Genomic DNA, 143,116 nt, shown 5'->3' on the forward strand with positions numbered 1-143,116 from the left:
ACATCATGGACCAAATGAACTCGGCAGCATTATAGGGATTGGTCCATGCACTAAGAAAATGATCTTTTTCTCGGTCTGTGTGTGTATGTGGATGTATGTATGTGGGAGAGCAATGGTATATTGAAAACGTGGGATCTGAGTATGACGTGAATGGTATGGAATAAGGGGTGGATACTGTCCTGGGTTTAGCAGTAGCAGTCAGTTTTTCTCCTTCTTGGTAGCTGGTGCAGTGCTGTGTTTTGCCTTTCAGCCTGGGAACAGTGCTGATAATACCGATGTTTTCAGTTGTTGCTAAGTAATGTTTACCCTGACCAAGGACTTTGTGAGGCTCATGCTGTGCCAGGGAGGAAGGGAAGCCGGGAGGAAGCAGAAACAGGACACCTGACGCAAGCTAGCCAGGGAGGTATTCCATACCACAGCACGTCATGCCTGGGGGGGTAACTGGGAGTTACCCGGAAGGATACGGGGTCTTATGGGTCAGACTTGTTTCTCGGCGGGTGGTATTACATACTCTTCTCTTGTTATTTTCTCTTATTGTTGTCGGTGGTGGTAGCAGTGGTGATTTGTGTTGTACATTGTTCGCTGGACTGTTCTTGTCTCAACCCATGGGATTTGCATTCTTTCAATTCTCCCACCCATCTCTCCGGGAGAGGGGAAGGGGAGAAGCCCCGGGGGGGAGGGGGGGGGGGGGCCTATTGCTTCCAGCCTGGCACCACTCACTGGGGGTGAGTGAACGAGCTGTCTGGCTAGGTTCAAACCATGACAATCTGCCTTGAACTCCCTTGCCCTGGCTTGCCCTGCTTTGCCTTGCCTTGTCTTGCCTTACCCTGCCCTGTCCTGCCATGCCCATCCTGGCATTGCCATACCTTGCCTTACCTTGCCCTAACTTGTCTTGCCCTGCCTTGCCTTGCCTTGCCTTCCTTGCTGTGCCTTGCCTTGCTCTGCCTTACATTGTGTTGCCTTGCCTTGCCTTGGCCTTCCTTGCCTTGCCTTGACTTGCCTTACCCTGCCCTGCCTTGCTGTGCCCATCCTGGCATTGACTTAGCTTGCCCTAACTTGTCTTGCCCTGCCCTGCCTTGCCTTGCCTTGCCTTCCTTGCTGTGCCTTGCCTTCCTTGCTGTGCCTCGCCTTGCTCTGCCTTACATTGCGTTGCATTGCCTTGCCTTGCCTTGCCCTGCCTTGCCCTGCATTGCCCTGAACTGCCCTGCCTTGCCCTGAACTGCCCTGCCTTGCCTTGCCTTGCCTTGCGTTGTCCTGCTCTGCCCTGCCCTGCCATGCCCGTTCTGGCCTTTGCCTTGCTTTGCCTTGCCTTGCCTTGCCTTGCCTTGCCCTACCCTGCTCTTCCTGGCCTTGCCTTGCCTTGCCTTGCTGTGCATTGCCTTGGTCTGCCTTGCCATGCCTTTGCCTGCCTTGCCTTGACCTGCCTTGCCTTGCCCTGCCCTGCCCCTTCTGGCTTTTGCCTTTCCTTGCCTTGACTGGCCGTGCCTTGTCTTGCCCGTCCTGATCTTGCCTTGCCTTGCCTTGCCTGGCCCTGCTATGCCCTGCCCTGCCCTGCCCTGCCCGTCCTGGTCTTGCCTTGCCTTGCCTTGCCCACTACTCCCTTGCTCCTACACCTGGGATGGCACCAGCACATCTCCTGACAGCTTCTCCTCCCTTCACAGCACGCACCCACAATGTGTTTGAGGCCAACACTAAAACAGGATTGCAAAGTCAAAGAACACGGACCTGGATGCGCAGGACAGCCCTGGGAGATGCAGCCTCCCGAGGGAGGGGTCTCGTCTGCACTGGTTACTGCAGGGCTCTGGCTCCTTAAATAGCCCACGCTCACCGTGGGGGCCCCATCACAATGGGCAAATCCACAGCGACCGCCACGGCTTTGGGATGGCGGCAGCATCGTGCCCATGGCCACTGGGCACCCAGGGGTGCTCCGGGCGTGGCTGCGGGGGGACCAGCCTCTGCCCAGCCGGCTCGGGGAGGTCCCTCACGGACTGCTCTTCCTCAGTGCCTTTGGTCCGGAGGTGGAGCATGCGAGGGGTCACAGCTCAACGTGGGCCATGGAACAGGGCGTCACGGCCACCTACGAGGAGTGGAGAGGGACCGACATTGGCACAGCAGAGAATCATGGAATCCCAGAGTGGGCTGGAAGGGACCTTAAAGCTCAGCCAGCTCCAACCCCCAAAGGCATGGGCAGGGACACCTTCCACTAGAGCAGCTTGCTCCACGGCCCTGTGTCTCTGTGCACTCCCAGGGCATCCTGGGGATACCCCTAGAGAATCCCAGAGAATGCCTGCAGCACCTCCAGAGCACCCCATGGACCCAGTCAGAGCTCATGCATCACAATGACCTTGGGGACATGGAGACCACAGGGGTGGCTGATTCTGGAACTCCCCATATTCAGGTGTGTGAGGTCACAGAACCCCACGGAACCCTTCATAGGAGGCACTGGGAGATGACAGCTGCCCCACGGAAAACAAGCTACCGGTGGAGGTGGCAAGAGCAGCTCCTCTGGTGGTTCCCGTCTTGGTGTCTCGGAGCCGGTGCCGCCTGTGGACAGAAGAGCGTGGAACGAGGTGGGTGGCGATGGCGATCTTGGGGTGCTGTAGGAGTTGCCAGAACACCTCAAGAGACTTCCCCAGAGTGGCTGCTTTGGACTCGGTGTGTGAGTTGGGCTGGCTGAGCCGGCAGCGGAGCGCTGCGGCTGCCGAAGGATGATCCTGGGATCTGCCCTCATTTCTTGTGGGGAGAACAAGGGCCCGTGGGGATGGGCCAAGGGGGAACGATTTTAACGTGACAGAGAGGGGAGATTGAGATGAGATCTTAGAAGTTGTTCCCTGTGAGGTTGGTGGGACAGTGGCACAGGGTGCCCAGAGAAGCTGTGGCTGCCTCATGGCTGGGAGTGTTCAAGGCCAGGTTGAATGGAGCTTGGAGCAAGCTGCTCTAGTGGAAGTTGTCTCTGCCAGTGGCAGGGGTTGGAGCTGGATAAGCTTTAAGGTCCCTCCCAATCCAAACCATTGTGTGCTTCCGTGATATCCTCAAGTCCCCAGTGCTGCCGGGTGGCAGACCATGATGCTGGCACGTACTGCCGTGGGCTTGCTGGCAGTTGAGTGCTAGGCCTGGCTCTTGCCCTGTCTTTTTGGACACTGCAGTGGGTGCTGCATGCAAGGAGGGATGTGGGAAGAGGCTCTGTGCTGGCTGAGGTGGCATGGTCCTGCTGGGACCTGAGTTTCTCCCCCCAGGAACCCTGTGGGCAGGAACTGGGGCTTTGTCACTCTCCTGGGTTCAGCAGTAGCCGGCATTTTTCTCCTTCTTAGTAGCTGGTGCAGTGCTGTGCTTTTTGACTTTCAGCCTGGGAACAGCGCTGATAACACCGGTGTTTTCAGTTGTTGCTCAGTAATGTTTACTCTGACCTAGGACTTTCTGAGTCTCACGCTTGGCAGGGAGGAGGGCAAGCCAGGAGGAAGCAGAGACAGGTCACCTGACCCAAACTAGCCAAAGAGCTATTCCAAACCACAACACGACATACCCACTATATAAACTGGGGACAGTTACACGGAAGGGGTAGTTCACTGCTCGGTCAGGCTGGGTATCGATCGGCAGGTGGTAAGCGGTTGTATTCTCTTCCCTTGTTATTTCCCTTACCATTATTATTACTGGTGGTAGCAGCAGTGATTTGTGTTACACCTTAGTTACTGGAGTGTTCTTATCTCAACCCGTGGGAGTTGCATTCTTTCCATTTTCCTCCCCATCCCTCTGGGAGCAGGAGGATGGGGGGGTGGTAGGGAGTGAGCGAGCGGCTGCGTGGTTCTGAGTTGCCAGCTTGGCTTAAGCCCCAAAAGTCACTGCTGTCATTGCACAGAAGGGCATCCCCTATCCAAGGAGGCTGTGTTGGTCTCTGCTTCCTTGCCACTTCCGCCTAGGACAGGCTTGAGCTGCAGCCCAGCAGCCCTGCTCTGCCTCCCTTTGGCTGCATGGCCTCGGTCCAATGTTTCCTGTATTCCAGACTGGGAAATGCTCTGTGTGCTCTGGGAAAGCCTGAGAGTCCCCTTTCAATACTCCCTTCAAGGGCATCCTCTCCTCAACATGCTATTGATTCCTGAATCCTGGAATTCCAGACTGGATTGGGCTGGAAGGGACCTTAAAGCTCATCCAGTTCCAACCCCTGCAACGGGCAAGGACACCTTCCATTAGAGCAGGTTGGTCCAAGCCCCTGTGTCCAACCTGGCCTTGCACGCTGCCAGAGATGGTACCCTGTGCCAGTGTCCTACCACCCGCAAACAGAAGAGCTTCTTCCTGAGATCTCGTCTCACTCTCCCCTCTGTCAGGTTAAAGCTGTTCCTCCTTGCCCTGTCCCTACAGGCCCTTGCAAATAACCCCCCTCCAGATTTCTTGTAGGCTCTGTTTAGGAATGGGCTTAGTAAGGTCTCCCTGGAGCCTTCTCCAGGCTGAACCCCCCCAGCTCTCTCAGCTGTCATTACTGGAGACATGCTCCAGCCCTTAGAGCATCTTTGTGACCCTTCATAAGCCCATCATTGTAGGATCAGAAGTGAACAGAGGTTGGAAGGGACCCCAGGACATCTCAAGTCGAACCTGTCAGGAGCAGAGTCAGAGCAAGTGGTTCAAGGCTCGATTCAGGCTGAGTTGGAAATCCCCAGGGCCAGAGACTGCACAGCCTCTCTGGGTGACCTGATGCAGCACTTGCCTGAGCCTATGGGAACAAGTTTTCCTTCTGTCCTGGCTGAACCTCTCCTCTGTCACTATCCCCCACTGCCTTTTGTCCTCCCACCAGGCACCATGGTGAGGAGCCTGGCTCTGTATTCTCCATGACCTCCTTGTTGCTACAGGCAGACAGTCCCCAACAGCCTTCCCTTCCCATGATCTCAGGTCCCCATCAGCCTTCCCTTCTCCAGGCTGGAGAAGCCCAGCTCCCCCAGACTCTCCCCACAGGCACCACGCTCCAGTATCTCCTGACCTGAGGGCCCACTACTAAACCCACTCCTGAACTGGGGATCTGAAACCTGCATGGAGGATTCCAGATCATCCCTTCCCTTGTTCTCCTGCCGTGCTCCTGCTCATACAGCCCACGATGCTGCTGTCCTCCCTTGCTGCCAGGGCACACGCTGCCTCCTGTCCAGCTCCTGCCCACCCAGACCTCTCCCATGGGCTGTTCTCAGCCGGGCAGCCCCAGCCTGTGCCATTGCAGGGCAGTCCCCTGCAGGGACCCCTGTGTCCCCTGCTCCCCTGCCCAGGACACCCTGAGAGCTCTGCAGCCACCCCATGCCATCCCATCTCCCCACACCAGCACAACAGCCCCGGGCCTTGGGTTCCCCAAGAGCTCTTCCTGCTGCAGGCACAGAGCAGCCATCCCAGAGCTGGACCAGCCAGAAAGCTGCTTTCATTCCCTTCATTCCTGCCATGTGAGGACATATCACAGAGAAGAAGTTGCTGCAGGATCATTTATTTCCCTTAAATAGACACCTCCATTGACACAAAGCCTGGGTGTCAGACAACACGAGTGGCTACTTAAGCAGGAGGAGATGAAAACTGACATTTCTATGAAGACATCACAACAAATCGAAACAGGAAAACAAATGTAAAGCAGGAAAAACAGATATGGCCTGTCATGACCTACACTGGAAGCCCTTTCCAGGGTAAAGCAAGCAGCGTCCATCTGCTGAAACACATCTGGTCACCAGCTTCCTCACAGCATCCTTGAGCTCCTGGTTCCTCAGGCTGTAGATGAGGGGGTTCACTGCTGGAGGCACCACCGAGTACAGCACTGACACCACCAGATCCAGGGATGGGGAGGAGATGGAGGGGGGTTTCAGGTAGGCAAATGTGCCAGTGCTGAGAAGCAGGGAAAGCACAGCCAGGTGAGGGAGGCACGTGGAAAAGGCTTTGTGGCGTCCCTGCTCAGAGGGCATCCTCAGCACGGCCCTGAAGATCTGCACATAGGACCCCACAATGAAAACAAAACACCCACATGATAAACAGACATTAACCACAAGAAGCCAAACTTCCCTGAGGTAGGAGCGTGAGCAGGAGAGCTTGAGGATCTGTGGGATTTCACAGAAGAACTGCTCCACAGCATTGCCTCGGCACAGGGGCAGTGAAAATGTATTGGCTGTGTGCAGCAGAGCAGTGAGAAACCCAGTGCCCCAGGCAGCTGCTGCCAGGTGGACACAAGCTCTGCTGCCCAGGAGGGTCCCATAGTGCAGGGGCTTGCAGATGGCCACGTAGCGGTCGTAGGACATGACAGTGAGGAGAGAATACTCTGCTGACATGAGAAAGACAAAGAAAAAGAGCTGTGCAGCACAGCCTGTGTAGGAGATGGCCCTGGTGTCCAAGAGGGAATTGGCCATGGATTTGGGGACAGTGGTGGAGATGCAGCCCAGGTCCAGCAGGGAGAGGTTGAGGAGGAAGAAGTACATGGGGGTGTGGAGGTGCTGGTCACAGGCTGTGCTGGTGATGATGAGGCCGTTGCCCAGGAGCGCAGCCAGGGAGATGCCCAGGAAGAGCCAGAAGTGGCAGAGCTGCAGGTCCCGCGTGTGTGCGAATGGCAGGAGGAGGAAGTGGGTGATGGAGCTGCCGTTGGACATCTGCTGCCTCTGGGCATGGGGCACCGTCAGAGGAGAAAAAGGCAGTGACAGGTTAGGACAGGAGGGATGTCAGATACAGAAGTTCAGTTTACACATTCACAACTGAGCACATTTTAGCAGGAGAGGAGAGGTTCAGCGTCATCACCAGTCATGTCATTACACTGCTGAGGCTTCTTCCTAGGTACAATCAGAAGAGCATTGCATCAGGCAAAAAGTCTCAGTTCTTTGCAGAACCAAGAGAGCTGCAGTGTCCATCAGTCCTCTCCCACTTGCCCTGTGCTCAAACTTGCACTGCCTGTAAGGTTCCTTCACACACAAATTGATCTTAAGACCTCCCACAAACATCTGTCCTGTGCTGAGACCAGGGGAGAACGGTTTCAAAGGACAGTCCACAGAGCTCTCACGGGGAGAAGCAAAGAGCTGTGGGCAGCAGAGCACTGCCAGCAGCCACCTCCAGTGGCAGACCCCAAGAGAGCTGCCTGAACGCACCCTCCCCAGGGCTGGGCTGCACTTTCCCCTCACTCCCTGCCCATGTCTCTGCTGCCTGGAGCTGTCCCTGCCAGGAGCTGCTGCTCTGTGCCCACCTCTGCTCCCTCTCAGTGCTCCCAGAGCCCATGCCATGGGCTGTGTGCTCAGCTCTGCCCTGCACACCCCTCCCGGCAGCACGGCTCTGCCCTGCACACCCCTGCCTGTGCAGGGGCTCAGGAGCAGCTCACACAAGTCCTCACAAGTCTCTCGGTGCCTCCCCCAAAGCAGAGAAGTAAATTCCCAGCTCCCACTGCCCAACCTGCCCACAACAGAGGGAAAAACATCAGAGCTCAGGATCCTTCCCTATCAGGTAAATGATGCCTCAGTGTCTTTCAGAAGGACCCTCTGCAAACGTGATGAGAGTGATGTGGAGCTCTGAGCAGCCCTGACCCACACAGCACCCTCTCCCGTGCACAACAACACTTTCCCTTCCCTGCCACTGCTTGTTCCTTCCCCCGCAGCTTCTCCCCCAGCACCGTGGGGAGCTCCTGGGCAGGCTGAGTGCAGACCCTGGCAGGCAGCAGAGTCCCTGCCCCGGCACACAGCCCCTGGGGACCTGTGCAGCTGCCGGGCCCCTGCTGCAAGGGCAGCGCTGGGCACCCCTGGCTGCACACCCACATTCACACCCTGGAGCCAGCCCCGGGACAAGGGAAATGACCTGCCTTGTCCTGTCCCTGCATGGTGCAGGGGGAAGCCCTGCTCTGCAGCACATCCTCCTCCTTATCTACACAGAGACCAAGAGACAGATGCCATGGACTGTGAGAGGCAGGAGCTTGAGGAGATCTCTCCAGGAGCTGCAGCTGCATTGCCCTGCACCCAGAGCCTTACCATGCACAGGTCTGGGAAGGTTTCTCCTGCAGGGAGCTCTCAGCATCCTCCACTGCCAAGGGCCTTTAAGCTCTCTGAGGCTCGCAGGTCTGCCCTGGGTGCCTGCAGGCAGTGCCCCAGCCCTGCTCCTGGGCAGAGCTGTCTCTCTGCAGCGCTGCCCGCTTGCCAGCATCTATCTGCGTCCCAGGAGCCAGGCCCAGCTCTGCCTCTGCCCTGCTGGGCTCCCTCCAGGGCTCCCTGGGGCTCCAGGGGAACACCATGGGAAACAGCCTGAAGCAGGCACTGATGTTCCCTCCCCCAGCTGGAAGACACACTGCCTTCCTGCAGTGCCATTTCTCTGATGAGAGGCAGAGTTTGGTCTGAATAACAGGATTGTGTAGAATCATGGAATCATTTAGGTTTGAAAAGACCCTTAAGAACATCGAGTCCACAATTAACTGAACACTGGCAAGTCAGCACATCAATATTGTCACCTAGAACATGTCATTTAGATATCTCCAGGGATGGTGACACAACCACTTTTGCAGGCAGCTTGTTCATTAATTATCAAAAAGACGCCCTGAGGGCTGGAGCATGTCTCCCATGATGACAGGCTGAGAGATGTTGGTCTTCAGCCTGGAGAAGAGAAGGTTCCAGGGAGACATCTTAGCAAACTTCCCGTGTCTAAGCAGGGCCTACAGAGAATCTGGAGAGGGGCTTTTTATGAGGCTGTGCAGTGACAGGACAAGGGGGAATGGCTTTAAGCTGAAAAAAAGGGAGATTTAGCTTGACATTAGGAGGAATTGTTCCCTTTGAGGGTGGTGGGACACTGGCACAGGGTGCCCAGAGAAGCTGTGGCTGCCCCATCCCTCGCAGTGTTCAAGCCTGGATTGGATTGGAGTCAGCTTTGCTCATAAGCAGTGATTTCTCCAGCTCTGATTTTACAACGGATGTCAGATGAAATCCAACTTGGTTGTAAAGTTTTCTACATGTACTCATGATTCGGATGCATGTGGGCTGCACAACTGAAGCTCAGCATGCCTTTAGAATCATTTTGTCTGTGTTATTTATTTACTGGCATAACATTGCTGAGGTTTTGGGGAGTATAAAACATTATTTCTTTGAAAGAAAATCAGAAAAGTATTGAATCAGGGAGAAGTTCTCAGCTCTTTGAAGCTTAGTGCAGAGCCAGGGGAGCTGCAGCATCCATCAGTCCTTTCCCATTTCCCCTGTGCTCAAACTTGCACTGCCTGTAAGATGCCTTCACACACAAACTGATCTTAAGAACCCCCACAAACATCTGTCCTCTGTGGAGAGCAGGGCAGCACGGTTTCAAAGGCCAGGTCACAGAGCTCTCATGGGCAGAAGCAGAGGACTGCGTGCAGCCGAGCATGGCCAGCAGCCACCTCCAGTGCCAGACCCCAAGAGAGCTGCCTGAACGCACCCTCCCCAGGGCTGGGCTGCACTTTCCCCCCACTCCCTGCCCAGGCTATCTGAGAACTTTCCCTCATGGGAACATGCCTCCGCGTGGCACATGGGGAATGCCCACTGCTGGGGGTGCCTGAACGCTGCTCATCATGCCCCATGAGCCCACCTTCCTGTCTCCCTCTCCTGCACTACCCAAACTTGCCTGGAATGCAGCATCCATCCCTGAGCCTGGGGAATGCAGGAACCTCCTGCAGTGAGGTGTCCCTGCTGCAGGGGAGGTGCAAAGCTTCTGTGAGACACTTATGAGTGCAGGCAGAGAGCGGGGTGGGAGCAGCAGAGAGGGTGCTACAGGCAGGAAGCTGTCCCAGATGAGGTGCCCTGTCCCCAGAGCATGGGGTACCTTGCACCCAAGGACACCACCTTTCCTTTTGGCTCTTGCCAACAAGTTCTCAATCCAGGCCATTGCCTTTTCCCACTGCTCTCCCATGGTGCTTAGTTCTCTATACTGATGACCTCGCCCATTCTTCTATAAGTCCCCTTTAGATCAGCTTGATGAGGGATATTCACTCCACCTGCTGAATTGACACTATAGTAGCAGCCTACAACTAGATGAAATGTGGCTGCAGAGATGATGGAGGTTTTCTTGCTAAGAGGAAGAGAAGGAAACCTCTACAAAGTGCAGCCTGGAAGGTTCAGATTCAAAGTTAGGAAAGAGAAATGTCTCTCAAAAGCTGGACTTGTGGTGCAAGAGGTCATCCAGAGGGAGTCTGGCTCAGCCCATGGCTTTGTGTTTCAAGGAACAGACAGCGATGGGTGCAGAGAGGGGACTGAAGGTACAGAAATGCCAGGTGAGAGCTAGGTGGGAAAGACAGGTGTCAACAGCCTGAAGGGAAAGAGGTGCAGGCATGGGCCAGTGTAGGACAGCCTGCAGCAGAGATGACAGGGTTCTGGCAAGGCTGAAAGGCCCAAAAGAACAAAAGGCCCCTGTGCCCTGGGCTATGGCAGTTGCCTCTTTCAACAAGGCCTATGAGGAGAACTTTCATTTTCAGGATTTCAGGCTCTGCTTCTCCAAGGGCTGTGGTCAGGGCTTGGCCTTTCTGCATCATCAAACAACCCAAGGGTTTTCTCACCATCAGACACCTGCACTTTGCCTTTGTCTCCCTGTAATCACAGCCTCCAGTTACTTGCTTTAACGAGTCCCTGGGGAGGCTTTGTCAGCAGCAGCCCTCAGTGGGGCCCATTAATGCTGAAGGCACTTGGGGCTTTGTTTCTGACTTGGACTTCTTGAGAGGTTTCCTCAGTCTCCTCTCAGCTCCTGAGGTTCAAGGACTCAGCCCAAATACGCCATGGGACTCATTAAACCCTGATGAGCCATGTCTAACCGTGTAGTTTTTGTCAAGTCTTCCAGATTGTCTTCCAGGGACCTGGGGAGGTTTCCGAGTGCAGGAAGATTACAAAGGGCGTCTGATAGAAGTTATTTGAAAGGGTTATTTGAAAGGAAAATCTATGAAAGATGAGAGGAATGAAGGACGTGGTGTAACAGGCAGGACAGTGGCAGCGCAGTTACAGGGGAAGATTGGCATGGTCTCCCTCAAGGCTGCTGTACCCAAGGGAAGCCATTGCAGCCTGGGTGGGTGGACAAAGAGGAGGGTGAAGCACTTGTGTCAGCAGAGCCAGCTCCAACAGTTGAGGAGCCACCAGGGACATCCCAGGCACCAGGAGATGCAGATGCCTGCTCCGTGGCTGTCACCTCCGCAGCCACCATGACACCACAAGGAGCAGCATCAGCCAGGGCCCTTCTCCTGCCCCAGTACCCGCAGAGCCAGCAGTGCCACCATGAGTCAGGAATGTTGGGCTCTGGGCCCCCAGGTGAGGGCAGACCAGGTCGACAACACCGCAGGGCTGAGGTGCCTCTAGCCACTGACAGCCAGTGGCAGCAGGAGGCCAGAGAGACGCTGCTGCTGCAGTGCACGGCTCTGCGTGTGCAAGGTGATCTCAGAGAAAACTCCAGGAACAAATTCACCAACAAAGTTTTCCAGCTGACAAGCAGGTATTCTTTCTTGTGGCGCCAGGAGACACAGGGGATAGCTCCTCCTAACGCGTGTCTCTCAATTGCCACACAAGCCGTCCTTTCATAGTCCCTGGGCATACACACATATTCATAAGGCTACGTATGGATTACATCATTTTCCAGAAAGTTCCCCGCATGCGTACAGAATTGTGGTGGTGGTCTCTGAGGGTCGTTTACTTCTGCCAACAATCTTCCTCACTTCTGGCCGCCTTTGAGGGATCATAGAGAAGTCATAGAGGAGTCATAGAGAAGTGATAGAGGAGTCTTAGTTTCATAGAATCATAGAATAATTAGGGTTGGAAAGGACCTGAAGATCATCTAGTTAAAACCCCCCTGCCCTGGGCAGGGACACCTTACACTAAACCATATCACCCAAGGCCTCATCCAACCTGGTCTTGAACGCTGCCAGGGATGGAGCATTCACAGCCTCCCTGGGCAACCCATTCCAGTGCCTCACCACCCTCACAGGAAAGAATTTCCTCCTTATATCCAACCTAAACTTCCCCTGTTTAAGTTTTAGCCCGTTACCCCTTGTCATAGAGGAATCATGCAGGAATCATAGAGGAGTCAGAGAAGAGTCAAAAACAGTCATACAGGGGTCATAAAGGAGTCATAGAGGAGTCATAGAGGGGTCATAGAGGAGTCATAGTGAAGTCATAGAGGAGTAATAGAGAAGTCATAATAGAGTCATAGTGAAGTCATATAGGAGACATAGTGTCATATATTCTTAGAGGTGTCATAGAGGAGTCACAGTGGAATCATAGATCAGTCATAGTGGAGTCATAGAGGAGTCATAGAAGGGTCATAGTGGAGTCGTAGAGGAATAATAGAGAAGTCATAAAAGAGTCATAGTGGAGTCATATAGAAGACATAGTGTCATATATTCTTAGAGGTGTCATAGAGGAGTCATGGTGGAATCATAGATCAGTCATAGTGGAGTCATCGAGGAGTCATAGAGGAGTCACACAGGAGTCATAGAAGATTCATAGAAGAGACTTAGAGTAGTCATGTTGGAGTCACAGAAGAGTCATAGTGGAGTCCTTGAGGAGTCATAGAGTCGTAGAGGAGTCATACAGGAGTCATATAGGAGTCATAGAGGAGTGGTAGAGGTGTCATAGAGGAGTCATGCAGGAGTCATAGGGGATTAATAGCGGTGTCGTAGTGGAGTCATGCAGGAGTCATAGAGGATTAATAGCGGTGTCATAGAGGAGTCATAGTGTCATAGATTGATAGAGGAGCCATAGAGGAGTCATCAAGGACTCATACAGAAGTCATAATGGAGTTTATAGTGGAATCATAGTGGTATCAAAGAGGAGTCATAGTGTCATAGAGAAGTCATAGAAGAATTGTAGAGGACTTGTAGGGGAGTCGTAGAGGAATCATAGAGGATTTGTAGAGGTGTCATAGAGGAGACAAGGAAGAGTCGTAGAGGAGTCATAGATGAGTCATAGTGGAGTCCTAGAGGATTCATAGATGAGTCCTAGTGGAGTCACAGAGGATTCATAGAAGAGTCACAGATGGGTCATAGAGATGTTATAGTAGAATCATAGACAGGTCTTAGAGGCGTCGTAGTGGAGTCATAGGGGGTCATAGAAGCGTCTTAGAGGGGTCATAGAGTTGTCATAGAGGAGACATAGAGGAGTCATAGTAATAGTGGAGTCTTAGAGGAGTCTTAGAGGAGTCATAGAGGGCTCCTTGAGGGGTCATAGAGGGGTCTTAGGGGACTCTTAGAAAGATCATTGGCGAGTGTCCTGGGTTTAGCAGTAGCAGTCATTTTTCTCCTTCTTAGTAGCTGGTGCAGCGCGGCGGTTTGGACTTTTGGCCTGGGAACAGAGCTGATAACACCAATGTTTTTAGTTTCTGCTTGAATGTTTTGGTCTGATGAAGGATTTTCTGAGCCACATGCTCTGCGAGGGAGGAGGGGAATCCGGGAGGAATCTGAGCCAGGACACCTGACCCAAAGTGGCCAAAGAAGTATTCCAAGCCACATCACGTCATGCCCAGGATGTAACAGGGAGTTACCCGAAAGGGCTAGAGGACTGCCGGTTTAGACTAGGTATGGGCCAGTGCTTGGTTGTGCTGGGAGGGGGGGGTGAGTTATCAGTTGGCTGGTGGTGAGATGCTGTATTCTCTTCCCTTGTTATTTCCTTTATCATTATTATTATTGGTGGTAGCAGTACTGATGTGTGTTAGACCTTAGTTACTAAACTGTTCTTATCTCAACCTGTGGGTGTTGCATTCTTTTCGATTCTCCTCTCCCTTCCTCTGGGAGTAGGGGGCAGGAAAGAAGGAGGGGAGTGAGTGAACGAGCTGCCTGACTGGTTTTAAACCACAACAGTTCTTTTTGGTGCCTAACGTGGGGCACAAGGGTTTGAGATAACGACAGATCTGACCAGATTACTAGTCACTCATCACAATGCCGATTTATTGGCTCTCAGAATTGTTCCTCTTCATCTCAAATTTTCAGAATGTTGTAACTTACTTAGAGCCGGTATTTGCTGTCTCAGTGTTTATCAAGTGTGGGGTTTGGGCTAAGGTTCTTGTCTGACTGTGCTTTATGGCAATGACTTGTAACATAGGTGGGCTCCAGCAGCAGGGCGGGACGGACGTGGCCGTGGACTTGTACCTGTACCTGTACACTGCTCTTCTCCGTCCTGGCCCTCGTCCTCGCCTCCATGTGAGAGGCTGTGGGGAGCCGAGGGGGAGTGACCCAGTTAGCCAGCAGCTGCTGAACTGCCCCGGGAGAGCAGCCCCGGGGACCAGGTGGCGGCGGGAGTGGGGCTGGAGGTCGGCAGGCAGCGGCTGCTGGTGGGGGATGTCAGGGCTGTCGAGGGGCAGAAGGAGGTGGCTGCAGAGCAGCAGGAGAAGGCGGCAGAGGAACCGAGACCTGTGACCAAGCCCAGCCCCACAACGGCCGACAGCATTCCCTGGAAGCTGCCAGCCGAGCCCCAGGAGGATGCGAGAGACCATGCAGTATTTCCCAGCAAGGCAGAGGAGGAAGATCTGGACTCAGGAAAAGGGAAGCTAGTGGTGGGAGTGCCGGCAAGCACAGCAGCTACCCCAGCCCCAGTGACAAGTACAGCAGCATCGTTTGAGAGGTCTGAAGGTTTTGAATGACCTTTGGGTACCCTTGGGACCTGCCTGCTGATTGTGGTGGGGATCAGCATGTTGGCACACACACAGACTGTGTTTTACCCACCACCATTCTGTCTGATCTCAAAAGTTAAACAGAGTCGGGTTTGCATCTTGTCTAGGGTTAGATGATGATATAGGAGGACCAAGAGATTTTCCCCAAGGCTGTACAGTCATGAGTGGCAGGGTGTGTGGGACAGTATGGGCAAGTATCTAGTCCACTGGGCCCCTCCAGTGCTTTGGATGCATCGGAGATGGAAGGCAGCTGTATAGAGTCCCCAGCAACAAGGTGCAGAAACTGCTGAAGGGGACAGTGAATTGTCCCTGGTGGGCCCATGGCACTTCAGGCCATCAGGGCAGAGATGCAACATAGAGATGGACTCATGATGGAGGGGTGGACTTAGCAATGGACGCTATTGCCCAGGTGATTCACGTGTGTGAATGCACACAGCCTCTCCTGTTCTGAAAGACTGTTATAAGAGATGAAACCTGATATCATGGACCGAGCGGACTCAGCAGCTCTATAGGGGTTGGTCCATGCGCTAAGAAATGATCTCTTTCTCACTGTCCGTGTGTATACATGAATGTATATATGTAAGAGCAATGGCACATTGAAAATGTAGGATGTGAGCATGACGTGACTGGTATGCAATAACGGCTGGATACTGGTTTAGCAGTAGCAGTCATATTTCTCCTTCTTGGTAGATGGTTCAGCATTGTGTTTTGACATCGGCCTGGGAACAGAGCTGATAACACCAATGTTTTTAGTTTTTGCAAAGTCATGTTTACTCTGACCAAGGACTTTGTGAGCCTCATGCTCTGCGAGGGAGGAGGGGAAGCCAGGAGGAAGCAGAGACGGGACACCTGACCCAAACTGACTAAAGAGGAGTTCCATACCACCACACGTCATTCCCAGGATGTAACTGAGAGTTACCTGGAAGGGCTAGGACTCCAGGTTAGAGGAGGTATTGGTCGGTGCTTGGTCAGGCTGCGGGGCGAGTTATCAGTCGGTCGGTGCTGAGGTGTTGTATTCTCTTCCCACGTTACTTCCTTTATCATTATTATTATTGGTGGTAGCAGTAGTGATTTGTGTTCTACCTAAGTTACTAAACTGTTCTTATCGCAACCAGTGGGAGTTGCATTCTTTTCGATTCTCCTCTCCTTCCCTCTGGAAGTAGGGGGAGGGCAAGAAGGGGGGGAGTGAGTGAACGAGCTGCCTGACTAGTTTTAAACCACGACACTTGCCTTGCCTAGCCTTGCCTGACTTGGCCTGGCCTGGCCTTGCCTTGACGTGCCATCCTTCCATTGCCTTGCCTTGTAATGCCTTGCCTTGCATTGCCTGGCCTTGCCTGGCTTGGCCTTGCCTGGCATTTCGTTGCCTGGCCTTGTCTTGCCTTGCCTGTCCTCGCCTGTCCTTGCCTTGCCTTGCCTGTCCTTGCCTGGCATTGCCTTGCCTTGCCTGGCCTTGCCTGGCCTTGCCTTGCTTTGCTTTGCCTTGCATTTCCTTGCCTGGCCTGGCCTGGACTGGCCTAGCTTGGCCTTTCCTGGCCTTGCCTGGCCTTGCCTTGTCTTTCCTTGCCTTGCATTGCCTCGTCTTGCACTGAATTGCCTTTCCATACTTTCCATTGCTTGACTGTCCTGGCTTAGCCTGGCCTTTCCCCTGCTTGACGTGGCCTGTCCTGGCCTTGCAGGGCTTGCCTTGACTTGCCTTGCCCTTCCTGGGCTGGCCTGGCCTTGACTTGCCTGGCATTGCCTTGCTTAGACTTGCCTTGCCTTGCCTTGCCTTACCTTGCCTTACCGTGCCTGGCCTTGCCTGGCCTTGCCTTGCCTGGCCTTCCCTTGCCTTGCCCTGCCTTGCATTGCCTTGCCTTGCCCTGCCTTGCATAGCCTTGCCTTGCCTGACATTGCCTTGCCTTCCCTTGCCTTGCCCTGCTGTGCATTGCCTTGCCTTGCCCTGCCTTGCATAGCCTTGCCTTGCCTTGCCTTGCTTTGCCTTCCATTGCCTTGCCTTGCCTTGCCTTGCCTTGCTTTGCCTTGCCTTGCCTGCCCTTTCTTTGCCTTGCCTTGCCTGGCCTTGCCTTGCCTTGCATTGCCTTGCATTGCATTGCCATGCCTGGCCTGGCATTGCCTGCCCTGGCATTGCCTGCCCTGGTCTGGCCTTGCCTGGCCTTGCCTTGCCTTGCCTGTCCTTGCCTTGCATTTCCTTGCCTTCCCTTGCCTTGCTTCACATCGCCTTGCATCGCCTCTCATTGACTTGCCCGGCCTGGAATGGCCTTGCCTTTCCTTGCCCTGCTTCACCTTCCCTTGCCTTGCCTTGCATTCCCCTGCCTTGCCCTGCCTTGCCATGCCTTGCCATGCCTTTCTTTCCCTTGCCATGCCTTGCCTTGCCTTGCCTTGTCTTGCCTCGCCTCGCCTTGCCTTGCGTCTCCTCGCCATGCCTTTCCTTCCTTTGCCATGCCTTGCCTTGCCTTGACTTTTCTTGCCTTCCCTTGAATTGACTTCCCTTGCCTTCCCTTCCCTTGTCTTGCCATGCCTTGAAATTATTTTCCTTCCCTTGCCATTCCTTGTCTTGCTTTGCCTTGCCTTGCCATGCCTTGTTTTGCCTTGCCTGGCCTTCACTTGCCTTGACTTGCCTGGCCTTCCCTTGCCTTGCCTTCCCTTGCCTTGCCATGCCTTGCTGTGACTTTGATTCCCTTGCCATGCCATGCCTGGCCTTCCCTTGCCTTGATTTCCCTTGCCTTCCCTTGCCTTGCCTTCCCTCGCCTTGCCATGTCTTGCAATGACTTCCCTTCCCTTGCCATGCCATGCCTTGCCTTCCCTTGCCTTGCCTCACCTCGCCTTGCCATGTCTTGCAATGACTTCCCTTCCCTTGCCATGCCATGCCTTGCCTTCCCTTGCCTTGCCTCACCTCGCCTCGCCTGGCTTCACCAGGACTTTCCTTCCATTGCCATGCCATGCCTTGCCTTGCCTTCCCTGCCTTCACATTGCCTTTCCTCTACTAGCCTAGCCATGTCTTTCCTTCCCTTGTTTTTTCTTGCCTTCCTTGCCTTGACAGGACTTGCCTCGCCTTGCCTTGCCTTGCCTTGCCTCATCTCACCTCGCCTTGCCTGGCCTTAAATGGCCTTGCCTTGCTTTTCCTTGGCTGACTTTGCCTTGCGTTGCCTCGCCTCGCCATTTTTTCCTTCCCTTGCCTTGCCTTGCTTTTCCTTCCCTTGCCTTGCTTTCCCTTGCCTTGCCATGCCTTTCCTTCACTTGCCTTGCCTTGCCTTGCTTTCCCTTGCCTTGCCTTGCTTTGCCTGGAATCGCCTCACATCGCCTCACCTTGCCTCAACTAGCCTGGCCCTGCCTGGCCTGGAATGGCCTTTCCTTGCCTCGCCTCACCTCACCTCGCTTCGCCTCGCCTTGCCTCCCCTTGCCTTGCATTGCCTTGCCTTGCCTTGCCTCCCCTCCCCTCGCGTTGCCTCTCCTCACCATGCCTTTCCTTCCCTTGCCATGCCTTGTCTTTCCTTGCGTTGCCTTGCATTGCTTTGCCTTCCCTCGCCTCACATTGCCAAGTCTTTCTTTCCCTTGCCATGCCTTGCCTTATCTTCCCTTGCCTTCCCTTCCCTTGCCTTGCATTCCCTTGCTTTGCCTTGCCTTTCCTTGCCTTGCCATTCCTTGCCATGCCTTGCCTTGATTTGCCTTGCATTGATTTGCCTTGCCTTGCCATGCCTTTCCTTCCCTTGCAATGCCTTGCCTTCCCTGGTCTTGCTTTGCCTTGCCTTGCCTCACCTCTCATCGCCTCGCCTCTCCTCACCTCGTTTCGCCTCGTGAGGATTTTCCTTCCCTTGCCTTGCCTTGCCTCAGCTCAACTCACCTCTTCTAGCCTTGCCTGGCCTTTAATGGCCTTGCCTTGCCTCGCCTCGCCTCGCCTCGCCTCACCGTTACTTTCCTTCTATTGCCATTCCTTGCCTTGCCTTGCCTCTCCTTGCCTCTCCTCGCCTTGCCTGGCCTTGCCTTGACTTGCCTCACCTCAACTCACCATTACTTTCCCTTCTTTGCCTTGCACTGCCTTGCCTTGCCTTGACTCGCCTAGCCTCGCCTTACCTTGCCTTGCCTTGCCTTGCCTTCCCTTCCCTTGACTTACCTTCCATTGCCATGCCTTGCTTTGCCTTTTCTTTCCTTCCCTTGCCTTGCCTCGCCTTACCTCTCCTCACCTTTCCTGGCCTTTAATGGCCTTACCTTGCCTTGCCTTGCATTGCCTTGCCTCACCTCGTCTTTCCTTGCCTTCCCTCCACTTGTATCACCGTGACTTGCCTTCCCTTTCCTTGCCTTGCCTTTCCTTTCCTTCCCTTACCTTGCCTTGCCTCGCCTTGCCTCTCCTCGCCTCACTATGCCTTTATTTCTGTTGCCCTGCTTTGCCTCGCCTCGCCTTGCCTCACCTCGCCTCGCCATAACTTTCCTTCCCTTGCCATGTTTTGCCTTGCCTTGCCTTCCATTGCCTCGCATCGCGTCGCCTCACCATGCCATTCCTTCCTTTGCCATGCCTTGCCTTTCCTTGCCTTGTCTTGCCGTGTCTTCCCTTGCCTTGCCATGCCTTGCCATGCCTTTCCTTCCCTTCCCTTCCCTTGCCATGCCTTGCCTTGCCTTGCCTTGCCTAGCCTGGCCTTGCCTGGCAAAGCCTGGCCTGGCCTGGCTTGTCCTTCCCTTGCCTTGCCTTGCCTTGCCTGGCCTTTCTTGGCCTAGCCTGGCCTGGACATGCCTTGCCTTGCCTAGCATTGCCTTGCCTGGCCTTGCATTGCCTTTCCTTTCCTTGCATTTCCTTGCCTTGCCTGGCCTGGACATGCCTTGCCTTGCCTAGCATTGCCTTGCCTGGCCTTGCATTGCTTTTCCTTTCCTTGCATTTCCTTGCCTTGCCTGGCCTGGACATGCCTTGCCTGGCCTGGACATGCCTTGCCTGGCCTGGACATGCCTTGCCTTGCCTAGCATTGCCTTGCCTTGCCTTGCCTTGCCTTACCTTGAGTTGCCTTGCCTTGTCTCACCTTGCCATTTCTTGCCTTGCCTTGCCTTCCCTAGCCTTGCATTGCCTTCCCTTGCTTTGCCTTCCTTTGTCTTTCATTGCCTTGCCTTGCCTGGCCTTGCTTGACACAGATCTCTTGCTGTGCCATGTGCACTTGCCAGTTACTGAGGAAAGTATCCATGGGCTGGGAAAGAAGACAGCGCAGGAGGGCATTTTTAGCTAATTGTTGCTCTTCCTGGTAAAACCTGTTTAGCTCTAGCATCTTGTTCCATGTTTTCCGTGGTCACTGGAATGGGTTTCATTATTAAAAAAAGTATTTCATTTTCTACATCCCTGTGTTCCAGGAGAAACAGCAACAAGGGCCTCCCCTTGTGCCACAGCTTGTGACACTGTGCAAGACGTGACAAGAAAAACAGATGGGCTGGTACCTGTGGAGAAGCCTGTGGGCTGTAGAGCTTCATCAGGGACAAGGACAGGTTTCTGTGTAAGCACTGACTCCGTTCAGCCCAGCTGTGCTGTACTGAAGAGCAGCACCCCTCGCTGCCCTGTGCAGAGTCGCGGCTGGGGTGTGTGCTCCCCACCCCTTCTCTCCTGCCTCCTTTGTCTGCAGTGAAACAGAAACCATGTTCTCTGAAGAAATTCTTTCCCGTGAGGGTGGTGAGACACTGGAACGTGTTTCCCAGAGAAGTCCCGCATGCCTCTTGTGAAACTGTTTAGGATTGCTGAAAGAATCACTTCCACAGATACCAGCAAAAGTGATTTTAATGTGAATTTCTAAAAGCAGGATTCCTCAGGATTTGGTGGCGAGGCCCCACTCCACCATCTACAAAAAAAGATTGTGTCAGACTTGGCAAGGACTTATCCAGGACTGGATTCAAGTGATTTATACAGCATTGAACTGAAATCATGTGTATAGAAACTGCCAACAGAAAGGAATAAGGGAGACCCTCTTGTTGAGTCACGAGGTTCAGATTGGATCTCCTTGCTTTCTAAGCTCCCTCTCCGAGAGCAGTCTGCGTGCAGCTGGATTCCATCTTAGTCTCAGGCCTGGTATTCATCTAAAGGATCACAAATGCCAGCTAGCAGCAGTTTGCATTTGTAAACTCAATCCCAGGATTTCTAACAGCACTTGATCACTGAAGCTAATAGACACGCGCTTGCAATTAAATATCCAACCTAACACAACCCACTGAGATGGAGCTAGATGGCTGTGCACAGATCTAGATGCATCCCTATGCGGAAGCTGCCCTTGGTGCAGTGAAAAGTAAAAGCAGAGCACAATACTCACAGCAGCTCTGGAAGCACTCCTCAGCGGGCAAACGGCCGAGTGTGAGTGGGCAGCAGGATCGGCCCAGCCAGATGATTCCCCTATTAGCTAAACTGGAGAGGTTAGGGGGCTCTCAGAGATGCCACACTATGAGGGAGATGCTACCCACAGCACACTGCGGTCCAGGAGAGGGTTAGGGTTAGGGTTAGGGTTAGGGGTTAGAGCTCAAAGGATCTCTCTCTTGGGACTAAAAGTTCTAGGGTCGTCAGAGAGGTGTGCTCACCTCTTGCCGCTGTGCCAGCAAAGAGAGTAGTACTGAATTCCAGTTATAAATTGAGGGCAATGTTTGGTTGCTTTACTCAGTTGTTAAGAATTTCTTAAATGGGTTTAAGTATGATTATATACATGGAGAGGTTTCTGCATCAACATAACTTGTCCAGCTGATTTCTATGCTCTAATGTATAGCAGAATGTTTAACAACAAACAGAATTGGATATAAATTAGTGAAATTAAGGTAGGATGTAAAATTCAACTTTAAAGCCCCAGTTGCTGTTGCTGACCATCCAAACAGGGTATCCTACCAGAGATGTTCTCATGCTCAGTGTGTGGACTTGCCAGAGATAGGTTAATGGTTGGACTCGATGTTCTCAAAGGGCCATTTTCAAATTGATTGATTGTAAGAAATGAAGATTTTTGTCCTTAAATCCTTTTATCATCAGAGAAATGGCACTGCAGGAAGGCAGTGTGCCTCCCAGCTGAGGGAGGGAAGATCAGTGCTTGCTTCAGGCTGTTTTCCATGCTGTTTCCCTGGAGCCCCAGGGAGCCCTGGAAGGAGCCCAGTGGGGCAGAGGCAGAGCCACCTTGGGCTGGGCCTCTGCTGCTAAGCTGGGACCGAGGGGATACCTGTGAGACACAGGGAGCTTAAAGGCACTTGGCAGTGGAGGATGCTGAGGAGGAGGAGAAACCTTCTGAAGGAGAAACCTTCCCAGCCCTGTTTGTGGTAAGCCACTGTGTGCAGGGCAATGCAGCTGCAGTTTCTGTCTGTGTAGATAAGGAGGAGGATGTGCTGCAGAGCAGGGCTTCCCCCTGCACCATGCAGGGACAGGACAAGGCAGGTCCCTTGTGCCGGGGCTGGCTGCAGGGTGTGAATGTGGGTGTGCAGCCAGGGGTGGCCAGCGCTGCCCTTGCAGCAGGGTCCCTGCAGCCCAAAGGCTTTGTGCAGGGGCAGGGACTCTGCTGCCTGCCAGGGTCAGCACTCAGCCTGCCCAGGAGCTCCCCATGGAGCTCGGGGGGGGGAACTGTGGGGAAAGGAGAAATTCTTGACAGGGAAGGGAAGTGCTGGGTGGGTGACACTGCTCCAATCTGCCGTCACTCTGAGCACTTCTTCAGAGGGTCCTTCTGTAAGACACTGAGGCATCGTTTACCTGATAGGGAAGGGTCCTGAGCTTTGATGTTTTTCCCTCTTGGTGGGCAGGTTGGGCAGTGGGAGCTGGGAATTTACTTCTCTGCTTTGAGGGAGGCACCGAGAGTCTTGGGAGGGCTTGTGTGAGCTGCTCCTGAGCCCCTTCACAGGCAGCGGTTCTGCAAAGAACTGAGACTTTTTGCCTGATGCAATGCTCTTCTGATTGTACCTACGAAGAAGCCTCAGCAGTGTAATGACATCACTGCCGATGACACAGAACCTCTCCTCTCCTGCTAAAATGTGCTCAGTTGTGAATGTGTAAATTGAACTTCTGTATCTGACATCCCTCCTGTCCTAACCTGTCACTGCCTTTTTCTCCTCTGACGGTGCCCCATGCCCAGAGGCAGCAGATGTCCAACGGCAGCTCCATCACCCAGTTCCTCCTCCTGCCATTCGCACACACGCGGGACCTGCAGCTCTGCTACTTCTGGCTCTTCCTGGGCATCTCCCTGGCTGCACTCCTGGGTAATGGCCTCATCATCACCAGCACAGCCTGCGACCAGCGCCTCCACACCCCCACGTACTTCTTCCTCCTCAACCTCTCCCTGCTGGACCTGGGCTGCATCTCCACCACTGTCCCCAAATCCATGGCCAATTGCCTCTTGGACACCAGGGCCATCTCCTACACAGGCTGTGCTGCACAGCTCTTTTTCTTTGTCTTTTTCATCTCAGCAGAGTATTCTCTCCTCGCTGTCATGTCCTACGACCGCTACGTGGCCATCTGCAAGCCCCTGCACTATGGGACCCTCCTGGGCAGCAGAGCTTGTGTCCACCTGGCAGCAGCTGCCTGGGGCACTGGGTTTCTCACTGCTCTGCTGCACACAGCCAATACATTTTCATTGCCCCTCTGCAGAGGCAATGCTGTGGAGCAGTTCTTCTGTGAAATCCCACAGATCCTCAAGCTCTCCTGCTCACGCTCCTACCTCAGGGAAGTTGGGCTTCTTGTGGTTGCTGCCCTGATTGTTGTTGGCTGTTTTGTTTTCATTGTGGGGTCCTATGTGCAGATCTTCAGGGCCGTGCTGAGGATGCCCTCTGAGCAGGGACGCCACAAAGCCTTTTCCACGTGCCTCCCTCACCTGGCCGTGCTTTCCCTCTTTGTCAACACTGTTGTCTTTGCCTACTTGAAGCCCCCCTCCATCTCCTCCCCATCCCTGGATCTGGTGGTGTCAGTGCTGTACTCGGTGGTGCCTCCGGCAGTGAACCCCCTCATCTACAGCCTGAGGAACCAGGAGCTCAAGGATGCGGTGAGGAAGCTGGTGACCAGATGTGTTTCAGCAGATCTACGCTGCTTGCTTTACCCTGGAAAGGGCTTCCAGTGTAGGTCATGACAGGCCATGTCTGTCTTTCCTGCTTTACATTTGTTTTCCTATTTCAATTTCTGATGATGTTGTCTTCATAGAAATATCAGTTTTCATCTCCTAATTAAGTTGCCACTCGTGTTGTGTGACCCACAGGCTTTGTGTCACTCTGGTCTCTGATTGTATTTAAGGGAAATAAATGATCCTGCAGCAACTTCTTCTCTGTGATATGTCCTCACATGACAGGAGGGAAGGGGAATGAAAGCAGCTTTCTGGCTGGTCCAGCTCTGGGATGGCTGCTGTGTGCCTGGAGCAGGAAGAGCTCTTGGGGAGCCCAAGGCCCAGGGCTGTTGTGCTGGTGTGGGGAGATGGGATGGCATGGGGGGGATGCAAAGTTCTCAGGGTGTCCTGGGCAGGAGAGCAGGGGACACAGGGGTCCCTGCAGGGGACTGCCCTGCAATGGCACAGGCTGGGGCTCCCTGGCTGAGAACAGCCCATGGGAGAGGTCTGGGTGGGCAGGAGCTGGACAGGAGGCAGCGTGTGCCCTGGCAGCAAGGGAGGACAGCAGCATCATGGGCTGTATGAGCAGGAGCACGGCAGGAGAACAAGGGAAGGGATGATCTGGAATCCTCCATCCAGGTTTCAGATCCCCAGTTCAGGAGTGGGTTTAATAATGGTCTCTCGGGTCAGGAGATACTGGAGCACGGTGCCTGTGGGGAGAGTCTGGGGGAGCTGGGCTTCTCCAGCCTGGAGAAGGGAAGGCTGATGGGGACCTGAGATCTTGGGAAGGGAAGGCTGTTGGGGACTGGCTGCCTGTAGCGACAAGGAGGTCATGGAGAATACAGAGCCAGTCTCCTCACCATGGTGCCTGGTGGGAGGACAAAAGGCAGTGGGGGACAGTGACAGAGGAGAGGTTCAGCCAGGACAGAAGGAAACCTTGTTCCCATAGGCTCAGGCAAGTGCTGCATCAGGTCACCCAGAGAAGCTGTGCTCTGATTCTGCTCCTGATAGGTTCGACTTGAGACATCCGGGGATCCCTTCCAACCTCTGTTCACTTCTGATCCTACAATGATGGGCTTATGAAGGGTCACAAAGATGCTCTAAGGGCTGGAGAACGTCTCCAATGGAAACAGGCTGAGAGATGTGGGTGTCCAGCCTGGAGAAGAGAAGGCTCCAGGGAGATATCTTAGCAATCTCTCCATATCTAAGCAGGGCCTACAAGAAATCTGGAGAGGGGTTTTTGCAAGGGCCTGCAGTGACAGAACAAGGGGGAATGGCTTTCAGCTGAAAACGGGGAGATTTACCTTGGACATTCAGATGAAGTTGTTCCCTTTGAGAGTGGTGGGACACTGGCACAGGGTGCCCAGAGAAGCTGTGGCTGCCCCATCCCTGGCAGTGTTCAAGGCCAGGTTGGATGGGAGTCAGCTTTGCTCTGAAGCAGTGCTTTGTCCACCTCTGATGTTCACAAGGGGTGACAGATGAAATCCAACTTCATTGTAAAGTTCACTACTTGTACTCATGACTCGAGTGAGTCTGGGCTGCTCAGCACGGCCTTAGAGTCATTTGGACTGTGTTATTTATTTACTGGCATAACACTGCTGAGGTGTTTTGTTGTTTGTTTTTTTTTTGGGGGGTGGGGGCTATAAAACATTCTTTGTATGACAGAAAATCAGAACAATATCGAAACAGGGAGAAGTTCTCAGCTCCTTGTAGCTTAATGCAGAGCAAGGAGGGCTGCAGTGTCCATCAGTCCTTTCCCATTTGCCCTCTGCTTACAACACTTGCGTATGATGCCTTCACACACAAATTGATCTTAAGAACCCCCACAAACACCTGTCCTGTGCTGAAAGCAGGGGAGCACAACTTCAAAGAGCAGATCACGGAGCTCCCATGGGGAGAAGCAAAGGGCTGCATGCAGCAGAGCACGGCCAGCAGCCACCTCCAGTGGCAGACCCCAAGAGAGCTGCCTGAACGCACCCTCCCCAGGGCTGGGCTGCACTTTCCCCCCACTGCCTGCCCATGTCTCTGCTGCCTGGAGCTGTCCCTGCCAGGAGCTGCTGCTCTGTGCCCACATCTGCTCCCTCTCAGTGCTCCCAGAGCCCATGCCATGGGCTGTGTGCTCAGCTCTGCCCTGCACACCCCTCCCGGCAGCAGGGCTCTGCCCAGGGCCATCTCTGCCTCTGCAGGAACCTCACACCTGGCACTCAATGCATCCATCAACGGTGAATGGAGAAACATGGTCAGCCCCTGAGGAAAGCCTTGAGAGCTTCTTAACTCTTCAGTTACTTACTCGTGGCAATGAGCAGTGTGGAGGGAGGTGAGAGAGGGTGGAGGGAAGTCAGCAAGAAGCAAGGTGATGGTTCTGGACAAACCAGAGGCTACCTGAGAACTTTCCCTCATGGGAACATGCCTCCGCGTGGCACATGGGGAATGCCCACTGCTGGGGGGGACTGAACGCTGCTCATCATGCCCCATGAGCCCACCTTCCTGTCTCCCTCTCCTGCACTACCCAAACTTGCCTGGAATGCAGCATCCATCCCTGAGCCTGGGGAATGCAGGAACCTCCTGCAGTGAGGTGTCGCTGCTGTAGGGGAGGTGCAAAGCTTCTGTGAGACACTTATGAGTGCAGGCAGAGAGCGGGGTGGGTGCAGCAGAGAGGGTGCTACAGGCAGGAAGCTGTCCCAGATGAGGTGCCCTGTCCCCAGAGCATGGGGTACCTTGCACCCAAGGACATCACCTTTCTTTCTGGCTCTTTTCAGTTAGTTCTCAATCCAGACCATTGCCTTTTCCCACTGCTCTCTCATGGTGCTTAGTTCTCTATACTGATGGTATCACCCATTCTTCTAGAAGGACTCTTTAGATCAGCTTGCTGAGTGATTTTCACTCCACCTGCTGAATTGACTATGTGAAGTGTGGCTGCAGAGATGATGGAGGTTTTCTTGCTAGCAGGAAGAGAAGGAAACCTCTACAAAGTGCAGCCTGGAAGGTTCAGATTCAAAGTTAGGAAAGAGAAATGTCTCTCGAAAGGTGGACTTGTGGTGCAAGAGGTCACCCAGAGGAAGTCTGGCTCAGCCCATGGCTTTGTGTTTCAAGGAACAGACAGCGATGGGTGCAGAGATGGGACTGAAGGTACAGAAATGCCAGGTGAGAGCTAGGTGGGAAAGCAAGATGGGTGTCAACAGCCTGAAGGGAAAGAGGTGCAGGCATGGGCCAGTGTAGGACAGCCTGCAGCAGAGATGACAGGGTTCTGGCATGTCTGACAGGCCCAAAAGAACAAAAGGCCTCTGTGCCCTGGGCTATGGCAGTTGCCTCTTTCAACAACGCCTATGAGGAGAACTTTCATTCTCAGGATTTCAGGCTCTGCTTCTCCAAGGGCTGTGGTCAGGGCTTGGCCTTTCTGCATCATCAAACAACCCAAGGGTTTTCTCACCATCAGACACCTGCACTTTGCCTTTGTCTCCCTGTAATCACAGCCTCCAGTTACTTGCTTTAACGAGTCCCTGGGGAGGCTTTGTCAGCAGCAGCCCTCAGTGGGGCCCATTAATGCTGAAGGCACTTGGGGCTTTGTTTCTGACTTGGACTTCTTGAGAGGTTTCCTCAGTCTCCTCTCAGCACCTGAGGTTCAAGGACTCAGCCCAAATACGCCATGGGACTCATTAAACCCTGATGAGCCATGTCTAACCGTGTAGTTTTTGTCAAGTCTTCCAGATTGTCTTCCAGGGAACTGGGGAGGTTTCCGAGTGCAGGAAGATTACAAAGGGCGTCTGATAGAAGTTATTTGAAAGGGTTATTTGAAAGGAAAATCTATGAAAGATGAGAGGAATGAAGGACGTTGTGTAACAGGCAGGACAGTGGCAGTGCAGTTACAGGGGAAGATGGGCATTCCTATGGTATCCCCCTTGTAAAAGATCATTGGATTGGCAGAGGTCTCTTGGGAGAGAGGAGACGGACATGTTGCACTTACCTTTGATAAAGGTGCCAAGGGCAACCCAGAGGAGCCCAGGCTGTACAAGCTGCTTTTGGTGAGGCGTGTGCCAGCATCAGAGTCCTCTTGGGTGACACCTCTGGGCACTTAAAAGCCGTCAGAAGGGTAACTGCTGCCTGGCCAAGCTGAGAGCCTGCAGTTGTGCGTGAGGAGGCAAAGAGTGGATGTGGTTTCCCTCAGCTTCAGCACAGCTCTTGGCACGGTCTCCCTCAACGCTGCTGTACCCAAGGGAAGCCATTGCAGCCTGGGTGGGTGGACAGAGAGGAGGGTGAAGCACTTGTGTCAGCAGAGTCAGCTCCAACAGTTGAGGAGCCACCAGGGACATCCCAGGCACCAGGAGATTCTGGTGCCTGATCTGGGGCTGTCACCTCCGCAGCCACCACGACACCACAAGGAGCAGCATCAGCCAGGGCCCTTCTCCTGCCCCAGTACCCGCAGAGCCAGCAGTGCCACCATGAGTCAGGAATGTTGGGCGCTGGGCCCCCAGGCGAGGGCAGACCAGGTCGACAACACTGCAGGGCTGAGGTGCCTCTAGCCTCTGACAGTGGCAGCAGGAGGCCAGAGAGATGCTGCTGCAGTGCACGGCTCTGCATGTGCAAGGTGATCTCAGAGAAAACTCCAGGAACAAACTCACCAACAAAGTTTTCAAGCTGACAAGCAGGTATTCTTTCTTGCAGCGCCAGGAGACATAGGGGATAGCTCCTCCTAACGTGTGTCTCTCAATTGCCACACAAGCCGTCCTTTCATAGTCCCTGGGCATACACACATATTCATAAGGCTACATACGGATTACATCGTTTTCCAGAGAGTTCCCTGTATGCGTACAGAATTGTGGTGGTGGTCTCTGAGGGTCGTTTACTTCTTTCAACAATCTTCATCAGTTCTGGCCTCCTTTGAGGGATCATAGAGACGTCATAGAGGAGTCATGGAGGAGTCATAGAGAAGTGATAGAGGAGTCTTAGCATCATAGAGTCATAGAGGAATCATGCTGGAATCATAGAGGAGTCATAGAAGAGTCAAAAACAGTCATAGAGGAGTCATAGAAGGGTTATAGAGGGGTCATAGAGAAGTCATAAAGGAGTCATAGTGAAGTCATAGAGGAGTAATAGAGAATCATGATAGAGTCATAGTGGAGTCATATAGGAGACATAGTGTCGTAGATTCATAGAAGAGTCATAGAGGACTCAGTGGAATCATAGAGGAGTCATAGACAAGTCATAGTGGCGTCAAAGAGTAGTCATAGAGGAATCATAGTGGAGTCATAGAGGAGTCACGTAGGAGTCATGTAGGAGTCACAGAGGAGTCATAGAGGAGTCATATAGAAGTCATAGTGGAGTAATGTAGGAGTCATGTAGGAGTCATAGATGAGTCATAGTATCATAGAGCCAAAGAGGAGTCATAGAGGAGTCCTAGTGGAGACCTAGAGGAGAAATAGAGAAGTCCTAAAAGAGTCATAGTGGAGTCATATAGGAGACATAGTGTCATATATTCTTAGAGGTGTCATAGAGGAGTCATAGTGGAATCATAGATCAGTCATAGTGGAGTCATAGAGGAGTCATAGAGGAGTCACACAGGAGTCATAGAGGAGTCATAGAGTTGTAGAGGAGTCATACAGGAGTCATAGAGGATTCATAGAAGAGAGAGTAGTCATGCTGGAGTCACAGAAGAGTCATAGTGGAGTCCTTGAGGAGTCATAGAGTCGTAGAGGAGTTATACAGGAGTCATAGAGGAGTGATAGAGGTGTCATAGAAGAGTCAGAGAGGAGTCATAGAGGATTAATAGAGGTGTCATGGTGGAGTCATAGTGTCATAGATTGATAGAGGAGCCATAGAAGAGTCATCAAGGACTCATACAGAAGTCATAAAGGAGTTACAGTGGAGTCATAGTGGTGTCAAAGAGGAGTCATAGTGTCATACAGAATTCATAGAAGAATTGTAGAGGAGTTGTAGAGGAGTAGAGGAATTGTAGAGGATTCGTAGAGGTGTCGTAGAGGAGACATGGAAGAGTCATAGAGGAGTCATAGATGAGTCATAGTGGCATCATAGGCAATTCATAGAAGAGTCACAGATGGGTCATAGAGGGGTCATAGTGGAGTCATGGTGGAGTTATAAAGAGGTCATAGAGGGATCGTAAGGGGGTCATAGTGAAGTTGTAGGGGGTCACAGAAGCGTCTTAGAGGGGTCATAGAGGGGTGTCGTGGTTTAAACCCAGTCAGGTAACTTGTTCACTCACTCCCAGTGAGTGGTGCCGAGCTGACAACAATCGAGGTCCGTGTCCCCCCCCCACCGGGGTTCTCCCCCACTCCTGGAGGAACGGGGAGGAGGATCGAAAGAGTGCAACTCCCACGGGTTGAGACAAGAACAGTCCAGCAACCAATGTACACAAATCACCACCGCTACTATCAACTACAACAATCATAAGGGAAAATAACAAGGGAAGAGAATACGATACCACCGGCAGGGAAGACGAGTTCCACCCGGAAGCCCATGTCCTTCCGGGTAACTCCCAGTCACCCCTCACCCCGGCCATGACGTGCTGTGGTATGGAATACCTCCCTGGCTAGCCCGAGTCAGGCGCCCCATCTCTGCTTCCTCCCGGCTTCCCCTCCTCCCTGGCAGAGCATGAGCCTCACAAAGTCCTTGGTCAGGGTAAACATCACTTAGCAACAACTGAAAACATTGACTTCACCAACACTGTTCTCAGGCTGGAAGTCAAAACACAGCACTGCACCAGCTAGCACAAAGGAAAAAAAAAAAAAAACATGACTGCTACTGCTGAACCCAGGTCAAGGGGTCATAGTGGAGTCATAGAGGGGTCATAGAGGTGTCTTAGTGGAGTCATAGAGGGGTCATAGAGGTGTCTTAGTGGAGGAGGACCCGGGTAACTATAGACCGGTCAGCCTCACCTCCACCCCTGGGAAAGTGATGGAACACCTTATCCTTGGTACCATCTTAAGGCATATCAAGGCTAAGAGGGTTATGAGGGGCAGTCAACATGGCTTCACCAGGGGGAAATCATGTTTGACCAATCTCTTAGCCTTTTATGAGGAAATAACACGGTGGATGGATGATGGCAGAGCGGTGGATGTGGTCTACCTTGACTTCAGCAAAGCATTTGACACAGTCTCCCACAGCAGAGCTGAGTCTAGTTGGAGGCCTGTAACTAGTGGAGTGCCTCAAGGGTCAGTACTGGGACCAGTATTATTTAATATATTCATCAACGATTTAGATGAGGGAATTGAGTGTACTATCAGCAAGTTTGCTGATGACACTAAGCTGGGAGGAGTGGCTGACACGCCAGAAGGCTGTGCTGCCATCCAGCGAGACCTGGACAGGCTGGAGAGTTGGGCAGGGAATAACTTGATGAAATATAACAAGGGAAAGTGTAGAGTCCTGCATCTGGGCAGGAACAACCCCAGGTTCCAGTCTAGGTTGGGGAACGACCTGTTAGAGAGCAGTGTAGGGGAGAGGGACCTGGGGGTCCTAGTGGACGACAGGATGACCATGAGCCAACACTGTGCCCTTGTGGCTAAGAAGGCCAATGGCATCCTGGGGTGTATTAGAAGGGGGGTGGTTAGTAGGTCGAGAGAGGTCCTCCTTCCCCTCTACTCTGCACTGGTGAGACCCCATCTGGAATATTGTGTCCAGTTCTGGGCCCCTCAGTTCAAGAAGGACAGGGAGCTGCTGGAGAGAGTCCAGCGCAGGGCAATGAAGATGATTAGGGGAGTGGAACATCTCCCTTATGAGGAAAGACTGAGGGAGCTGGGTCTCTATAGTTTGGAGAAGAGGAGACTGAGGGGTGACCTTATAAGTGTCTATAAATATATAAAGGGGGAGTGTCACGAGGATGGAGCCAGGCTCTACTCAGTGGCAAACAATGATAGGACAAGGGGTGATGGGTACAAACTGGAACACAAGAGGTTCCACTTAAACTTGAGAAGAAACTTCTTCTCAGTGAGGGTGACGGAGCACTGGAACAGGCTGCCCAGGGAGGCTGTGGAGTCTCCTTCCCTGGAGACATTCAAAACCCGCCTGGACGCATTCCTGTGTAACATTATCTAGGTGTTCCTGCTCCGGCAGGGGGATTGGACTAGATGATCTTTCGAGGTCCCTTCCAATCTCTAACATACTGTGATACTGTGATACTGTGTGAGTCATAGAGGTGTCTTAGAGGTATCATTGTGTCATAGATTCATAGAGGAGCCATAGAGGAGTCATCGAGGACTCATAAAGGACTCATACAGGAGTCATACAGGAGTCATCGTGGAGTCAAAGAAGAGTCATAGGGGAGTAATATTGGAATAATAGAGGAGTCCTAGTGTCATAGATTCATAGAGCAGTCATAGAGGTGTCATAGAGATATCATAGAGTCGTTATAGAGGAGTCATAGAGGCATCATAGATGCGTCATAGAGGAGTCATAGAGAGTAATAGTGGAGTCTTAGAGGAGTCTTAGAGGAGTCATAGTGTCCTAGATTCATAGAGCAGCCAGAGGAGTCATAGAGGAGTCATAGATGAATCATAGTAGAGTCATCTAGGAGTCATAGGGGAGTCTCAGAGGAATTGTAGGGGAGTGAGTCATGGAGAAGTTGGACATAGAAGAGTCTTACAGTCATAGAGGTGTCGTAAGAGTCATAGTGGAGTCATAGAGGAATCATAGAGGCATCATTGAGGAGTCATAGGGGTGTCATAGAGGAGTCCTTGAGGGGTCATAGAGGGGTCTTAGGGGGCTCTTAGAAAGGTCATTGGTGAGTGTCCTGGGTTTAGCAGTAGCATTTTTCTCCTTCTTAGTAGCTGGTGCAGCGCGGTGGTTTGGACTTTTGGCCTGGGAACAGAGCTGGTAACACCAATGTTTTTAGTTTCTGCGCAAATGTTTTGGTCTGACGCAGGACTTTCTGAGCCTCATGCTCTGCGAGGGAGGAGGGGAATCCGGGAGCATTCTGAGCCAGGACACCTGACCCAAAGTGGCCAAAGAAGTATTCCAAGCCACATCACATCATGCCCAGGATGTAACAGGGAGTTACCCGGAAGGGCTAGAGGACTGCCGGGTTGGACTAGGTATCGGGTGGTGCTTGGTTGGGCTGGGAGGGGGTGAGTTATCAGTTGGCTGGTGGTGAGATGTTGTATTGTCTTCCATTGTTATTTCCTTTATCATTATTATTATTGATGGTAGCAGTAGTGATGTGTGTTAGACCTTAGTTACTAAACTGTTCTTATCTCAACCCGTGGGAGTTGCATTCTTTTGGATTCTCCTCTCCGTTCCTCTGGGAGTAGGGGGCGGGAAAGATGGGGGGGAGTGAGTGAACAAGCTGCCTGACTGGTTTTAAACCACAACAGTTCTTTCCTTCCCTTGCCTTGCCTGGCTTTGCCTCGCCTCGCTTTGCCTTCCTTTGCCTTGCCTTGCTTTCCCTTTTCTTGCCATGCCTTGCAATGTCTTTCCTTCTCTTGCCTTCCCTTGCCTCGCCTTGCCTTGCTTTGCCTGGAATCACCTCACATCGCCTCACCTTGCCTCGATTAGCCTCACCCTGCCTGGACTGGAATGGCCTTTCCTTGCCTTGCCTCGCTTTGCCTCTCCTCGCCTTGCCTCGCCTCACCATGCCTTTCCTTCTCTTGCCATGCCTTGCCTTTCCTTGCCTTGCCTTGCATTGCTTTGCTTCTCCTCGTTTCGCCTCGCCAGGTCTTTCTTTCCCTTGCCATGCCTTCCCTTGTCTTCCCTTGCCTTCCCTTGCCTTCCCTTGCATTCCCTTGCTTTGCCTTGCCTTTCCTTGCCTTGCCATGCATTGCCATGCCTTGCCTTCCCTTGCTTTGCCTTGCCTTGTCTTGCCTTGATTTGCCTTGCCTTGATTTGCCTTGCATTGCCTTGCCATGCCTGGCCTGGCGTTGCCTGCCCTGGTCTGGCTTTGCCTGGCCTTGCCTTGCCTTGCCTGTCCTTGCCTTGCATTTCCTTGCCTTCCCTTGCCTTGCCTCGCATCGCCTTGAATCACCTCTCATTACCTTACCTAGCCTGGAATGGCCTTGCCTTTCCTTGCCCTGCTTCACCTTGCCTTGCCTTGCATTCCCCTGCCTTGCCCTGCCTTGCCCTACCTTGCCATGCCTTGCCATGCCTTTCTTTCCCTTCCCTTGCCATGCCTTGCCTTGCCTTGCGTCTCCTCGCCATGCCTTTCCTTCCCTTGCCATGCCTTGCCTTGCCTTTTCTTGCCTTCCCTTGAATTGACTTCCCTTGCCTTACCTTCCCTTGTCTTACCATGCCTTGCTATGATTTTCCTTCCCTTGCCATTCCTTGTCTTGCTATGCCTTGCCTTGCCTTGCCTTCCCTGGCCTTCACTTGCCTTGCCTTGCCTGGCCTTCACTTGCTTTGCCTTTCTTGCCTTGCCATGCCTTGCTGTGCCTTTAATTCCCTTGCCATGTCATGCCTGGCCTTTCCTTGCCTTGCCTTCCCTCGCCTTGCCATGTCTTGCAATGACTTCCCTTCCCTTGCCATACCATGCCTTGCCTTCCCTTGCCTTGCCTCACCTCGCCTCGCCTGGCTTTGCCAGGACTTTCCTTCCATTACCATGCCTTGCCTTGCCTTGCCTTGCCTTCACATTGCCTTGCCTTGCCTTCACATTGCCTTGCCTCGCCTAGCCTCGCCATGCCTTTCCTTCCTTTGCTTTTGCTTGGCTTGGCTTGCCTTGTCTTGTCTTGCCTCGCCTTGCCTTGCCTTGTCTTGCCTCTCCTTGCCTTGCCTCGCCTCGCCTTGCCTTGTCTTGCCTCTCCTTGCCTTGCCTTGCCTCGTCTCACCTCGCCTTGCCTGGCCTTAAATGGCCTAGCCTTGCTTTCCCTTGCCTGACCTTGCCTTGCGTTGCCTCGCTTTGCCACGTCTTTCCTGGCCTTGCCTTGCTTTTCCTTGCCTGACCTTGCCTTGTGTTGCCTCGCCTTGCCAGGTCTTTCCTTCCCTTGCCTTGCCTGGCTTTGCCTCACCTCGCTTTGCCTTGCCTTGCCTAGCTTTCCCTTCCCTTGCCTTGCCTTGCTTACCCATGCCTTGTCATGCCTTTCCTTGCCTTGCCTTGCCTTGCCTCGCCTTGCCCTGTTTTGCCTGGAATCGCCTCACATCGCCTCACCTTGCCTCGACTAGCCTCTCCCTGCCTGGCCTGGAATGGCCTTTCCTTGCCTCGCCTCGCCTCACCTTGCTTCGCTTTGCATGGCCTCGCCTTGCCTCACCTTGCCTTGCATTGCCTTGCATTGACTTGCCTTGCCTTGCCTCCCCTCACATTGCCTCGCCTCGCCATGCCTTTCCTTCCCTTGCCATGCCTTGCCTTTCCTTGCCTTGCCTTGCATTGCTTTGCCTCGCCTCACCTCGCCAGGTCTTTCTTTCCCTTGCCATGCCTTGCTTTATCTTCCCTTGCCTTGCCTTGCATTCCCTTGCTTTGCCTTGCCTTTCCTTGCCTTGCCGTGACTTGCCATTCCTTGCCTTCCCTTGCTTTGCCTTGCCTTGTCTTGCCTTGATTTGCCTTGCCTTGCCATGCCTTGCCTTCCCTTGCAATGCCTTGCCTTCCCTGTTCTTGCTTTGCATGGCCTTACCTTGCCTCGCATCGTTTTCCTCTCCTCACCTCGTTTCGCCTGGGGAGGAGTTTCCTTCCCTTGCCTTGCTTGCCTCGGCTCGACTCGCCTCTCCTTGCCATGCCCCACCTCGCCTTGCCTTGCCTCGAATCACCTTGCCTTGCCTGGCCTGGCCGTGTCTCAATTGCCTTCGCTTGCCTTGACTTGACTTGCGTTTCATTGCCTTGACTTGCCTTTCCTGGCATTACCTTGCCTTGCCTTGCCTTGATCTGCCTTGAACTTCCTTGCCCTGCCTTGCCCTAACTTGCCCTGCCTTGCCTTACCCTGCCCTGCCCTGCCCTGCCCTTCCTGGCCTTGCCTTACCTTGCCTTGCCTTGCCATAACTTGTTTTGCTCTGCCTTGCCTTGCCTCGCCTTGCCCTGCCTTGCCTTGAGCATCTTGGCCCTGACTTGCCTTGCCTTGCCTTTGCAGGGCACTGCAGTTACAGCTGAAAATTCCCTGCCTCTTTCCTTGGTCCATGGTTGAGTTGCTTTGGAGATAAATCTGACTCTACAGCTCTAACACCAAAAGGAACTGTTCACCTTCATGTGCAGCAGACACACAGGTCTCTTGCTGTGTCATGTGCACTTGCCAGTTACTGAGGAAAGTATCCGTGGGCTGGGAAAGGAAACAGCACAGGAGGGAATTTTTAGCTAATTGTTGCTCTTCCTGGTAAAACCTGTAGGGCTCTAGCATCTTGTTCCATATTTTCCGTGGTAACTGGAATGGGTTTCATTATTAAAAAAAGTATTTCATTTTCTATTTCCCTGTGTTCCAGGAGAAACAGCAACAAGGGCCTCCCCTTGTGCCACAGCTTGTGACACTGTGCAAGACGTGACAAGAAAAACAGATGGGCTGGTGCTTGTGGAGAAGCCTGTGGCCTGTAGAGCTTCATCAGGGACAAGGACAGGTTTCTGTGTAAGCACTGACTCAGTTCAGCCCAGCTGTGCTGTAGTGAAGAGCAGCACCCCTTGCTGCCCTGTGCGGAGTCACGGCTGGGGTGTGTGCTCCCCACCCCTTCTCTCCTGCCTCCTTTCTCTGCAGTGAAACAGAAACCATGTTCTCTGAAGAAATTCTTTCCCGTGAGGGTGGTGAGACACTGGAACGTGTTTCCCAGAGAAGTCCCGCATGCCTCTTGTGAAACTGTTTAGGATTGCTGAAAGAATCACTTCCACAGATACCAACTAAAGTGATTTTAATGTGAATTTCTAAAAGCAGGATTCCTCAGGATTTGGTGGCGAGGCCACACTTCACCATCTGCAAAAAGAGATTGTGTCAGACTTGGCAAGGATTTATCCAGGACTGGATTCAAGTGATTTATACAGCTTTGAACTGAAATCATGTGTATAGAAACTGCCAACAGAAAGGAATAAGGGAGACCCTCTTGTTGAGTCACGAGGTTCAGATTGGATCTCCTTGCTTTCTAAGCTCCCTCTCCGAGAGCAGTCTGCGTGCAGCTGGATTCCATCTTAGTCTCAGGCCTGGTATTCATCTAAAGGATCACAAATGCCAGCTAGCAGCAGTTTGCATTTGTAAACTCAATCCCAGGATTTCTAACAGCACTTGATCACTGAAGCTAATAGACACGCGCTTGCAATTAAATATCCAACCTAACACAACCCACTGAGATGGAGCTAGATGGCTGTGCACAGATCTAGATGCATCCCTATGCGGAAGCTGCCCTTGGTGCAGTGAAAAGTAAAAGCAGAGCACAATACTCACAGCAGCTCTGGAAGCACTCCTCAGCGGGCAAACGGCCGAGTGTGAGTGGGCAGCAGGATCGGCCCAGCCAGATGATTCCCCTATTAGCTAAACTGGAGAGGTTAGGGGGCTCTCAGAGATGCCACACTATGAGGGAGATGCTACCCACAGCACACTGCGGTCCAGGAGAGGGTTAGGGTTAGGGTTAGGGTTAGGGGTTAGAGCTCAAAGGATCTCTCTCTTGGGACTAAAAGTTCTAGGGTCGTCAGAGAGGTGTGCTCACCTCTTGCCGCTGTGCCAGCAAAGAGAGTAGTACTGAATTCCAGTTATAAATTGAGGGCAATGTTTGGTTGCTTTACTCAGTTGTTAAGAATTTCTTAAATGGGTTTAAGTATGATTATATACATGGAGAGGTTTCTGCATCAACATAACTTGTCCAGCTGATTTCTATGCTCTAATGTATAGCAGAATGTTTAACAACAAACAGAATTGGATATAAATTAGTGAAATTAAGGTAGGATGTAAAATTCAACTTTAAAGCCCCAGTTGCTGTTGCTGACCATCCAAACAGGGTATCCTACCAGAGATGTTCTCATGCTCAGTGTGTGGACTTGCCAGAGATAGGTTAATGGTTGGACTCGATGTTCTCAAAGGGCCATTTTCAAATTGATTGATTGTAAGAAATGAAGATTTTTGTCCTTAAATCCTTTTATCATCAGAGAAATGGCACTGCAGGAAGGCAGTGTGCCTCCCAGCTGAGGGAGGGAAGATCAGTGCTTGCTTCAGGCTGTTTTCCATGCTGTTTCCCTGGAGCCCCAGGGAGCCCTGGAAGGAGCCCAGTGGGGCAGAGGCAGAGCCACCTTGGGCTGGGCCTCTGCTGCTAAGCTGGGACCGAGGGGATACCTGTGAGACACAGGGAGCTTAAAGGCACTTGGCAGTGGAGGATGCTGAGGAGGAGGAGAAACCTTCTGAAGGAGAAACCTTCCCAGCCCTGTTTGTGGTAAGCCACTGTGTGCAGGGCAATGCAGCTGCAGTTTCTGTCTGTGTAGATAAGGAGGAGGATGTGCTGCAGAGCAGGGCTTCCCCCTGCACCATGCAGGGACAGGACAAGGCAGGTCCCTTGTGCCGGGGCTGGCTGCAGGGTGTGAATGTGGGTGTGCAGCCAGGGGTGGCCAGCGCTGCCCTTGCAGCAGGGTCCCTGCAGCCCAAAGGCTTTGTGCAGGGGCAGGGACTCTGCTGCCTGCCAGGGTCAGCACTCAGCCTGCCCAGGAGCTCCCCATGGAGCTCGGGGGGGGGAACTGTGGGGAAAGGAGAAATTCTTGACAGGGAAGGGAAGTGCTGGGTGGGTGACACTGCTCCAATCTGCCGTCACTCTGAGCACTTCTTCAGAGGGTCCTTCTGTAAGACACTGAGGCATCGTTTACCTGATAGGGAAGGATCCTGAGCTTTGATGTTTTTCCCTCTTGGTGGGCAGGTTGGGCAGTGGGAGCTGGGAATTTACTTCTCTGCTTTGAGGGAGGCACCGAGAGTCTTGGGAGGGCTTGTGTGAGCTGCTCCTGAGCCCCTGCACAGGCAGCGGTTCTGCAAAGAACTGAGACTTTTTGCCTGATGCAATGCTCTTCTGATTGTACCTACGAAGAAGCCTCAGCAGTGTAATGACATCACTGCCGATGACACAGAACCTCTCCTCTCCTGCTAAAATGTGCTCAGTTGTGAATGTGTAAATTGAACTTCTGTATCTGACATCCCTCCTGTCCTAACCTGTCACTGCCTTTTTCTCCTCTGACGGTGCCCCATGCCCAGAGGCAGCAGATGTCCAACGGCAGCTCCATCACCCAGTTCCTCCTCCTGCCATTCGCACACATGCGGGACCTGCAGCTCTGCCACTTCTGGCTCTTCCTGGGCATCTCCCTGGCTGCACTCCTGGGCAATGGCCTCATCATCACCAGCACAGCCTGTGACCAGCACCTCCACACCCCCATGTACTTCTTCCTCCTCAACCTCTCCCTGCTGGACCTGGGCTGCATCTCCACCACTGTCCCCAAATCCATGGCCAATTCCCTCTTGTACACCAGGGCCATCTCCTACACAGGCTGTGCTGCACAGCTCTTTTTCTTTGTCTTTTTCATCTCAGCAGAGTATTCTCTCCTCGCTGTCATGTCCTACGACCGCTACGTGGCCATCTGCAAGCCCCTGCACTATGGGACCCTCCTGGGCAGCAGAGCTTGTGTCCACCTGGCAGCAGCTGCCTGGGGCACTGGGTTTCTCAGTGCTCTGCTGCACACAGCCAATACATTTTCATTGCCCCTCTGCAGAGGCAATGCTGTGGAGCAGTTCTTCTGTGAAATCCCCCAGATCCTCAAGCTCTCCTGCTCACACTCCTACCTCAGGGAAGTTGGGCTTCTTGTGGTTGCTGCCCTGATTGTTGTTGGCTGTTTTGTTTTCATTGTGGGGTCCTATGTGCAGATCTTCAGGGCCGTGCTGAGGATGCCCTCTGAGCAGGGACGCCACAAAGCCTTTTCCACGTGCCTCCCTCACCTGGCCGTGCTTTCCCTCTTTGTCAACACTGTTGTCTTTGCCTACTTGAAGCCCCCCTCCATCTCCTCCCCATCCCTGGATCTGGTGGTGTCAGTGCTGTACTCGGTGGTGCCTCCGGCAGTGAACCCCCTCATCTACAGCCTGAGGAACCAGGAGCTCAAGGATGCGGTGAGGAAGCTGGTGACCAGATGTGTTTCAGCAGATCTACGCTGCTTGCTTTACCCTGGAGAGGGCTTCCAGTGTAGGTCATGACAGGCCATGTCTGTCTTTCCTGCTTTACATTTGTTTTCCTATTTCAATTTCTGATGATGTTGTCTTCATAGAAATATCAGTTTTCATCTCCTAATTAAGTTGCCACTCGTGTTGTGTGACCCACAGGCTTTGTGTCACTCTGGTCTCTGATTGTATTTAAGGGAAATAAATGATCCTGCAGCAACTTCTTCTCTGTGATATGTCCTCACATGACAGGAGGGAAGGGGAATGAAAGCAGCTTTCTGGCTGGTCCAGCTCTGGGATGGCTGCTGTGTGCCTGGAGCAGGAAGAGCTCTTGGGGAGCCCAAGGCCCAGGGCTGTTGTGCTGGTGTGGGGAGATGGGATGGCATGGGGGGGATGCAAAGTTCTCAGGGTGTCCTGGGCAGGAGAGCAGGGGACACAGGGGTCCCTGCAGGGGACTGCCCTGCAATGGCACAGGCTGGGGCTCCCTGGCTGAGAACAGCCCATGGGAGAGGTCTGGGTGGGCAGGAGCTGGACAGGAGGCAGCGTGTGCCCTGGCAGCAAGGGAGGACAGCAGCATCATGGGCTGTATGAGCAGGAGCACGGCAGGAGAACAAGGGAAGGGATGATCTGGAATCCTCCATCCAGGTTTCAGATCCCCAGTTCAGGAGTGGGTTTAATAATGGTCTCTCGGGTCAGGAGATACTGGAGCACGGTGCCTGTGGGGAGAGTCTGGGGGAGCTGGGCTTCTCCAGCCTGGAGAAGGGAAGGCTGATGGGGACCTGAGATCTTGGGAAGGGAAGGCTGTTGGGGACTGGCTGCCTGTAGCGACAAGGAGGTCATGGAGAATACAGAGCCAGTCTCCTCACCATGGTGCCTGGTGGGAGGACAAAAGGCAGTGGGGGACAGTGACAGAGGAGAGGTTCAGCCAGGACAGAAGGAAACCTTGTTCCCATAGGCTCAGGCAAGTGCTGCATCAGGTCACCCAGAGAAGCTGTGCTCTGATTCTGCTCCTGATAGGTTCGACTTGAGACATCCGGGGATCCCTTCCAACCTCTGTTCACTTCTGATCCTACAATGATGGGCTTATGAAGGGTCACAAAGATGCTCTAAGGGCTGGAGAACGTCTCCAATGGAAACAGGCTGAGAGATGTGGGTGTCCAGCCTGGAGAAGAGAAGGCTCCAGGGAGATATCTTAGCAATCTCTCCATATCTAAGCAGGGCCTACAAGAAATCTGGAGAGGGGTTTTTGCAAGGGCCTGCAGTGACAGAACAAGGGGGAATGGCTTTCAGCTGAAAACGGGGAGATTTACCTTGGACATTCAGATGAAGTTGTTCCCTTTGAGAGTGGTGGGACACTGGCACAGGGTGCCCAGAGAAGCTGTGGCTGCCCCATCCCTGGCAGTGTTCAAGGCCAGGTTGGATGGGAGTCAGCTTTGCTCTGAAGCAGTGCTTTGTCCACCTCTGATGTTCACAAGGGGTGACAGATGAAATCCAACTTCATTGTAAAGTTCACTACTTGTACTCATGACTCGAGTGAGTCTGGGCTGCTCAGCACGGCCTTAGAGTCATTTGGACTGTGTTATTTATTTACTGGCATAACACTGCTGAGGTGTTTTGTTGTTTGTTTTTTTTTTGGGGGGTGGGGGCTATAAAACATTCTTTGTATGACAGAAAATCAGAACAATATCGAAACAGGGAGAAGTTCTCAGCTCCTTGTAGCTTAATGCAGAGCAAGGAGGGCTGCAGTGTCCATCAGTCCTTTCCCATTTGCCCTCTGCTTACAACACTTGCGTATGATGCCTTCACACACAAATTGATCTTAAGAACCCCCACAAACACCTGTCCTGTGCTGAAAGCAGGGGAGCACAACTTCAAAGAGCAGATCACGGAGCTCCCATGGGGAGAAGCAAAGGGCTGCATGCAGCAGAGCACGGCCAGCAGCCACCTCCAGTGGCAGACCCCAAGAGAGCTGCCTGAACGCACCCTCCCCAGGGCTGGGCTGCACTTTCCCCCCACTCCCTGCCCATGTCTCTGCTGCCTGGAGCTGTCCCTGCCAGGAGCTGCTGCTCTGTGCCCACCTCTGCTCCCTCTCAGTGCTCCCAGAGCCCATGCCATGGGCTGTGTGCTCAGCTCTGCCCTGCACACCCCTCCCGGCAGCAGGGCTCTGCCCAGGGGCATCTCTGCCTCTGCAGGAACCTCACACCTGGCACTCAATGCATCCATCAACGGTGAATGGAGAAACATGGTCAGCCCCTGAGGAAAGCCTTGAGAGCTTCTTAACTCTTCAGTTACTTACTCGTGGCAATGAGCAATGTGGAGGGAGGTGAGAGAGGGTGGAGGGAAGTCAGCAAGAAGCAAGGTGATGGTTCTGGACAAACCAGAGGCTACCTGAGAACTTTCCCTCATGGGAACATGCCTCCGCGTGGCACATGGGGAATGCCCACTGCTGGGGGGGACTGAACGCTGCTCATCATGCCCCATGAGCCCACCTTCCTGTCTCCCTCTCCTGCACTACCCAAACTTGCCTGGAATGCAGCATCCATCCCTGAGCCTGGGGAATGCAGGAACCTCCTGCAGTGAGGTGTCGCTGCTGTAGGGGAGGTGCAAAGCTTCTGTGAGACACTTATGAGTGCAGGCAGAGAGCGGGGTGGGTGCAGCAGAGAGGGTGCTACAGGCAGGAAGCTGTCCCAGATGAGGTGCCCTGTCCCCAGAGCATGGGGTACCTTGCACCCAAGGACATCACCTTTCTTTCTGGCTCTTTTCAGTTAGTTCTCAATCCAGACCATTGCCTTTTCCCACTGCTCTCTCATGGTGCTTAGTTCTCTATACTGATGGTATCACCCATTCTTCTAGAAGGACTCTTTAGATCAGCTTGCTGAGTGATTTTCACTCCACCTGCTGAATTGACTATGTGAAGTGTGGCTGCAGAGATGATGGAGGTTTTCTTGCTAGCAGGAAGAGAAGGAAACCTCTACAAAGTGCAGCCTGGAAGGTTCAGATTCAAAGTTAGGAAAGAGAAATGTCTCTCGAAAGGTGGACTTGTGGTGCAAGAGGTCACCCAGACCCAGTCTGGCTCAGCCCATGGCTTTGTGTTTCAAGGAACAGACAGCGATGGGTGCAGAGATGGGACTGAAGGTACAGAAATGCCAGGTGAGAGCTAGGTGGGAAAGCAAGATGGGTGTCAACAGCCTGAAGGGAAAGAGGTGCAGGCATGGGCCAGTGTAGGACAGCCTGCAGCAGAGATGACAGGGTTCTGGCATGTCTGACAGGCCCAAAAGAACAAAAGGCCTCTGTGCCCTGGGCTATGGCAGTTGCCTCTTTCAACAAGGCCTATGAGGAGAACTTTCATTCTCAGGATTTCAGGCTCTGCTTCTCCAAGGGCTGTGGTCAGGGCTTGGCCTTTCTGCATCATCAAACAAACCAAGGGTTTTCTCACCATCAGACACCTGCACTTTGCCTTTGTCTCCCTGTAATCACAGCCTCCAGTTACTTGCTTTAACGAGTCCCTGGGGAGGCTTTGTCAGCAGCAGCCCTCAGTGGGGCCCATTAATGCTGAAGGCACTTGGGGCTTTGTTTCTGACTTGGACTTCTTGAGAGGTTTCCTCAGTCTCCTCTCAGCTCCTGAGGTTCAAGGACTCAGCCCAAATACGCCATGGGACTCATTAAACCCTGATGAGCCATGTCTCACCCTGTAGTTTTTGTCAAGTCTTCCAGATTGTCTTCCAGGGAACTGGGGAGGTTTCCGAGTGCAGGAAGATTACAAAGGGCGTCTGATAGAAGTTATTTGAAAGGAAAATCTATGAAAGATGAGAGGAATGAAGGACGTTGTGTAACAGGCAGGACAGTGGCAGTGCAGTTACAGGGGAAGATGGGCATTCCTATGGTATCCCCCTTGTAAAAGATCATTGGATTGGCAGAGGTCTCTTGGGAGAGAGGAGACGGACATGTTGCACTTACCTTTGATAAAGGTGCCAAGGGCAACCCAGAGGAGCCCAGGCTGTACAAGCTGCTTTTGGTGAGGCGTGTGCCAGCATCAGAGTCCTCTTGGGTGACACCTCTGGGCACTTAAAAGCCGTCAGAAGGGTAACTGCTGCCTGGCCAAGCTGAGAGCCTGCAGTTGTGCGTGAAGAGGCAAAGAGTGGATGTGGTTTCCCTCAGCTTCAGCACAGCTCTTGGCACGGTCTCCCTCAACGCTGCTGTACCCAAGGGAAGCCATTGCAGCCTGGGTGGGTGGACAGAGAGGAGGGTGAAGCACTTGTGTCAGCAGAGCCAGCTCCAACAGTTGAGGAGCCACCAGGGACATCCCAGGCACCAGGAGATTCTGGTGCCTGATCTGGGGCTGTCACCTCCGCAGCCACCACGACACCACAAGGAGCAGCATCAGCCAGGGCCCTTCTCCTGCCCCAGTACCCGCAGAGCCAGCAGTGCCACCATGAGTCAGGAATGTTGGGCGCTGGGCCCCCAGGCGAGGGCAGACCAGGTCGACAACACTGCAGGGCTGAGGTGCCTCTAGCCTCTGACAGTGGCAGCAGGAGGCCAGAGAGATGCTGCTGCAGTGCACGGCTCTGCATGTGCAAGGTGATCTCAGAGAAAACTCCAGGAACAAACTCACCAACAAAGTTTTCAAGCTGACAAGCAGGTATTCTTTCTTGCAGCGCCAGGAGACATAGGGGATAGCTCCTCCTAACGTGTGTCTCTCAATTGCCACACAAGCCGTCCTTTCATAGTCCCTGGGCATACACACATATTCATAAGGCTACATACGGATTACATCGTTTTCCAGAGAGTTCCCTGTATGCGTACAGAATTGTGGTGGTGGTCTCTGAGGGTCGTTTACTTCTTTCAACAATCTTCATCAGTTCTGGCCTCCTTTGAGGGATCATAGAGACGTCATAGAGGAGTCATGGAGGAGTCATAGAGAAGTGATAGAGGAGTCTTAGCATCATAGAGTCATAGAGGAATCATGCTGGAATCATAGAGGAGTCATAGAAGAGTCAAAAACAGTCATAGAGGAGTCATAGAAGGGTTATAGAGGGGTCATAGAGAAGTCATAAAGGAGTCATAGTGAAGTCATAGAGGAGTAATAGAGAATCATGATAGAGTCATAGTGGAGTCATATAGGAGACATAGTGTCGTAGATTCATAGAAGAGTCATAGAGGACTCAGTGGAATCATAGAGGAGTCATAGACAAGTCATAGTGGCGTCAAAGAGTAGTCATAGAGGAATCATAGTGGAGTCATAGAGGAGTCACGTAGGAGTCATGTAGGAGTCACAGAGGAGTCATAGAGGAGTCATATAGAAGTCATAGTGGAGTAATGTAGGAGTCATGTAGGAGTCATAGATGAGTCATAGTATCATAGAGCCAAAGAGGAGTCATAGAGGAGTCCTAGTGGAGACCTAGAGGAGAAATAGAGAAGTCCTAAAAGAGTCATAGTGGAGTCATATAGGAGACATAGTGTCATATATTCTTAGAGGTGTCATAGAGGAGTCATAGTGGAATCATAGATCAGTCATAGTGGAGTCATAGAGGAGTCATAGAGGAGTCACACAGGAGTCATAGAGGAGTCATAGAGTTGTAGAGGAGTCATACAGGAGTCATAGAGGATTCATAGAAGAGAGAGTAGTCATGCTGGAGTCACAGAAGAGTCATAGTGGAGTCCTTGAGGAGTCATAGAGTCGTAGAGGAGTTATACAGGAGTCATAGAGGAGTGATAGAGGTGTCATAGAAGAGTCAGAGAGGAGTCATAGAGGATTAATAGAGGTGTCATGGTGGAGTCATAGTGTCATAGATTGATAGAGGAGCCATAGAAGAGTCATCAAGGACTCATACAGAAGTCATAAAGGAGTTACAGTGGAGTCATAGTGGTGTCAAAGAGGAGTCATAGTGTCATACAGAATTCATAGAAGAATTGTAGAGGAGTTGTAGAGGAGTAGAGGAATTGTAGAGGATTCGTAGAGGTGTCGTAGAGGAGACATGGAAGAGTCATAGAGGAGTCATAGATGAGTCATAGTGGCATCATAGGCAATTCATAGAAGAGTCACAGATGGGTCATAGAGGGGTCATAGTGGAGTCATGGTGGAGTTATAAAGAGGTCATAGAGGGATCGTAAGGGGGTCATAGTGAAGTTGTAGGGGGTCACAGAAGCGTCTTAGAGGGGTCATAGAGGGGTGTCGTGGTTTAAACCCAGTCAGGTAACTTGTTCACTCACTCCCAGTGAGTGGTGCCGAGCTGACAACAATCGAGGTCCGTGTTCTCCCCCACTCCTGGAGGAACGGGGAGGAGGATCGAAAGAGTGCAACTCCCACGGGTTGAGACAAGAACAGTCCAGCAACCAATGTACACAAATCACCACCGCTACTATCAACTACAACAATCATAAGGGAAAATAACAAGGGAAGAGAATACGATACCACCGGCAGGGAAGACGAGTTCCACCCGGAAGCCCATGTCCTTCCGGGTAACTCCCAGTCACCCCTCACCCCGGCCATGACGTGCTGTGGTATGGAATACCTCCCTGGCTAGCCCGAGTCAGGCGCCCCATCTCTGCTTCCTCCCGGCTTCCCCTCCTCCCTGGCAGAGCATGAGCCTCACAAAGTCCTTGGTCAGGGTAAACATCACTTAGCAACAACTGAAAACATTGACTTCACCAACACTGTTCTCAGGCTGGAAGTCAAAACACAGCACTGCACCAGCTAGCACAAAGGAAAAAAAAAAAAAAACATGACTGCTACTGCTGAACCCAGGTCAAGGGGTCATAGTGGAGTCATAGAGGGGTCATAGAGGTGTCTTAGTGGAGTCATAGAGGGGTCATAGAGGTGTCTTAGTGGAGGAGGACCCGGGTAACTATAGACCGGTCAGCCTCACCTCCACCCCTGGGAAAGTGATGGAACACCTTATCCTTGGTACCATCTTAAGGCATATCAAGGCTAAGAGGGTTATGAGGGGCAGTCAACATGGCTTCACCAGGGGGAAATCATGTTTGACCAATCTCTTAGCCTTTTATGAGGAAATAACACGGTGGATGGATGATGGCAGAGCGGTGGATGTGGTCTACCTTGACTTCAGCAAAGCATTTGACACAGTCTCCCACAGCAGAGCTGAGTCTAGTTGGAGGCCTGTAACTAGTGGAGTGCCTCAAGGGTCAGTACTGGGACCAGTATTATTTAATATATTCATCAACGATTTAGATGAGGGAATTGAGTGTACTATCAGCAAGTTTGCTGATGACACTAAGCTGGGAGGAGTGGCTGACACGCCAGAAGGCTGTGCTGCCATCCAGCGAGACCTGGACAGGCTGGAGAGTTGGGCAGGGAATAACTTGATGAAATATAACAAGGGAAAGTGTAGAGTCCTGCATCTGGGCAGGAACAACCCCAGGTTCCAGTCTAGGTTGGGGAACGACCTGTTAGAGAGCAGTGTAGGGGAGAGGGACCTGGGGGTCCTAGTGGACGACAGGATGACCATGAGCCAACACTGTGCCCTTGTGGCTAAGAAGGCCAATGGCATCCTGGGGTGTATTAGAAGGGGGGTGGTTAGTAGGTCGAGAGAGGTCCTCCTTCCCCTCTACTCTGCACTGGTGAGACCCCATCTGGAATATTGTGTCCAGTTCTGGGCCCCTCAGTTCAAGAAGGACAGGGAGCTGCTGGAGAGAGTCCAGCGCAGGGCAATGAAGATGATTAGGGGAGTGGAACATCTCCCTTATGAGGAAAGACTGAGGGAGCTGGGTCTCTATAGTTTGGAGAAGAGGAGACTGAGGGGTGACCTTATAAGTGTCTATAAATATATAAAGGGGGAGTGTCACGAGGATGGAGCCAGGCTCTACTCAGTGGCAAACAATGATAGGACAAGGGGTGATGGGTACAAACTGGAACACAAGAGGTTCCACTTAAACTTGAGAAGAAACTTCTTCTCAGTGAGGGTGACGGAACACTGGAACAGGCTGCCCAGGGAGGCTGTGGAGTCTCCTTCCCTGGAGACATTCAAAACCCGCCTGGACGCATTCCTGTGTAACATTATCTAGGTGTTCCTGCTCCGGCAGGGGGATTGGACTAGATGATCTTTCGAGGTCCCTTCCAATCTCTAACATACTGTGATACTGTGATACTGTGTGAGTCATAGAGGTGTCTTAGAGGTATCATTGTGTCATAGATTCATAGAGGAGCCATAGAGGAGTCATCGAGGACTCATAAAGGACTCATACAGGAGTCATACAGGAGTCATCGTGGAGTCAAAGAAGAGTCATAGGGGAGTAATATTGGAATAATAGAGGAGTCCTAGTGTCATAGATTCATAGAGCAGTCATAGAGGTGTCATAGAGATATCATAGAGTCGTTATAGAGGAGTCATAGAGGCATCATAGATGCGTCATAGAGGAGTCATAGAGAGTAATAGTGGAGTCTTAGAGGAGTCTTAGAGGAGTCATAGTGTCCTAGATTCATAGAGCAGCCAGAGGAGTCATAGAGGAGTCATAGATGAATCATAGTAGAGTCATCTAGGAGTCATAGGGGAGTCTCAGAGGAATTGTAGGGGAGTGAGTCATGGAGAAGTTGGACATAGAAGAGTCTTACAGTCATAGAGGTGTCGTAAGAGTCATAGTGGAGTCATAGAGGAATCATAGAGGCATCATTGAGGAGTCATAGGGGTGTCATAGAGGAGTCCTTGAGGGGTCATAGAGGGGTCTTAGGGGGCTCTTAGAAAGGTCATTGGTGAGTGTCCTGGGTTTAGCAGTAGCATTTTTCTCCTTCTTAGTAGCTGGTGCAGCGCGGTGGTTTGGACTTTTGGCCTGGGAACAGAGCTGGTAACACCAATGTTTTTAGTTTCTGCGCAAATGTTTTGGTCTGACGCAGGACTTTCTGAGCCTCATGCTCTGCGAGGGAGGAGGGGAATCCGGGAGCATTCTGAGCCAGGACACCTGACCCAAAGTGGCCAAAGAAGTATTCCAAGCCACATCACATCATGCCCAGGATGTAACAGGGAGTTACCCGGAAGGGCTAGAGGACTGCCGGGTTGGACTAGGTATCGGGTGGTGCTTGGTTGGGCTGGGAGGGGGTGAGTTATCAGTTGGCTGGTGGTGAGATGTTGTATTGTCTTCCATTGTTATTTCCTTTATCATTATTATTATTGATGGTAGCAGTAGTGATGTGTGTTAGACCTTAGTTACTAAACTGTTCTTATCTCAACCCGTGGGAGTTGCATTCTTTTGGATTCTCCTCTCCGTTCCTCTGGGAGTAGGGGGCGGGAAAGATGGGGGGGAGTGAGTGAACAAGCTGCCTGACTGGTTTTAAACCACAACAGTTCTTTCCTTCCCTTGCCTTGCCTGGCTTTGCCTCGCCTCGCTTTGCCTTCCTTTGCCTTGCCTTGCTTTCCCTTTTCTTGCCATGCCTTGCAATGTCTTTCCTTCTCTTGCCTTCCCTTGCCTCGCCTTGCCTTGCTTTGCCTGGAATCACCTCACATCGCCTCACCTTGCCTCGATTAGCCTCACCCTGCCTGGACTGGAATGGCCTTTCCTTGCCTTGCCTCGCTTTGCCTCTCCTCGCCTTGCCTCGCCTCACCATGCCTTTCCTTCTCTTGCCATGCCTTGCCTTTCCTTGCCTTGCCTTGCATTGCTTTGCTTCTCCTCGTTTCGCCTCGCCAGGTCTTTCTTTCCCTTGCCATGCCTTCCCTTGTCTTCCCTTGCCTTCCCTTGCCTTCCCTTGCATTCCCTTGCTTTGCCTTGCCTTTCCTTGCCTTGCCATGCATTGCCATGCCTTGCCTTCCCTTGCTTTGCCTTGCCTTGTCTTGCCTTGATTTGCCTTGCCTTGATTTGCCTTGCATTGCCTTGCCATGCCTGGCCTGGCGTTGCCTGCCCTGGTCTGGCTTTGCCTGGCCTTGCCTTGCCTTGCCTGTCCTTGCCTTGCATTTCCTTGCCTTCCCTTGCCTTGCCTCGCATCGCCTTGAATCACCTCTCATTACCTTACCTAGCCTGGAATGGCCTTGCCTTTCCTTGCCCTGCTTCACCTTGCCTTGCCTTGCATTCCCCTGCCTTGCCCTGCCTTGCCCTACCTTGCCATGCCTTGCCATGCCTTTCTTTCCCTTCCCTTGCCATGCCTTGCCTTGCCTTGCGTCTCCTCGCCATGCCTTTCCTTCCCTTGCCATGCCTTGCCTTGCCTTTTCTTGCCTTCCCTTGAATTGACTTCCCTTGCCTTACCTTCCCTTGTCTTACCATGCCTTGCTATGATTTTCCTTCCCTTGCCATTCCTTGTCTTGCTATGCCTTGCCTTGCCTTGCCTTCCCTGGCCTTCACTTGCCTTGCCTTGCCTGGCCTTCACTTGCTTTGCCTTTCTTGCCTTGCCATGCCTTGCTGTGCCTTTAATTCCCTTGCCATGTCATGCCTGGCCTTTCCTTGCCTTGCCTTCCCTCGCCTTGCCATGTCTTGCAATGACTTCCCTTCCCTTGCCATACCATGCCTTGCCTTCCCTTGCCTTGCCTCACCTCTCCTCGCCTGGCTTTGCCAGGACTTTCCTTCCATTACCATGCCTTGCCTTGCCTTGCCTTGCCTTCACATTGCCTTGCCTTGCCTTCACATTGCCTTGCCTCGCCTAGCCTCGCCATGCCTTTCCTTCCTTTGCTTTTGCTTGGCTTGGCTTGCCTTGTCTTGTCTTGCCTCGCCTTGCCTTGCCTTGTCTTGCCTCTCCTTGCCTTGCCTCGCCTCGCCTTGCCTTGTCTTGCCTCTCCTTGCCTTGCCTTGCCTCGTCTCACCTCGCCTTGCCTGGCCTTAAATGGCCTAGCCTTGCTTTCCCTTGCCTGACCTTGCCTTGCGTTGCCTCGCTTTGCCACGTCTTTCCTGGCCTTGCCTTGCTTTTCCTTGCCTGACCTTGCCTTGTGTTGCCTCGCCTTGCCAGGTCTTTCCTTCCCTTGCCTTGCCTGGCTTTGCCTCACCTCGCTTTGCCTTGCCTTGCCTTGCTTTCCCTTCCCTTGCCTTGCCTTGCTTACCCATGCCTTGTCATGCCTTTCCTTGCCTTGCCTTGCCTTGCCTCGCCTTGCCCTGTTTTGCCTGGAATCGCCTCACATCGCCTCACCTTGCCTCGACTAGCCTCTCCCTGCCTGGCCTGGAATGGCCTTTCCTTGCCTCGCCTCGCCTCACCTTGCTTCGCTTTGCATGGCCTCGCCTTGCCTCACCTTGCCTTGCATTGCCTTGCATTGACTTGCCTTGCCTTGCCTCCCCTCACATTGCCTCGCCTCGCCATGCCTTTCCTTCCCTTGCCATGCCTTGCCTTTCCTTGCCTTGCCTTGCATTGCTTTGCCTCGCCTCACCTCGCCAGGTCTTTCTTTCCCTTGCCATGCCTTGCTTTATCTTCCCTTGCCTTGCCTTGCATTCCCTTGCTTTGCCTTGCCTTTCCTTGCCTTGCCGTGACTTGCCATTCCTTGCCTTCCCTTGCTTTGCCTTGCCTTGTCTTGCCTTGATTTGCCTTGCCTTGCCATGCCTTGCCTTCCCTTGCAATGCCTTGCCTTCCCTGTTCTTGCTTTGCATGGCCTTACCTTGCCTCGCATCGTTTTCCTCTCCTCACCTCGTTTCGCCTGGGGAGGAGTTTCCTTCCCTTGCCTTGCTTGCCTCGGCTCGACTCGCCTCTCCTTGCCATGCCCCACCTCGCCTTGCCTTGCCTCGCATCGCCTTGCCTTGCCTGGCCTGGCCTTGTCTTCCTTGCCTTCGCTTGCCTTGACTTGACTTGCGTTTCATTGCCTTGACTTGCCTTTCCTGGCATTACCTTGCCTTGCCTTGCCTTGATCTGCCTTGAACTTCCTTGCCCTGCCTTGCCCTAACTTGCCCTGCCTTGCCTTACCCTGCCCTGCCCTGCCCTGCCCTTCCTGGCCTTGCCTTACCTTGCCTTGCCTTGCCATAACTTGTTTTGCTCTGCCTTGCCTTGCCTCGCCTTGCCCTGCCTTGCCTTGAGCATCTTGGCCCTGACTTGCCTTGCCTTGCCTTTGCAGGGCACTGCAGTTACAGCTGAAAATTCCCTGCCTCTTTCCTTGGTCCATGGTTGAGTTGCTTTGGAGATAAATCTGACTCTACAGCTCTAACACCAAAAGGAACTGTTCACCTTCATGTGCAGCAGACACACAGGTCTCTTGCTGTGTCATGTGCACTTGCCAGTTACTGAGGAAAGTATCCGTGGGCTGGGAAAGGAAACAGCACAGGAGGGAATTTTTAGCTAATTGTTGCTCTTCCTGGTAAAACCTGTAGGGCTCTAGCATCTTGTTCCATATTTTCCGTGGTAACTGGAATGGGTTTCATTATTAAAAAAAGTATTTCATTTTCTATTTCCCTGTGTTCCAGGAGAAACAGCAACAAGGGCCTCCCCTTGTGCCACAGCTTGTGACACTGTGCAAGACGTGACAAGAAAAACAGATGGGCTGGTGCTTGTGGAGAAGCCTGTGGGCTGTAGAGCTTCATCAGGGACAAGGACAGGTTTCTGTGTAAGCACTGACTCAGTTCAGCCCAGCTGTGCTGTAGTGAAGAGCAGCACCCCTTGCTGCCCTGTGCGGAGTCACGGCTGGGGTGTGTGCTCCCCACCCCTTCTCTCCTGCCTCCTTTCTCTGCAGTGAAACAGAAACCATGTTCTCTGAAGAAATTCTTTCCCGTGAGGGTGGTGAGACACTGGAACGTGTTTCCCAGAGAAGTCCCGCATGCCTCTTGTGAAACTGTTTAGGATTGCTGAAAGAATCACTTCCACAGATACCAGCAAAAGTGATTTTAATGTGAATTTCTAAAAGCAGGATTCCTCAGGATTTGGTGGTAAGGCCACACTTCACCATCTGCAAAAAGAGATTGTGTCAGACTTGGCAAGGATTTATCCAGGACTGGATTCAAGTGATTTATACAGCTTTGAACTGAAATCATGTGTATAGAAACTGCCAACAGAAAGGAATAAGGGAGACCCTCTTGTTGAGTCACGAGGTTCAGATTGGATCTCTTTTGCTTTCTAAGCTCCCTCTCCGAGAGCAGTCTGCGTGCAGCTGGATTCCATCTTAGTCTCAGGCCTGGTATTCATCTAAAGGATCACAAATGCCAGCTAGCAGCAGTTTGCATTTGTAAACTCAATCACAGGATTTCTAACAGCACTTGATCACTGAAGCTAATAGACGCGCACTTGCAATTAAATATCCAACCTGACACAACACACTGAGATGGAGCTAGATGGCTGTGCACAGATCTAGATGCACCCCTATGCTAAAGCTGCCCTTGGTGCAGTGAAAAGTAAAAGCAGAGCACAATACTCACAGCAGCTCTGGAAGCACTCCTCAGCGGGCGAAGGGCTGAGTGTCAGTGAGCGGCAGGATCGGCCCAGCCAGATGATTCCCCTATTAGCTAAACTGGAGAGTTTAGGGGGCTCTCAGAGATGCCTCACTATGAGGGAGATGCCGCTCACAGCACACTGCAGTCCAGGAGAGCTCAAAGAATCTCTCTCTTGGGACCACCAGTTCTAGGGTCGTCAGATGACGGGCTTTAGTCATCAGTCAGATTTCATCCTGGCCTCAATTCTGTGTCGATTTCAACAGTGCACAACTGCTCTGTTGCAGGCTGTCAGGGAATGACTGATCAGCCTGAAAGAGCTCCTGGTATGATCAGGGAGTATCCAACTTTCCTGATCTCTGTGTGCTGCTCCCACCTTTGCCAGGCAACCAGAGCTCCTCGTGCAGCCAGGCAGCAGCCAGCATCCAACTCCTTGCACTGTGCAAAGGCTGGGGCCTAACAGGAGCTCCTGGGGAAGCAGAGGGCTCCAGGAAATGGGGAGGAAGTGCATCAGCACACTCCACCCCGTAACTAAAGTCAGTCCATCTTTCTCAGAGTGCTGTGCTCACCTCTTGCTGCTGTGCCAACAGAGTAGTGCTGAATTCCAGTTATAAATTGAGGGCAATGTTTGGTTGCTTTACTCAATTGTTAAGAATTTCTTAAATGGGTTTAAGTACAATTATATACATGGAGAGGTTTCTGCATCAACATAACTTGTCCAGCTGATTTCTATGCTCTAATGTATAGCAGAATGTTTAACAACAAACAGAATTGGATATAAATCAGTGAAATTAAGGTAGGATGTAAAATTCAACTTTAAAGCCCCAGTTGCTGTTGCTGACCATCCAAACAGGGTATCCTACCAGAGATGTTCTCATGCTCAGTGTGTGGACTTGCCAGAGACAGGTTAATGGTTGGACTCGATGTTCTCAAAGGGCCATTTTCAAATTAATTGATTGATTGGAAGAAACGAAGATTTTCAGCCTTAAATCTTTGCATCATCAGAGAAATGGCACTGCAGGAAGGCAGTGTGCCTCCCAGTTGAGGGAGGGAAGATCAGTGCTTGCTTCAGGCTGTTTCCCATGGTGTTTCCCTGGAGCCCCAGGGAGCCCTGGAAGGAGCCCAGTGGGGCAGAGGCAGAGCCACCTTGGGCTGGGCCTCTGCTGCTAAGCTGGTACCGAGGGGAGACCTGCGAGACACAGGGAGCTTAAAGGCACTTGGCAGTGGAGGATGCTGAGGAGGAGAAACCTTCTGAAGGAGAAACCTTCCCAGCCCTCTTCGTGGTAAGGCACTGTGTGCAGGGCAATGCAGCTGCAGTTTCTGTCTGTGTAGATAAGGAGGAGGATGTGCTGCAGAGCAGGGCTTTCCCCTGCACCATGCGAGGGGCAGGACAAGGCAGGTCCCTTGTGCCGGGGCTGGCTGCAGGGTGTGAATGTGGGTGTGCAGTGAGGGGTGCCCAGCGCTGCCCTTGCAGCAGGGTCCCTGCAGCCCAAAGGCTGTGTGCAGGGGCAGGGACTCTGCTGCCTGCCAGGGTCAGCACTCAGCCTGTCCGGGAGCTCCCCATGGAGCTCGGGGGGAGGAACTGTGGGGAAAGGAGAAACCCCTGACAGGGAAGTCAAGCACTGGGTGGGTGAAGCTGCTCCAATCTGCCGTCACTCTGAGCACTTCTTCAGAGGGTCCTTCTGTAAGACACTGAGGCATCATTTACCTGATAGGGAAGGATCCTGAGCTTTGATGTTTTTCCCTCTTGGTGGGCAGGTTGGGCAGTGGGAGCTGGGAATTTACTTCTCTGCTTTGGGGGCGGCACCGAGAGTCTTGTGAGGGCTTGTGTGAGCTGCTCCTGAGCCCCTGCACAGGCAGGGGTGTGCAGGGCAGAGCTGAGCACACAGCCCATGGCATGGGCTCTGGGAGCACTGAGAGGGAGCAGAGGTGGGCACAGAGCAGCAGCTCCTGGCAGGGACAGCTCCAGGCCGCAGAGATATGGATGGGCAGGGAGTGGGCATCCATATCTCAGGGAGTGCAGCCCAGCCCTGGGGAGGATGCATTCAGGCAGCTCTCTTGGGGTCTGGCACTGGAGGTGGCTGCTGGCCATGCTCTGCTGCGCACAGCTCTTTGCTTCTCCCCATGAGAGCTCCGTGATCTGCCCTTTGAAACCGTTCTCCCCTGGTCTCAGCACAGGACAGATGTTTGTGGGAGTTCTTAAGATCAATTTGTGTGTGAAGGCACCTTACAGGCAGTGCAAGTTTGAGCACAGGGCAAGTGGGAGAGGACTGATGGACCCTGCAGCTCTCTTGGTTCTGCAAAGAACTGAGACTTTTTGTCTGATGCAATGCTCTTCTGATTGTACCTGGGAAGAAGCCTCAGCAGTGTAATGACATGACTGCCGATGGCGCTGAACCTCTCCTCTCCTGCTAAAATGTGCTCAGTTGTGAATGTGTAACTGAACTTCTGTATCTGACATCCCTCCTGTCCTAACCTGTCACTGCCTTTTTCTCCTCTGACGGTGCCCCACGCCCAGAGGCAGCAGATGTCCAACGGCAGCTCCATCACCCAGTTCCTCCTCCTGCCATTCGCACACACGCGGGACCTGCAGCTCTGCCACTTCTGGCTCTTCCTGGGCATCTCCCTGGCTGCACTCCTGGGCAATGGCCTCATCATCACCAGCACAGCCTGTGACCAGCACCTCCACACCCCCATGTACTTCTTCCTCCTCAACCTCTCCCTGCTGGACCTGGGCTGCATCTCCACCACTGTCCCCAAATCCATGGCCAATTCCCTCTTGTACACCAGGGCCATCTCCTACACAGGCTGTGCTGCACAGCTCTTTTTCTTTGTCTTTTTCATCTCAGCAGAGTATTCTCTCCTCGCTGTCATGTCCTACGACCGCTACGTGGCCATCTGCAAGCCCCTGCACTATGGGACCCTCCTGGGCAGCAGAGCTTGTGTCCACCTGGCAGCAGCTGCCTGGGGCACTGGGTTTCTCAGTGCTCTGCTGCACACAACCAATACATTTTCATTGCCCCTCTGCAGAGGCAATGCTGTGGAGCAGTTCTTCTGTGAAATCCCCCAGATCCTCAAGCTCTCCTGCTCACACTCCTACCTCAGGGAAGTTGGGCTTCTTGTGGTTGCTGCCCTGATTGTTGTTGGCTGTTTTGTTTTCATTGTGGGGTCCTATGTGCAGATCTTCAGGGCCGTGCTGAGGATGCCCTCTGAGCAGGGACGCCACAAAGCCTTTTCCACGTGCCTCCCTCACCTGGCCGTGCTTTCCCTCTTTGTCAACACTGTTGTCTTTGCCTACTTGAAGCCCCCCTCCATCTCCTCCCCATCCCTGGATCTGGTGGTGTCAGTGCTGTACTCGGTGGTGCCTCCGGCAGTGAACCCCCTCATCTACAGCCTGAGGAACCAGGAGCTCAAGGATGCTGTGAGGAAGCTGGTGACCAGATGTGTTTCAGCAGATCTACGCTGCTTGCTTTACCCTGGAAAGGGCTTCCAGTGTAGGTCATGACAGGCCATGTCTGTCTTTCCTGCTTTACGTTTGTTTTCCTGTTTCGATTTCTGATGATGTTGTCTTCATAGAAATGTCAGTTTTCATCTCCTAATTAAGTTGCCACTCGTGTTGTGTGACCCACAGACTTTGTGTCACTCTGGTCTCTGATTGTATTTAAGGGAAATAAATGATCCTGCAGCAACTTCTTCTCTGTGATATGTCCTCACATGGCAGGAGGGAAGGGGAATGAAAGCAGCTTTCTGGCTGCTCCAGCTCTGGGTTGGCTGCTCTGTGCCTGGAGCAGGAAGAGCTCTTGGGGAACCCAAGGCCCGGGGCTGTTGTGCTGGTGTGGGGAGATGGGATGGCATGGGGAGGGGGGTGCAGAGCTCTCAGGGTGTCGTGGGCAGGGGAGCAGGGGACACAGGGGTCCCTGCAGGGGACTGCCCTGCAATGGCACAGGCTGGGGCTGCCTGGCTGAGAACAGCCCATGGGAAAGGTCTGGGTGGGCAGGAGCTGGACAGGAGGCAGCGTGTGCCCTGGCAGCAAGGGAGGACAGCAGCATCGTGGGCTGTATGAGCAGGAGCACGGCAGGAGAACAAGGGAAGGGATGATCTGGAATCCTCCATCCAGGCTTCAGATCCCCAGTTCAGGAATGCTATTGGAAAGCAGGTGTGGCTTTATCAATGGGCCCTCAGGAAGGGCAGGGATAGGAACACGGTGCCTGTGGGGAGAGGCTGGGGGAGCTGGGCTTGTCCAGCCTGGAGAAGGGACAGCTGACGGGGACCTGAGATCTTGGGAAGGGAAGGCTGTTGGGGACTGGCTGCCTCTACCGGCAAGGAGGACATGGAGAATACAGAGCCAGGCTCCTCACCGTGGTGCCTGGTGGGAGGACAAAAGGCAGTGGGGGATAGTGACAGAGGAGAGATTCAGCCAGGACAGAAGGAAACCTTGTTCCCATAGGCTCAGGCAAGTGCTGCATCAGGTCACCCAGAGAGGCTGTGCAGTCTCTGGCCTTGGGGATTTCAGCTTACACTGAATCAAGCCTTGAACCACTTGCTCTGACTCTGCTCCTGACAGCTTTGACTTGAGACCTCCTGGGGTCCCTTCCAACCTCTGTTCTCTTATGATCCTTCAATGATGGGCTTATGAACTATTACAAAGATGCCCTGAAGGCTGGAGCATGTCTCCCATGATGACAGGCTTAGAGATGTTGGTCTTCAGCCTGGAGAAGAGAAGGGTCCAGGGAGACATCTTAGCAATCTTCCCATGTCAAAGCAGGGCCTACAAAGAATCTGGAGAGGGGTTTTTATGAGGCTGTGCACTGGCAGGACAAGGGGGAATGGCTTTAAGCTGAAAAAAAGGGAGATTTAGCTTGGACATTCAGATGAAGTTGTTCCCTTTGAGAGTGGTGGGGCACTGGCACAGGGTGCCCAGAGAAGCTGTGGCTGCCCCATCCCTGGCAATGTTCAAGGCCAGGTTGGATGGGAGTCAGCTTTGCTCTGAAGCAGTGCTTTGTCCACCTATGTTGCTCACAAGGGATGACAGATGAAATCCAACTTCATTGTAAAGTTCACTACTTGTACTCATGTAGTGAGTCTGGGCTGCACAAGAGAGGCTCCGCATGGCCTTAGGGTCATTTGGACTGTGTTATTTATTTACTGGAGTAACACTGCTGAGGTGTTTTGTTGTTTTTTTTTTTTGGGGGGTGGGGGCTATAAAACATTCTTTGTATGACAGAAAATCAGAACAATATTGGAACAGGGAGAAGTTCTCAGCTCCTTGTACCTTAGTGCAGAGCAAGGAGGGCTGCAGTGTCCATCAGTCCTTTCCCATTTGCCCTCTGCTTACAGCACTTGTGTATGATGCCTTCACACACAAACTGATCTTAAGAACCCCCACAAACACCTGTCCTGTGCTGAAAGCAGGGGAGCATGGTTTCAAAGGGCAGATCACGGAGCTCTCATGGGGAGAAGCAAAGGACTGTGCCCAGCAGAGCACGGCCAGCAGCCACCTCCAGTGCCAGACCCCAAGAGAGCTGCCTGAACGCACCCTCCCCAGGGCTGGGCTGCACTTTCCCCCCACTCCCTGCCCATGTCTCTGCTGCCTGGAGCTGTCCCTGCCAGGAGCTGCTGCTCTGTGCCCACCTCTGCTCCCTCTCAGTGCTCCCAGAGCCCATGCCATGGGCTGTGTGCTCAGCTCTGCCCTGCACACCCCTCCTGGCAGCAGGGCTCTGCCCAGGGGCATCTCTGCCTCTGCAGGAACCTCACACCTGGCACTCAATGCATCCATCAACGGTGAATGGAGAAACATGGTCAGCCCCTGAGGAAAGCCTTGAGAGCTTCTTAACTCTTCAGTTAGCTACTGTTGGCAATGAGCAGTATGTAGGGAGGTGAGAGAGGGTGGAGGGAAGTCAGCAAGAAGCAAGGTGATGGTTCAGGGCTTTAACAAATGCTTACAAGCAGGATGGAGCCCAGCAATGGGGAGCAGTTGGTGTCTGTAGGTGGAGGAGGAGTAGGTGTTCCTGGAGCGTGGCTGCAGGCCCTGGACAAACCAGAGGCTATCTGAGAACTTTCCCTCCTGGGAACATGCCTCCGTGTGGCACATGGGGAATGCCCACTGCTGGGGGTGCCTGAACGCTGCTCATCATGCCCCATGAGCCCACCTTCCTGTCTCCCTGTCCTGCACTACCCAAACTTGCCTGGAATGCAGCATCCATCCCTGAGCCTGGGGAATGCAGGAACCTCCTGCAGTGAGGTGTCCCTGCTGCAGGGGAGGTGCAAAGCTTCTGTGAGACACTTGAGAGTGCAGGCAGAGAGTGGGGTGTGTGCAGCAGAGAGGGTGCTACAGGCAGGAAGCTGTCCCGGATGAGGCGCCCTGTCCCCAGAGCATGGGGTACCTTGCACCCAAGGACACCACCTTTCCTTTTGGCTCTTGCCAACAAGTTCTCAATCCAGGCCATTGTCTTTTCCCACTGCTCTCCCATGGTGCTTAGTTCTCTATACTGATGACCTCATACATTCTTCTATAAGTCCACTTTAGATCAGCTTGCTGAGGGATATTCACTCCACCTGCTGAATTGACACTATAGTAGCAGCCTACAACTACTTGAAATGTGGCTGCAGAGATGATGGAGGTTTTCTTGCTAGCAGGAAGAGAAGGAAACCTCTACAAAGTGCAGCCTGGAAGGTTCAGACTCAAAGCTAGGAAAGAGAAATGTCTCTCAAAAGGTGGACTTGTGGTGCAAGAGGTCACCCAGAGGGAGTCTGGCTCAGCCCATGGCTTTGTGTTTCAAGGAACAGACAGCGATGGGTGCAGAGATGGGACTGAAGGTACAGAAATGCCAGGTGAGAGCTAGGTGGGAAAGCAAGATGGGTGTCAACAGCCTGAAGGGAAAGAGGTGCAGGCATGGGCCAGTGTAGGACAGCCTGCAGCAGAGATGACAGGGTTCTGGCAAGGCTGAAAGGCCCAAAAGAACAAAAGGCCTCTGTGCCCTGGGCTATGGCAGTTGCCTCTTTCCTCAAGACCTATGAGGAGACATTTCATCCTCAGGATTTCAGGCTCTTCCCTAAGGGCTGCAGTCAGGGCTTGGCCTTCTCACCATCAGACATCTGCACTTTGCCTTTGTGAGGTGGGCTGATGCCAACCTCATGGAGTTGAACCATGCCAAGTGCAAGGTCCTACACCTGGGTCGGAGCAATCCCAGGCACAGCTACAGGTTAGGAACAGAAGAGAGGGCTGCGTGGAGACCTCAGAGCAGCTTCCAGTATCTGAAGGGGGCCTATAGGGATGCTGGGGAGGGACTCTTCATTAGGGACTGCAGTGAAAGGACAAGGGGTAACGGGTTAAAACTGAAACAGGGGAAGTTTAGATTGGATCTAAGGAGGAAATTCTTTCCTGTGAGGGTGGTGAGGCAATGGAATGGGTTGCCCAGGGAGGTTGTGAATGCTCCATCCCTGGCAGTGTTCAAGGCCAGGTTGGAGGAGGGCTTGGGTGCCATGGTTTAGTGTGAGGTAGCCCCATAAATACCCACTATAGCCTCATAGACCCCATTATAGCCTCATAGAGCCCCATTATTGCCTCATAGAGCCTCATTTTAGCCTCATATAGCCCCATTATTGCTTCATAGAGCCCCATTATAACCCCATAGAGCCCCATTACTGCCTCATAGAGCCCCATTATTGCCTCAGAGTGCCCCATTATAGCACAACAGAGCCCCACTATAGCCCCATAGAACCCCATTATTGCATCATAGGCCCCATTATAACCCAGTAGAAGCCTTTTACTGCCTCATAAAGCCCCATTATAGCCCCACTATAGCTTCATAGAGCCCTATTATAGCCTCATAGAGCCCCATTATTGCCCCATAGAGCCCCATTATAGCCACATAGAGCCCCATTATAGCCCTATAGAGTCCCATTATAGCCTCATAGACCCCATTATTGCCTCTTAAAACCCCTATTGTATCATGGTGCCCCATTATAGCCTCATAGAGCCCCATTATAACCCCATAGAATCCCATTATTGCATCATAGACCCCTTTATAACCTCATAGAGCCTCATTATAGCTTCATAGAGCCCCATTATAGCCCCACAGAACCCCATTATTGCAGCATACTGCCCATTATAGCCCCATAGATCCCCATTATTTCCTCATAGAGCCCCATTATTGCCTCATTGAGCCATATTATTGCCCCATAGAGCCCTATTTTAGCCTCATAGAGACCCAATATAACCCCATAGAACCCCATTATTGCTTCATAGATCCCATTATAGCCTCATGTATCCTCATTCTTAGTTCATAGAGCCCATAGAACCCCTTTACTGCCTCATAGAGCCCATTAGTGCCTCATAGAGCCCCATCATTGCCTCACAGACCCCATTATAGCTTCATAGAGCTCCATTATTGCTTCATTGTGCCCCATCATAGCCCCATAGAGCCTCATTATAGCATCATAGTCCCCATTATAACCCAGTAGAACTATTTTATTGCCTCATAGAGCCCCATTATAGCCTCATAGAGCCCCATTATAGCCTCATAGACCCGATTATTGCGTCATAGACCGCATTATAGCCTCATAGAGCCCCATTATTGCATCATAGTGCCCCCTTATAGCGCCATAGAGCCCCATTAGAGCTTCATAGAGCCCTATTATAGCCCCATAGAATCCCATTATAGCCCCGTAGAACCTCCTTATTGCAGCACACTGCCCATTATAGCCCCATAGAACCCCATTATTGCCTCAAAGAGCCCCATTATTTACTCATAGAGACCCATTATTTCCTCATAAAGACCCATTATTGCCTCATAGAGCCCCATTATTGCCTCGTAGACCCCATTATAGCCTCATAGTGCCCCATTGTTGCATCATAGTGCCTCATTATAGCATCATACAGCCCATTATAGCCCATAGATCCCCATTATTTCCTCACAGAGCTCCATAATAGCGTCATAGACCCCATTATATCCTCGTAGAGCCCCATTATTGCCTCATAGTGCCCCATTATAGCCCTGTTATAGCCTCATAGAGCCCCATCATTGCCTCATAGACACCCATTATACCCCCATTGAGCCTCATTATAGCATCATAGAGCCCCATTATTGCCTCATAGAGCCCCATTATAACCCCATAGCACCCCATTATTGCCTAATAGACTCCATTATTGTCTCATAGAGCCTCATTATAGCCTCATAGAGACCCATTATAACCCCATATAACCCCATTATTGCCTCATAGATGCCATTATAGCCCCAGAAAGCAACGGTATCCTGGGCTGCATCAAAGGGAGGATGACCAGCAGGTCGAAGGAGGTGATCCTGCCCCTCTACTCTGCTCTTGTGAGACCTCACCTGGAGCATTGTGTGCAGTTCTGGTGTCCTCAACATAAAAAGGACATGGAACTGTTGGAACAAGTCCAGAGGAGGCCACGAGGATGATCAGGGGCTGGAACACCTCCAGTATGAAGACAGGATGAGAAAGTTGGGGCTGCTCAGCCTGGAGAAGAGAAGGCTGCATGGAGACCTCATAGCAGCTTCCAGTATCTGAAGGGGGCCTATAGGGATGCTGGGGAGGGACTCTTCATTAGGGACTGTAGTGACAGGACAAGGGGTAACGGGTTAAAACTTAAACAGGGGAAGTTTAGATTGGATCTAAGGAGGAAATTCTTTCCTGTGAGGGTGGTGAGGCCCTGGAATGGGTTGCCCAGGGAGGCTGTGAATGCTCCATCCCTGGCAGTGTTCAAGGCCAGGTTGGATGAGGCCTTGGGTGATACAATTTAGAGTGATGTGTCTCTGCCCATGGCAGGGGGGTTGGAACTGGATGATCTTAAGCTCCTTTCCAACCCTAACTATTCTATGATTCCTCCATGACTCCACTATCACTCCTTATTGACTCCTGTATGACTCCTGTATGACTCCTCTATGACTCCATGACACCTTTATGACTGCTATATGACACCTCTGTGACTCTATGACATTATGACTCCTCCCCGACTCCTCCATGACTCCACTATCACTCCTTATTGACTTATCTATGACTCCTCTATGACTCCACTATGAATCCGCTATGAGCCCTAATTGACTGCTCTTTGAATCCTCTATGACCCCTCTATGACTTCTCTATGAGACTATAACACCTCTATGACTCCTCTATGACTCTTCTTTGACTCCTTTATGACTCCTCTATGACTACTCTATGACGCCTCTGTGACTCTATGACTCCTCTATGACTCTCTGACTCATCTATGACTCCTCTATGACCATTCATTGACCCATTTTTGACTCCTCTATAACCCCTCTATGACCCCTCTATGACTCCACTATGACACCTCTATGACCCCTCCATGGCACCTCTATGACTCCTCTATGACACTATAACACCTCTATGACTCCTCTATGACTCTTCTTTGACTCCTTCATGACTCCTCTATGACTCCTCTATAACTCCTCTATGACTACTCTGAGTCCTTTATGACTCCTCTATGACTACTCTATGACGCCTCTGTGACTCTATGACTCCATGACTCCTCTATGACTCTCTGACTCATCTATGACTCCTCTATGACCATTCATTGACCCATTTTTGACTCCTCTATAAGCCCTCTATGACCCCTCCATGACACCTCTGTGACTCCTCTCTGAGTGCTCTATGACTCCTCTATGATTCCTCTAAGATTCCTGTACGATTCCTATTTGACTGCTCCATGACTATTCTATGACACCTCTATGACTCCTCTTGGACTCCTGTATGACTGCTCAAAGACTGCTCTATGATTCCTCCATAATTCCTCCATGACTTTTCCTTGACTCCTCTATGACTCCACTTTGACTACTCTATGACTCCTGTATGACTCCTTTAACACTCCTCTAGGACTCCTCTAGGACTCCTCTAGGACTCCACTTTGACTACTCTGTGACTCCTCTATGACTCCTTTAACACTCCTCTAGGACTCCACTTTGACTACTCTATGACTCCTGTATGACTCCTTTAACACTCCTCTATGACTCCTCTATGAATCCTCTAGGATTCCTATATGACTCCTCTATGACTCTAGGACACTACGACTCTTCTATGACCCCACTCTTACTCCACTATGACTCCTCATTGACTTCTCTGTCTCCTCTTTGACATGTCTATGACTTCTCTATGACACCATTATGACTCCACTATGAGTCCTCTAAGACTCCTCTGAGACTGTTCTAAGACTCCTCTAAGACCCCTCTATGACTCTTCTATGACTCCACTATGACTCATCTATGAGTCCTCTATGATTCCTCCATGATTCCTCTGTGAGTCCTCTATGACTCCTTTATGACTTCTCTATGATTACTCTATGACTCCCCTAGGACACTAGGACACTATGACTCTTTTATGACTCTACTATAACTACTCTATGACTTATCAATGACTCCTCTATGAATCCACTAAAACTCATTTGTGACTCCTCTATGATTCATCTATGAGTCATCTATGACTTCTCTACGACTCTTCTAACTCCTCTTTGACCCCTCTATGACTCCCCTACGACCACTCTATGACTCCTCTATGACTCCCCTTTGTCTGCTCTGTGACTCTCTATGAATACTTCAAGACGCCTATATAACTCCTCTATGACACCTCTATGATCCCTCTATGAATCCTCTGTGACGCCTCTATGACAGGCCAGCCAGGCGGGGTGGTGGGGTTGCTCTTTATGTGCGGGAGCAACTACAATGCACCGAGTTCTGTCCAGGGACAGATGACGAGCGAGTTGAGAGTCTGTGGGTGAGAATTAAGGGGCAGGCTGGCAGGGGGGATACTGTTGTAGGTGCCTGTTACAGACCACCAGATCAGGGTGAGGAAGTTGACGAGGCCTTCTACAGGCAGCTGAGAGCGGCCTCACAGTCACAGGCTGTGGTCGTCGTGGGGGATTTTAACTTCCCTGATGTTTGCTGGAAGGACCACTCACCAACCCAGCCACAGTCCAGGAGGTTCCTCCAGTGTATGGATGATAACTTCCTCCTGCAAATGGTGGATGAGCCGACCAGGAGAGGAGCGCTGCTGGATCTCATCCTCACTAACAAGGAGGGTCTGGTCAAAGCAGTAAGGGTTGAGGGCTGCTGTCCTGGGTTGCAGCAACCACGAGATGGTGGAGTTCAGGATCTTGTGTGGTAGGACTAGTAGAATAGCAAGTAGAATTGCAACCCGGGACTTCAGAAGGGCAAACTTTGGCCTTTTCAAGCAATTGCTAGGGGAAATCCCATGGGCAAGGCTGTTTGAAGGTAAAGGGGCCCAAGATAGTTGGTTGGCATTCAAGGAGTGCTTTTTCCGAGCTCAAGATCGGAGCATCCCGACACGTAGGAAGTCAAGGAAGAGGGCCAGGAGACCTGCGTGGCTAAATAGGGAATTGCTGGGTATGCTCAAGTGGAAGAGGAGAGTTTACAGGTCATGGAAGGAGGGGCTGGCCACTTGGGAGGAATATAAGGCTGCTGCTAGAGGATGTAGGAAGGCAGCTAGGATGACTAAGGCCTCCTTAGAATAAAACCTGGTGAGAAGGGTCAAGGACAGCAAAAAGAGCTTTTTCAAATACATGGCAGATAAAACTAACACCAGAGGCAATGTAGGCCCACTGATGAACGGGATGGGTGCCCTGGTGACAGAAGATACAGAGATGGCAGAGTTACTGAATGCCTTCTTTGTCTCTGTCTACTCTGCTGCAGGCAGTCCTGAAGAGCCCTGTACCTCTGAGACCTTAGATGAAGTCAGGTCGACGGAGCGGTTTGCCTTAGTCGATGAGGAATGGGTTAGAGACCAGTTGAGCAATCTGGACATCCATAAATCCATGGGTCCAGATGGGATGCACCCGCGGGTGCTGAGGGAACTGGCGGAAGTCATTGCTAAACCACTCTCCATCATCTTTACCAAGTCTTGGGAAACGGGAGAGGTGCCTGAGGACTGGAGGAAAGTAAATGTCACTCCAGTCTTCAAAAAGGGCAAGAAGGAGGACCTGGGTAACTATAGACCGGTCAGCCTCACCTCCATCCCTGGGGAAGTGATGGAACACCTTATCCTTGGTGCCATCTTAAGGCATATCAAGGCTAAGAGGGTTATGAGGGGCAGTCAACATGGCTTCACCAAGGGGAAATCATGCTTGACCAATCTCTTAGCCTTTTATGAGGAAATAACACGGTGGATGGATGATGGCAGAGCGGTGGATGTGGTCTACCTTGACCTCAGCAAAGCATTTGACACAGTCTCCCACAGCATCCTCACAGCTAAATTGAGGAAGTGTGGACTGGATGATCAGGTAGTGAGGTGGACTGCGAACTGGCTGAAGGAGAGAAGCCAGAGAGTTGTAGTCTATGGGGCTGAGTCTAGTTGGAGGCCTGTAACTAGTGGAGTGCCTCAAGGGTCAGTACTGGGACCGGTATTATTTAATATATTCATCAACGATTTAGATGAGGGAATTGAGTGTACTATCAGCAAGTTTGCTGATGACACTAAGCTGGGAGGAGTGGCTGACACGCCAGAAGGCTGTGCTGCCATCCAGCGAGACCTGGACAGGCTGGAGAGTTGGGCAGGGAATAACTTGATGAAATATAACAAGGGAAAGTGTAGAGTCCTGCATCTGGGCAGGAACAACCCCAGGTTCCAGTATAGGTTGGGGAACGACCTGTTAGAGAGCAGTGTAGGGGAGAGGGACCTGGGGGTCCTAGTGGACGACAGGATGACCATGAGCCAACACTGTGCCCTTGTGGCCAAGAAGGCCAATGGCATCCTGGGGTGTATTAGAAGGGCGGTGGTTAGTAGGTCGAGAGAGGTCCTCCTTCCCCTCTACTCTGCCCTGGTGAGACCCCATCTGGAATATTGTGTCCAGTTCTGGGCCCCTCAGTTCAAGAAGGACAGGGAGCTGCTGGAGAGAGTCCAGCGCAGGGCAACTAAGATGATTAAGGGAGTGGAGCATCTCCCTTATGAGGAAAGACTGAGGGAGCTGGGTCTCTATAGTTTAGAGAAGAGGAGACTGAGGGGTGACCTTATTGGTGTATATAAATATATAAAGGGGGAGTGTCACGAGGATGGAGCCAGGCTCTACTCAGTGGCAAACAATGATAGGACAAGGGGTAATGGGTACAAACTGGAACACAAGAGGTTCCACTTAAACTTGAGAAGAAACTTCTTCTCAGTGAGGGTGACGGAACACCGGAACAGGCTGCCCAGGGAGGTTGTGGAGTCTCCTTCCCTGGAGACATTCAAAACCCGCCTGGACGCATTCCTGTGTAACATTATCTAGGTGTTCCTGCTCCGGCAGGGGGATTGGACTAGATGATCTTTCGAGGTTCATTCCAATCTCTAGCATACTGTGATACTGTGATACCCAAGAAAAAGGACTTTAATTCTCGCTAAACTGCAGGTTGTAAAACAAATTCTGGGTGATTCACATAGATAGCAGTTAAAGGATTCCAGTTTCAGAGCATCCTTGGGCAACAAGTTTGTGTCTCGTGTTCTTTCATCAGTTGGATCATCTGTTCTTACCTTATCTCCAATGTGGGTTCTACATCATACATCATTCTAGTGTGGAGAGCAAAGGCCAGCCTCCATTTACAAAGCAGTGGTAATATGAAGAACGGAGGAACTTACATGTTTAGTGTGAGGTGTCCCTGCCCATGGCAGGGGGGTTGGAACTGAATGATCTTAAGGTCCTTTCCAACCCTAACTATTCTATGATTCTATAATTATTGCCTCATAGAGCCCCATTATAGCCCCATAGAACCCCATTATAGCATCATACAGCCCATTATAGCCCCATAGAACCCCAATATTGCCTCATAGAGCCCAATTATTGACTCATAAACCCCATTATTGCCTCATAAAGCCCCATTATTGCCTCATAGTGCCCCATTATAGGCCCATAGAGCCCCATTATACCGCCATAGAACCCCATTATTGCATCAGAGAGCCCAATTATAACCCGATAGAACCCGTTTATTGCCTCATAGAGCCCCATTTTTGCCCCATAGAGCCACATTATAGCCTCGTAAAGCCCCATTTTAGCCTCATAGAGCCCCATTATTGCCCCATAGAGGCCCATTATTGCCCCACAGAGCCCCATTATAGCCTCATAGATTCCATTATTTCCTCATAGAGCCCCATTATTGCATCATGGTGCCGTATTATTGCGTCATAGAACCCCAGTGTTGCCTCATAGAGCTACATTATTGGGTCATAGAACCCCATTATTGAATCATAGAGACCCATTATTGCCTCATAGTTCCCCATTACTACCTCATAGAGACCCATTATAGCCCTCTACAGCCCCATTATTGCCTCATAGACCCCATTATTGTGCCATAGAGCCCCATTATTACCTCATAGAGCATCATTATTGCCTCATAGAGCCCCATTATAGCCTCATAGGACCCAATTATTGCCTCATAGACCCCATTATAGCCCCATAGAGCCCAATTATTGCCTCATAGAGCCCCATTATTGCCTCATAGTGCCCCATTATTGCCTCATAGAGCTCTATTATAGCCCCATTATGTCCTCAGAGAGGCCTATTATTGCCCCATACAAGCCCATTATAGCCTCATAGAGCGCCATTATAGCCCCATAGAGCCCCATTATAGCCCCATAGAGCCGCATTATTGCCTCAGAGCCCCATTATTGCCTCTTAGACCCTATTATAGCCTCATAGAGCCCCATTATAACCTCATAGACCCCATTATAACCTCACAGAGCCCCATTATTGCCTCATAGAGATCTATTATTGCCACAAAGACCAATTATAGCCACATAGAGCCCCATTATAGCCCCATAGAGCCCAATTATTGCATCATCCAGCCTATTATAGCCCCTTACAGCCCCATTATTGCCTCATAGAGCCCCATTATTGCCTCATAGAACCCCATTATAACCCCATAGAGCCCCATTATTGCTTCATAGAGCCCCACTATAACCCCATAGAGTCCCATTATTGCGTCATAGTCCCCCATTGTTGCCTCATAGAGCCCCATTATTGGGTCATAGTGCCCCATTATAACCCCACAGACCCCATTATAACCCCATAGAGCCAGATTATTGCCTCATTGAGCCCCATTATTGCCTCATAGTGCCCCATTATTGCCCCAGGGAGCTCTATTATAGCCCCATTATAGCCTCATACAGGCCTATTATTGCCCCATACAAGCCCATTATAGCCCCATAGAGCCCCATTATTGCCTCATAGACCCCATTATAGCCTCACAGAGCCCCATTATTGCCTCATAGAGATCCATTACTGCCTCATAGACCCCATTATAGCCTCACAGAGCCCCATTATAGCCCCATAGAGCCCCATTATTGCCTTATAGAGCCGCACTATAACCCCATAGAGTCCCATTATTGCATCACAGTGTCCCATTGTTGCGTCATAGAGCCCCATTGTTGCCTCATAGAGCCCCATTATTGGGTCATAGTGACCCACTATAACCCCATAGACCCACATTATTGCCTCATAGAGCCCCATTATTGCCTCATAGAGCCCCATTATTCTCCCATGGAGCCCCATTATTACCTCATAGAGCCCCATTATTGAGTCATAGAGCCCCATTATTGTGTCATAGTGCCCAATTATAACCCCATAGAGCCCCATGATTGCATCATACAGCCCATTACTGCCCCATAAAACCCCATTATTTCCTCAAAGAGCCCCATTATTACCTCACAGAGCGCCATGATTGCGTCACAGAACCTCATTATTGCCTCATAGAGCCCCATTATTGCCTCATAGAGCCCCATTATTTCGCCATAGAGCCCCATTATTATCACATAGAGCATCATTATTGCCTCAATGAGCCCCATTATAGCCTCATAGAACCCTATTACTGCCTCATAGACCACATTACTGCCCCATAGAACCCCATTATTGCCTCATAGAGCCCCATTATTGCCTCATGGTGCCCCATTATAGCCACATAGAACCTCAATATTGCCTCATAGATCTCCATTATTGCCTCATAGACCCCTATTATAGCCCCATTATAGCCTCATAGAGGCCTATTATTGCCCCATACAAGCCCCATTATAGCCTCATAGAGCCCCATTATAGCCCCATAGAGCCCCATTATTGCCTCATTGAGCCCCATTATTGCCTTTTAGACCCCATTGTAGCCCCACAGAGCCCCATTATTGTCTCATAGAGCCCAATTATTGCCTCACAGAGCCCCATTATTGCCTCACAGAGCCCCATTATTGCCTCATAGAGATCCATTATTGCCTCATAGACCCCATTATAGCCTCATAGACCCCATTATAGCCCCATAGAGCCCCATTATTGCATCATACAGCCTATTATAGCCCCATAGAACCTCATTATTCCCTCATAGATCCCCATTATTGCCTCACAGAGCCCATTACAGCCTCATAGAGCCTTATTGTTACTTCATAGACCCCAGTATAGCCTCATAGAGCCCCATTATTATTATTTTATGAGAAAATGAACATGGGCCGGCAGTGTGCGCTCGCAGCCCAGAAAGCAACGATGTCCTGGGCTGCATCAAAAGGAGCGTGACCAGCAGGTCGAAGGAGGTGATCCTGCCCCTCTGCTCTGCTCTTGTGAGACCTCACCTGGAGCATTGTGTGCAGTTCTGGTGTCCTCAACATAAAAAGGACATGGAACTGCTGGAACAAGTCCAGAGGAGGCCACGGGGATGATCAGGGACTGGAGCACCTCCCGTATGAAGACAGGATGAGAAAGTTGGGGCCGTTCAGCCTGGAGAAGAGAAGGCTGCGTGGAGACCTCATAGCAGCTTCCAGTATCTGAAGGGGGCCTATACGGATGCTGGAGAGGGACTCTTCAGTAGGGACTGTAGTGATAGGACAAGGGGTAACGGGTTAAAACTGAAACACGGGAAGTTTAGATTGGATCTAAGGAGGAAATTTTTTCCTGTGAGGGTGGTGAGGCCCTGGAATGGGTTGCCCAGGGAGGTTGTGAATGCTCCATCCCTGGCAGCATTCAAGACCAGGTTGGACGAGGCCTTGGGTGATATGGTTTAGTGTGAGGTGTCCCTGCCCATGGCAGGGGGTTTGGAACTGGATGATCTTCAGGTCCTTTCCAACCCTAATTATTCTATGATTCTATGATTGATTGAATGATGGGGTTGATTGAAGGATATGGTTGATCGAAGAATGGGGTTGATTGGTGATGGTGGTTGATTGAAGGCTGGGGTTGATTGAAGGCTGGGGTTGATTGAAGATGTTTTGATTGAACAATGGTGTTGATTTGCGACTGGGGTTGATTTAAGGATGGAGTTGATTGAAGAACGGGGTTGCCAGAAGGGTGGGGTTGACTGAAGGATAGTGTTGACTGAAGAATGGGTTTGATTGAAGGATGGGGTTGATTTGTGACTGGGGTTGATTGATGTATGGGGTTGTAAATGATTAACTTCAAGGACGTTAGGCTTTGTTAGCAACTATTATGATGATGGCTTGACTTGATTTGGGAGGGGCTTTACCCACGCTTACTACAAGTGCGCTGCTGACTAAAAAGCCAAGGAGCAGTGGGTTTTTTAGGTGAGGCACAGCATGCGCAGAACTGGCCCCGTCCTTTACGCCTGATGTTTGTCTGCCAGGGCCTAGCGAGCTTGGACGGTGACAGCAAAGTCCTCCGGTCGCAGGCTTGGTTAGAGTGTCCTTTTCTGAGATGGATGGCCTTACAGGGCCCAACGAGCTCCGTCTGCCCGGTTTGAAGTTAGAGCTGTCCTTCTCCTAGGATGGCTGCCCCAAGGCTGGTGAGCCCATCCTGCCCATGGACACACTTTGTCTGCCCCTTCAGTTGAGACCGGTCTGGAATGGGAGACCCTACCGGAGGCATGAGCCACCACCAGCGTAGCTCCCAACCTCACTGGGGCATGCAGGCTCTTCCCCCATGACAGGGGGGTGTCCGTGAAAGAGATAACCCCAGTATACCCCATTATACCCCATGATAACCACATTATAATCCATTATAACCACATCATAACTCCATTATACCCCATTATACCTCGTTATCCCCCAATATACCCCATTATACTCTATCATAACCACATTATAACCGCATTGTAACCCCTTTATATGCCATTATAACACATTATGCCCAATTATAACTTTATTACAACACATTTTAATCTATTATACCCTATTATACCGCCATTATACCCCGTTGTACCCTATTATAACCAAATTATACCCCATTATAACCCCATTATTACCCATTATACCCCATTATAACCCCATTATTACCCATTATACCCCATTGTAACCCCATTATAACCCATTATACCCCATTGTAACCCCATTATACCCTATTATAGGCCATTATAACCCAATATAACCCCATTATACCCCATTGTAACCCCATTATAACACATTATACCCAATTATAACCTTATTACAACCCATCATACCCTCTTATACGGCCATTATACCCCATTATAACCCAATTATAACCCATTATAACCCAGTATATGACCCTAAAAGTGCTGGTTTCACCCCAAAATGATGTTGAAAGCAAAGGAGCCTTTAATGGTGGTGGGGTGGGCTCTCAGCCCCAGCGCCAGCAGCAGCCCCAGGGTGCCGGGTCAGGGCAGCAGCAGCGGAGTTGGGGGGGGTCTGGATGGAGCTGGATTGGGGCTGGATGGAGCCGGGACGGGTCCAGATGGAACCGGATTGGATCCGGATGGAGCCGGATTGGGTCTAAATGGAGCCAGATCGGATCTGGATGGGGCCGGGATGGGTCCGGATGGAGCCGTGTTGAACTCCGATGGAGCTGGATTGGGTCTGGATGGAGGCGGACCGGACCCAGATGGGGCCGAATGGGATCGGGATGGAGCTGAATTGGGTTGGGATAGGGATGAATCATATTGCGATGGAGACGAATGGGATTGGAATTGGACTGCACTGGGTCCAAATGGAGCTGAATGGGGTCAGGATAGGGATGAATGGGATTGGGATGGGACCAAATTGGATCTGAATGGAAACGAATGGGATTGGGATGTGGCTGAACTGGGTCCAAAAGGAGCGGAACTGAATCAGGATGGGACCGAATGGGATCGGGATGCAGCTGAATAGGATTGGGATGGGACTGAACTGGGTCTAAATGGAGGGGAACTGAATTGGGATGGAGCCGAACTGGGTCTGGATGGAGCCGAACTGGGTCTGAATGGAGCCGAATGGGATTAGGATGGGACTGAGCCAGATCAGGATGGAGCCCAATTGGGTCTGAATGGAGCTGAATGGGATTGGGATGGAGCTGAATTGGGTCCAAATGGAGCCGAACAGGATCGGAATGGGACTGAATTGGATCTGAATGGAGCCGAGTGGGATTGGGATGGGACTGAACTGGGTCATTCCGGAGCTGTGGATCATGCCAGAACACTGGATCCTGTTGGAACACGAACCGATCCTGATGGAGCCGAACCAGATCATGCCGGGATATTGGATCATTCCGGAGCATTGCATCACGATGGAGCCAAACTGGATCATCCTGGATTCCTGGATCATTCTGGAGCCATGGATCATTCCAGAGCTCTGGATCATTCTGGATCCCTGCATCATCCCGGATCCCTGGATCATTCTGGATCCCTGGATCATCCCAGATCCCCGGATCATGCTGGAGCCGCACCAGGCTCTCTGGGAGCATGGAATCGTTCCGAAGCACCGGCTCATGCTGCAGCTCCCCCTCATTCCAGAGCCCTGGATCATCTGGGAGCACTGGATCCCATTGGTATCGCAGCTCCTGGTGCTTGGGAGCAGATCCTATGGGATCTGGATCCGGATGCTCCACACATGGACACGGATCCAGGTCCGGGTCCAGTTGCGGGGGAGAGCGCTGACACAGACACGAAATTCCATGGGGCTGGAAGAGTGGAACCGGGCTCCAGGAGGGAGGGCTCTGGGGTCGGGGGGAGAGTCACCATTGCCCACCATTGCCCCTCATTGTCTCCATTGACCTTATTACCCATTACCCCCCTTTACCCCCATTGCCTCCCATTACCCCCATTGCCCCTGTTACCCCATTACCCCCTATTACGCCATTGCCCCCCATTGCCACCCGTTACCCTCATTCCCAACTCACTTCCCACTGCTCCACACTGGATCCAAAGATCTGGCTGGGGATGTCCCGGTCCCGCCGCGCATCTGGTTGCGGCTCCCATTGAGGCTCCAGGGGCCGCCGGTTCGAGCCCCGAGCTCCCGGGTTCAGGTCCCGGTGCCCCCGGAGCAGCGGCGAGAGCCGGGGAGGGAAGCCCCGGTGTCCCCCCCCACGGAGCAGCGCCCCCAGCACCGAGCGGCGCCGCTCCCGTAGCAGCACCGGCGCCCGGTGCAACAGCGCCCCCAAGCGGGCGGCCAGGACCCGAGCTATGGGGTGTTGGGGGGCGGGCATTGGAACCCCCAAGTTAGGGGGGGGCCCCTTTGTGGCCCCCAAGTCATGGGGCGGGGTCTGGGGGTCCCCGCTTGTGCCCTCCCCCAAGTTATGGGGCGCCCCCTTCGTGCCCCCCAAGGTATGGGGCAGGCTCAGGAAGTCCCCTATGAAGCCCCCCAAGTTATGGGGTGCCCCCTTTGTCCCCCCCAAGTTATGGGGCGGGGCCTGCGTCCCCCCTATGGAGCCCCCGTTTGTGCCCCCCAAGGTATGGGGCGGGGTGTGGGGGTCCCCCTTTGTGCCCGCCCCCAAGTTATGAGGCGCCCCCTTTGTGCCCCCCAAGCTATGGGGTGGGGTCTGGGTCCCCACTATGGAGCTCCCGTTTGTGCTCCCCAAGTTATGGGGCGGGGTCTGAGGGTCCCCCTTTGTGCCCTCCCCCAAGTTAGGGGGCTCCCCACCTGTGGAGACCCCCAAGTTATGGGGCGGGGTCTGGGTCCTCCCTATGGAGCCCCGCCCCACGTGACCCGAGGTGACCTCGCGGGCGAAGAGCCCGCGGGGGTGGGGCAGGAGGCGGTGCTGGGTGATGACCACGTGACGTGGGGGGGGGAAGGGGCTGCGGGGGGCGCGCAGGGGCCAGGATCGGGCCCGGGCCCCCTTCCCCCACCTTGCGCGCCCCAATTTGGTCCCGTCCAGTTCCCGCCGTGTGCGGCGGTGGCGGCGGCGCGGGGGGGGAGGGGAGCGGTGGCGGCTCATGGGAACAGCCTGGGGGGGGGGGGATGGGGGGGGAAATAGGTGGGAAATGGGGGGAAAAGGAGGGGAAATGGGGAGGAAATGGGAAAAGGGGGGAAATGGTGGGAAATGAGAAATGGGAGGGAAATGGGGGAAATAGGGGTAGGGGGAAATTGGGAGTAAATGGGAGGGAAATGGAGAGGAAATGGAGGGGAAATGAGGGAAAAAGGAGGGGAATTTGGGAGGAAATGGAAGAAATGGTGGGAAAGGGGGGAAATGGAGGGAAAGTGGGGGAAAATAGGGGAGAAATGGAGGAATGGCAGGAAATAGGGAGGAAAGGGTGGGAAATGGGAGGGAAATGGGAAGGAATAGCAGGAATGGGGGGAAATGGCAGGAAATGGGGGAAATGCAGAGGGAATGGGGGAAATGAGGAGAAAAAAGGGAGGAAATGAAGGTGAGGAAATGAAGTTCTGAAGTTTGATCCCCCAAAGGGCCGCAGTTCGCCCCATGGAGACCCCAGGATCCCCATTGCCCCTCCACTTACCCCCCATTGCCCCCCATGCCCCCATTGCCCCCCATTACCCCCACATTGGCCCCATTGCCTCCATTACCCCCACTGCCCCCATAAACCCCACACTGGCCCCACTGCACACCATAGCCCCCGATTGCCCCCATTGCCCCCCATTACCCCCCATAGGCCCCATTGTCCTCCATTGCCCCCCCGCCCGCCCCACCTCTCCTCGCACCTGCGGCCGTTACAGGGGGCGGAGTCAGCTGAGGGGAGCGGGGAGGCTACTCTCCCGCCCTGCGTTCTGATTGGCTCTGCGGTGCAGTGGGCGGAGCCAGGAGCTGATTGGCTGCTGTGGAAGTAGGCGGGGCGACAGGAACAGAGCGCGCTTTGGCCGGTGGGGGGTAGAAAGGAGGGAGATGGGGGGCGATGGGATCCCTATGGACCCCTATAGAACCCTATGGGGCAGGGACAGGATCACACCCACTGCTGGCTCCATGGCTTTATATGGGGGCAATGGCAGTAATGGGGCAATGGGAGCAGTTTGGGGTAATGGGGGCAATGGGGGTAGAGGGGGGTCTCGGGGTCTCGAGCTCTGCCCCCTGCAGCCCCCCGCGTCCTGGTACTGGCGCAGCTGCTGCTCCCCCCTCCAAGGGACTCGTAAAGAGACCCCCCCCCTCCATGGTTAGACCCTGCAGGGACCCATAGAGACCATAGAGAGACCCATAGAGACCATGTAGACCCATAGAGGCCCATAAAGACTATAGGGAGACACAGAGACTCATAGAGACCTGTAGAGCCCCTTAGAGACCATAGAGACCCATAGATACCTACAGAGACCCTATAGAGATCCATAGATACCCCATAGACACCCCAGAGAGCCCGAAAGCGACCCAAAGTGAACCATAGAGACCCATAGAGACCCATAGCCTACAGGGACTACAACCCTGATCATGCAACGCTGCTCCCATAGAGCCCCATTATGACGATGCTCAGCCAGGACTACAATTCCCATCATGCCCCACGCTGGCCATAGAGACCCGTTATGGCTTTGCCCAGGAGAGGACTACAACTCCCATCATGCAACGCGGCACCCAGAGAGCCCTGTCATGGCGTCGCCCAGCCTGGACCACAACTCCCATGATGCAGTGCGACACCCATACAGCACCATTAAGGCGCCGCCCGGCTTGGACTACAACTCCCGTCGTGCCGCGCGGCGCTCCCAGCGCGCCAATTTCGCACATCATGGCGGAGCTGGAGCTCCCCTCCGATCCCGACCTGCGCAGGTTGGAGCCCGCGGGACCCCCCAGTGGGGGCTTTTGGGGTCCTGGGGGGGTTGGGGTGCTCCTGACCCCCTCTCTTTGTCTCCCCCCCACCTCCAGGCTGTGCACGGGGCCCTGTGCCCCCATCCGGGAGTACATCATGGGCCACGTGCGGCACCCGCGGTGAGGGGGGCACCCCAACATCTGGGGGGGAGGAACTGCAACATCTGGAGGGACCCCAAACCTCGGATCGGTCCCTAAAATACATGGCGGGGGGGGGGGGGTGTGTGTTCCTATAGGAATGTGATGAGGATCAAAGGGAACCTGCTGTGGTACCTGCTGCACCCCAAAATGCGGGGGGACCCCCAAGCTCATTGGGGAGCCTCCAAAACCCCTCAGGCCCCCCCCAAAATTCCACTGGGATCGCAAGAACCCCAGCACCCCCCAATTCCCCCTTGTGACCCCCCCAACCCCTTTTCTTTACCCAGATCCATGCACAGGAGCCCAAATTCCTTTAGGACCCCTCCAAATCCCATTGGGATCCCCAGGAACCCCCAGTTCTCTCCCATGATCCTCCCCGACCCCCCCCCAACCCCTCCTTTACCCCCCCCCCCCCAGGTTTCCTCCTTAACTCGGGGCTCAGGTACCAGCACTTCAAGGAGATTCAGGTTTGGGGGGCAGGGTGGGGAGCGTTAGAGGGTTTTGGGGACCTCTATGGGGTTTTGGGGAGTTTCACAGGGACCAAAACACCCCCCTGCACCCCAAAACCATCCCCCTGCATCCAAAAACACCCCCTTTGCACTCCAAAACCATCCCCCCTGCACCTCAAAACAACCCCCTGCATCCCAGAACGCCCCCCTGCACACCAAAACCATGCCCCCTGCATACCAAAACACAACCCCTGCACCCTAAAACCACCCCCATGCATCCCAGAAGCCCCACGGCACCCCAAAACCACCCCCCTGCACCCCAAAACACACCTCCGCATCCCAAATCTACCCCCACTGCACCCCAAAACAACCCCTTGCACCCCAAAAGCACCCACTGTGCACCCCAAAACCACCCGATGGATTCCCCCATGCACCCAAAACCCTCTCAAGGACCCCCCCGAATACATCCTGCAGCCCGGTTTCCCCCCCTGCAACCCAAAACTGCCCCTGGGCCCTACCCCATGATCTTTTCCTCCCCACTCCTGAACCCCAGAACCCTTTAGGGACCCCCTCTATACTTTAAACCCCCCTGGGTTTCCTTCTGAAGTGGGGGCTGGGCTCATAGGGGTCCTTAAAGCCCCCCCCCACTCTCCCTAAACCCAGTGCTGGGACCTTTTGGGGTGCCCCCAAGCCCTCCATGGTCCCTGCAGTCCTTTTGGGGTCCCCAAAATGGGATCTGGACCCCTTTGGGCCCCCCAAACTCCCCTCAACGTTTGGCTTTGGGTCCCCCTTGCCACCAGGTTGATGCTGGAGACCGCGGGGCTCTCAGGGGCTCGGGGGGCCCAGATCCAGCAGGGCCCAGAGCTATGGGGCAGCCCCATGGACTCCCCAGAAGCTGCCCTATGGCCACTGAGGAGGCAGCTGCAGGAGGGGAAGCAGCGGCTGGTGGGTGCCAACGGGGGAATATGGGGATTTGGGGGGGGTCTGGGAAGTGGAATTTGATGGTTATGGGGAGGGCTTGGGGTCCCTAAAGGGTCCCAGCGCCGCTTTTTGGGAGGGATGAGGGATATTTGGGGGTCCTGGAGGAGGATTTGGGGTCTATAGGGGATGACATGGGGGAGTTTGGGGCTTTGGGGGGATTTTGGGGGTTCAGCGGTGCTGGGAGGGGGATCTGTGGGTTATGGATGGGTTTGGTGTTAAGGGAGAGGCTTGTGGGGAAATATGGGGCGATATTTAAGGTGTTTGGGGGTCTTGGAGGGTATTTGGGTCCCTCCCATGGCTTTGGGGTCCCTCATTTCCTTGTGGCCCCCCTCCCCCCACATAGTAGGACCTACAGTAATGGCCCATAAATGAAGTAGGTCCTGTCCCAATACCCTGTCAATAGAGCAGATCCGACAGCAACCGTACATAAAATAGGTCCTACGTTAATGAGTGAGTAAATACAGGAGGTCCTGGCACAGCACCATGTAAATACAGGAAGTCCTACAGTAAGAACGTGCAAATACGAGTGGCTCTATGTTAATGACATGTAAATAAAGCAGGTCCTCCACTAAAAGGACACAAATTAAGTAGGCCCTACATTAATAACATGTAAATGAGGAAGGGTCTATGTTAGTAACATGTAAATCAGGTCCGCCCTGCATGAACTGCATGTGAATAAAGCAGGACCTACGCTAATTGCATGTAAATAAGGGGGGGGGGGGGTAATGATGGTGGGATGAGAAAGGGGGAGGGATGGAGGGAGAGGGGGAGAAATGGCAGGAATGTGGGGAATGGGGGTGGGAAAAAGGGGGAGGGGGAATGGGGGGGCAAAAGGGGGGGAGGGGAGAAGATGGGGATGTGGTGGGTTTCCTTCTGTCCTGGCTGAGCCTCTCCTCTGTCACTGTCCCCCACTGCCTTTTGTCCTCCCACCAGGCACCACGGTGAGGAGCCTGGCTCTGTATTCTCCATGACCTCCTTGTCTCTACAGGCAGCCAGTCCCCAACAGCCTTCCCTTCCCAAGATCTCAGGTCCCCATCAGCCTCCCCTTCTCCAGGCTGGAGAAGCCCAGCTCCCCCAGCCTCTCCCCACAGGCACCGTGATCCAGTCCCTGCCTGTCCTGAGGGCCCGTTGCTAAACCCACTCCTGCTTGCCAATAGTGTTCCTGAACTGGGGATCTGAAACCTGGATGGAGGATTCCAGATCATCCCTTCCCTTGTTCTCCTGCCGTGCTCCTGCTCATACAGCCCACGATGCTGCTGTCCTCCCTTGCTGCCTCCTGTCCAGCTCCTGCCCACCCAGACCTCTCCCATGGGCTCTTCTCAGCCAGGCAGCCCCAGCCTGTGCCATTGCAGGGCAGTCCCCTGCAGGGACCCCTGTGTTCCCTGCTCCCCTGCCCAGGACACCCCGAGAGCTCTGCAGCCACCCCATGCCATCCCATCTCCCCACACCAGCACAACAGCCCCAGGCCTTGGGTTCCCCAAGAGCTCTTCCTGCTGCAGGCACAGAGCAGCCATCCCAGAGCTGGAGCAGCCAGAAAGCTGCTTTCATTCCCCTTCATTCCTGACGTGTGAGGACATATCACAGAGAAGAAGTTGCTGCAGGACCATTTATTTTACTCAAATACAATGAGAGACCCCATTGACAGAAAGTCTGTGGTCAGTAAAGTTGGGCAGATACTGACGTAGCAGGGGATGAAAACTGACATGTCTTTGAAGACAACATCATCACAAGTGGAAGAAGGAAAACAAGAGGTGGCAACACAGGAAAGACAGACGTGGCCCGTCATCAGGTACACTGGGACCCCTTTGCAGAGGAAGGAAGGCAGTGTATGGGTGCTCAAACACATCCAGTCAGCAGCTTCCTCAGAGCATCCTTGGGTTCCTCTGGCTGTAATGAGGAGGTTCACTGCTGTAGGTGCCACTGAGGACAGCACTGACACCACCAGATTGAGGGCTGGGGAGGAGATGGAGGCGGACAAAGATACTGCTGGGCTTTCAATATCCCAGTGCTCCCAGTCTCTTCCACAAGTCTTCCTGCTTGCAGCTGTGCTCAACTCCCAATGCCTCCCAGTGGTCCCACTACCTGCTGCAGGTGCTCCCAGTCCCTCTCAGTCCTTCCCAGTCCCTCCCAGTGCTCCCAGTTCCTGCCGCAGGTGCTCGTACTCATCCCCCACAAAACCTCCTTGGTCTTTTTGGGGAGAGACCCCAAATTAGGCACCCCTCAATAAGGGGCTGCCTCCCAGCTCCCTGATACAAGGGGGGGGGGGGGGGTTGGAATGCCCCATGGGATGTAGTTTGGGGAAAACAAGGAGCAATTTGGGGCTGGTGGCTTTGAGGGTGGAGCAACATTTTTAGGGCTCCTCCAGGATTTTGGGTCCCTGGGTTCATTTGGGGTTGGAGGCCCCAGGATGATGGGAGGTGCAGGTGACTTTTGGATGCCCCAGGCACCCCATTTGTGTGTCCTGCCTGCTCTTGTGGTGCTTCAAGCAGCTTTCTCCACGGCCCTGTGTCTCTGTGCACTCCCAGGGCATCCTGGGGATACCCCTAGAGAATCCCAGAGAATGCCTGCAGCACCTCCAGAGCACCCCATGGACCCAGTCAGAGCTCATGCATCACAATGACCTTGGGGACATGGAGACCACAGGGGTGGCTGATTCTGGAACTCCCCGTGTTCAGGTGTGTGAGGTCACAGAACCCCACAGAACCCTCCAGCAGAGGCACCGGGAGACGACAGCTGCCCCACGGAACACAAGCTACCGGTGGAGGAGGCAAGAGCAGCTCCTCTGGTGGTTCCCGTCTTGGTGTCTCGGAGCTGGTGATGCCTGTGGACACAGGAGTGTGGAAGGAGGTGGGTGGCGATGGCGATCTTGGGGTGCTGTAGGAGTTGCCAGAACACCTCAAGAGACTTCCCCAGAGTGGCTGCTTTGGACTCGGTGTGTGAGTTGGGCTGGCTGAGCCCTATCCCTGGCAGTGTTCAAGAGTAGGTTGGACACAGGCTTGGAACAAGCTGCTCTAGTGGAAGGTGTCTCTGCCAGTGCCAGGGGTTGGGAGTGGGTGAGCTTTCAGGTGCCTTCCACCTTAACCCACTCTGGGATTCCATGATTCTCTGCTGTGCCAATGTCGGTCCCTCTCCACTCCTCGTAGGTGGCCGTGACGCCCTGTTCCATGGCCCACCTTGAGCTGTGACCCCTCGCACGCTCCACCTCCGGACCAAAGGCACTGAGGAAGAGCAGTCAAACAAACCAAAACACCACAAAAACTAGCCCAAGACAACCTCACCATTCTTCTTCTATGGGATACAGGGTCAGAGCCCCAAAACAGGACAAAAACATCCCAAAACCACCCTGTCCTGCTTCTCCTATGGTATACAGGGTCAGAGTCCAAAAACAGCCCCCCAAAACCGCAAAACCACGACAAAACCACCCCAAAACCACCTTGTCCTGCTTCTCCTGTGGGATACAGAGTCAGAGCCCCAAAACAGACCCGAAACAAGCCAAAACCACTCCAAAATCACCTTGTCCTGGTTCTCCTATGGGACACAGGTCAGAGACCCAAAACAGGACAAAAAAAACCAAACCCACCCCAAAACCACCTTGTCCAGCTTCTCCTATGGGACACAGGTCAGAGACCCAAAACAGTTAAAAACCAGGCCAAAACCAGGATAAAAACACCCCAAAACCACCCCAGAACGCCCCATAAAACACCCTGCTCTGCTTCCCCATGGGATACAGGGTCAGAGCCCCAAAACAGGACAAAAACACCCCCAAAAAAAACAAAAAGCTGCCCCAAACCACCTTGTCATGCTTCTCCGATGGGATACAGTTTCAGAGCCCCAAAACAGCCCCAAAACACCCCAAAAACCAGCCCAAAACACCCAAAACAGCCCCAAAACAACCAAAACCACACCAAAACTACCTTGTCCTGCTTCTCCTATGAGATACAGAGTCAGAGCCTCAGAACAGGTCCAAAACAGGACAAAAACACCCAAAAACACCCAAAAACCACCCCAAAACCTTCCCCAAAACTACCTTGTCCTGATTCCTTTATGGGATACAGGGTCAGAGCCCCAAAACAGGAAAAAAACACCATAAAAAACAGCACAAAAAACACCTTGTCCTGCTTCTCCTATAAGACACAGGGTCAGAACCCTCAACAGCCCCAGAACAAGACAAAACCAACTCAAAATCACACAAACCCACCCCAAAACACCCCAAAGCACTTTAAAACTATCCCAAAATCACCTTAATCTGCTTCTCCTGTCAGATACAGGGTCAGAGACCCAAACAGGACAAAAGCAGCCCCAAAACACCCCCAAACCACTCCAAAACCACCTTGTCCTGCTTCTCCCATGGGATACAGGGTCAGAGCCCAAAAACAGCCCTAAAACAGGCCAAAACCAACCCACCCCCCCCCCCCCCCCCAAAACCAGCCCCAAAACACCCCCAAACCACTCCAAACCCGCCTTGTCCAGCTTCTCCTATGGGATACAGGGACAGAGCCCCAAAACAGACCTGAAACACGACAAAACCACACCAAAACCACCCCCAAAACATCCCCAAAACTACCTTGTCATGTTTCGCCCAGGGGATACCGGCTCAGAGCCCCCAAACAGACCCAAAACCCCCCAAAACCACACCAAAACTATCTTGTCCTGCTTCTCCTGTGGGATACAGGGTCAGAGCCCCAAAACATCCCCAAAACACCTCAAAAACCAGCCCAAAACACCCAAAACCACCCCCAAAATAACCCAAAATCACCTTGTCCTGCTTCTCCTGTGAAATACAGGGTCAGAGACCCAAAACAGGACAAAAGAAACCCAAATCCACACCAGAATAATCTTGTTCTGCTTCTCCTGTGGGATACAGGGTCAGAGCCCCAAAATAGACCCCAAAAATGCCAAAATCAACCCAAAACACCCCCAAATCAGCCTCAAAACAGCCCAAAACCACCCCAAAACCACCTTGACCTGCTTCTCCTATGAGATACAGGGTCAGAGCCCCAAAACAGGTCCAAAACAGGTCCAAAACACCCCAAAAAACAGCACAAAAAACACATTGTCCCATTTCTCCTATGGGACACAGGGTCAGAACCTTAAAACAGACCCAAAACCGGACAAAAACAACTCAAAACCACCCGCAAAACACCCCCAAAGCACTTTAAAACTATCCCAAAACCACCCTATCCTGCTTCTGCTGTGGGATACAGGGTCAGAGCCCCAAAACAGACCCAAACCAGGCCAAAAAGAGGATAAAAAAACCCAACCAACCACAGGCATCTCCATCCCTTCCAATCCCCATGGTACCCCTAAATCACCCTAAAACTCCATGGTACCCCAAACCCCAATCAACCGCAGGCATCTCCACCCCTCCCAACACTGCTGGCACCCCTAAATGACCCCAAACCCCATCTTTCTTGAGCCCCATAAGGAAGGGTCCCCACACCCAGCATGTTGGGGTGCAGGGATGCTGCTTTGGGTGACAGCCCCAGCTCATGGCCCTGCAGCAGGCTCTCCCACAGCCTCAGTCTAGAACCCAGGTGGGTCACCATGGCAACGGGTCAAAACGGGGCCCTTTGTGACCTCATTTGTGTCACCCTACTTGAGTGCTTTGCTCAGGGGAGCAGACAGTGACAGGAAAGAGCAGGAGGAAGGAGCCACTGGGTTGCTTCTGAGCTCAAGCCCTGTTGGTTTGGTCCAAGCTTTCCCCTTCGCTACCCCGTTTGGAGGTGTTTGGGGTTGTTTGAGGGTGTTTTGGGGGTGTTAAACTGTTGTGCTGAGCCCCGACACCCCCCCCCCCCCCCGCAGAGGCCGTGGGGGGGCACCCCCCCCATCGGGTCCAGGGACCCCCTGCACCATATGGAGACCCCCCCCATGTCCCAGTCCACATCTGGGTCTGGGATCCCCACACCAACATGGGGACACCCCAGTGCCCCTCCCCATTGCCCTTTAACCCCCCCCCCCATCCTTGGACCTACCCCAGAAGGTGTCGCAGCTCGAGGCCAGGCTAAAGCAGCTCCACAGCGACCTCCAGAAGGTTCCATTTTGGGGGGGTTGGGGTGATTTGGGGCTGTTTTGGGTTCTCACTGGGAGCCACCTATAGGAGCAGCAGGACAAGGTGGTTTGGGGTGGTTTTGAGGTGTTTTGGGGGTGTTTTTTGAAGTGTTATGGGGCTGTTTTGGGGCTCTGACCCTGTATCCCGTAGGAGAAGCAGGACAAGGTGGTTTTGGGCTGCTTTTTGAGGGGTTTTGGGTCTGCTTTGGGGCTGTGAGCCGGTATCCCCTAGGCGAAGCAGGACACGGTGTTTTTGGGACTGTTTTGGGGGTGGCTTTGGGGTGTTTTTGTCATATTTCAGGTCTATTTTGAGGCTCTGACCCTGTATGCCGTAGGAGAAGCAGAAGGTGTTTTTGAGGTGTTTTGGGCCTTTCGGAGGGTTTTGGAGTATTTTTGTCCTCTTTTGGGGCTGGTTTGAGGCTCTGACCCTGTATCCCATAGCAGAAGCAGAAGAAGGTGGTTTTGAGGTGTTTTGGGCCTTTTGGGGGGTTTTGGAGGAGAAGCAGGAGGTGATTTTGGGGTGGTTTTCGGGTTTGCTTTAGGTGTTTTGGCCTGTTTTTTGCCTGGTTTTCTCCTGTTTTGGGGGTGTTTTGGGGCTCTGACCCTGTATCTCATAGGAGACGCAGGACAAGGTGGTTTTGGGGTGTTTTGAGGGTGTTTGGGGTTGTTTTTGATGTCCTTTGGGTCTTTTTTTGGGCCCTGCCGCTTTATCCCCTAGGAGAAGCAGAAGGAGGTTTTGAGGTGTTTTGGGGCTGTTTTGGGGGTTTTGTCCTATTTTTGTCATTTTTTTGTCTTTTTTGGGGCTCTGAACCCGTATCCCATAGGAGAAGCAGGACAAGGTGGTTTTGGGGTGGTTTTGGGGTGTTTTGGGGGTTGTTCTGGGTGTTTTGCCTTGGATTTCGCCTGGTTTTCTCCTTTTTTTTGTCCTGTTTATGGCTGTTTGGGGGCTGTGAATGTGTACCCTGGACTAGAAGCAGGACAAGTTGGTTTTGGGGTGGTTTTGTCCTATTTTTGTCATCTTTTGTGTCTTTTTTTTGTGGCTCTGACCCTGCATCTCATAGGAGAAGCAGGAGAAGATGGTTTTGAGGCATTTTTGTTCTGTTTTAGGTCTGTTTTGCGGCCCTGACACTGTATCTCATAGCAGAAGGAGGACAAGGACGTTTTGTCCTGCTTTTTGGGGTGTTTTGTTGTGTTTTTGGCCTGTTTTGGGTCTGTTTTGAGGCTCTGACCCTGTGTCCTACAGAAGAAGCAGGACAAGGTGGTTTTGGGTTGGTTTGGGGGTTTTGGAGCTGGTTTTGGGGTTTTTGGAGTGTTTTTGTCCTGTTTTGGGTCTGTTTCAGGGCTCTGACCCTGTATCCCACAGGAGAAGCAGGACAAGGTAGTTTTTGGATGGTTTTGTCCTATTTTTGTCATGTTTTGTGTCTTTTTTGGGGCTCTGACCCTGTGTTCCATAGGAGAAGCAGGACAAGGTGGTTTTGGGGTGGTTTTGTCCTATTTTTGTCATGTTTTTTGTCTTTTTTTTTGTGGCTCTGACCCTGCATCTCATAGGAGAAGCAGGAGAAGATGGTTTTGGGGCATTTTTGTTTTGTTTTAGGTCTGTTTTGGGGCCCTGACACTGTATCTCATAGCAGAAGGAGGACAAGGACGTTTTGTCCTGCTTTTTGGGATGCTTTGGGGTGTTTTTGGCCTGTTTTGGGTCTGTTTTGAGGCTCTGACCCTGTGTCCTACAGAAGAAGCAGGACAAGGTGGTTTTGGGTTGGTTTGGGGGTTTTGGAGCTGGTTTTGGGGTTTCTGGAGTGTTTTTGTCCTGTTTTGGGTCTGTTTCAGGGCTCTGACCCTGTATCCCACAGGAGAAGCAGGACAAGGAGGTTTTGGGGCTTTTTTGTTCTGTTTTAGGTCTGTTTTGGGGCCCTGACACTGTATCTCATAGCAGAAGGAGGACAAGGTGGTTTTGTCCTGCTTTTTGGGATGTTTTGGGGTGTTTTTGGCCTGTTTTGGGTCTGTTTTGAGGCTCTGACCTTGTGTCCTATAGAAGAAGCAGGACAAGGTGGTTTTGGGTTGGTTTTGGGGTTTTTGGAGTGTATTTGTCCTGTTTTGGGTCTGTTTTAGGGCTCTGACCCTGTATCCCACAGGAGAAGCAGGACAAGGTGGTTTTGGGTTGGTTTTGTCCAATTTTTGTCATGTTTTGTGTCTTTTTTGAGGCTCTGACCCTGTGTTCCATAGGAGAAGCAGGACAAGGTGGTTTTGGGGTGGTTTGGGGGTTTTGGAGCTGGTTTTGGGGTTTTTGGAGTGTTTTTGTCCTGTTTTGGGTCTGTTTCAGGGCTCTGACCCTGTATCCCACAGGAGAAGCAGGACAAGGTAGTTTTTGGGAGGTTTTGTCCTATTTTTGTCATGTTTTGTGTCTTTTTGGGGGCTCTGACCCTGTGTTCCATAGGAGAAGCAGGACAAGTTGGTTTTGGGGTGGTTTTGTTCTATTTTTGTCATGTTTTTGTCTTTTTTGAGGCTCTGCCCCTGCATCTCATAGGAGAAGCTGGAAAAGATGGTTTTGGGGCATTTTTGTTCTGTTTTAGGTTGTTTTGGGGCCCTGACACTGTATCTCATAGCAGAAGGAGGACAAGGACGTTTTGTCCTGCTTTTTGGGATGTTTTGGGGTGTTTTTGGCCTGTTTTGGGTCTGTTTTGAGCCTCTGACCTTGTGTCCTACAGAAGAAGCAGGACAAGGTGGTTTTGGGTTGGTTTGGGGGTTTTGGAGCTGGTTTTGGGGTTTTTGGAGTATTTTTGTCCTGTTTTGGGTCTGTTTCAGGGCTCTGACCCTGTATCCCACAGGAGAAGCAGGACAAGGTAGTTTTTGGGTGGTTTTGTCCTATTTTTGTCATGTTTTTTGTCTTTTTTTTTGTGGCTCTGACCCTGCATCTCATAGGAGAAGCAGGAGAAGATGGTTTTGGGGCATTTTTGTTTTGTTTTAGGTCTGTTTTGGGGCCCTGACACTGTATCTCATAGCAGAAGGAGGACAAGGACGTTTTGTCCTGCTTTTTGGGGTGTTTTGTTGTGTTTTTGGCCTGTTTTGGGTCTGTTTTGAGGCTCTGACCCTGTGTCCTATAGAAGAAGCAGGACAAGGTGGTTTTGGGGTGGTTTTGGGGGTTTGGAGCTGGTTTTTGAGTTTTTGGAGTGTTTTTGTCCTGTTTTGGGTCTGTTTTGAGGCTCTGACCTTGTGTCCTACAGAAGAAGCAGGACAAGGTGGTTTTGGGTTGGTTTTGGGGTTTTTGGAGTGTTTTTGTCCTGTTTTGGGTCTGTTTCAGGGCTCTGACCCTGTATCCCACAGGAGAAGCAGGACAAGGAGGTTTTGGGGCTTTTTTGTTCTGTTTTAGGTCTGTTTTGGGGCCCTGACACTGCATCTCATAGCAGAAGGAGGACAAGGTGGTTTTGTCCTGCTTTTTGGGGTGTTTTGGGGTGTTTTTGGCCTGTTTTGGGTCTGTTTTGAGGCTCTGACCTTGTGTCCTATAGAAGAAGCAGGACAAGGTGGTTTTGGGTTGTTTTTGGGGTTTTTGGAGTGTTTTTGTCCTGTTTTGGGTCTGTTTCAGGGCTCTGACCCTGTATCCCACAGGAGAAGCAGGACAAGGAGGTTTTGGGGTGGTTTTGTCCTATCTTTGTCATGTTTTGTGTCTTTTTTGGGGCTCTGACCCTGTGTTCCATAGGAGAAGCAGGACAAGGTGGTTTTGGGTTGGTTTGGGGGTTTTGGAGCTGGTTTTGGAGTGATTTGGGACATACTTGGCCTGTTTTGGGTCTGTTTCAGGGCTGTGACCCTGTATGCCATAGGAGAAGCAGGACAAGGTGGTTTTGGGGTGGTTTGGGGGTTTTGGAGCTGGTTTTGGGGTGATTTGGGTTGTACTTGGCCTGTTTTGGGTCTGTTTCAGGCCTCTGACCATGTATCCCACAGGAGAAGCAGGACAAGGTGGCCTTGGGGTGGTTTTGTCCTGCTTTGGGGGTTCTTTGGGTGCATTTTGGGACTCTGACTCAGTATGCCATAGGAGAAGCAGGACAAGGAGGTTTTGGGGTGGTTTTGTCCAATTTTTGTCATGTTTTGTGTCTTTTTTGAGGCTCTGACTTTGTGTTCCATAGGAGAAGCAGGACAAGGTGGTTTTGGGGTGGTTTGGGGGTTTTGGAGCTGGTTTTGGGGTTTCTGGAGTGTTTTTGTCCTGTTTTGGGTCTGTTTCAGGGCTCTGACCCTGTATCCCACAGGAGAAGCAGGACAAGGAGGTTTTGGGGCTTTTTTGTTCTGTTTTAGGTCTGTTTTGGGGCCCTGACACTGTATCTCATAGCAGAAGGAGGTCAAGGTGGTTTTGTCCTGCTTTTGGGGATGTTTTGGGGTGTTTTTGGCCTGTTTTGGGTCTGTTTTGAGGCTATGACCTTGTGTCCTATAGAAGAAGCAGGACAAGGTGGTTTTGGGGTGGTTTGGGGGTTTTGGAGCTGGTTTTGAGGTTTTTGGAGTGTTTTTGTCCTGTTTTGGGTCTGTTTCAGGCTTCTGACCCTGTATTCCACAGGAGAAGCAGGACAAGGCGGTTTTGGGGTGGTTTTGGTGCTTTTTTGTTCTGTTTTAGGTCTGTTTTGGGGCCCTGACACTGTATCTCATAGCAGAAGGAGGACAAGGTGGTTTTGTCCTGCTTTTTGGGGTGTTTTTGGCCTGTTTTGGGTCTGTTTCAGGCCTCTGACCCTGTATCCCACAGGAGAAGCAGGACAAAGAGGTTTTGGGGTGGTTTTGTCCTATTTTTGTCATGTTTTGTGTCTTTTTTGGGGCTCTGACCGTGTGTTCCATAGGAGAAGCAGGACAAGGTGGTTTTGGGTTGGTTTGGGGGTTTTGGAGCTGGTTTGGTGTGATTTGGGTCATACTTGGCTTGTTTTGGTTCTGTTTCAGGGCTGTGACCGTGTATCCCACAGGAGAAGCACGACAACGTGGTTTTGGGGTGGTTTTCTCCTGTTTTGGGTTTTTTTTTCAGTCTGTTTTTGGGCTCTGACCGTGTACCCCATGGGAGAAGCAGAAGAAGGTGGTTTTGAGGTGTTGTGGGCTGTTTTGGGGGTGTTTTGGGTTGGTTTTGTCCAGCTTGGGGCTATTTGGAGCCTCTGACCCTGTATCCCATAGCAGAAGCAGGACAGGGTGGTTTTGGGCTGGTTTTGAGGTGGTTTGGGTCTGTTTTTGGCCTGGTTTGGGTCTGTTTTGGTGCTGTGGTATGGAATACCTCCCTGGCTAGCCCGGGTCAGGTGCCCCGTCTGCTTCCTCCCGGCTTCCCCTCCTCCCTGGCAGAGCATGAGCCTCACAGAGTCCTTGGTCAGGGTAAACATCACTTAGCAACAACCGAAAACATCGGCTTCACCAACATTGTTCCCAGGCTGGAAGTCAAAACACAGCACTGCATCAGCTACCACGAAGGAGAAACATGACTGCTACTGCTGAACCCAGGACAGCAGCCCTCAACCCTTACTGCTTCGACCAGACCCTCCTTGTTAGTGAGGATGAGATCCAGCAGCGCTCCTCTCCTGGTTGGCTCATCCACCATTTGCAGAAGGAAGTTATCATCCATACACTGGAGGAACCTCCTGGACTGTGGCTGGGTTGGTGAGTGGTCCTTCCAGCAAACATCAGGGAAGTTAAAATCCCCCACGACGACCACAGCCTGTGACTGTGAGGCCGCTCTCAGCTGCCTGTAGAAGGCCTCGTCAACTTCCTCACCCTGATCTGGTGGTCTGTAACAGACACCTACAACAGTATCCCCCCTGCCAGCCCGCCCCTTAATTCTCACCCACAGACTCTCAACTCGCTCGTCATCTGTCCCTGGACAGAACTCGGTGCATTGTAGCTGCTCCCGTACATAAAGAGCAACCCCACCACCCCTCCTGGCTGGCCTGTCTTTCCTGAAAAGGACATAGCCCTCCATGACTATATTCCAGTCATGTGAGCTGTCCCACCACGTCTCTGTAATTGCCACCAGATCATAGTCTCCTGACTTAACACAGGTTTCCAACTCCTCCTGCTTATTTCCCATGCTGCGCGCATTGGTGTACAGACATTCCAGGGAGCGAGCTGAGCACACCGATTTCACCCGAGGATTATAGGAGGCCTCCCAGTCTTCATCAGTTCTGGAGCGCTGCCCCACTGGGGCAAGCCCAGCTACAACCCCATCCCCCTTCGAATCTAGTTTAAAGCTCTCCAAATGAGCCCTGCTAATTCGTGCCCCAGCATCCTTTTGCCTCTGTGAGACAAATCTTTCCCACACGCCATTGTCCAGACTGGTGCCCTATAAAACCAGCCGTTATCAAAGAATCCAAAGCCCTGCCTGTAGCACCAGTCTCAAAGCCAATTGTTTATGAACTGAATCTTCCCATTCCTTCCCACATCATCAGTGGAAGATGGAAGGAGTGAGAGAAGCAGCCCCTCCAACCTAACAAGCAGGGGACTTGCTGCAGACAAGAACGCTTCCCTCCCCACTGCCCACTTCTAGACAGCCCTGTCTCCAGCAGCCCACTCCACGCCTGCCAGAACCACCAGTCCCCTCAACGGCCTGCAGGCAGGCAGAACAATGAGACTTCTGGATCAAACACAGACACTAGTAACTAAATAAATGAATAAACAAGAAATCTAAGGTTGTCACAGTGCTGCGGCTGCTCTGCAGGACACTGCAGGCTCCCTGCCACACTGCAGCCTTCAGAGTTGAAACTGAAAAGATGTTTTGAACCAGCCCCCTATAACCTCTCCACTGGTCCCAGCAGCACCATGATGCACACAAAGAGGAGACGAAAGTCACTGCCACTCCTTGCCAAGCCTTCACTTTGCTCCTTCGTACTATGAATGTAATGAATGGTTCTTTATTTTACAGCTGTACTAATGCCAGTGCAAAAAAAAAAAACAATGACCGTGGGCAAACACATCACCAGTCATTGATAAAAGCTCAGACCAATCTTGGGGAGCAAAGGTGTTGGGATCCCACAGCTGCTGGACTCACACAGGACACAGTTAGAAAATCAGAGCCCAGCTCTGAAGCAGGGTGCCTCCAGTGCAATAGCAGAACTGTGGTCTCAGCAGCATCAGGAGAGATTCTATTGATTTAGCAAGCAAGAAAAATTCAACACATTCTCATCCTAAGAAATAAAAGAAATTAAACTAAAGGAGCTAAAGGCATGTGGGACTATCATCTTCTCTCCCAAGCTGCTTAGCAGCTACATGAAACCCTTTGAACTCTGATACACTCACCACACTCAGAGTGCATCACACTCAGGTGTATTACCCAGCTGCAGGTTCCTCCCTGAAATGAGCAGGTACCAACGGCCCCTGCCTAAGCCCTCTCCTGCCCCTGCTCAGAGCCTGCCATGACTGAGGGTCCACAGCAGTACCTCTAACAAAGAACACCGTCTCTCACTTGGCTTGCTAAAAGGCCACCACTAAGACTTCAAAGCCTGGGCCACCATCTGCTCTTTGCAGAACCTCACCTTGATTTGTGAGCGCTTCTCTCAGAGCTGGGGTTATCATCTCTCACTTCCCACCCTCCTCCTTCCTCCCAGCGTTCTCTTGAGTCAAGCTCATTCCAACACCTCCTTCCTCGACCTCACATTCTCTCTGTTTCAAGACAAGGAATTACAACCATTTAGATCCAAGCATCACAGTTTAAACGCTGTGGCACAGTTCAGCCACAGACCTGCTGAGCTTAAAACTGACACAAGTGTCCACACGTTAATTCTTGCATTACTGTAATTCTGCTTTTTATCCCTCTTCCCATCGGACTCTGACCTTTCAGTTTTAGATTTAAGACAGAAAATATACTTAAATAAATAAATAAAACACCACACCAGGTACCAGGTGGATTTGTTTTACTAACACAGCAACCGGCTTCAAGCAGCCTGGGCTAGTGGAAGGTAGGTGGGGTGGAACTAGGTGAGCTTTAAAGTCCCTTCTAACCCAAATCACTGTGTGATTCTGTGATTTAGTAACATTCTCCAGGGCATGTTAAGAAACAAGCTGTTTGAATCTCATGTGAGGTTGAGTGGGACCCCAAAGGTTGAAGCCCAAGAGTTTCAGGGCTGCACAATAACCTCATCTCTCCACAGAGCACAAACCAGAGGGAACAATACATTGCCTGGAGTGACAAGCATCTATAGTTCCAGTTATCTGGGACAGGTCAGGGGAGAAAACCACATTGCTTCCACGACTCAGCCCAGGATAAGTGTCACTTCTGAGACTTTATGGGTATTTATTCTTTCACATCTGCACAAAGAAGCATGAAAGTCTAAATAATTACTTTGATATTTCATAAAGCTTGTAATCTGTCAGCCCCTTATGGCTGCTTTTGAAATATTAAAGGAGATATGAATAAACAACCACCCAAAATCAACTGAGCACCTTTTCTTTTCACAAATGGGCTATCGCCCACCCAAGCCTCCTTCATGCCAAAGACATCAAGAAGTTCATACAAACACTTCCAGTTTGAGTCCACCCACCAACTGGGGCCATGACGAAGGAAACCACAGATTTCTTGTGGATCTGAGCAAAATTTCAGAAATAAAGGAGCCCCAGAAGGAAAAAGAAAGAGAAAAACCACCCAACCAACCAAAAAACCAAAACAACACAAACCAAGAGACTCAGAGGTTCAAGGGCAAAACAGTTCCTCGTAAGCACTTGAAAAGAAAGTAGGAGAGTAGACCATTTAGGGACAGAGGTTATTACCTTCCCCACTCATCTTGAATAAAACTCTGGCTCACACTTTCAGGGAGGCTGTTCAGGAAGGTGTTTTCTAATGACCAGTAACACAACATGGTCCAAGCTGTTTCCATCTTCTACTTCCTTTCACTCTGCTGAATTTTTAGGCAGGATTTCATTGCTTTCTATAACACGGCAGAACTTCCCTCAAAGGCAGCGCTATAAAGTACCTGTCATTTGTTGGGTTTAAAAGCTCGTTTCTTGAGATGTGATTTATCAGCAAGATGCTTCAGCAGTAAAATATTAACCATGGAATCACAGAGTGGTTTGGGTTGAAGGGACCTCAAAACCCATCCAGCTCCAAGCCCCTCCCACAGGCAGAGGCAGCTCCCACCAGGTGCTCCAGCCCCCAGAACATCTCCATGGACTCCTCTGGACTGGGGTTGAACGGATTGAAAGTAGCCCTGAGAAGAAGCACTTGGGGGTGTTGGTCTATGAGAAGCTCCCCATGCCCTGGCTTCAGTGGGCGCTTGAGCCCAGATCCCCTCCCTGTGCTGGGCTGCAACCTCAGAGCATGAGCAGCAGCTCAGGGAGGGGATTCTCCCCCTCTGCTGTGTTCTGGGGAGACCCCCCTGCAGTCCTGATCCAGCTCTGGGGCAACAGCACAAGAGGGACGTGGAGCTGCTGGAGCGAGTCCAGAGGAGGAAATGGAGATGAAGCGAGGGCTGGAGCAGCTCTGCTCTGGAGCCAGGCTGAGAGAGCTGGGCTGGTTCCACCTGCACAAGAGAAGGCTCCTCAAGGGGAGACCTTAGAGCAGCTCCAGTGCCTAAAGGGGCTACAGGAAACCTGGAGAGGGGCCTTGGGTAACGGCCTGCAGGAACACCAAACAGGAGGGAAACCCTCGCCTTCTCGTGGCCCCATCCAGCAAAAAGTTCCAGGGGCTTTTAGGCAATGAAAGGCACACACATTAAGAACACAATAAGCAAGGGCTGGAGCCAGGACTAACAGAACCAGCGCTGAGGGAAAACCTTGGCAAGGCTGTCACACAGAAAGCCTGCCTGGCAGCAAGGAACACTGTCTCCGCCCAAAAGGCACTCCCTCACAGTTGAACATTGGGCCATACAGTCACACTTTTACTGCTTTCTTCCCTGCTAGGGTAATCACAACTAAAGTCCAGGTAAATGTGATTTAAGCAGCGACCCAAAGCCCCACTTGCCAAAAGCACAGGCCAGAAAGGATGGAGGAATTCCGCACTTCACCCTCTGAAGGGGGACACAGCCCAGTTCCATGCACACAACCACACCAACTGCTTTGCCACCAAAGCCTTGTGCTTCACACCTAGGCTTCTCCTGCATGTTTGTTCACAGCAGATGAGACATAACAGTTCTCTTCCTTTAAAACCTACCAACCCATCCTTGTTTGGCCACTGCTGATGGCTCACAGGGACCAGCCCAACTGAGCCCTACACAGGGAGCACAGATCCAGCCCCAGGCTGCCACCAGGCACTGGCAAAGGCTCTGCCAGTGGCAAAGAGGAACATCATTTCCTTGGGCAAAAGCTTCACTGCATTATTACAAGAAAATGGTTTTCACAATTACATTGAAAAAAATCCAGATGGTTGGGAACACATGTTAGCACTCCATGCAACACAGAAACAGTTTCATGACATGTTATAGCATCCAGCTCTTTCTGTAGAGCTGAGAGAATGCTACTTCTGTTCTCTCAGTGCCACTCTCTTCTGTTGAGAGAGCTTTTTGGAAAGATTGCATCTCATCAGCACATCCACAGCACCTACCAAAATGCAGTCCCCATCTCATGCCAAGCCTCTGCAACCCAACAGCAAGAGAGGGACGTCAGAAGAGCACCTCTGACACACAAACAAGGACAGGTGAAGACTGGGCCTGCTTTGGCAACACAAGTATCAGCAAAGGAAGCAAAACTGTGGCTCACCTTGTAGCAAGAAAGAAAAAGCAGCTCCCACTCTCCAAAGCTGCTCTTCACACAGAGCAGGGGGACACTGGACAAGGTGAGCATGTGCTGGCACTTGAGAGCCACCTACAAACTGCACTGACCACTGCAAGCAAGAACCTGGAGAGCTGCTGCAGCTGCAGGCCCAGCCTGCGGGGCTTGTCCCACAGAACACCAGTGCAGCCAAACACAAGCTCCAGCCTGAGCTTACCTTTAAAGGAACTTTGCTTTCTTCCGCCCTTATTTAGCAGGGACTCCCAAGTCCTACCCAGAAAAGGCAAGCCTCAAGAGCTCTTGTAATGTTATTTATGAATGATAACCCTTTTCAATGGACAAGATTTAGAGAAGAAAGATTTGAAGGAGAGGGACAAGTGTCCCTCTGACAAATCCACATTTAAGGAAGTTTTTTTTCTGAGCCACAGCAGCAGAGGTCAAAGCCCAGCCCAGCCCAGCCAAATGAGCTGCTGCAGATGAAAGCACAGGGCTCCTACAGGAATCTTTCACACCTTAAAAGTTCCAGGAAGTTTTTGGAGAGCTCTAAACCCCTGTATCAATTTTAGTTGATTTTAAATCTGACCGTTAAGTACCCCAGCCTCATGCAGGTAGCTTAAAATACAGCTAACAATTCTTGGGGACTCCAACAAGTTTCTGCCTGCAACTCAAAATTGCAGACAACCCTTTTTCTGTAAGCCTTATACCTTAAGCACCTTGTATCTTAACACTCACTGTCTCATTTCAAATAGGACTTCACCACAAGTTTCTTCATCCAGTGTCAGCATTGTTTGGTCTTCCATAGCCCTCACAGGCTCACAAAGGAGGTGATGGGCACTCCCAGGGCCAGTGAACAGCTTCCCATTGAGCGCCTTTTCGGGGAGAGTGCCAAAGGGGATGAGGAAACATCCCCCCTGGCAAATGCACACAGAAGGAAACAAACTTCTTGACCATGTATTGTCTCCTGTAAACCCCATCTCAGTCTTGCTCTCTCACACACACACCCCTTTTTCTTTACATTGCAAATGTGACTCTCAGCATCATTACATTTTCCTTTGGGAAACCAAGAACAGTAACCTCAAAACTGTGTCCAGAGAATATGCCCATTTGATTGCTTCTCAGCCCAGCAACAGAAAATTAGGGTATTACCATCACTATTACTCATGCCTGCAGTTTAGAAATACAAAGGTTAATAAAGCCATTTCATTCCCCGGAAACAAGTCTAGATTGAGCTGTCTTTCCAGTCTATCAGTCTCCCAGCTGTGGGAGATAATCCACCTGAAGAAATGGTGTCCCTGTGACTAACAGCAGTCCTGCAGGCCACAAACACACCCATTAGATTTCGTATTTGATCTGATAAATACATTTCAGGGGAGTAACTTTGGAGGACAGGGAAAACGTGCCACAACTGTAGAAGCCCACTTAGTTACTAAAGTCGCTAAGAACCACCACTGCCTTCTCCTGGTGCATAAAAGCCACTTGGAGAACAGGTTCTAGGCCTAGAAATAAGCAGCTGGAAGGGTGGTAAATGCAGAGAAAGCCCAGACCTTCACCCACCTACTTGTGCATCATCCATCCCTGCCTGGCACCACAGCCTTGGATCACCAGGCACCCAACAGAAGCAGCCTCAGACCTCCCCAGGCCTCCTTCAGGCCACAGTCCTATTACCCACTGGTGAACTTCCACCCCCAGCAATTCCCCTCATGAAACCACAGGCATTATCTGCACTCACATCAAAGTCTGGGTCCAGCTCAGCACCCTGACCAGCATCATCTGCAACTATATTCCCTGCAGCAAGTTCCAAAAGTTGAATTACTCAGCAAGAAAGGGCTGGCTTTTAGCAGCTCTGAAGCAGTCCCCACCACATAGTATGTGATTTGGTAAACCAAGTGAGGGATTTACTTCTGTATCAGCCACCATTTTATACATTTGAAAGATTTCCTGTTGCCACCCAACCTCGTGCCAACTTTTGCACTTACTCAGTGTGCAAAAGGCACCAGCACCTTCAACTGTGCACCTACACCTTCAGAAGCTCTTTGAAACTCCACCTCTTTCCCAAGAGAGTAGCCCCTAAGTAGAATAGCTACGACTGACAGGAAAAGAGCTGCTGGCATTCACCTTGAACTACTGAAGTCATCTGCCTGACCCAAATGACTGCAAGAACCCAGCATCTGTTTCAAGCTCTTTGATGATACTTTGTGAAGTGCGGTGAAGCATAGGGAAAAAAGCAGTAGAACAAAACTCAGCCTTGACTTCCATCAGGTCAGGCAACGGGAGATGGATGCAAAATTAAATTACAATCACCTGCAGAGATGTGAGGAAACATTTATTAGATAAAACTCCACAGCTTCACTCTGACAGCCCATAAAAAGCAGGACAAAAAGGAATTCCGACCATCTGTGACTGTACATCTCTTATCCACGAGTGATTCACACTAGAGGCACTACTTGCCTGCAGAAGGGATAAAAGCTGGACCCTAAGTTGCTGCAAATTAACCATATTGCACAGGCAGAACACCTGCTATTCCACCTCCTATATGCAGAGGAGTTAACGAACAACAATGACATCCACAAAATCTGTGCTCAAAACTGTTTAGGAACATTTCAAACCCAAGTAACTTTGTGTATGAAGAAGCACCTGATAGAACCCTGAAGCGCACCAGTTCTCTTTAAACTTGTTAGCTTGTGTGTGGATAGGTCAGCTACAAAAACCCAAAGCATTGCCTGTGCTGGGAGGGATTACTGCAAGACAACAGATGATGTCAGTGTAAAACAGGTGTCAGATCCATTTCACATAGTTCAGCATTCTGCAAGAGGAAAAACGGCTCAAGGGACAAGGCAGCTCATGTGGAAAAGAAAACTTCTTGCACAAAGTCACAGCCACTAAAGTGAGGACGTGACTCAAACCGAGATTTAAACAACTCAATCTCCCTGCCTGGCAGCGGGAGAGGCTGATCACGATAAATTACTTTCATAAATGCAGATCATCCTGCTCTTTCACTATCAAGTCTTCAGCATTTACTTTAATTATAGTAAAGAACTGCCCCGATGGGACCGTTTTACAGTTCAAGTGCTTGCATAAACCTGCTGCAGGTCAACACGCGCATTCCCCGGGAGATTCAACACCCACACACACTCATTCCTCCTCCAGCTAATGAAGGACAGCCAGCAGCTCGGGCTCCTCAGGATATATGTACAGACCTATCTCCTGCCATTGCCCCGCTCAAGAGAGCTGAGGACTTACGTGAAGTCACTGCTGGAAGCCCTTTCACCTCTACCTGCTCTGGCTATAGAAGCATGAAAACAGAAATGTAGATTACAACTAGGCTCATCAGCCATGCAGAACAGGAATAGAGAGGCCAGGAATGAGAACTACATCATTTAAAGCTTCAAAATTAAACCAAAATCCTAGACACGACTAGAGCAGGGCAGCTCAGTGGCATCAGTGACACAGAAAGGACAATCCATGGCTTCAGGGCCTCCTGTCTCACCAGCTGACCACAGCTCATATACAAAAGGGCCAGGACAATTCCATGCACAAGAGTGTACTTCCAGTCCCTCAACACCTGCACTCTCAGGATTTCACCATTTGCAGAGCCAAGAGGGCAGCATCCAGCTGTCATGGCAGAACAACCGTTTGTCATCACAGCAGAAAACGCAGCTCGTCGCTGCAGGTGAGTGTCTTTGCATAGCAGCACTTGTCACTGACCGCTGGTGGCGAGTACACACAGGCAGGAGAGGAGAAGGGACCACAGCACAGCCACACAGGGAGAGATTAAGCCCTTCTCCCTCCAATCGGTTCATCTTCTCGTGCAAGCTGCAGTGCACCAGGTCCATACAGGCTCAGGGGCAGCAGCTTTCACACAGCAGCCTGCCTTGCCCCACGTCACCGGAGCTACTCTCCTCACAGAGCTTGTTACAAGCGGTGGGGAGGATTTTACCTCCTTTCCTCTCCCTAGGGTCAGGAACACAGATCCCGTGATCTCCTCCAGAGCACGCAGCCTCCTGCGATCCAAGGCCTGGAGTTTCAGGAAAAAGCTCTGAGAAGTCCACAGTGTAGAGCCATGCAAGACAAGGAAGGTGCAGTTACAGACAGAAGTAGGTTTGTTGAGGAAAGGGTGGAGAGCAGCTCAAGGATGCACAGGGAAAGACCCCACCACAGAAAGATTGCTAAGGGGGAAAGAGTCAGCTGGTGGCAACAGTCATCCCAGATCCCTCCTGGGCACATCCTACCCATCCCAAATGCCAGCAAAAAGTGTGGGGAGCACAGCAAGGCTTAGCCTAGTACCTATGTGCATTCTCACTCCTTCCTGTGTGCTACCCAGATAAAGGAGTCTGATGGAAAAAAGTAACTCATACCTTTGCTGTGCCAGTCTGAGACCCCGAGAAAATCTTTACACCAGCAACATAGACCTCCTTTCCCTGCAGGGTGGCACATCCATTGACTAGCTCGTCTTCTATCCCTTCAGAAGAAGAGGGATTCCCAGTGGGTTTTTCACCCTGTGAAACAAGCACTGCGTCACGTGAAACAAGCACTGTGTCCCGTTCCATCCCTTTTCAAAGCGATGGTAACCCCATTTTTCCCAAAAGCATTGAAACTTCCTGTCCTCTGACCAGACTCTCAGCACCATGCAAATGGAACAAAGCACCTGAGCATCTCTCGCCCTACAGAAACACACAAGTAGCTGTCTCCGAACTAGGCCATGCTACAACACGCTCACCTCGCACACCACTGACATAACAGGCTCTGGCTGAAGACAAGAACAGCTCAACTCCTAAAGCAGAACTTCGCTCACCTGAACAAGAAGGATTTAAATTCCCGAGTGGCCTAATCCCACTCTGGTCCCAAAACCAGCCCAACCTTATCATTAACATCACAGGAAAAGTGAGAACACTGCGCAGAAGCAGAGTGATTTGCCTGAAGTGACAGAGCAACCCAGGCTGACGCACTCCCTCGGTAACAAATGGGAAGTGTTCAGCTGAGTTCTGCTGTAACAGCAGAGCAACAAGGGCATTCAGTTACCCACAAACATAAGACAACTCAGACTGAGCATTACAACCATCAGACACACTGAACTACAGCTGGCACGTGCAACAACCCAGGTGAGCCCACAATGAAGTACTACATTTCACTGCACCAGGGGCTGCCTTTCCCCAGCAACTACTCGCTTCCACACACAGATTTTGGGGCTCTTCTCAAAGCACTTACATGCTCTGTTACCTTCTTCTGGGTTTGGAGGTGGAGAACTGAATGACAACTCAAATGCTGATCCCAAAAGCAGCTGCAGAATAGACGTAAAGCCTGTGCAGCCATAAGGACACCAGGCAAGTAGAGAAGAAGCTCCAGGTGTCCACTGAGACATCTAAATCTAAAACAGATCCCAGATTTAGCACGAGCAGATTCCAACAGCATGAACTGAGAAGGAACACAACCAAAAAAAAAAAAAAAAAAAAAAAAAAGAGGATGAGGACAATGAAAGGCAAGGGGCTTCCTCCTAAATCTGCCGTCCCCACCCAGAACCGCTTTGCTGTCCTTCAGGGGGCTAATGTGGAAACACACTCGCACCAGAAACAACCGCCTGATGCACTGGGAAAGATCTCTACTGGTGCTGCCAGGAAAAAGCAGCGGGTCATAGTGGCAGGGGACTCTACTTTGAAAGGCACAGAGGCACCCATCTGTCGGCCTGACCTAGTCTCAAGGGAGGTGTGTTGCCTACCAGGGGCACGGATCAGAGATGTTGCAGAGAGGCTGCCTGCTCTAGTAAGGCCCACTGACTATCACCCACTTCTAGTGATCCACGTGGGTGCTAGTGATGTACTTAGTAGTAGCCTGGAGAACATAAAGAAGGACTACAGAGCCCCGAGAGAGGTGGTTAGGGGCTCTGGAGCTCAGGTTGTCTTTTCATCCATTCTCCAGGATACAGGGGAGAACCCTAAAAAGGCTAGGAGGATTGGCCAGGTTAACAAAGGGTTAGAAGGGTGGTGTCAGGGGTTTGTGTATCTTGAACATGCGACCCAAGTTAGTAGGCCAGGTCTACTGCGGGCTGGTGGAGTTGGGGTCTGACAAGGGGAAGAGTGGTTTTGGTAGGAGGCTTGCCAGACTGGACAAGGATGCTTTAAGCTAAATGTGTTGGGGGAGGGGGTCTTCATTCCATCCCAACACACCCAGTCAGTTGCTAGCACCTATAATAAATGCTTGCAGCAATGTAGAGATACCCCAGCTGCTCCAGCCAATGAGCCGGCTGCATTTGGAGCTCGGCTCAGATGCCTCTATACAAACACCCGTAGCATGGGGAACAAATGAGAGGAATTAGAGATGCGGGCACGTCTACGGGGATATGATATAATGGGCGTGACAGAAACATGGTGGGACAGCTCCTATGACTGGAGTGTTGGGATGGAAGGTTACAGGCTCTTTAGGAAGGACAGGCCTGGCAGGCGGGGAGGGGGAGTTGTCCTTTATGTTAGGGATAGGCTGGAGAGTATGGAACTCTGTCTGGGGACAGGTGAGCAGTCAACAGAGAGTTTGTGGGTCAGGGTTAAAGGGAGAACAGCTATGGGGGACATTACTGTGGGGATCTGTTACAGACCGCCTGATCAAGGGGAATCTGTGGATAAAGCACTCTACAGACAGATTAAGAAAAGCCTCACGCTCACAGGCCCTTGTTCTCATGAGGGACTTCAACCACCCTGACATCTGTTGGAGGGATGGTACGGCCCGGCACAAGCAATCCAGGAGGTTCCTCGATTGTGTGGAAGACAACTTCCTTCTGCAAGTAATAGAGGAGCCCACAAGGAGAGGTGCCATGCTTGACCTCGTGCTCACCAACAGGGAAGGGCTCGTTGGAAATGTGACGCTCCAAGGCAGCCTTGGTTGCAGCGATCATGAGATGGTCGAATTTGAGATCCTCAGGACAGTGAGGAGAGCACGCAGCAAGCTCACTGCCCTGGACTTCAAGAGAGCAGACTTTGGCCTCCTCAGGAACCTGCTTAGTAAGGTTCCATGGGATATAGCCCTGGAGGGCAGGGGGGCCCAAGACTGCTGGTTGATATTCAAGGATCACCTACTGCAAGCTCAGAAGTGTCGCATCCCAACTAGAAGGAAGCACAGTAGGAGGGCCAGGAGACCTCCTTGGATCAAAAAGGAGCTGCTGAGGAAACGCTGAAGGAAAAAAAAGAGGCTTCTAAAAGGTGGAAGCAAAGACAGGAAGCCTGGGAAGAATATAGGGATATTGTCCAGGAAGCTAGGGACCGGGTTAGAAAAGCTAAGGCCCACTTAGAATTAAACTTGGCTAGGGATGTTAAGGATAACAGGAAGGGATTCTATAGGTACATACTGAATAAAAGACAAACTAGGGACATGGGGCTACAGAACTGATGGACAGGGGTAGAGCAGTTGATGTCATCTACCTGGACTTGTGCAAAGCATGTGACACTGTCCCACACGACATCCTTGTCTCTAAATTGGAGAGACATCAATTTGATGGATGGACCACTCGGCAGACAAAGAACTGGCTGGATGGCCACACACGAAGAGTTGTGGTCAATGGCTCAATGTCCAGCTGGAGACCAGTAACGAGTGGTGTCCCTCAGGGATCATTCTTGTTCAACATCTTTGTTGCTGACATGGACAGTGGGATTGAGTGTGCCCTCAACAAGTTTCCCAATGACACCGAGCTGTGTGGTTTGGTTGATACCCTGGAGGGAAGGAATGCCATCCAGAGGGACCTCGACATGCTTGTAAGCGGGGCTGATGCCAAGCTCATGGAGTTTAACCATGACAAGGGCAAGGTCCTACACCTGGCTCGGAGCAATCCCAGGCACAGCTACAGGTTGGGCAGAGAAGAGATTCAGAGCAGCCCTGTGGAGAAGGACTTGGGGGTGTTGGTCGATGAGAAAATGAACATGAGCCAGCTTAAGTGCGCTTGCAGCCCAGAAAGCCAACCGTATCCTGGGCTGCATCAAACGGAGCGTGACCAGCAGGTCTACTCTGCCCTCGTGAGACATCATTTGGAGTATTGTGTGCAGTTCTGGTGTCCTCAACATAAAAAGGACATGGAACTGCTGCAACAAGTCCAGAGGAGGGCCACGAAGATGATCACGGGACTGGAGCACCTCCTGCAGGAATTCAGGCTGAGAAAGTCAGGGCTGTTCACCCTGGAGAAGAGAAGGCTACGTGGAGACCTCAGAGCAGCTTCCAGTATCCAAAGGGGGCCTACAAGAATGCTGGAGGGGGACTCTTCACTAGGGACTGGAGTGATAGGAAGAGGGGTAACGGCTTAAAACTTAAACAGGGGAAGTTGAGATTGGACAGAAGGAAGAAGTTCCTTACTTTTGCACAGATCCAACACGTGCAAATCTCTCGAGCTACAAAGCTCCGTGGCAAGGGCCAAATCACCTCCAAGGGCTTGCTGCTGAGCACAACCCTTGCTTGTACACATGAGCTGCCACTCTGCTTACAAGAGCTTTGACCCAGTTTCAAGGCCACACCGGAACCTCGATTCAGGTCACAACCTTGACGGGAAGCCCCTCACCAGCAACACTGAACCTCCCAAAGAGCAGAGCTGGGAGCGCTGCGGCTCTGCGGCAGCCCCAGCGAACCCCTGCAGGGGCGCTCCGGGAACCTGCAGCACCCCGGGAACCCCGCTCCGCCCCCCCTCCCCGGGCAACCCCTGCAATTCCCCATGGAACACCCCCACCTCCCCCGGGCCTCACCGCCCATGCAGCTGCCCCCCCGCCCCTCACCCCTGCCCCCCCGCACGCACCATTGCTCACAGACGGATGGGGAGGAGAATCGAAAGAATGGAACTCCCACGCGCTGAGATAAGAACAGTCCAGTAACTAAGGTAGAACACAAAACCACTACTGCTACCACCAAGAACAATAATGAAAAGGGAAATAACAAGGCAAGAGAAGATGATACCACCTGCCGAAACGAGCCCGACCAAGAAGAGAGTGCCCTTCCGGGTAACTCCCCGTTACCTCCCTGGGCATGACGGGCTGTGGTATGGAATACCTCTTTGGCCAGTTTGGGTCAGGTGTCCTGTCCCTGCTTTCTACCAGCCTCCCCCCCTCCCTAGCAGAGCATGAGACTCACAAAGTCCTTGGTCAGAGTAAGCATCAGTGTTATCAGCTCTGCTCCCAGGCTGAAAGTCAAAACACAGCTCTGCACCAGCTACTAAGGAGAAAAATTGACTGCCACTGCTAAACCCAGGACACAACTCTACACTGGAGACAACAGTCCCTAAAAAGCAGTCCTTTAAAAGTCCTTTCACTGAAATTCAAAGAATTCATTGAGGGACCCTGCGGTACTCTCAGCCACAGAAGCAGGACACTGCCGACTACATACCCATGTCGTGTTTCGGGATATCCAAGGTATTCTGGTTTTGATCATTTACCAGTGCCATACCCATAGCATGCCCTTCTAAGCTCCAGAAAATGTATGGATTTAGTGCCCATGCGAGCTATTATGCTATTGTAGTTTCTCAAGCAGAACAGATAAGATAAATTTCTACAAGTACAACTTGTGAACTGCTTTTGAGGACTGCTGACTATTTGATCGTGACAAAAGTCTTGTGATTTGTGGAAGGACTTGCTTCCATGAACTCAAAGCAGGACACAACATATGAGAAGGGACTGTAGGACTGCTGCAGCAGGATGGCTTGTTCAGCCTGGAGAAGAGAAGGCTCAGGGGAGACCTTGTAACAGTCATCCCTAGAATGACTAGGTTTTGCAGGCCTGACTCTTCTCTCGTGGAGTTACTGGAGAACTACACCTATAACTACATTTATCACAGAATCCCATTTTCCATAGAATTCCAACATTCTCTGGGTTCAAAGTTCATTCAGTCCCAAGCCCCTGCCAGGCAGGAACACCTACTAGACCAGGCTGCTCAAAGCTTGCATCTGTAAAGTGAAGTCTTTAAACATGGCTTTAACCTGCCAGACAGGAGACTGAGATGAGCTCTTAGCCACAAATTCTTCCCTGTGAAGGTGCTGAGGCACTGGCACAGGGTGCCCAGAGAAGCTGTGGCTGCCCCATCCCTGGCAGTGCTCAAGGCCAGGTTGGATGGGGCTTGGAGTAAGCCCCTCTAGAGGAAGGTGTCCCTGCCCATGGCAGGGGGCTGGAACTGGATGAGCTTTATGATCCCTTGCAAGGCAAAGCAGGCTGGGATTCTATGATTTTAGGATAATGAATTCTGTCCCTGGAACATCACAACTTCTCTGGGGAGCTGCCCTTTGTGTCAAAAAAAAATAGGGTAGGAAGGTGACCATCCCTCCAGCATTGCTCTCCTTCTCCAAGTGGCCACTTCTACAGACCATAAGAAAAGCACAGTTTCATTCACTGCCCAAAACCAAACCAAGTGAACCAGTGTGAAACACCCCTGTGACTACACAGCACAACGCAGAGCCAGCACAGGCCCTGCACCACAGAACAGCAGGGGCAGTCTCACCAGCCCATCTCAGGCCCCTCTGTGGCAAAGCAACACCTGAGCTGCCTAGGGGGGACTTGGTGCACCCTTCCATAGGGGCAGCAGCCCCTCCAACCTAAGAAGTTAGTAGTGCAACAACTGTCATGTATCCAGGCAGTTCCAGCAAGGCAACTGCATTTCCAGCTACTGAAAGACCAGCCCCCATCCCCATTCCCACCTTTTGGCACTTGAGAGGTCACTTTGGTAAACCAGATGACACCCAACAGCCACTTTGGGGCACATCAGCTGACTAGGAAAGGAGAACATTTGTGTGTAGTTCATTCACTGTATTTCAGAAGCCTTTCAGGGTATTGGGAAGTCAAAGTACATTTATCTCTACTTTATACAACTCCACTGGGCAGTCAGAAACCATTCATTATCTCTGCCTGTCAGAAAGATATTGCAAACCCACACATCACTGAGGTTGTGCAATCTTATGACCTGTGCCATGCAGCGATGAAGTTGATCTTCAGTATTTAAGACAAGCAAATACTCTTGTAGAGATCCAAGCTCCTGCAACAAAGCCTTCAGTGAACACCAACACTTCTAGTAAAGATATCATCCTACTCATTATCATTAAAGTGCTGATCATTACAGTAGTCCCCATGAACCAAAGGTATCTGAACTACACAGAAGACTCTCCCTGACTAGAACACAGTTTGTGAACACAGAAATCAGTTCCTTACAGGCTGTTCCTACGTAATGTGCAAAACCAACTCAAGGAAAAGCACATTTAAATACCTTTAAATTCATTATTAAAGCAGCATTCCTCTCAGAATAAAGAGTGGCTTTAGGGCTTGCTGCCTGAAGTGCATAAGGAGCAGTCAGGACTATTATATAAGGCTCCGCAATGGATATGGCAACAGCATGGCCCCTCTAGTAGAATTTGCTGCCAGACTCCACAAGAGAAAGTTTGTCATGTTTCTGAAGCATTTAATGGTTCTAAAGCTCTGATGAACTTTGCCAAGGGAAAGGAAAACTGCTTTTAATTTAACACTGAACTACGTATCATTCTGGGCACTGGGGAGAGGAGGGATGCAAGTACAGGAACTGCTTACACTAACTCTGTTTTCTGTAACGAGGAAGAGTTCTGCAAGCGCACGACGAAGAGGAAGAAGAATCCCAGGCTTGGCCATGTCATGACACAAGTTGTTTCCCGTACGGGTAAAAAGCTTCCAAAGTGGCTTCAACAAGGTAAGGTCACAGTCCCTGAAAAAAGCTAATTCTAATGAAATAGTGAGTGACCGTGACCTTATGCCTCTTTCTGGGAGGGGAAAAAACCCCAACACAGAACCCCAGACAAATTCAAGAGAACAAAACCATACAGTTTTAACAGATGCATCAATGGAGGAAGAGGCACAAGAATTACTCTAAAATTTAAATTCAGTCAAGCGTTTCAGCACAATTAATTTCATTCTGAATCGGTGAAATGGAGAAAACCTCACATCTATGAATATGTCCAAATGACTTTGGTAAAACTAAGTGGCCTCCTGAAATGAGGACTTGAAAATACCTGTATCCATCACTTTGCAAAATGCTGTAGCTCCATTGATTGAAATTATCCAATACTGCACTACAGCAGTAAGCAGGTGATGCCCTTCTATAGGGCAGACAAAAACTCATCTATAGCTTTCAAAACAATTCCAACCCTGCCTCCTTCTTACTCCCCAGTTAAAGCCAACTAACCCAAATGTTACTTAACTACACAGAGAGGATGACAAATACTGGGGGGCGGGGAGGGGAGGGAAAAGGGGAAACTCAATTTCAGAATGTATCATCAGATTAACGCAAGGAAAATACTAAATAATACAAGCACAATGGAGACTTGGCCTTTCAGCAATTAAATCTGGTGTCCACCTGACAAAAGATGACATTTGCTGATGAAACCACCTAAGGGAACTTGAAAAAGTAATAAACCATAAGGAATTATTACCATAAGACCATAAGAAAAGCACAGTTTCATTCACTGCCCAAAACCAAACCAATACAGATGCGGTCAGAAAGTGAACCGGTGTGAAACACCCCGGTGACTGCCACGGCACAACGCAGAGCCAGCACAGACCCTGCACCACAGAACAGCCAGGGCAGTCTCACCAGCCCATCTCAGGCCCCTCTGTGGCAAAGCAACACCTGAGCTGCCTGGGGGGACTTGGTGCACCCTTCCATAGGGGCAGCAGCCCCTCCAACCTAAGAAGCAAGGGACTTGCAGCAGACAAGAACGCTTCCCTCCCCACTGCCCACTTCTAGACAGCCCTGTCTCCAGCAGCCCACTCCACGCCTGCCAGAACCACCAGTCCCCTCAACCGCCTGCAGGCAGGCAGAACAATGAGACTTCTGGATCAAACACAGACACTAGTAACTAAATAAATGAATAAACAAGAAATCTAAGGTTGTCACAGTGCTGCGGCTGCTCTGCAGCACACTGCAGGCTCCCTGCCACATTGCAGCCTTCAGAGTTGAAACCGAAAAGATGTTTTGAACCAGCCCCCTATAACCTCTCCACTGGTCCCAGCAGCACCATGATGGACACAAAGAGGAGACCAAAGTCACTGCCACTCCTTGCCAAGCCTTCGCTTTGTTCCTTCGCACTACGAATGAAATGAATGGCTCTTTATTTTATAGCTGTACTAATGCCAGTGCAAAAAACCCAATGACCGTGGGCAAACACATCACCAGTCATTGACAAAAGCTCAGACCAATCTTGGGGAGCAAAGGTGTTGGGATCCCACAGCTGCTGGACTCACACAGGACAGAAAGAAATAAAAGAAATTAAACCAAACTGCCTTCAGTCTCCAACTGAACAGAAGCTCCCATCACCCTTCTCCTGGCTCTGCCGCTCAGAACTGAGGCTTCTGAACTGCAGGGCCCTCAGTCCAGCTCTTCTCAAGCTTGTCCTCCTTTGGTTTGAAAAGGCCATTAAGTTCTCTACAGCTTGTGGGAAGGCCCTCATCTGATCAGCAGTGGATTGGTAAAGTTCATTTGAACTACCTTCTTCTCTGCAAATAAAGTTTCAGTAACAAAATCAGAGATTGAAACAGAAGTTAAAAGCAGGGGCAAAGCTGATCTTTAAGTAGTCTTAGAGGAACACACACCCTAAAGGAGCTAAAGGCATGTGGGACTATCATCTTCTCTCGCAAGCTGCTTAGCAGCTACATGAAACCCTTTGAACTCTGATACACTCACCACACTCAGAGTGCATCACACTCGGGTGTATTACCCAGCTGCAGGTTCCTCCCTGAAATGAGCAGGTACCAACGGCCCCTGCCTAAGCCCTCTCCTGCCCCTGCTCAGAGCCTGCCATGACTGAGGCTCCACAGCAGTACCTCTAACAACACCGTCTCTCACTTGGCTTGCTAAAAGTCCACCGCTAAGACTTCAAAGCCTGGGCCACCATCTGCTCTTTGCAGAACCTCACCTTGATTTGTGAGCGCTTCTCTCAGAGCTGGGGTTATCATCTCTCACTTCCCACCCTCCTCCTTCCTCCCAGCATTCTCTTGAGTCAAGCTCATTCCAACACCTCCTTCCTCGACCTCACATTCTCTCTGTTTCAAGACAAGGAATTACAACCATTTAGATCCAAGCATCACAGTTTAAACGCTGTGGCACAGTTCAGCCACAGACCTGCTGAGCTTAAAACTGACACAAGTGTCCACACGTTAACTCTTGCATTCCTGTAATTCTGCTTTTTACCCCTCTTCCCATCGGACTCTGACCTTTCAGGTTTACATTTAAGACAGAAAATATACTTAAATAAATAAATAAAACACCACACCAGGGACCAGGTGGATTTGTTTTACTAACACAGCAACCAGCTTCAAGCAGCCTGGGCTAGTGGAAGGTAGGTGGGGTGGAACTAGGTGAGCTTTAAAGTCCCTTCTAACCCAAAGCACTGCCTGATTCTGTGATTTAGTAACATTCTCCAGGGCATGTTAAGAAACAAGCTGTTTGAATCTCATGTGAGGTTGAGAGGGACCCCAAAGGTTGAAGCCCAAGAGTTTCATGGCTTCACAATAACCTCATCTCTCCACAGAGCACAAACCAGAGGGGACAATACATTGCCTGGAGTGACAAGCATCTATAGTTCCAGTTATCTGGGACAGGTCAGGGGAGAAAACCACATTGCTACCACGACTCAGCCCAGGATAAGTGTCACTTCTGAGACTTTATGGGTATTTATTCTTTCACATCTGCACAAAGAAGCATGAATGTGTAAATAATTAAATACTTTAATTCCAAAAATGGAATAAAACCTGCAAGAAATGAGCAAAAATAAGATAAGAATGACCAGCAATTGCTTAGAAACAGCCAAAAAAAGATTTTAAATGGGTCATAAAGAAGCAAAAATGGGTTAAACCAAGTAAGGAAAGGGCCAAAACAGGTTAGAAATAGAAAGAAATTTGTAAGAAATGGAGAAAAATCCTTTGAAAATGGCCAAAATGCCTTAAAAAGAGGCAGTATTGCGCAAAAAAAGGGTTAGAAATAGCTCAAGCCAGTTTAGAAATAGGTAAGAAAAGCTTAAACCAGACTAGAAACTTCCATAAATAGTTGACATTTAGCCAAAAATGGAATAAAACCTGTAAGAAAAAATGGGCAAAAATAAGACAAGAATGACCAGCAATTGTTTAGATATAGCCAAAAAAAAATTAAAAAGAGTCAGAAAGAGCCAAAACTGGTTTAAACCTGGTTAGAAATAGGCAAAAATGGTATAGAAACAGAAAGAAATTGGTAAGAATAGGAAAAAAATGGCTTGGAAATGGCCAAAATGACTTAAGAAGAGTTAGAATTGGGCAAACAAGGGTTAGAAATAGCTCAAGCCAGTTTAGAAATAGCTAGGAAAAGGTTAAACCAGGCTGGAAATGGCAAGAAATAGTTCAGACTTAGTCAACAATGCATAAAATTACTAAGAAATAGGAAAAATAGATAAGAATGTCGAGCAATTGTTTAGAAATAGCCAAAAAAAAATTAAAAGGAGTTAGAAAGGGCCAAAAATGGTTTAAACCAAGTCAGGAAAGGGCAAAACCAGGTTAGAAATAGAAAGAAATTGGTAAGAACTGGACAGAAAGGGTTTGGGAATGGCCAAAATGGCTTAATAAGAGGCAGTATTGTGCAAAAAGAGGGTTAGAAATAGCTCAAGCCAGTTTAGAAATAGCTAAGAAAAGCTTAAACCAGGCTAGAAACTTCCATAAATAGTTCAGATTTTGCCAAAAATGGAATAAAACCTGCAAGAAATGGACAAAAATAAGAATGACCAGCAATTGCTTAGAAATAGCCAAAAAAAAGATTTGAAATGGGTTATAAAGAACCAAAAATGGTTTAAACCAAGTCAGGAAAGGGCCAAAACGGGTTAGAAATAGAAATAAATTGGTAAGAAATGTTGAAAAATGGATTGAAAATGGCCAAAATTACTTAAAAAGAGTCAGTATTGCGCAAAAAAAGTGTTTGATATAGCTCAAGTCAGTTTAGAACATTCAGTTCAGCATAGTTCAGAATAGTTCAGAAATTGCCATAAAATGGCTTAAAACAGGCAAGAAATGGGCAAAAATCAGATAAGAATGACCAGCAATTGCTTAGAAATAGACAAAAAAGCCTTAAAATGGTTTAGAAAGGGCCAAAAATGGTTTAAACCAAGTCAGGAAAGGGCAAAAGCTGTGTTAGGAACAGAAAAAAAAATTGGTAAGAACTGGACAGAAAGGGTTTGGGAATGGCCAAAATGACTTTAAAAGAGTCAGTATTGCGCAAAAAAAGGTTAGAAATAGCTCAAGCCAGTTTAGAAATAGCTAGGAAAAGGTTAAACGAACTAGAAACTTCCATAAATAGTTCAGAATTTGCCATAAAATGGCTTAAAACTGGTAAGAAATGGGCAAAAATAAGATAAGAATGACCAGCAATTGTTTAGAAATAGCCAAAAAAGACTTAAAAAGGGTTAGAAAGGGCCAAAAATGGTTTAAACCAAGGGAGGAAAGGGCAAAACCAGGTTAGAAATAGAAAGACATTGGTAAGACCTGGACAGAAAGCGTTTGGGAATGGCCAAAAGGGCTTAAAAAGAGTCAGTATTGTGTAAAAAAAGGGTTAGATATAGCTCAAGCCAGCTTAGAAATAGGTAAGAAAAGCTTAAACCAGGCTAGAAACTTCCATAAATTGTTCAGAAATTGCCAAAAATGGAATAAAACCTGCAAGAAATGGGCAAAAATAAGATAAGAATGACCAGCAATTGCTTAGAAATAGCCAAAAAAAGATTTTAAATGGGTTATAAAGAAGCAAAACTGGGTTAAACCAAGTCAGGAAAGGGCCAAAACAGGTTAGAAATAGAAAGAAATTTGTAAGAAATGGAGAAAAACCCTTTGAAAATGGCCAAAATGGCTTAAAAAGAGGCAGTATTGCGCAAAAAAGGGTTAGAAATAGCTCAAGCCAGTTTAGAAATAGGTAAGAAAAGCTTAAACCAGACTAGAAACTTCCATAAATAGTTGACATTTAGCCAAAAAAGAAATAAAACCTACAAAAAATGGGCAAAAATAAGGTAAGAATGACCAGCAATTGTTTAGAAGTAGCCAAACAAGACTTAAACCAGGCTAGAAACTTCCATAAATAGTTCAGATTTAGCCAAAAAAGGAATAAAACCTACAAAAAATGGGCAAAAATAAGGTAAGAATGACCAGCAATTGTTTAGAAGTAGCCAAAAAAGACTTAAAATGGGTTAGAAAAAGCCAAAATGGTTTAAACCAAGTCAGGAAAGGGCAAAATCTGAGTTAGGAACAGAAAAGACATTGGTAAGAACTGGACAGAAAGGGTTTGGGAATGGCCAAAAGGGCTTAAAAAGAGTCAGTATTGCACAAAAAAAAAAGGGTTAGATATAGCTCAAGCCAGTCTAGAAATAGGTAAGAAAAGCTTAAACCAGGCTAGAAACTTCCATAAATAGTTCAGATTTAGCCAAAAAAGGAATAAAACCTACAAAAAATGGGCAAAAATAAGGTAAGAATGACCAGCAATTGTTTAGAAGTAGCCAAAAAAGACTTAAACCAGGCTAGAAACTTCCATAAATAGTTCAGATTTAGCCAAAAAAGGAATAAAACCTACAAAAAATGGGCAAAAATAAGGTAAGAATGACCAGCAATTGTTTAGAAATAGCCAAAAAAGACTTAAACAAGGCTAGAAACTTCCATAAATAGTTCAGATTTAGCCAAAAATGGAATAAAACCTGCAAGAAATGGCCAAAAATAAGACAAGAATGACCAGCAGTTGCTTAGAAATAGCCAAAAAAAGATTCAAAAATGGGTTAGAAAAAGCCAAAAATGGTTTAAACCAAGTCAGGAAAGGGCAAAAATGGGTTAGAAATGACAGGAAATTAGTAAGAAATGGACAGAAATGGTTTGGAAATGGCCAAAATGACTTAAAAGGAGATAGAACTGGGCAAAAAAGGGTCAGAACTAGTCTAAACCAGTTTAGAAATAGCTACGAAAAGACTAAACCAAACTAGAAATGGCAAGAAACTGTTCAGACTTAGTCAAAAATGGCATAAAACTGGTAAGAAATGGGCAAAAATAAGATAAGAATGACCAGCAATTGTTTAGAAATACCCAAAAAAGACTTAAAATGGGTTAGAAGGGGCCAAAAATGGTTTAAACCAAGGGAAGAAAGGGCAAAACCAGGTTAGAAATAGAAAGACATTGGTTAAGACCTGGACAGAAAGGGTTTGGGAATGGCCAAAACGGCTTAAAAAGAGTCAGTATTGCGCAAGAAAATGGTTAGATATAGCTCAATCCAGCTTAGAAATAGCAAGGAAAAGGTTAAACCAGGCTAGAAACTTCCATAAATAGTTCAGATTTAGTCAAAAAAAAGAATAAAACCTGCAAAAAATGGGCAAAAATAAGGTAAGAACGACCAGCAATTGTTTAGAAATAGCCAAAAAAAGACTTAAAATGCATTAGAAAGGGCCAAAAATGGTTTAAACCAAGTCAGGAAAGGGCAAAACCAGGTTACAAATAGGAAGAAATTGGTAACAACCTGACAGAAGTGGTTTCAGAATGACCAAAATGGCTTAAAAAGAGTCAGTATTGTGCAAAAAAAAGGGTTAGATATAGCTCAAGCCAGTTCAGAAACAGGTAAGAAAAGCTTAAACCAGGCTAGAAACTTCCATAAATAGTTCAGATTTAGCCAAAAATGGAATAAAACCTGCAAGAAATGGCCAAAAAGAAGACAAGAATGACCAGGAATTGCTTAGAAATAGCCAAAAAAGACTTAAAATGGGTTAGAAAGAACCAAAAATGGTTTAAACCAAGTCAGGAAAGGGCAAAACCAGGTTAGAAATAGAAAGAAATTGGTAAGAAATGTTGAGAAAGGGTTTGGGAATGGCCAAAATGACTTAAAAAGAGTCAGTATTGCGCAAAAATGGATTAGATATAGCTCAAGCCGGATTAGAAATAGGTAAGAAAAGCTTAAACCAGGCTAGAAACTTCCAAAAATAGGTCAGAAATTTCCATAAAATGGCTTAAAACTGGCAAGAAATGGGCAAAAATAAGAATGACCAGCAATTGTTTAGAAATAGCCAAAAAAGACCTAAAATGTGTTAGAAAAAGCCAAAAATGGTTTAAACCAAGTCAGGAAAGGGCAAAAACAGCTTAGGAACAGAAAAAAAAATTGCTAATAACTGCACAGAAATGGTTTGGGAATGGCCAAAATGACCTTAAAGAGTCAGTATTGTGCAAAAAAGGGTTAGAAATAGCCAGTTTAGAAATAGGTGAGAAAAGCTTAAACCAGGCTAGAAATGCCCATAAAAAAGTGAAACATTAGCCAAAAATGGCATAAACCAGGTAAGAAATGGGCAAAAATAAGGTGAGAATGACCACCCATTGTTTAGAAATAGCCAAAAAAAAGTTAAAGTGGGTCAGAAAGGTCCAAAAATGGGTTAAACCAAGTTAGGGAAGGCCAAAAAAAGGGGTAGAAAGAAATTGGTAAGTACAGGACAAGAACAGTTTGGAAATGGCCATAATGGCTTAAAAAGAGTTAGAATTGGGCCAAGAAATAGCTCAAGCCAGTTAAGAAATAGCTAAGAAAAGCTGAAACCAGGCTAGAAATGGCCATGAATTCTTTAGGAATTGCCAAAAAGGGCTTAAAACTGGTAAGACACGGGCAAAAATAAGATAGAAATGGTCATCAATTGTTTAGAATTAGTAAAAAATGCTTCAAACAGGGGACAAGCAGGCAAGAATGGACTAGGAATAGCCAAAAAAAAGCTTAAAACTGGTAAGAAATGGCCAAAATTAGGATACATATGGCCATAATTCTTTTAGAAATAGCCAGACTTAAAATGGGTTAGAAATTGGCAACACTGGGTTAGGAACGGCCAAAAATGGCTCAAACTGAGTCAGGAAAGAGCAAAAATGGGTTAGAAATGGCAAGAAATTAGTAAGAAATGGACAAAAAACGTCTGGAAAAGGTCAAAATGGTTCAAAAAGTTTTAGAATTGGGGAAAAAAGGGTTCGAAACAGCCTGAACCAGTTAAGAAATAGCTAGGAAAAGCTTAAAATAGGCTAGAAACTTCCATAAATAGTTCAGATTTAGCCAACAATGGAATAAAACCTGCAACTCAATCATGTACCAAGGAAAGAGTCAGGGCATTTTCAGCTCCGTCTTGAACACTGCCAGCCATGGGGCAGCCACAGCTTCTCTGGGCACCCTGTGCCACTGTCCCACCACCCTCACAGGGAACAACTTCTAAGATCTCATCTCAATCTCCCCTCTCTGTCACGTTAAAATCGTTCCCCCTTGGCCCATCCCCACAGGCCCTTGCTCTCCCCACAAGAAATGAGGGCAGATCCCAGGATCATCCCTCGGCAGCCGCAGCGCTCCGCTGCCGGCTCAGCCAGCCCAACTCACACACCGAGTCCAAAGCAGCCACTCTGGGGAAGTCTCTTGAGGTGTTCTGGCAACTCCTACAGCACCCCAAGATCGCCATCGCCACCCACCTCCTTCCACGCTCCTGTGTCCACAGGCGGCACCGGCTCCGAGACACCAAGACGGGAACCACCAGAGGAGCTGCTCTTGCCTCCTCCACCGGTAGCTTGTGTTCCGTGGGGCAGTTGTCGTCTCCCGGTGCCTCTGCTGGAGGGTTCCGTGGGGTTCTGTGACCTCACACACCTGAACACGGGGAGTTCCAGAATCAGCCACCCCTGTGGTCTCCATGTCCCCAAGGTCATCGTGACGCAGGAGCTCTGACTGGGTCCATGGGGTGCTCTGGAGGTGCTGCAGGCATTCTCTGGGATTCTCTAGGGTATCCCCAGGATGCCCTGGGAGTGCACAGTGACACAGGGCCGTGGAGCAAGCTGCTCTAGTGGAAGGTGTCCCTGCCCGTGCCTTTGGGGGTTGGAGCTGGGTGAGCTTTAAGGTCCCTTCCAGCCCACTCTGGGATTCCATGATTCTCTGCTGTGCCAACATCGGTCCCTCTCCACTCCTCGTAGGTGGCCGTGACGCCGTTCCATGGCCCACGTTGAGCTGTGACCCCTCGCATGCTCCACCTCCGGACCAAAGGCACTGAGGAAGAGCAGCCCGTGAGGGACCTCCCCGAGCCGGCTGGGCAGAGGCTGGTCCCCCCGCAGCCACTCCCGGAGCACCCCTGGGTGCCCAGTGGCCATGGGCACGATGCTGCCGCCATCCCAAAGCCGTGGCGGTCGCTGTGGATTTGCCCATTGTGACGGGGCCCCCACGGTGAGCGTGGGCTCTTTAAGGAGGGAGAGCCCTGCAGTAACCGGTGCAAAGGAGAGCCCTCCCCTCCCTCGGGGCTTCATGTAACCAAAAACGGGGGTGGGGAAGGTGGGGGGGGGGGATCATTAAGTGCCTGTTGATGAGCTGTCTGTGGGGGAGGGCGGCGATGGGCCTCACCTCCCCCCCAGCACCCCAAAACGAGGGGCATGGGGGAGGGTACCCAATGGACACAACCTCCCATCCCCCACCCGGGGGTGTGGGGGGGTGGCACCTCCCCCCCTCTTTATACCCCGGATGGGAGAGGGGAGGATAAAGGGGGGGATGGGGGGGGGTCTATCTGAAGCCTTATTGACACCGATGTAAATAGCGCGGGGGGGGGGGGGGGGAGGGGAGGCGGGAGGGGTCACCTTAAGAATGTATAAAAAGGAAACTTAACCAATAAATAAAGATTTCACAGGAAATCGAGGCCCCCTCTCCCCCACGTGTTTCTGCCTTTCCCCATCCCCGTTCCGCGATGCTCTCCGCACTTCCGGGTTTGTTGCCTCTGTTGCCTAGCAACGGGGTCTCCGCGTACCGCTTCCCGCGCGTTGCCAGGCTACGGCCCATGGGGCTGAATATGGGGCCTTTCCTCGCCCCTCCCCCTCATTTGTCCCCTCTTCCCCTCCCCCACCGCATACCCATTTTCTCCCCTCCCCCCCTTATGCCCCCCATTCCCCCTCCCCCTTTTTCCCACCCCCATTCCCCACATTCCTGCCATTTCTCCCCCTCTCCCTCCATCCCTCCCCATTTCTCATCCCACCATCGTTACCCCCCCCTTACTTACCTGCAATTAGCGTAGGACCTGCTTTATCCACACGCACTTCATGTAGGGCTGACCTTATTTACATGTTACTTCCTTATTTACATGTTATTAATGTGGGGCCTACTTAATTTGTGTCCTTTTAGTCCAGCATGCTCAGCGCTTCCAGCAGCCCCCGCCCTTCCCCCTAGGGCCTGAAAGGGGCGTGGCCAAATCGGTGAGGCCACGCCCCCCAGCCCCTCCCTCTATCTCCCCGTCTTTGCTCACCTGGGCCTGCAGGGGGCGCAGCTGCGCCTGGAGCTTCCCATTGGATGCGGCCAGAGCCCGGAGCTGGATCCAGCGACGGGACTGGAAGGGATGGAGGGGGGGACACAAGGAAATGAGGGACCCCAAAGCCATGGGAGGGACCCAAATACCCCCCAAGACCCCCAAACACCTTAAATATCGCCCCATATTTCCCCACAAGCCTCTCCCTTAACACCAAACCCATCCATAACCCCCAGATCCCCCTCCAAGCACCCCCAAAATTCCCCCTAAAGCCCCAAACTCCCCCATGTCATCCCCTATAAACCCAAAATCCCCCTCCAGGACCCCCACATATCCCTCATCCCTCCCAAAAAGCGGCGCTGGGACCCTTTAGGGACCCCAACCCCTCCCCATAACCATCAAATTCCACTTCCCAGACCCCCCCAAGCCCATCAGGACCCCCCCAAATCCCCACATTCCCCCGTTGGCACCCACCAGCCGCTGCTTCCCCTCCTGCAGCTGCCTCCTCAGTGGCCCCAGGGCAGTTTCTGGGGAGTCCATGGGGCTGCCCCGTAGCTCTGGGCCCTGCTGGATCTGGGCCCCCCGAGCCCCTGAGAGCCCCGTGGCCTCCAGCATCAACCTGGTGGCAAGGGGGGGGCCCAAAGCCAAACGTTGAGGGGAGTCTGGGGGGCCCAAAGGGGTCCAGATCCCATTTTGGGGATCCCAAAAGGGCTGCAGGGACCATGAAGGCTGGGGGGGGGGCACCCCAAAAGGTGTCAGTACTGGGTTTAGGGAGAGTGGGGGGGGGCTTTAAGGACCCCTATGAGCCCAGCACCCACTTCAGAAGGAAACCCAGGGGGGTTTAAAGTATAGAGGGGGTCCCTAAAGGGTTCTGGGGTTCAGGAGTGGGGAGGAAAAGATCATGGGGGAGGGCCCAGGGCAGTTTTGGGGTGCAAGGGGGGAAACCGGGCTGCAGGATGCATTCGGGGGGGGTCCTTGAGAGGGTTTTGGGTGCATGGGGGAATCCATAGGATGGTTTTGGGGTGCAGGGGGTTGTTTTGGGGTGCAGTGGGGGTAGATTTGGGGTGCACAGTGGGTGCTTTTGGGGTGCAGGGGGTTGTTTTGGGGGGCAGGGGGGAGGTTTTGGGGTGCCGTGGGGCTTCTGGGATGCATGGGGGTGGTTTTAGGGTGCAGGGGTTGTGTTTTGGTGTGCAGGGGGCATGGTTTTGGGGTGCGGGGGTGGCGTTTTGAGATGCAGGGGGTTGTTTTGAGGTGCAGGGGGGATGGTTTTGGAGTGCAGAGGGGGTGTTTTCGGATGCAGGGGGGATGGTTTTGGGGTGCAGAGGTGTGTTTTGGTCCCTGTGGGATCCCCCAAAACCCCACAGAGCCCCCCCAAAACCCTCTAACGCTCCCCACCCCGCCCCCCAAACCTGAATCTCCTTGAGGTGCTGGTACCTGAGCCCCGAGTTAAGGAGGAAACCTGGGGGGGGTTAAAGGAAGGGTTGGGGGGGGTCGGGGAGGATCATGGGAGGGAACTGGGGGTTCCTGGGGATCCCAATGGGATTTGGAGGGGTCCTAAAGGAATTTGGGCTCCTGTGCATGGATCTGAGAGAAGAAAAGGGGTTGGAGGGGGTCACAAGGGGGAATTGGTGGGTGCTGGGGGGTTGTTGGGATCCCAATGGAATTTTGGGGGTGTCCTAACAGGCAAAGGGGTTTGGGGGGGGGGGTCCTGAGGGGTTTTGGAGGCTCCCCAAGGAGCTTGGGTGTCCCCCCCCACTTTGGGGTGCAGCGGATACCACAGCAGGTTCCCTTTGATCTTCACATTCCTATAGGAACACCCCCCCCCCCCCCGCCATGTATTTTAGGGACCGATCCGAGGTTTGGGGTCCCTCCAGATGTTGCAGTTCCTCCCCCCCAGATGTTGGGGTGCCCCCCTCACCGCGGGTGCCGCACGTGGCCCATGATGTACTCCCGGATGGGGGCACAGGGCCCCGTGCACAGCCTGGAGGTGGGGGGGAGACAAAGAGAGGGGGTCAGGAGCACCCCAACCCCCCCAGGACTCCAAAAGCCCCCACTGGGGGGTCCCGCGGGCTCCAACCTGCGCAGGTCGGGATCGGAGGGGAGCTCCAGCTCCGCCATGATGGGCGAAATTGGCGCGCTGGGAGCGCCGCGCGGCACGACGGGAGTTGTAGTCCAAGCCGGGCGGCGCCTTAATGGTGCTGCACGGGTGTCGCACTGCATCATGGGAGTTGTTGTCCAGGCTGGGCGACTCTAGGACAGGACTCTCTGGGTGCCGCGTGGCATGATGGGAGTTGTAGTCCCCTCCTGGCCGGAGCCATAACGGCTCTCCATGGACATCCTTTTCCAGAGAGTTCCCCGCATGCGGACAGAACTGTGGGGGTGGTCTCTGAGGGTCGTTTGCTTCCTCCAACGGTCTTCATCACTTCTGGCAGCCCTTGAAGCACGCGCAGTAGATGCTCACACCAGCTTAATTGGTTCGTTAGCACCAGAGACGGAGCAATCCTCCCATCCTCCCACTGCTCAGGTGGTTTAACTGCAGCCCATCCTGGGCTCCTGCGGTTCCAGATACTCCTTATCCTGTGTCCTGTTCTTCTGGACTGTTTTTCTTAAACTGTGTCACAACTGTAAGGATTTCTCTTGTGAGAATTCTCAGTGTGTTCTCCAGCTGCACTCTATGGAATCTTTTTCTCTCTGTGTCACGCACCTCAGTAATTTTCCATTGCTACTGGTACAAAACCATCAAACTTAACATTACTTAAAAGTGATTCTAAAGATTTCTATATTCCACTTTGTGCCCCCCCTTTGTCTCAGTTTGGGGGTGTTTTTTGGGTGTTTTGGGCGGTTTTGGAGCTGTTTTGGCTTCTGAACCTGTATCCTGTAGGAGAAGAAGGATAAGTTTGGTTTTGGGTGTTTTAGTGTGTTTTTGGGGTGTTTATGGTATGTTTTGGGCCTCTGACCGTGTATCCCATAGGAGAATTGTGAAAAACTAGGGACTATGGTATTGTTTATTAAGATTTATGCTAAGCCTGATGTAAAGATTAGACAACAAAAGAAAAGATAACCGTGGTCGCTTGTGCAGATTAAACCAGACACCGCTTGCGCAAGTTTTGAGGAAACATCTGCAAGTTTTGAGGAAATATCTGCAAGTTTTGAGGAAATATCTGCAAGATGTTCTAAAAAAACTGGCAGACATATGGGTGGGGGCAACTATTGCTTTGCTTAAGTGCTTTACTTGCATAAGTTGACACCAAAATTACTTACAAACCGCAAGACGCTTACTAAGGGCTTTTGCAAAATAATTCTAAAAATTATTGCACAGCAAGTTGAAGACCATATATGGAAAAGGATATCTAAAGGTAACCGAGGAGGACTTCAAGCCTTCAGCCTCAAGCAACTGGGGTATGCGCAGAGTACTCCGTTGAAGATACGAATGCGGAACTGGAGGACTGATAAAAAGGGACTGTTAGAACTGTTCAGTACGGCAGTTGTCGGAGCACAGACTCCCCTGTCGTCTAGCGCTGTCTTTGCTCATATTCTACTTGCTATAATTAATAAAATTCAATTGGATTATGATCCGTTGTGGTCCCAATTTATAACAATTTCTTGGTGCCGTGACTCGGATAAGGAGCGGTGGGCTTTGGTCCTCCGGGGAGGCGCCCCGCGACATTTCGCGGCCCCGCGACCAACAGCTCACCCCAACCTTACCGACGAACCTAAATTCTAGAATAATGAGCAAAGGAGAAACCGGTAAAATCCCATAAAATTCTGTGCACAGGAGTCCGGACGAAGACGCAGGACGCGTAAGTATATTGCGAAATTTTTCGTGGGTTTGCCGTTCGGGCGGGATTGGGTTTCCTGGAATATAACAAATGAGAGGTTCGATATACTGAACCAAGCGAGTGTGGACCCTTAAGTACTGCGTTTTCCATCTCCCGCGAGGGACTGGGCCAGGAACAAGGGGAGTGACTGAGTGTGTGTTTGTGGATATTCCAGAAGATGGGGGCGAAGGGCAGCAAGCCTTCGGCTCCCATGGGAAGGGTACCTACTGTACCTAAGAATACCCCTCTGGCGTATATCTTAGATAATTGGAGATATTTCCCTGGAACCTAAGGGAAAGATAAGCAGAAGATGATAGAATATTGTACTAAGATATGGGGAGGGAAGAAGATTTTTAAAAATGTCTTTTGGCCAGTCTATGGGTCAGAAGAAGATTGGGTAAGACAGCTATTAAACCTCTGGGTTAATGGTAAAAAACCCCTTAACCCAGAGGAGAGTCAATATGCAGAAGTCTGGCTGGAAAAACCAGGAACTAGACTTTATCCATTGAATGAACTGAAAACTAAATTAAAGAAAAAGAAGGAAGAATTGGATGAAACCCTTCTGACCCCCCCTCCTTATATTCCTCCTCCTGCTCCCACAGCCCCTCCAGAGGCCCCCAGAGCATCCACTCCCCCACCAGAGTCGGAACAAGAGTCTCCCCCTCCTCCTAGACGCGTAACTAGAAGTCAAAAAGGGGCAGCTCAGATGTACCCTCTAAGGGAAATACCCATGGGGGGACCTCAACCTGTGATCGGATATATTTCCGTACCTTTAAATTCGGCTGACCTACGAGATTTTAAAAGAACCGAGATGGGAAACTTAATTGAGGACCCACTCGGAGTGGCAGAAAGATTAGATCAATTTTTGGGACCAAACCTTTATACTTGGGATGAGATGCAATCTATCCTTGGTCAATTATTTACTACTGAGGAAAGAGATATGATCAGACGAGCAGGAATGAGACTGTGGGATGCTCAACATGTCCAGGGACCCCAAGCAGATATTAAATGGCCACTCCAAAGACCTAATTGGGATAATCAAGATCCGGTACACAGAACTCATATGCAGGATCTGAGAACTATAGTAATTCAGGGAATTAGAGAAGCAGTACCCCGTGGCCAGAATATCAATAAAGCATTTAATGAAATGCAAAAGAAAGATGAAAGCCCTACTGAGTGGCTAGAACGACTGAGGAAAGCCCTTCAGCTGTACTCTGGGGTAAATCCAGACGACCCTTTAGGGCAAGCGCTCCTCAAAACTCAGTTTGTGGCAAAATCATGGGAAGATATCAGAAAGAAGATTGAAAAGTTAGAAGACTGGCAGAATAGAGGGCTGGATGAATTACTGAGAGAAGCTCAGAAAGTTTATGTAAGGCGGGAAGAAGAGAGCAGCAAGCGACAAGTAAAAATGATGGTAGCAGTGGTCAGAGAGGATCGCAAAGGGCGAACTGGTGAACACAGATCTGCTGGAACGAAACAAGGGAATGTAGTAGTAGAGAAGGAACAGAGATATTGTTTTTACTGTGGAAAGAAGGGACATATAAAGAAGAATTGCAGACAAAGGATCAGGGATGAGGAAATGTTGAAAACAGAATAGGGGAGTCAGGGGCTCTATATCTTAGGGGACCGGAGTCATCATGAGCCCTTGATAAAATTAAGAATAGGTCCCCATAAACAAGAGTTCACCTTTTTAGTAGACACTGGGGCTGAAAAATCAACTATTAAGCAAATACCTGAGGGATGTAAAGTTTCCCCTGAAAAAGTACAAGTAATTGGGGCAAAAGGAGAACCCTTTAAAGTAAGCAAAATCAAAAATGTAGTATTCGAAACTGAAAATAAATTTGGAATAGGTGAACTCTTGCTCGTCCCTGAAGCAGAATTTAATTTGTTAGGACGAGATTTAATTGTTGAATTGCAATTAGAAATTAAAGTAAAAAATAATGAACTAACAGTGTCTACTTATCCTTTGACCGTGGATGATCAAAAACAAATTAACCCCGATGTCTGGTACTCTCCGGATACAATAAGTAGACTGGAAATCCCACCAATTAAGATCCAGATTTCCGAACCCCACATACCTGTGAGGGTGAAACAATATCCCATCTCCCTAGAAGGACGGAGAGGATTAAAACCAGAAATCGATCGATTGTTGGCAAAAGGAGTCTTAGAGCCTTGTATGTCACCCTTTAATACTCCCATTCTGCCTGTAAAGAAACCAAATGGGAAGTATCGGCTCGTACATGATTTAAGAGAAATAAACAAAAGAACTATTACCCGGTTCCCTGTAGTAGCAAACCCATACACATTGTTAAGTAAACTAGGACCCCATAATTCCTGGTATAGTGTAATTGATTTGAAGGATGCTTTTTGGGCCTGTCCACTGGCAGAGGAATGTCGTGATTATTTTGCTTTTGAATGGGAGGACATAGAGACAGGCCGTAGACAACAATTGAGATGGACCGTGCTTCCCGAAGGGTTTACGGAGTCCCCTAATTTGTTTGGACAAGCCCTGGAAGAGCTCTTAAAGGAATACCAGGTCCAAACGGGAAACGTGTTGTTACAATATGAAGATGATCTACTCATAGCAGGGAATAATAAGGAGGATGTAAGAAAAGAAAGCATTCGACTCCTAAACTTTCTTGCACAAAAAGGACTACAGGTATCACAGGAAAAGTTACAATTTGTGGAGGAAAAGGTGAAGTATTTGGGACATTATTTGTTTAATGGCAAGAAGATATTGGATCCAGAACGCATTAAAGGAATTCTGGAATTACCTATGCCTGTCACTAAGAGGCAAATTAGGCAGGCATTAGGGCTATTTGGGTATTGTAGGCAGTGGATAGAGAACTACAGCTTTAAAGTTAAATTCTTATATGAACAACTGTCTAAAGACAAACTACCCAAATGGACCCCACAAGATCAAGAGCAGTTTGCCAATCTCAAAAGGGAACTAAGCCAAGCACCGGTTTTAAGCTTACCAGATTTAAAGCGGCCATTCCATTTATTTGTTAACATACATGAAGGTACGGCATTCGGAGTATTAACTCAGGAATGGGCCGGACAAAAGAAACCGGTGGCATATCTATCAAAGCTGTTGGATCCTGTGAGCAGGGGTTGGCCGAGTTGTTTACAAATCATTGTGGCCGCTGCCTTATTACTTGAGGAAACAAATCGCATTACCTTTAATGGAGAGGTTGTCTTATATGCGCCTCATAACATCCGGGGAGTGTTACAACAAAAAGCAGAAAAATGGCTTACAGATAGCCGATTATTAAAATATGAGGGAATACTTATAGAGTCCCCTAAACTATCTTTGAAAACTATTGGAGCAGTTAACCCCGCTGAATTTTTGTACCCAGGAGAAGGTAATGAATTATTGCACAATTGTTTTCAAACAATTGAACAACAGACAACGCATTAGGCCAGATTTAGAAGAAGAAGAACTACAATGTGGAGAAGTATTATTTATAGACGGGTCATCACGAATAGTGAAAGGTAAACGATTATCTGGATATGCCATTGTTAAGTTGGAAAAAGGGGAATTTAGGACAATAGAATCAGGCCCCCTGAGTGCTAGCTGGTCGGCTCAAGCCTGTGAGCTGTATGCATTGTGGAAAGCATTAGTGTCACTAAAAGGAAAGGATGGAACTATATATACAGACTCACGCTATGCGTTCGGAGTAGTGCACACTTTTGGAAAAATATGGGAGGAAAGAGGATTTGTTAACTCACAGGGAAAAGAACTAATACACCCGGAATTAATTCGGAGAGTTCTGGGGGCATTGAAAATGCCAAATAAAATAGCAGTTGTGCATATAAAGGGACACCAGCGAGGTACAAGTTATCAAGTTAGGGGAAATAATGCAGCTGATACAGAAGCAAAACGAGTGGCAGGCAATTATAGTATGATTTTGACTATGCAACAAGTACCTGTTAATAAGAATTTGAGTTTTGAGTCTGCAGAAAAGGAAAAACTAGAACAAATGGGAGCTAAGGAACAAGATGGGAAGTACATATTGCCAGATGGGAGAGAAGTCTTGCCGAAAGGCATAGCACTCGAAATATTTTCAAAAATACACAGTAAAACACACTGGGGAACACAGGCGTTAGTTGATCATTTCAATCAACAGTTTGCCTGTATAGGCGTATATAATATAGCAAAGACAGTTATGGCAGCCTGCGAGACCTGTCAAAAGGTTAATCGAAACAACATGAGACAAAGACCTCTTGGAGGACGTTCCCCAGCATACAGACCTTTCTCACACATACAAGTAGATTTTACTGAACTACCTAGGGCAGGGCGTTATAAATATTTATTAGTTATGGTGGATCATTTAACACATTATGTTGAGGCTTTTCCTACCTCCAGGGCTACTGCTAACCAAGTTACTAAAGTGTTACTTGAACACATTATACCTCGATATGGAGTACCTGAAGTAATCGACTCGGACAGAGGAACACACTTTGTGTCAAAAATTGTTAGAGATCTAACAGAAAGCTTGGGTATTAAGTGGGAATACCATACACCATGGCATCCACAGAGTTCGGGAAAAGTTGAAAGGATGAATGGGGAAATCAAAACTATCCTAACTAAATTAATGATAGAAACCAAATTATCATGGATTAAGTGCCTACCCATGGCTCTATTGATTCTCAGAACTCGACCCCGAGCAGATGTGGGAATATCAGCATTTGAAATGGTGTATGGAATGCCCTATAGAATTGAAAGCCCACAGACAAATATTTTAATTCGAGACCGTGCGATTAATGACTATATTTTACAATTAGCAGAACACCGTAATAAGCTTTGGGAACGGGGACTGATTGTACAACGACCGCCGTTGGACTTAAAAATTCACAATCTTGAACCTGGAGATTGGGTATTGGTTAAAACGTGGAAAGAAGAAACCCTAAAACCTAACTGGGAGGGACCCTATCTTGTTTTACTTACAACAGAAACAGCTGTCCGGACTGCTGAGCGCGGATGGACTCATGCCAGTCGCATTAAAGGCCCAGTGACGAAACCCCACTGGAAAGTAATCAGTGCACCAGGTGATACCAAGATAATATTAAGAAGATAAAGTTATGATAGAGACTTGGTTTGATTATTTTAAAGCTTTACCCTTTGGAGTTAAGTGTGTGATTTGTTTTGCAATTGCTTTTATAATGTCTTTAATAGTGTATTACCTGTGGAAACATACCAAGTGCGGTCGTAAAAATTGTTAAATACCCATGCAACCTGATATAGACTATAGAGACCCCACGGGAATAAGGAACAATTATATACAAAACCTACGATTAAGGTGTAGCAACCCACAGTGTGATTGTTATCCATTTGTATGTTTTAAATGCAAGGTATGCCAGGACAAATGGTGGGTGCACTGTTATGAGGGGTACCCTCCGAACGGAGTCTGTGAACAATGCTATAAATTTGAAAGATGGTTAACCGATTGGAAATTAAAACAATTTGAACAAAGACGAGAAATTGTAAAAGGATTCCCCCAATGGTGGGATATTTTTACTAAGGGAATACACCCCCAATATTATTGTTACCACTCAAATCAACCAGTCCCTTTTGTGATTGAAATCGTGGCTGTCCAGTGCCGGAGGGAAGTACTAACCGTGTCTTGCTTGGCCCCATTAATTAAGGCTGTAAAGTGGGAAGCCTATGTAAGCAGGCAAAAAGCCCGAAACAGCTATTCTCCTGAAGAATTCCCTTGCTGCCGAGAAGATGGTACACCCCGTGGCTCGAAGCAACCGAGTCGACGGGCGAGGCAGAAGAGAAACAAACCGTGGAGAAAAGAGCCAGAAAAATGGGATGCAGAAGCAGCCATGGCCGAACTTCCCCAGGACTGGTAAGAATATATTTAAATTGGCAAAATTGACAAACACCCTTTTTCCTGGTATACCATTAGTCTTGATATTGATAATAACCCAGGCAAAAGGGGAAAACCCACATGAACCATTTAAGTGGGAACTAGTATCTTGGGAAGGAACGAGAACAATAGCCACTTTTAGCGACCCAGGGCCACCTGAATTCATAGTGGAACTTTGTGAATTAATACCAATACCTTGTGAAAAGGGGCCTCCATTTTATATATGCCCGGCCTCTGGACCAACTTACTGTAATTATCCCGGACATTACTATTGTGGGTATTGGGGATGTGAGACAATAGCCTCAGGCTGGTCAGTAAATACTCCTGATAAATATCTAAAAGCAACCTGGACTCCTAACGGATGTGTACCTGAAGGCATAGGTGTAGATCTTACAGGTCTACGTGACGAATATGTATCTTCACGTGACAGGGAAATCTGTACCTACATCAAATTTCAAGTATTAAATCCCCAAGATGACAAGTGGTTAATAGGACGAACATGGGGAATACGTATCTATGCAGGAATTCCCAAAGACAGGGGAGGGCACTTTCTCATAAGAAAAGTTAAAATACCACATGATCCACTCCCTGTTGGGCCGAATAAAGTATTGAATCCACCCACTTTTCCTAAGGAAAAGTTTGTCTCCACAAGTGTTAACTCCCTATCAGTAACAGACGCGGTGACTGAGTCTTCTGTAGTTAGGGATTCAGGAAAGTCAAAATTCAAAGACCCTTTATGGGATTTAATGCAAGCCTCTTATCGTGCCCTTAATGAAAGCAAACCAGATCTAACTAAGGAATGCTGGTTATGTTACAATGTTGGACCACCATATTTTGAGGCAATTGGGAAAGTAGGGAAGATTCAATGGTCTAGTGGTTCAAACCCACAAGAATGCCCATGGGATGACCAGAGAAACCATACGCAAGGCATTACTATTCAATTAGTAACAGGCCAAGGAAAATGTATAGGTACAGTGCCCAAAAAGTATCAGCCTTTGTGCAACCAAACAGTCACTATAGAAAAACACACTATAGAGAAACACAAGAATAAAAATGACAAATGGGCTATCCCGACACCAGGAGCTAAATGGGTTTGTTCAGACATCGGAGTAACGCCTTGCCTATCCCTAAAGGTGTTTGATAAATCTCAGTTTTGCGTACAGGTGATTATTGTTCCTCGTCTGATCTATCACACCTCTGAGGAGGTGTTACACCATTTTGAAGGAGACCTGAATAGACAAAAACGAGAGCCAATTACAGTGGTAACCTTAGCTACACTGCTGATAGCGGGCGGAGTTGGAGCAGGCACAGGCATAGCCTCCCTAGTAAAAGGTAAGGAATTACAAAGTTTACAGATGGCTGTAGATGAGGATTTAGCAAAAATAGAACAATCTATCCAAAATTTAGCCACTTCAGTAAAGTCTTTATCAGAAGTAGTACTGCAAAATAGAAGAGGATTAGATCTGTTGTTCTTAAAGGAGGGAGGGTTATGTGTAGCTCTCAATGAAGAATGTTGTTCTTTTGCTGACCATACGGGAGTAGTCCAGGACACCATGTCTGAACTCCGGAAAAGGTTAGATCAACGTAAGAAAGATCGTGAGGCGGGCAGGTCATGGTATGAGAACTGGTTTAATGTTTCACCCTGGCTAACCACTTTGTTATCTACTTTAGCAGGACCGCTTATTATGCTAATCTTAGGACTTGTATTTGGACCTTGTATATTGCGTTATATTTTACATTTTATTAAGGAAAGGCTTGACATAGCCAAATTGCTTATTCTAACTACAAAATTCGAAACAAAGTATAAGAAGGTATCTATCAATGAAGAGGAAGAATACTGTGAATGTACTATACCACGAAAGTGCTATGAATGTAACTGCGAGGTATTACCTTGTGAATGTTATGATAAGTGTTGGGAGTGTGGGAACAAATTAGCTTACAGTACTGAGAATGAAAATGAAAGTAACATCTAATAAACAATAATAGGATAAAAAGAAAAAGGGGGGATTGTGAAAAACTAGGGACTATGGTATTGTTTATTAAGATTTATGCTAAGCCTGATGTAAAGATTAGACAACAAAAGAAAAGATAACCGTGGTCGCTTGTGCAGATTAAACCAGACACCGCTTGCGCAAGTTTTGAGGAAGCATCTGCAAGTTTTGAGGAAATATCTGCAAGTTTTGAGGAAATATCTGCAAGTTTTGAGGAAATATCTGCAAGATGTTCTAAAAAAACTGGCAGACATATGGGTGGGGGCAACTATTGCTTTGCTTAAGTGCTTTACTTGCATAAGTTGACACCAAAATTACTTACAAACCGCAGGACGCTTACTAAGGGCTTTTGCAAAACAATTCTAAAAATTATTGCACAGCAAGTTGAAGACCATATATGGAAAAGGATATCTAAAGGTAACCGAGGAGGACTTCAAGCCTTCAGCCTCAAGCAACTGGGGCATGCGCAGAGTACTCCGTTGAAGATACGAATGCGGAACTGGAGGACTGATAAAAAGGGACTGTTAGAACTGTTCAGTACGGCAGTTGTCGGAGCGCAGACTCCCCTGTCGTCCAGCGCTGTCTTTGCTCATATTCTACTTGCTATAATTAATAAAATTCAATTGGATTATGACCCGTTGTGGTCCCAATTTATAACACTATGGGATCTGCATCCAGATCCGGATGCTCCACACATGGACACGGATCCAGGTCTGGATCCGGTTGTAGGGGGGAGCGCGGACACGGAATTCCATGGGGCTGGAAGAGCAGAACTGGGCTCCAGGAGGGGGGGCTCTGGGGTGGGGGGGAGAGACACCATTGCCCACCATTGTCTCCATTGACCCTATTGGCCCCCATTACCCCCTCTGCCCTCCCCATTACCCCCATTGCCCATTACCCCCAATGCCCCCATTACCCCCATTGCCCCCCATTGCCCATGTTACCCCATTGCCCCCCCATTACCCCCCATTACCCATTACCCCCATTGCCACCCGTTACCCCCATTCCCAACCCACTTCAGCTGCTCCGCACTGGATCCAAAGATGGGGCTGGGGATGCCCCGGTCCCGCCGAGCATCCGGTTGCGGCTCCCATTGAGGCTCCAGGGGCCGCCGGTTCGAGCCCCGAGCTCCCGGGTTCAGGTCCCGGTGCCCCCGGAGCAGCGGCGAGAGCCGGAGGGGGGAAGCCCCGGTGCCCCCCCCCACGGAGCAGCGCCCCCAGCACCGAGCGGCGCCGCTCCCGTAGCAGCACCGGGGCCCGGTGCAACAGCGCCCCCAAGCGGGCGGCCAGGACCCGCGCTATGGGGTGTTGGGGGGCGGGCATTGGGACCCCCAAGTTATGGGGCTCCCCTTTGTGCTCCCCAAGTTATGGGGCGGGGTCTGGGGGTCCCGGTTTGTGCCCTCCCCCAAGTTATGGGGCACCCCTTTTGTGGCCCCCAAGGTATGGGGCAGGCTCTGGAAGTCCCCTATGGAGCCTCCCAAGTTATGGGGCACCCCCTCTGTGCCCCCCTCAAAGTTATGGGGCACCCCTATAGTGCGGGGGTGCTGAGGCTCCGCCCCACGTGACCCGAGGTGACCTGGAGGGCGAAGAGCCCGCGGGGGTGGGGCAGGAGGCGGTGCTGGGTGATGACCACGTGACGCGGAGAGGAGGGAGGGGGCTGCGGGGGGGGCGCGCAGGGGCCAGGATCGGGCCCGGGCCCGGGCCCCGCCCCCTCCCCCCATCCCCCCCGCGCCCGCCCCAGTTTGGTCCCGTCCGGTTCCCGCCAATTTCGCCCATCATGGCGGAGCTGGAGCTCCCCTCCGATCCCGACCTGCGCAGGTTGGAGCCCGCGGGACCCCCCAGTGGGGGCTTTTGGGGTCCTGGGGGGGTTGGGGTGCTCCTGACCCCCTCTCTTTGTCTCCCCCCCACCTCCAGGCTGTGCACGGGGCCCTGTGCCCCCATCCGGGAGTACATCATGGGCCACGTGCGGCACCCGCGGTGAGGGGGGCACCCCAACATCTGGGGGGGAGGAACTGCAACATCTGGAGGGACCCCAAACCTCGGATCGGTCCCTAAAATACATGGCGGGGGGGGGGGGTGTTCCTGTAGGAATGTGATGAGGATCAAAGGGAACCTGCTGTGGTATCCGCTGCACCCCAAAGTGGGGGGGGACACCCAAGCTCATTGGGGAGCCTCCAAAAGCCCTCAGGACCCCCCCAAACCCCTTTGCCTGTTAGGACCCCCCCAAAATTCCATTGGGATCCCAACAACTCCCCAGCACCCACCAATTCCCCCTTGTGACCCCCCCCTCCCCAACCCCTCCTTTAACCCCCCCCCCCCCCCCAGGTTTCCTCCTTAACTCGGGGCTCAGGTACCAGCACCTCAAGGAGATTCAGGTTTGGGGGGCGGGGTGGGGAGCGTTAGAGGGTTTTGGGGGGGCTCTCTGGGGTTTTGGGGGGCCCACAGGGACCAAAACACACCTCTGCACTCCAAAACCATCCCCCCTGCACCTCAAAACAACCCCCTGCATCCCAAAACGCCACCCCCGCACCCCAAAACCATGCCCCCTCCACACCAAAACACAACCCCTGCACCCTAAAACCACCCCCATGCATCCCAGAAGCCCCACGGCACCCCAAAACCTCCCCCCTGCACCACAAAACAATCCCCTGCACCCCAAAAGCACCCACTGTGCACCCCAAATCTACCCCCACTGCACCCCAAAACAACCCCCTGCACCCCAAAAGCACCCACTGTGCACCCCAAAACAACCCCTCTGCCCCCCAAAACCACCCTATGGATTCCCCCATGCACCCAAAACCCTCTCAGGGACCCCCCCCAAATGCATCCTGCAGCCTGGTTTCCCCCCTTGCACCCCAAAACTGCCCTGGGCCCTCCCCCATGATCTTTTCCTCCCCACTCCTGAACCCCAGAACCCTTTAGGGACCCCCTCTATACTTTAAACCCCCCTGGGTTTTCTTCTGAAGTGGGTGCTGGGCTCATAGGGGTCCTTAAAGCCCCCCCCACTCTCCCTAAACCCAGTACTGACACCTTTCGGGGTGCCCCCGCCCCAACCTCCATGGTCCCTGCAGCCCTTTTGGGGTCCCCAAAATGGGATCTGGACCCCTTTGGGCCCCCCAGACTCCCCTCAACGTTTGGCTTTGGGGCCCCCCTTGCCACCAGGTTGATGCTGGAGGCCGCGGGGCTCTCAGGGGCTCGGGGGGCCCAGATCCAGCAGGGCCCAGAGCTACGGGGCAGCCCCATGGACTCCCCAGAAACTGCCCTGGGGCCACTGAGGAGGCAGCTGCAGGAGGGGAAGCAGCGGCTGGTGGGTGCCAACGGGGGAATGTGGGGATTTGGGGGGGTCCTGATGGGCTTGGGGGGGTCTGGGAAGTGGAATTTGATGGTTATGGGGAGGGGTTGGGGTCCCTAAAGGGTCCCAGCGCCGCTTTTTGGGAGGGATGAGGGATATCTGGGGGTCCTGGAGGGGGATTTTGGGTCTATAGGGGATGACATGGGGGAGTTTGGGGCTTTAGGGGGAATTTTGGGGGTGCTGGGAGGGGGATCTGGGGGTTATGGATGGGTTTGGTGTTAAGGGAGAGGCTTGTGGGGAAATATGGGGCGATATTTAAGGTGTTTGGGGGTCTTGGGGGGTATTTGGGTCCCTCCCATGGCTTTGGGGTCCCTCATTTCCTTGTGTCCCCCCCCTCCATCCCTTCCAGTCCCGTCGCTGGATCCAGCTCCGGGCTCTGGCCGCATCCAATGGGAAGCTCCAGGCGCAGCTGCGCCCCCTGCAGGCCCAGGTGAGCAAAGACGGGGAGATAGAGGGAGGGGCTGGGGGGCGTGGCCTCACCGATTTGGCCACGCCCCTTTCAGGCCCTAGGGGGAAGGGCGGGGGCTGCTGGAAGCGCTGAGCATGCTGGACTAAAAGGACACAAATTAAGTAGGCCCCACATTAATAACATGTAAATAAGGAAGTAACATGTAAATAAGGTCAGCCCTACATGAAGTGCGTGTGGATAAAGCAGGTCCTACGCTAATTGCAGGTAAGTAAGGGGGGGGTAACGATGGTGGGATGAGAAATGGGGAGGGATGGAGGGAGAGGGGGAGAAATGGCAGGAATGTGGGGAATGGGGGTGGGAAAAAGGGGGAGGGGGAATGGGGGGCATAAGGGGGGGAGGGGAGAAAATGGGTATGCGGTGGGGGAGGGGAAGAGGGGACAAATGAGGGGGAGGGGCGAGGAAAGGCCCCATATTCAGCCCCATGGGCCGTAGCCTGGCAACGCGCAGGAAGCGGTACGCGGAGACCCCGTTGCTAGGCAACAGAGGCAACAAACCCGGAAGTGCGGAGAGCATCGCTGAACGGGGATGGGGAAAGGCCGAAACACGTGGGGGAGAGGGGGCCTCGATTTCCTGTGAAATCTTTATTTATTGGTTAAGTTTCCTTTTTATACATTCTTAAGGTGACCCCTCCCGCCTCCCCTCCCCCCACCCCCCCCACGCTATTTACATAGGTGTCACTAAGGCTTCGGATAGACCCCCCCCCATCCCCCCCTTTATCCTCCCCTCTCCCATCCGGGGTATAAAGAGGGGGGGAGGTGCCACCCCCCAACACCCCCGGGTGGGGGATGGGAGGTTGTGTCCATTGGGTACCCTCCCCCAGCCCCTCGTTTTGGGGTGCTGGGGGGGAGGTGAGGCCCATCGCCCCCCTCCCCCACAGACAGTTCATCAACAGGCACTTAATGATCCCCCCCCCACCTTCCCCACCCCCGTTTTTGGTTACATGAAGCCCCGAGGGAGGGGAGGGCTCTCCTCTGCACCGGTTACTGCAGGGCTCTCCCTCCTTAAAGAGCCCACGCTCACCGTGGGGGCCCCGTCACAATGGGCAAATCCACAGCGACCGCCACGGCTTTGGGATGGCGGCAGCATCGTGCCCATGGCCACTGGGCACCCAGGGGTGCTCCGGGAGTGGCTGCGGGGGGACCAGCCTCTGCCCAGCCGGCTCGGGGAGGTCCCTCACGGGCTGCTCTTCCTCAGTGCCTTTGGTCCGGAGGTGGAGCATGCGAGGGGTCACAGCTCAACGTGGGCCATGGAACAGGGCGTCACGGCCACCTACGAGGAGTGGAGAGGGACCGACGTTGGCACAGCAGAGAATCATGGAATCCCAGAGTGGGCTGGAAGGGACCTTAAAGCTCACCCAGCTCCAACCCCCAAAGGCACGGGCAGGGACACCTTCCACTAGAGCAGCTTGCTCCACGGCCCTGTGTCTCTGTGCATTCCCAGGGCATCCTGGGGATACCCCTAGAGAATCCCAGAGAATGCCTGCAGCACCTCCAGAGCACCCCATGGACCCAGTCAGAGCTCATGCGTCACAATGACCTTGGGGACATGGAGACCACAGGGGTGGCTGATTCTGGAACTCCCCGTGTTCAGGTGTGTGAGGTCACAGAACCCCACGGAACCCTCCAGCAGAGGCACCGGGAGACGACAACTGCCCCACGGAACACAAGCTACCGGTGGAGGAGGCAAGAGCAGCTCCTCTGGTGGTTCCCGTCTTGGTGTCTCGGAGCTGGTGCCGCCTGTGGACACAGGAGCGTGGAAGGAGGTGGGTGGCGATGGCGATCTTGGGGTGCTGTAGGAGTTGCCAGAACACCTCAAGAGACTTCCCCAGAGTGGCTGCTTTGGACTCGGTGTGTGAGTTGGGCTGGCTGAGCCGGCAGCGGAGCGCTGCGGCTGCCGAGGGATGATCCTGGGATCTGCCCTCATTTCTTGTGGGGAGAGCAAGGGCCTGTGGGGATGGGCCAAGGGGGAAGGATTTTAACGTGACAGAGAGGGGAGATTGAGATGAGATCTTAGAAGTTGTTCCCTGTGAGGGTGGTGGGACAGTGGCACAGGGTGCCCAGAGAAGCTGTGGCTGCCCCATGGCTGGCAGTGTTCAGGACAGAGCTGAAAATGCCCTGACTCTTTCCTTGGTACATGATAGAGTTGCAGGTTTTATTCCATTGTTGGCTAAATCTGAACTATTTATGGAAGTTTCTAGCCTATTTAAGCTTTTCCTAGCTATTTCTTAACTGGATTAGGCTTTTTTGAAGCCTTTTTTCCCCAATTCTAAAACTTTTTGAGCCATTTTGACCTTTTCCAAACGTTTTTTGTCCATTTCTTACTAATTTCTTGCCATTTGTAACCCATTTTTGCTCTTTCCTGACTCGGTTTGAGCCATTTTTGGCCATTCCTAACCCAGTGTTGCCAATTTCTAACCCATTTTAAGTCTGGCTATTTCTAAAAGAATTATGGCCATTTGTATCCTAATTTTGGCCATTTCTTACCAGTTTTAAGCTTTTTTTTGGCTATTCCTAGTCCATTCTTGCCTGCTTGTCCCCTGTTTGAAGCATTTTTTACCACTTCTAAACAATTGATGACCATTTCTATCTTATTTTTGCCCATGTCTTACCAGTTTTAAGCCCTTTTTGGCAATTCCTAAAGAATTCATGGCCATTTCTAGCCTGGTTTCAGCTTTTCTTAGCTATTTCTTAACTGGCTTGAGCTATTTCTTGGCCCAGTTCTAACTCTTTTTAAGCCATTATGGCCATTTCCAAACTGTTCTTGTCCTGTACTTACCAATTTCTTTCTACCCCTTTTTTTGGCCTTCCCTAACTTGGTTTAACCCATTTTTGGACCTTTCTGACCCACTTTAACTTTTTTTTGGCTATTTCTAAACAATGGGTGGTCATTCTCACCTTATTTTTGCCCATTTCTTACCTGGTTTATGCCATTTTTGGCTAATGCTTCACTTTTTTATGGGCATTTCTAGCCTGGTTTAAGCTTTTCTCACCAATTTCTAAACTGGCTTGAGCTATTTCTAACCATTTTTTGCACAATACTGACTCTTTAAGGTCATTTTGGCCATTCCCAAACCATTTCTGTGCAGTTCTTAGCGATTTTTTTTCTGTTCCTAATACAGCTTTTGCCCTTTCCTGACTTGGTTTAAACCATTTTTGGCTTTTTCTAACACATTTTAGGTCTTTTTTGGCTATTTCTAAACAATTGCTGGTCATTCTTATCTTAGTTTTGCCCATTTCTTGCCAGTTTTATGCCATTTTATGGAAATTTCTGAACTATTTATGGAAGTTTCTAGCCTGGTTTAAGCTTTTCTTACCTATTTCTGAACTGGGTTGAGCTATATCTAACCCGTTTTTGCGCAATACTGACTCTTTTTAAGTCATTTTGGCCATTCCCAAACCCTTTCTCAACATTTCTTACCAATTTATTTCTATTTCTAACCTGGTTTTGCCCTTTCCTGACTTGGTTTAAACCATTTTTGGTTCTTTCTAACCCATTTTAAGTCTTTTTTGGCTATTTCTAAGCAATTCCTGGTCATTCTTGTCTTCTTTTTGGCCATTTCTTGCAGGTTTTATTCCATTTTTGGCTAAATCTGAACTATTTATGGAAGTTTCTAGCCTGGTTTAACCTTTTCCTTGCTATTTCTAAGCTGGCTTGAGCTATATCTAACCATTTTCTTGCGCAATACTGCCTCTTTTTAATCCCTTTTGGCCATTCCCAAACCCTTTCTGTCCAGGTCTTACCAATGTCTTTCTATTTCTAACCTGGTTTTGCCCTTTCCTCCCTTGGTTTAAACCATTTTTGGCCCCTTCTAACCCATTTTAAGTCTTTTTTGGCTATTTCTAAACAATTGCTGGTCATTCTTACCTTATTTTTGCCCATTTTTTGTAGGTTTTATTCCTTTTTTGGCTAAATCTGAACTATTTATGGAAGTTTCTAGCCTGGTTTAAGTCTTTTTTGGCTACTTCTAAACAATTGCTGGTCATTCTTACCTTATTTTTGCCCATTTTTTGTAGGTTTTATTCCTTTTTTGGCTAAATCTGAACTATTTATGGAAGTTTCTAGCCTGGTTTAAGTCTTTTTTGGCTACTTCTAAACAATTGCTGGTCATTCTTACCTTATTTTTGCCCATTTTTTGTAGGTTTTATTCCTTTTTTGGCTAAATCTGAACTATTTATGGAAGTTTCTAGCCTGGTTTAAGTCTTTTTTGGCTACTTCTAAACAATTGCTGGTCATTCTTACCTTATTTTTGCCCATTTTTTGTAGGTTTTATTCCTTTTTTGGCTAAATGTCAACTATTTATGGAAGTTTCTAGTTTGGTTTAAGCTTTTCTTACCTATTTCTAAACTGGCTTGAGCTATTTCTAACACTTTTTTGTGCAGTACTGCCTCTTTTTAAGCCATTTTGGCCATTTTCAAAGGATTTTTCTCCATTTCTTACAAATTTCTTTCTATTTCTAACCTGTTTTGGCCCTTTCCTGACTTGGTTTAACCCATTTTTGCTTCTTTATAACCCATTTTAAATCTTTTTTTGTCCATTTCTAAGCAATTGCTGGTCATTCTTATCTTATTTTTGCCCATTTCTTGCAGGTTTTATTCCATTTTTGGCAATTTCTGAACAATTTATGGAAGTTTCTAGCCTGGTTTAAGCTTTTCTTACCTATTTCTAAGCTGGCTTGAGCTATTTCTAACCCTTTTTTTGCGCAATACTGCCTCTTTTTAAGCCCTTTTGGCCATTCCCAAACCCTTTCTGTCCAGGTCTTACCAATGTCTTTCTATTTCTAACCTGGTTTTGCCCTTTCCTCCCTTGATTTAAACTATTTTTGGCCCTTTCTAACCCATTTTAAGTCTTTTTTGGCTATTTCTAAAGAATTGCTGGTCATTCTTATTTTTGCCAATTTCTTACCAGTTTTATGCCATTTTTGACTAAGTCTGAACAGTTTCTTGCCATTTCTAGTTTGGTTTAATCTTTTCATAGCTATTTCTAAACTGGTTTAGACTAGTTCTGACCCTTTTTTGCCCAGTTCTATCTCTTTTTAAGTCATTTTGGCCATTTCCAAACCATTTCTGTCCATTTCTTACTAATTTCCTGTCATTTCTAACCCATTTTTGCCCTTTCCTGACTTGGTTTAAACCATTTTTGGCCCTTTCTAACCCATTTTAAGCCGTTTTTGTCTATTTCTAAGCAATTGCTGGTCATTCTTATCTGATTTTTGCCCATTTCTTGCGTGTTTTAAGCCATTTTATGGCAATTTCTGAAATATTCTGAACTATACTGAACTGAATATTCTAAACTGGCTTGAGCTATATCTAACACTTTTTTTGCGCAATACTGACTCTTTTTAAGCCATTTTGGCCATTTTCAATCCATTTTTCAACATTTCTTACCAATTTATTTCTATTTCTAACCCGTTTTGGCCCTTTCCTGACTTGGTTTAAACCATTTTTGGTTCCTTATAACCCATTTCAAATCTTTTTTTGGCTGTTTCTAAGCAATTGCTGGTCATTCTTATTTTTGTCCATTTCTTGCAGGTTTTATTCCATTTTTGGCTAAATCTGAACTATTTATGGAAGTTTCTAGCCTGGTTTAAGCTTTTCTTAGCTATTTCTAAACTGGCTTGAGCTATTTCTAACCCTCTTTTTGCACAATACTGCCTCTTTTTAAGCCGTTTTGGCCATTCCCAAACCCTTTCTGTCCAGGTCTTACCAATTTCTTTCTATTTCTAACCTGGTTTTGCCCTTTCCTGACTTGGTTTAAACCATTTTTGGCCCTTTCTAACCCATTTTAATTCTTTTTTGGCTATTTCTAAACAATTGCTGGACATTCTTATCTATTTTTCCTATTTCTTTGTAATTTTATGCATTGTTGACTAAGTCTGAACTGTTTCTTGCCATTTCCAGCCTGGTTTAACCTTTTCCTAGCTATTTCTAAACTGGCTTGAGCTATTTCTAACCCTTTTTTGCCCAATTCTAACTTTTCTTATGTCATTTTGGCCATTTCCAAGCCATTTTTTTCCTGTTCTTACCAATTTCTTTCTGTTTCTATACCATTTTTGCCTATTTCTAACCAGGTTTAAACCATTTTTGGCTCTTTCTGACTCTTTTTAATTTTTTTTTTGGCTATATCTAAACAATTGCTGGTCATTCTTGTCTTATTTTTGCCCATTTTTTCTTGCAGGTTTTATTCCATTTTTGGCTAAATGTCAACTATTTATGGAAGTTTCTAGTCTGGTTTAAGCTTTTCTTACCTATTTCTAAACTGGCTTGAGCTATTTCTAACCCTTTTTTGCGCAATACTGCCTCTTTTTAAGCCATTTTGGCCATTTTCAAAGGATTTTTCTCCATTTCTTACAAATTTCTTTCTATTTCTAACCCGTTTTGGCCCTTTCCTGACTTGGTTTAACCCATTTTTGCTTCTTTATAACCCATTTTAAATCTTTTTTTGTCTATTTCTAAGCAATTGCTGGTCATTCTTATTTTTGCTCATTTCTTGCAGGTTTTATTCCATTTTTGGAATTAAATTATTTAATTTTTTACACTTTCATGCTTCTTTGTGCAGATGTGAAAGAATAAATACCCATAAAGTCTCAGAAGTGACACTTATCCTGGGCTGAGTCGTGGTAGCGATGTGGTTTTCTCCCCTGACCTGTCCCAGATAACTGGAACTATAGATGCTTGTCACTCCAGGCAATGTATTGTCCCCTCTGGTTTGTGCTCTGTGGAGAGATGAGGTTATTGTGCAGCCATGAAACTCTTGGGCTTCAACCTTTGGGGTCCCACTCAACCTCACATGAGATTCAAACAGCTTGTTTCTTAACATGCCCTGGAGAATGTTACTAAATCACAGAATCACACAGTGCTTTGGGTTAGAAGGGGCTTTAAAGCTCACCTAGTTCCACCCCACCTACCTTCCACTAGCCCAGGCTGCTTGAAGCTGGTTGCAGTGTTAGTAGAACAAGTCCACCTGGTTCCTGGTGTGGTGTTTTATTTATTTCTTTAAGTATATTTTCTGTCTTAAATCTAAAACTGAAAGGTCAGAGTCCGATGGGAAGAGGGGTAAAAAGCAGAATTACAGGAATGCAAGAATTAACGTGTGGACACTTGTGTCAGTTTTAAGCTCAGCAGGTCTGTGGCTGAACTGTGCCACAGTGTTTAAACTGTGATGCTTGGATCTAAATGGTTGTAATTCCTTGTCTTGAAACAGAGAGAATGTGAGGTCGAGGAAGGAGGTGTTGGAATGAGCTTGACTCAAGAGAACGCTGGGAGGAAGGAGGAGGGTGGGAAGTGAGAGATGATAACCCCAGCTCTGAGAGAAGCGCTCACAAAACCAGGTGAGGTTCTGCAAAGAGCAGATGGTGGCCCAGGCTTTGAAGTCTTAGTGGTGGACTTTTAGCAAGCCAAGTGAGAGACGGTGTTCTTTGTTAGAGGTACTGCTGTGGAGCCTCAGTCGTGGCAGGCTCTGAGCAGGGGCAGGAGAGGGCTTAGGCAGGGGCCGTTGGTACCTGCTCATTTCAGGGAGGAACCTGCAGCTGGGTAATACACCCGAGTGTGATGCACTCTGAGTGTGGTGGGTGTATCAGAGTTCAAAGGGTTTCATGTAGCTGCTAAGCAGCTTGGGAGAGGAGATGATAGTCCCACATGCCTTTAGCTCCTTTAGGGTGTGCGTTCCTCTAAGACTACTTAAAGATCAGCTTTGCCCCTGCTTTTACTTCTGTTTCAGACTCTGATTTTGTTACTGAAACTTTATTTGCAGAGAAGAAGGTAGTTCAAATGAACTTTACCAATCCACTGCTGATCAGATGAGGGCCTTCCCACAAGCTGTAGAGAACTTAATGGCCTTTTCAAACCAAAGGAGGACAAGCTTGAGAAGAGCTGGACTGAGGGCCCTGCAGTTCAGAAGCCTCAGTTCTGAGTGGCAGAGCCAGGAGAAGGGTGATGGGAGCTTCTGTTCAGTTGGAGACTGAAGGCAGTTTGGTTTAATTTCTTTTATTTCTTAGGATGAGAATGTGTTGAATTTTTCTTGCTTGCTAAATCAATAGAATCTCTCCTGATGCTGCTGAGACCACAGTTCTGCCATTGCACTGGAGGCACCCTGCTTCAGAGCTGGGCTCTGATTTTCTAACTGTGTCCTGTGTGAGTCCAGCAGCTGTGGGATCCCAACACCTTTGCTCCCCAGGATTGGCCTGAGCTTTTGTCAATGACTGGTGATGTGTTTGCCCATGGTCATTGTTTTTTTTTGCACTGGCATTAGTACAGCTATAAAATAAAGAGCCATTCATTACATTCATAGTGCGAAGGAGCAAAGTGAAGGCTTGGCAAGGAGTGGCAGTGACTTTGGTCTCCTCTTTGTGTGCATCATGGTGCTGCTGGGACCAGTGGAGAGGTTATAGGGGGCTGGTTCAAAACATCTTTTCAGTTTCAACTCTGAAGGCTGCAGTGTGGCAGGGAGCCTGCAGTGTGCTGCAGAGCAGCCGCAGCACTGTTACAACCTTAGATTTCTTGTTTATTCATTTATTTAGTTACTAGTGTCTGTGTTTGATCCAGAAGTCTCATTGTTCTGCCTGCCTGCAGGCGGTTGAGGGGACTGGTGGTTCTGGCAGGCGTGGAGTGGGCTGCTGGAGACAGGGCTGTCTAGAAGTGGGCAGTGGGGAGGGAAGCGTTCTTGTCTGCAGCAAGTCCCCTGCTTCTTAGGTTGGAGGGGCTGCTGCCCCTATGGAAGGGTGCACCAAGTCCCCCCAGGCAGCTCAGGTGTTGCTTTGCCACAGAGGGGCCTGAGATGGGCTGGTGAGACTGCCCTGGCTGTTCTGTGGGGCAGGGCCTGTGCTGGCTCTGCGTTGTGCCGTGGCAGTCACAGGGGTGTTTCACACTGGTTCACTTTCTGACCGCATCTGTATTGGTTTGGTTTTGGGCGGTGAATGAAACTGTGCTTTTCTTATGGTCTTATTACTTATGGTAATAATTCCTTATGGTTTATTACTTTTTCAAGTTCCCTTAGGTGGTTTCATCAGGAAATGTCATCTTTTGTCATGTGGACACCAGATTTAATTGCTGAAAGTCCAAGTCTCCATTGTGCTTGTATTATTTAGTATTTCCTTGCGTTAATCTGATGATACATTCTGAAATTGAGTTTCCCCTTTTCCCTCCCCTCCCCCCCCCAATATTTGTCATCCTCTCTGTGTAGTAAGTAACATTTGGGTTAGTTGGCTTTAACTGGGGAGTAAGAAGGAGGCAGGGTTGGAATTGTTTTGAAAGCTATAGATGAGATTTTGTCTGCCCTATAGAAGGGCATCACCTGCTCAATGCTGTAGTGCAGTATTGGATAATTTCAATCAGTGGAGCTACAGCATTTTGCAGAGTGATGGATACAGGTATTTTCAAGTCCTCATTTCAGGAGGCCACTTAGTTTTACCAAAGTCATTTGGACATATTCATAGATGTGAGGTTTTCTCCACTTCACCGATTCAGAATGAAATTAATTGTGCTGAAACACTTGACTGAATTTAAATTTTAGAGTAATTCTTGTGCCTCTTCCTTCATTGATGCATCTGTTAAAACTGTATGGTTTTGTTCTCTTGAATTTGTTTGGGGTTCTGTGTTGGGGTTTTTTCCCTCCCAGAAAGAGGCATAAGGTCACGGTCACTCACTATTTCATTAGAATTAGGTTTTTTCAGGGACTGTGACCTTACCTTGTTGAAGCCACTTTGGCAGCTTTTTACCCGTACGGAAAACAACTTGTGTCATGACATGGCCAAGCCTGGGATTCTTCTTCCTCTTCGTCGTGCGCTTGCAGAACTCTTCCTTGTTACAGAAAACAGAGTTAGTGTAAGCAGTTCCTGTACTTGCATCCCTCCTCTCCCCAGTGCCCAGAATGATACATAGTTCAGTGTTAAATTAAAAGCAGTTTTCCTTTCCCTTGGCAAAGTTCATCAGAGCTTTAGAACCATTAAATGTTTCAGAAACATGAAAAACTTTCTCTTGCGGAGTCTGGCAGCAAATTCTACTAGAGGAGCCATGCTGTTGCCATATCCATTGTGGAGCCTTATATAATAGTCCTGACTGCTCCTTATGCACTTCAGGCAGCAAGCCCTAAAGCCACTCTTTATTCTGAGAGGAATGCTGCTTTAATAATTAATTTAAAGTTATTTAAATGTGCTTTACCTTGAGTTGGTTTTGCACATTACGTAGGAACAGTTTGTAAGGAACTGATTTCTGTGTTCACAAACTGTGTTCTAGTCAGGGAGAGTCTTCTGTGTAGTTCAGATACCTTTGGTTCATGGGGACTACTGTAATGATCAGCATTTTAATGATAATGAGTAGGATGATATCTTTGCTAGAAGTGTTGGTGTTCA

At 50.4% G+C, this 143,116-nt stretch overlaps 1 long non-coding RNA gene across 1 annotated transcript; it reads right to left on the reverse strand.

The window, feature by feature from the left end:
• Window positions 1–3,841: 3,841 nt before the first annotated feature.
• LOC133263079 (uncharacterized) lies at window positions 3,842–116,220 on the reverse strand. The gene is made up of 3 exons (XR_009741439.1): window positions 115,985–116,220; window positions 81,430–81,516; window positions 3,842–4,083 (listed from the first exon to the last, which is right to left on the reverse strand). It is a non-coding gene; the product is annotated as an uncharacterized LOC133263079 (long non-coding RNA).
• Window positions 116,221–143,116: the final 26,896 nt, after the last annotated feature.

Source organism: Pezoporus flaviventris, unplaced genomic scaffold, assembly GCF_033815535.1.
Source record: "Pezoporus flaviventris isolate CSIRO_AGI_PZ_B2104156 unplaced genomic scaffold, CSIRO_AGI_Pfla_v1 ptg000245l, whole genome shotgun sequence".
NCBI classification, from domain to species: Eukaryota; Metazoa; Chordata; class Aves; order Psittaciformes; family Psittacidae; genus Pezoporus; species Pezoporus flaviventris.